Here is a 144,179-nt window from a genome sequence, read left to right as displayed (position 1 = left end):
TGCCAAGCCTAAGGCTGAAGAGAGGTAGAAGAGAGTAGCAATGCCAAGCCTAAGGCTGAAGAGAAGTAGAAAGACACATCAAAACCATAGCGATCCCCACTACCTTCAACACAACCATCACCACCATGTCAAGTCTTTCTTATGGGCTACCACACCTTCTAAGAGGGAACTCCACACATCCACCGTTAGAAGAATTAATAAACAACAACTATCATTGGGTACTTATAAATGCTTTGAGCTCACATCCCTTGAGGCTCTCCAAGCTCTCTTTTGGAAACTCCACTCCTCCAATCTCCACCTCCATGCTGTCAACGGAGTCGCTCACACCACAATGCAAGGCAATCTTCCTCTCACTCTCTAATACACATGCATAAAAGAGGAACATGCACTAGAGTACACTCTCTCTCACACACACACAAGACAAAGAAAGAGCTCTTATAGCACAAAGGGAGATTGTGTTCTTTCATTATAAGAAATTGCCTTTTAAACATCTAGCCCTTATTGACACTTGGGCGCCCAGAATTTACTAATCTAAAGCCTTGGCTGGCCAGTATCTCATAATGTACAATGTTTATAGTGCCATTACATAACACTTATTATTGTCCTCAAATGGAGGAGCATCTTTGTTAATCGAAAATGGAATTAACATCCCCCCTACCTGATGTAGGTTGTGTCCTCAAAACCTTTTACCTAGACCTAGTCTCCGAATTCATGTATGTAGAAATTGTGACGTGATTGAAGCTTTTGTAGGGTTCATTGGATAAAAAGTGTGATGTCCAGAACCCGATGTTGTCATGGCTTCAAATGTAATGTATATATAGCCTAGAAGAAACCATAGTCGATGGTAAATAAAGCATCATTCCTTGCTCATCTAGTCCCTTGTTCATGTTGAAGTAAAGGCGTTATGCATTGTATCCATCATGTGTTTTTGTTGGTTGGTCGATAAGTACGACAATCAATTTCAGGAACCTAATCGCAACCACTATGTTTGGATCTGGTATTCTATGAGCGAATCTAGGTGAGCATTTGGTTCGTTTGACTTTCTATACCCGGAAACTCCGATGGCAAGAACTTCAAAAAATTATCGCAAACATGGGAGTCCGGTTCCTTTTTTGTCTTAAACTACAGTGGCGTGAGTCTCCGTTTCATATGCATGAGGACTGGATTGACTCATTTGTTGGGGACTGAGCCTTTATATTCCCAATAGTACTCTGGAATGATCGGGTATTCCTTACGCCATTCTTGTTGGGTGCTAAAATCCTCCAGGCTAGGGTTGTCTCCATCTGTTTTGATTGTATAAAAACCACCCCGTATGCACTGTGGATGCTGGCATCACCATCTGTGGAAATAGTAACTGATCATAAAAAGTACCCTGATTTCCAACAGATCTGCAAGATGCGGATTTGCTAGCTTTGTATGCTTTGCCACATTGTCCCCCAACAATGTACCTTCTCTTTGTATTGGCAGTAATTCTTCTAGATCTGGCATTGGGGATTTGAGAGGATAAGGCACATAGTGTTGACGCCTCAACTGTATCCTAGAGTAAGCCTCGAGAATAATTCTTCATGTTGGATCAAAGGGAGTTGGATCAAAGGGAGTGATCTGCATCAGCACTTGGAACATCAACTTGGGCTTTAGTAGAGGATTCTCATCTTTGATCATGCTCTCATATTCTGCAGCAGAGCTGGGACTATATGCAAAACATCTTGATTAGAAAAAGGCGGTATATAATCAACAGTAATGGGAGTACGTACCTCATCAAGTGGCTGTTGGGGAGATAAGGTCGTTGTCGACAATTCCTCGGGGTCTAGAGGGTTAGTGGGAAGATCCACAAAGGATAAAGAGAAGCGTGAGAAGATGCAATATCAACCTCAGTTTTGTTAGGAGTGACACTTAGATAAGGATTTAAGAGCTTACTGGAGAGGGATGGAAAAACAGGATGAGTGATAGATTGGGATGATCTTGGAGCTTCTTCGTGTGGTTGCCTAGAAGTGAGTGGTGGGTGTGGAGGTTTAACTGTTTTCATAAATTCATGGAATTCTTTTGTTTCGTATGTGGCTATATTAGGATATTCAATGTGAGTGAGATCAAAATCATAAAGAACACTCATTAACATGGCCTCCAGATGTCGATGGATGTTCTTATACAGTTTTATGATACCTAAAGTGTGATACATTGTGGATTTAGAAAGGTTTAAGTGCTGACGTGTATCATAAACTTCCACCCACCCTTGGCATACTATCCATTGATAGCTACGGGCTATAACCTCCTAGTTGGCCGGTGTGGATGGCATTGCATCATGAAAAGGTCGAGTTTATCTATGTTTCTTCCAAGATAGCTGATTATTGTTGTAACACCTGACACCAACTACATAGGTTTAGCATGATAGGATGTAACTGAAAAAAGAAGATATTCGATGGGTTAGTAAGGACTATATCCCCCCTTAGGTTTAGCATGATAGGATGTAACTGAAAAAAGAAGATATTCGATGGGTTAGTAAGGATCCCCCCTTAGGATTCCCATGATGATTGTGGGGTCGGCATCCCTCTCCTTGTTTTAATATATTAGTGTGAGGTCTCCTAAATTGAGGTCTTTTGTTAAGTTAATTTCATATTGAAGTAAAGAGAGGGTCGGTGTAGACAAAAATAGAGTTAGTGTTTAAGGAGGGGCCTGAGGAGACACCAGCAATCTTATCTTCGAAGCACGCTCAATGAGTTGCCATAACTTGTCAGTTTTCTCTTGCTTACTGAGAGGACGGTCCTAGAGGACGATCCTAGAGGGCGAGTGTTTGTTACAAATCCTAGATTCTTTGATCCTTTTTGTTGAGAAAGGAGGAGATTGCCGCTTCTCGTGCATCTCTAGCAGTTGCCAACTTTGTGTATCTCCTCTCAGCCTCTTCTTTTGCAATGTTTTTGGCAATGGCTTGTGCTTGAGCCTCTTCTAATTGCACTAGTCATTCTTGTGCCAATGTTTGGCTTGTGGTACTTTCATTGTGAACATGCTCAAGTACCTCTGCTAGTGGCTCACCAACATCTGCTCCATTTGTGTTGATTTGGCATTGACGGCCTTATTGAGGTCCCTAATCTTTGCTGCATGTGCCTTGTTTAGTTGTTATCGCTCTACCTGGAGGCTTGCCATCTTTCGTTCTAAGATAACAATTGTTTCCTCTGTGATAATTCTGCAACCGGAGTGCCTTGGGGTATGGGGATGTTACTTGCATGGCTGCAAACCTTTGTGAAGGAGGTAGGGGTTGCACACTTTGGATTGGTGAGACCTTAGATAGTTCTCCATTTCCCTGTGAATGTACCAAGCCCAATCCTTAAATTTCTCCTCATGTACCTTAGCGATTCTCCGGAGAGGGATTCTGTTGTACTTGTCCATGAGCATCGACATCACTCGGTATGCTCTTTAATCTGCTTCTTCCCTTATGTTCTCATATTCAGCTCCATTTGAATTATATGACACCTTCTTCCCTTATGTTCTCATATTCAGCTCCATTTGAATTATATGACACCTTCTTCCCTTATGTTCTCATATTCAGCTCCATTTGAATTATATGACACCTTCTTCCCTTATGTTCTCATATTCAGCTCCATTTGAATTATATGACACCTTCTTGAGCATGTCTTGCATCTAATCTTGTGGGTGAACATGTGATGGAATGGGAGGGGGCAAGTGTAGTGCATCTCTTATCATGGCTTCAGTAGTGAGTACCTGGAGTCATGGAACCACCTGCACACCTATCAGAAGAGCTGCAACAAGGACAAGCTGTCCTTAAAGAGACAAAGGATCTTGTACAAGAGCTTGCCAAGGACATTAATAAGACAAAGAAACCTAAAAAGATGAGGGGCAGCCTCCAATAGGTGGAAGTAGAAACAAAGCGCTTGGAGGAAGAAGTTGCTAGGACATTGCATCATATAACACTCTAGAGAAACAACAAGCAATGGGAGTGGAGAAGATCAGCTTAATAGAAACCATAGCTCCAAAATCGATGCTGCAAACACCACCTTCCAGCCTTGCTCACCACTACATGATTCAATCATTTTGGATCTACCCACCTCAACTGAGATAGGTGCCACACAAGAACAGGAGGAACAATAAATGCCACAAGAAAATGTAGGCAAAGAGCATAAAGAAGCCACTGCAACCCCTCCAAAGGATGCTCAGGAGAAACAAGAAGCGGACAAGTGCAAGAGAATAAAAGACAGCCCCGGCCCCAACAAACGAAGAAGATTGGAATTTGAAGGCACTCTCGGCACAGGCTCTTTCCTAGATCGTATAAATATGCCTAAGGATGCAGATACCTTTCTCAAAGAAACCATGGAAGGTCTTGACAGATTGCCCCAACTTCAATTCCATGATGCATATGGCACGACCTCTTTTAGCTCCTCTATTTGGTCACAGGAACAAAGAGTGTGGCATTATCACCTCATCACCACTCATCTACTACATGATAGACACACAGAATTGTGGCAACAGCTCAGAGACAAAATAGAACATGTGCAATTTCTTTAAGATCAGTTAGCTACGCAGTTAACACCACACATAAGGAGGTAATCATTTTAAAAGCTTAAGGGCTGCCGAAGAGCAAGAGGAAAGAATAACAACGATGGAAGGACACAATAGGTTGATCAGTAAGATAATAGTCCGAACCACCAAGGAAAATGAGGAGCTCAAGGCCAAATTAGAACAAGCAAAATAACAACTTTAGCAAGAAGTGGCAAACACCAAAGAAAAAGAGTTGCAACACACACAACAGCTCTGAGAGAAGCACACGCCACCTTTCAAGCCAAGGAACAGGGGTTCACATGACAAATCAACGAGCTAACCATTTGGCTTTGTGATGGTCCCCATTTTTGTATTCTTGTCATAGGATTTGATGAATTCTGCACAAAGTGATGGATTGATCATGCGAGGTAGAACCTCGGCCATCTTGCTCAGCCCAACCTTTTCCAGAGTATACTCGACATCAGTGTTTTCGAGTCTTTAAGCACTTAGGGTTGTGTGAAACACATCTAGTTCACGATGTGAAACACCATTTGGTTCATGACGTGAACCACATTATGCTCTTTCACCAAGACCTGCTACTTCATGAGTGAGCGACGAGAAAAGTATTGTTCACAGATTAAAGGATTGTTAGACCAACGGTAAGAGAGGTTCATAAGTGCACCATAGGAGTCGACTTGACTTGAATTACTGCAATTCTAAGCTGAGATTTCAAAACATGAAACACAAGTGGTTCACAGCGTGAAACACATCTAGTTCATGACATGAGACACAGTGTACTACTTCACGACGTGAACTTTAGTCTGGTATTTCATGGAGATCTGCTGTTTCGAGACAAGAAGAGTCAACTCAACAGAAAACCAGTCGTAGGCAGTTGGAGTCGTGATTTAGCCTGTTGAAACACATTCTCATGCACTTGAGGTCAAGTGGAGACGGGCTTACCCCGGATGACAGTGCATCTAATCACCCAGGTTCCTCCTACCAAAGAAGTGTTAGTTCAAGTCGCTCAGCGAGCTCTTAATTGAGTGTTGTAACTTGGAGAAATATGACCACCATAGAAACAAGTAGCGAAGAATCCATGGAAGAAGGGCTAAGATTCTTTGGCTTTAGAGAGGAAGAAAAACTCTCTTCTCCTACAAAATCCAGTGGAATCTTTAATATGGCGAAGGGATTTTTTGGTCTTCAGCACAGCACAGCATAGAAGATGAAGCGCAATCTACAGGCACGGGCCCATTAACAAGCATAGGACACGGTCTAAGACTAGATTTACCAACCCAACCTTTAATATGGCCAAGGGATTTTTTGGTCTTCAGCACAGCATAGAAGATGAAGCGCAATCTACGGGCACGGGCCCCTTAACAAGCGTAGGACACGGTCTAAGACTAGATTTACCAACCCAACCTTCTAGCCCCCCGGGAATGCTAACGCAATGAGGATTAGTGGGATGATTGAAGCAGAGCAACAATTGCAGCTACTGAGCTTAAAAAGGCAAGAGCTTGATACATGAAGAATGATGGCAGAATAGAGGAAAATGGATAATTTGAATCTATTTCGACCACGTTTGGCAAGGATTTAGAAACATCTAGAAATGCCACTGATAACATGTAGATGGGAATGAAAGAAGGAGGGATACTAGCCCTAGAACCCATCAATGAGGAACCTAAGGATGAGGAAGTCCTCGAAATGCAAGAAGAAGTGGACAATCTACCTAGGGCATCTTCAGGAGGAGAAGATCAGCTCTACACAACAGAGGATATACATGACATAATCAATGATCCCACATTCTTGCAGAACATGGAACTTTTAATTTAACAAAGGTGGGCTGTGCAGCCAATGGTGAGCCAGGTAATGAGGATTTACGCAGACCCAACCATAGACCCGAATTGAATAGAAGAACCTATGTAGGAAGAGAACGAGGTCTAGGTAGGGGGTAGCTCCTCGGAGGCCAATGGCGGATCCCAACGTAGATCTAAATGTGGTCACAAGGGCAGATCTATTGAATATGGCTGTAGAAATGGGCAGAGGCATGGTTAGGAAACTAGGCACTACCCTTGAATCCAGACCATCTTAGATGAAGACACACATCATTTCAAAGCTTGTGCGTGCAAAAGTTCTCAGGAGAAGGGGACCCGATCCAACACATAGAGATCTTTGAGTTAATCTATGAAACATGTGGGCCAGTGAGTGATGTAACCATGATACATGCTTTTTCTTTGATCCTATAAGGGAAAGCCCACTAATGGTATCGAAGCCTAAAGCTTGAGAATAAAGTCAATTTTACTCAACTTAAGAATGTGTTCATACCAAGCTTTGCTTGAAGTGGTGTTAGATGGAGTCATGTGGCACAGCTCCACAACATCAAACAAAAAGACAATGAGTCCATGCGAGATTATGATTTCTCGGCTCAAACACTTTGAGGGAAAGGCTAACTGGTGATGATCAGTTATTGCCCTACTTTTGGAATCCATATCTTTTATGAGGACCAACGGAAGTTAAGAAGGTAGTCATTGTAGAGTTAGGGGAGGATACCAAACCTATCTACATTGCTAACGACGATTACGGCTGAAGAGGAAGAACCCATTGCTCTCCTAAAAGAGTTCAAGGATTATTTTTCTTGGAAACACATGGAAATGAAGGGTGTGCCATTTGAGGTGGTTCAACACACTATCTAGATCATGAAAGGATCGAGACCATATTAGATGAATCCTAAATATGCATCTATTATAAAGGAGGAAATTGATAAACTCATAACTGTGGATTTCTTCCATGAGATTGAGCACACAGATTGGATTTCACCAATCTGTGATAGTGCCAAAGAAGAATGGAAAGCTAAGAGTCTGTGCAAGAAAGACCACTATTTATTACCATATACGGAGCATGTATTAGAATGGGTAGCTGCAGGTGAAGAAGCCTACATCCTCTTAGATGGGGTTTTAGCAGGTGTCCATATTACCAGAATATCAACACAAGATGTCCTTCAACATGATCTGGGAGACCTATGCTTATAAGGTTATGTCTTTTGGCCTCACTAATGCCCAGTAACTTTCCAACGATTAATGTGCATAGCCTTCAAGGATTACTTACAGAAGTGGCTGGAGGTATTCATTGACGATCTACGTGCACACTCATGATGGACTAAACACATGGCTTATTTAAGGAAGGTGTTTGAGAGATGTTGATTATATTGCACATCCTTAAAACCCTTGAAGTGTCAATTTTGGGTCAAACATGGTGTAGGGTTGTGTCTAAGAATGGTATTTCCACTGATGAGAGTAAAGTGAAGTTAATCTTGGAATTACCCCCACCAACAAACTACAAGGGTGTGCAATGGCTTATGGGACAAGTTGGGTATTATCGACATTTCCACTGATGAGAGCAAAGTGACGTTAATCTTGGAATTACCCCCACCAACAAACTACAAGGGTGTGCAACGGTTTATGGGACAAGTTGGGTATTATCGACGTTTCATCATATTCTATGTTGAAATTACCAGGCCATTGTATAGACTACTTGTAAGATCCCTGTCCCCACCATGCGACGGATTTGGGGTACTAGCAGCGGAAGTAGCACTTCATGCGCGAGGCAGGGACCCACACTCGGGGCCTCGTCCACGGATATCCGGACAAGAGACTAATCCGTCGGTTTTTCCAAAACCGAACCCGGAAAAACTTCCCTTACCCGGAAAGCACGGGCGATTCCACCAAGATAACTTTTTACTCTAACGTAGTCAAGATCATTACTGATCACGCTGATCCGACTGCACCTATAAAGATACTCGATCGGATCAAGGAAGAACTTGCACTTGGATCATTGGGATCAACGCTTTTTTCCCCATCAAGAGGCACAGCCGTTGATTCCTATCCATAGAACAATTACTATCCGGCCGGGATTTACTTTATCTATCGTAATAACAAAATTTGAGTCTCGATTTACGGAACCATCAGTCCAGCCTAACCCCATCCGATCCCATGGGTTAGCCAACCGCCCAACCACTGTAGTGATGGGATCCAATTTGGAATTTGGTTAGGTTTTGTCCCGGGTACCAAGGAAAAGAGTTCCAAGGCCCCCTAGCCGGAAGTTCATGCAAATATAAAACTAGCCACACCACTTACACACCCAATATGAAATTGCCTTTTTCTTAGCATCAGCTAACTTTAAAACAATCCTTTAATGAAACCATAGTACCACTGATCACAATCTTTCAATTTATCCGGTTGATTCATAATTTCCCATCATTCCTTCATCAGAGTATCTATGGCATCATTGGCAACTAGAACGCTCACCACCTGTCCACTCAGGGGCCTTTTCAATAGTTCCTAGCCCATAATACTCGGCAATATAATCACTTATAGAAATCAAGATGGACTCTCGTTGAAGATCAGCAACATCAACCAACAGATCCATATAAAGAGCCATGGACTCATCCATTGAAGACCAGCAAGGTCAATCAACCAGATCCATGCCTGGTTTCAGAAAACAACTCTTACTCCTTGTTCCAATATCTTCCTCGACGCACGCGTGGGTATCCTGGGCGACCCAGAGCCCAAGCACCGTATGGTCAGCACCCTCTAGGATCCTTCACTCATAGGTGACCTAGCGCTTCACTCATAGGCCGCTTCCTTGGTCCCTCATCCACCGTACCGGAAGCTCACCATTTTTAATCGAACCGAGGCTAGTCAAGACCTCGGCCGACCTTGCTACGCGAGACGTCCTCCATTGACTCTCCGTCAGTAGTTGCAACTTTAACAGTTAGGTCTCCATGACCTTAATCACAAGACGGTCAAAATGCTTCCCCAGCATTCTTGACATAAAACAGCCATTTACAAATAGCATTTACAACAGTTTACAAATACAGTTTCTATATTAACTCTCATTTTTCCACATTATCCCTCATTAATCCACATTACTTATTCCACATTCCATTTATATATGTACTCATCCAATCACTTCATTTTCCATCTCTTCACTTCAGATTCCTTCACATCACATATCATATATTCACATCCATATCCACATCCATACATCCACATCCACATTCACATCCATACATCCACATCTACATACTTACCCTCATTTTTCACATCCTCATTTATACATCTACATCCCGTATCCACATTCATACATACACATCCATATCCACATCCATACATCCACACCCACATGCATACATCCACTATCACGTCCTCTTCATACATCCACATCCACATACATACATACATCCACATCCACATTTCCATTCACATTCCACATTCCCATTCCCATCCATATACATACATACATCCTCATCCATATTTCCATTCACATCTATACATCCACATCTACATCCACATACATACATACATCCACATTCGCATTCCACATTCACATCTATACATCCACATCCACATCCACATTCACATCTATACATCCACATCCACATTCCCGTTCACATCTATACATCCACATCTACATCCACATACATACATACATCCACATCCACATTCCACATTCACATCTACATCCACATTCACATACATCCACATCCACATTACCATTCACATCTATACATCCACATCTACATCCACATTCACATCTATGCATATACATCCTCATGCATACATCCACATTCACATTCACATCTATACATCCACATCTACATCCACATTCATATCTATGCATATACATCTTCATGCATACATCTACATCCACATTCACATCTATGCATATACATCTTCATGTATACATCCATTTTCACATTCACATCTATGCATATACATCTTCATGTATACATCCATTTTCACATTCATACATCCACACTCCCATATAAAAATTTTGCCATAGCTCCGCTGCTATGACTGATAAATCTCAATTTTTCTAAGGGATAAAGCTTATCATTAAGGAAATAATTAAAATGATCTCTAATTGGATCATTAATCCATAATGGATTGAATCATTAATATACATAAACTAAAAGCATAGAAAAAAGCCATTAATTTGGCCTCAAGCATAGCTTAATCTTGGGTTAAGGAAAAGCTTTATGAAAAGATTGATTTGGATTGAGAATGGGTCATGAGTATGACCATTTCTTGAGTGAGAGAGAGAAATTACATAAAAACCATTAGAATTTAAACATAAATGAAAATTAACTTCAATAGCATTTATTAAATTATGTAACTCTTCACTACTATTCACCAATTAACTTCAATAGCATTTAAAAAACCATACCAATTAAGCTTCTCAAGCTTGAGAGGGGTTGAGAAGAGAGAAACCTTGAGAAATTATAGAAAAGATCAATATTCACTAATTACCTTACAAATTGCTTGATTCTTTGTTCACGGTAGAGGCCCCCAACCAATCAATTGGTTAAGTATGTTGATGGAGCCACTAATTGAGATTGAAGAAAGAGGGAAGCTCCAAAAACTAGTGAATTATTAAATGAATTCACAGTTCTTGGCTTAGGTGGAGTAGAGTAACGATGCATAAACACTATATATTTTTCAACAAGGGGGAGGCTTCTATTTATAGGAAAAATTGAGCTCCTAACCAAACAAATTGATTCTAGAATTTTCTAAATCAGTTTGGTCAATATTTGACCATTTTTAGGTCAGTTAAGCTAACTTTTTGGAACTAGACTTGAATGAGGAGAGAGGAGAGATGAAATATCTCAATTTTTATGAGTTTAAAACTCATTCAAGCATGTGAAATATGCACCTCCTTTAAAGAACTCCCCTTCCTTACATATGTGTCATAATGGAATCATTTTAATATTGCTCATAGTTTTTTTACTAATAAACCTTGCACATTTTCAACTCTTCATCTTATGTGAAATATGCACCTCCTTTAAAGAACTCCCCTTCCTTACATATGTGTCATAATGGAATCATTTTAATATTGCTCATAGTTTTTTACTAATAAACCTTGTACATTTTCAACTCTTCATCTTATGTGAGCATTTACTCATTTTTGGATACCCAAAATATCTCATATTTTTAATATTGCTCATAGTTTTTTACTAATAAACCTTGTACATTTTCAACTCTTCATCTTATGTGAGCATTTACTCATTTTTGGGTATCTTCTTTTACAAATTGGATTTATCTCCTCCCTACACATGGATTGATGCTATTGGCCCATAGGAACCTTAATTGGACCATAATCCAAAAATTTCTGAAAATCTAGACCCTTAGGCTAAGGTCCTTTATACCCATTTCCAATTAATTCCAATTGCACATTGGAAAGTTCTTTTTGAATTTCTGTTTCAGGGGAACTTATTTTAATAAGATGAGATAATTTTCTATCCAAAAATATTAAAAATCTGAATATTCTCTCTCTAGATTAAAACAGTTAGAAACAAGGTCTTTTATATTTCTGAAGAGGGATTGATTATAGGGGAAGATGCTGGACATTTTGAGAAGCTGGGGAGGAATCTTACATTCTCTCCCACTTGAAAAACGCGAGATGCCCTCATCTCGTAAACTGGGGGTAATTTCGCAAGATGCACAAGTATAAGACTGAGAGAAATTTTTTTATTAAGATTAATCACCAATTAAAAAAGTCTCAAAGAGAGTAAGGGTCGAGACAAGAACAAGATTTAAACTTTATTCATTCTTCGAACATATACAGTAAAGATAGAAGAACTCATTACAGTTCCATAAGCCCGTCCATCATATGATCACAAAAGCAGCACTCACAAGCTGCGCACGTATAAGGTAACTCATCTATGGGAATGATTCTGTTGGTTATTGCTGCGCCTATCTCAGTGGTATGAGGTGTTCTAACAAAAGGACCTCTGAGAGGCAAGCCAAAAACGGGGTAAAGGCATATCTTCTCATGAGGAAGAAAACACGCCAGTAAGAAGACCCGCTCAGAAAACCCAAGATGTCTTGATCTCACGACGCAGTAGTATCGAGGACCCAAACCCAAGGCTTCGATAACCATGGCCAAGCGGACATTGTTACGAAAGTGCTGCTGACCCCAGGGTGTTACCCTAGTTATGTCTTGATAGGTCTGCCATTTGGTCTGCGCTACAGAAGTTCCTAGGTGAGGAAAAAGTGAGCGCTCATACTGTTCTATAAAATCCTGTTACCATATTATAGTAGTGATGTGTGTGAACACACTTAGGACCGCCGGGGCACTTTTTCCCTCACTAGGAGGTTTTTTCCCCCGTGCATTGTATATACGCCCATTATCTTCTAGGGCTTGTTATCTTTCATTTTTTGGCACTCATAATACACTACTGTGTTGTGCTCAAGCTTCCTCATCTTCTTGAAGTTGTGTGTGCATTCCTGCAACCCTAATTCCAACAATTGGTATCAGAGCAGGCTTCCTCCTCCCGGGCAGCATCACCGGCACCTGCCGCTTCATCTCCTCCGATTGCGACGAGGTTTCACGAGCGTCTGCAGGTTAGTATATGCCGTGGGAGAGCCCGTAGGGCGTGTTCGTTTCAGAATTTTGATCTGAAGTCATTTCGCCCTCCGTTTTTGCATTCCAAGTACTGCGCAGGCAAAATCGTACTACTGTGCAGATTTTCTGTCAAGATTAAAATCTACAGGACAGGTGCCCATTCGTCTGTTTTGGGCTGTGCTACATAGCACAGGTCGATTTTATACAGGTTTACCTCTTACAGACAGCATTTACATCTAGTAGTACAGTCATTGGCCATGGCTGACAACAATGATGTATTCCGCATGTTGGCTGCTGAGGATAAGTTGGATGGCACCAACTATCCATTGTGGGCATATATGATGCGACATGTATTGGTAGCAAAGGGGTTATGGAACATTGTGCAGGGTATTGATGCACGTCCTATTGTGGCTGGGAATGCTGCAAACACATCAGAAACAGGTACTGTTGATGATGGTGCAGGCACAAGTGCTGTAGCAGCTGTTCGAGAACCACCACTTTCAGCAGAGCAGATTCGTTGGGATGGTAGAGATGCGCAGGCTCATGCCTTGATTGCGCTGTCTGTCAAACGTACCATTATCCCACATATTCGCTCCTGCAAGACTTCTAAGGATGCTTGGGATGTACTTGCCACATTGTATCAGGCAAGAAATGAGGCTCGTGTTGCTTACCTCCGAAAACAGTTGGAGAGTGAGCATATGAACGAAGGTGATTCTATGGATAGCTTTTTGACAAAGATCAAGGATTTCAAAGAGCAGCTCATTTCTGCAGATGAAATCCTGTCAGACAGTTCACTTGTGCAGACTGTTTTGAATGGTCTACCAGATTCTTATCAGGGTTTTGCTTCCACTCTTCGCTTGATGATGAAAGGCAATCCCAATGCCTTATCATTTGAGGAGTTAGTTTCTGTTTTGCTGCAAGAAGACCAGTCAAGGCAAAACAGGAATATTATGCGTGTCGCAGATCAAGCTTTCGTTGCTAGTCAGAGAAGCGGGAAAGGTAAAGCTGGCTTTTCTTCTAGTAAGCAGAAATCTGCAAATGCTGCGCAACCAAAGAAGGAAGACAAAGATGAGAAGAAGGGTGACAAACAGAAGACATTTTGCAAGTACTGTAAGGGAAATGATCATGTCATCAAAGCGTGTCCTAAGCTGGCTGCGAAAGAGGCTAAAAAGAAAGAGGCTGGTATGGCTGTTGCCAGATGCCTCTCCTTCTAACAATGAATCTGCTAATGTTGTTCAAGATACAGAATGGGCATTCAATGCGCAGTGCAGTTATGACCCATCTTTGCATGACACATGTATGTCTGCAGTAGATTCAGATGTATGGTACTTTGACAGTGGTGCCACTAAGCATATCACCTCGCAGCGCAGTTTATTCACTTTCCTTGAGTCTGCTCCCACAGGGAATACTGTCACTTGTGCCAATAACTCCTCTTATCCCGTTAAAGGAGTTGGACAGATTGTGCTGAATGTTGCAAATTGCAACACCTTTACACTTTTTGATGCATTGTATGTGCCAGGGATCAAAAAGAATCTGCTGTCAGTCTCCGCATTTGCCAAAACAGGTTTGGTTGTAAAATTTGTGGATGACAGATGTACTGTTCATGATCTCTCTTGTGGTGACATCATTGTAGCATCTGGTTCACTATGTCGAGGGCTGTATAAGCTCAATATGGATGGCAAATGTGTAGAGGATTCAGCATGTGCTATTATGGATACGCAGGCTATTTCAAATGCAAAACTGTGGCATGCACGTTTTGGTCATCTGAATTTTGCAAGTTTGCTGCGCCTCTGCAGAAATCTGAAATGGTGTCTTCTTTGCCTAAGCTTGAGGCACCTGTCAAGCATGTTTGTGAGGGCTGCATATTGGGTAAAATGCAGCGTGCTTCCTTTCCCAAAGATGGATCAGTGAGAGCTGAACGCAGATTGCAGCTTGTTCACAGTGATGTTTGTGGTCCCATGCAAACTCCATCATTTGGAAACTACCTTTACTTCGTGACTTTCATTGATGATTTTACCAGGCATGCATGGGTATATCCTTTGAAGGCAAAGTCCGAAGTGTTTTTGTGCTTCAAACAGTTTTTGGTTATGGCTGAAAATGTGTCAGAAAGTAAGATGGGCACCCTCCGTTCAGATCGAGGGGGGGAGTATATGTCTTCAGAATTTAATGCATTTCTGGCTGAGCGTGGGATAAAACACCAATGTACAGTGCCGTATACACCACAGCAAAATGGTGTGGCTGAGAGAAAAAACAGGTCTCTCATGGAAATGGCAAGATGTATGGTTAAGAGTCAAAGTCTACCACATGGTTTTTGGCTTGAGGCTGTCATGTGTGCCACTTATGTACTAAACAGGTGTCCCACCAAAGCATTACAGGTTGTCACTCCATATGAGGCTTGGCATAGCCGCAAGCCATCTGTTGGCCATTTACGTGTTTTTGGTTGCCTGGCATATGCATTAGTGCCTGTGCAACATCGCAGAAAATTGGATGACAAAGCTGTCAAATGTATTTTTGTTGGATATAGTGCTGAGAGCAAAGGCTATCGTTTGTATCATCCACAGACAAAGCGCATTTTGGTTAGCCGTGATGTTGTATTTGTGGAAGATGCAGTTCAGCCCTTGGTTTCATGTACTAAGGAGACAGATATCAGCTCACGTGATGTCTATGATACATTGTTGCCTCTTTTCAGTGGTGCACAGTCAAGTGCAATACCTCATGAGGCAGTTTTTCAGCCTATGCAGGTTTTAAATGATGGCACAGATCAGCCTATATCTGATGCAGATGTGCATGATGCACTTGAGGATGAGAGACAAGAGATTGAGGGCTCTAGGAACATGCCTAGATGGCTGGTGCAGACTTTGCGTGACAGCAAGTTGGATGCCCCTTTGTCTAGTCGCACTCGTTCTGGCTCTCATGGTGCCTCTTATGCGTCAGATTGTTATGCATTGGCTGTTTCTAGTATGTGCGATGAAAGTGAGCCTGTTTCATTTGATGAGGCACAAAGTTCAAAAAATTGGATGGCTGCTATGCAAGCAGAATACGATGCTATTATGAAGAATAGTACATGGTCTTTATGTGACTTGCCCCCTGGCAAGAAGGCCATTGGCACTAAGTGGGTATACAAATTGAAGCGTAAGCCTGATGGCACAGTGGATCGCCATAAGGCTAGGCTTGTTGCAAAAGGTTATGCTCAAGAGAAGGGCATTGATTTTGATGAGACTTTTGCTCCCACATGTCGTATGACCACTGTTCGTAGCATCTGTGCATTAGCAGCTCATAATGGTTGGAATGTACATCAGCTGGACATAAAGACTGCGTTCTTAAATGGAGATTTGCATGAGGAGGTGTATGTATCGCAGCCTCGTGGTTTTGTTCAAAGAGGGCAGGAAAACAAAGTGTGCAGGTTAAAAAAGGCTTTATATGGTTTAAAGCAAGCTCCACGAGCTTGGTATGAAAAAATACATGCATATTTGACTGCACATGGGTTTCAGAATAGTCCAACAGAAAGCACTTTGTATGTTAAACGTGTGGATGGTGTACATCTAATCATTGCTCTCTATGTCGATGACATGCTGCTCACAGGACCAAATGAGAGTCATATTGCTGATTTTAAGGCTGATTTGAATGCCTCTTTTGAGATGTCAGATTTGGGGCATTTGCATCATTATTTGGGGATACAATTTAAGCAGTGTGATGGAGGTATTGCTTTGTGTCAGACAAAGTATATTGAAACATTGTTGCGGAGATTTGGCCTTGAAGACTGCAAGCCTATTGCTACTCCAATGGAGACAGGTTTGAAGTTGAGTCTTCATGATGCTGGAGATCACTTTGATGTCACACTCTATCAGACAGCTGTTGGTTGCCTCATTTATGTATGCATTACGAGGCCAGACATTCAGTTTGCAGTCTCACAGGTGAGCAGATTTATGCATAGCCCAGGCATTAAGCATTGGCAGGCAGTGAAGCGTATCTTTCGCTATTTGAGTGGTACTCGGCATCTTGGGTTGTTTTATCCCAAGGGGGGATCATTGCCGCCAGATTTACATGTTTTTTCAGATTCTGACTGGGCTGGTTGTTATGACACACGCGTGTCCACGAGTGGTTTTTGCTTCATGCTTGGAAGCTCATGCATATCATGGTTGAGCAAGAAGCAGCCTACTGTGGCCACTTCTAGTTGTGAAGCTGAGTACAGGGCAGCTTTCACAGCTACGGTTGAGTGTGTGTGGCTCAGACGCCTTATGGCTGATTTGGGTGTTGGGCAGCCATCTGCCACCACCATCTTCACTGACAGTCAGAGCGCATTGGCAGTTGCGCGGAACCCAGTGTTCCATGCTCGTACGAAGCACATTGAGGTGCACTACCATTATGTCAGGGAGAGACTCTCTGCAGGAGAGATCAGTTTGGCTTATGTGCCAACACAGGATAACCTTGCAGACCTTTTCACAAAGGCTCTGCCTCGTGAGAAGTTCGAAGCTTTTCGCAAAGCTTTGGGCTTACTCCCTTTTGTGGATTCGTCCACATAGCTAGACACTTCCCTATACATGAGTGCTAGCTCTTGTTCACCGCATCACTCCAGGGGGGATTTGTTACCATATTATAGTAGTGATGTGTGTGAACACACTTAGGACCGCCGGGGCACTTTTTCCCTCACTAGGAGGTTTTTTCCCCCGTGCATTGTATATACGCCCATTATCTTCTAGGGCTTGTTATCTTTCATTTTTTGGCACTCATAATACACTACTGTGTTGTGCTCAAGCTTCCTCATCTTCTTGAAGTTGTGTGTGCATTCCTGCAACCCTAATTCCAACAAATCCTTCTTCACAAACTCACTTGCGTCTTGAAGGTGAGGAATCATTATGGATAAAACTAATTCTTGTTGCCAAGCCATGAAGGAGATTAAGAAAGAAAGGAGATCGATGGGAGTAAGATTACTGTGAATGAGAAGTAAAAGTTACGACTTATATAAAGGAAGGAGCTAGCGTAACTTAGAAGCCAACGGTAACTTGCCACTTAAGTTTTACCATCTTTCCATGATTTGGGTTTGGCACATTTTTCTATAGAAGGCATTCAGAACTTTGAGATGAGGAGATAAAAGAAGTTCGTAAGCTAAATCACCTACTTTCTTTGGTCCACAATATCTGGGAGATAACTTCTTATACTTCCCAAGAGATAAAGAACTTCTTTTGGGCCGTACTCGAATGAAGACCAAAACCTTGATATCCACAACATCGATTCTCACTTCTAAACTCATTGTTCTGAATCCTTAAAACAGGTGGGACTCTTGAGAAGTATTCAGGGAAAAGGTTCTTCCTTTTTTAAAACAGAATCTTTCTTTTATTTTAGAGAGATAATTATAAGATCAGAAAGGGAGATTCTTACTCCTGTATACCTCGAAGGCTGGGGGAGAATCTTACATTCTACCCCACTTGAAAAGTGCACATCTCATTTCTATTTATAGAATATAAGAGAATTCTTATATTTGATATAAGATTTCTTTACACATTTATTTATGCATAAATTCCATTTAAGGAGATTAATACTTTCGAAGTAAAAATCAATCTTTTATGCATCTTCCTATGCATAAATTCATTTTAAATGAAAATGATACTTTTGAATTAAAATTCAATCTTTCTTGCATCTTCCTATGCATGAATTCAATTTAGATGAGAATGACACTTTTGAATCAATCTTTTATGCATCTTCCTATGCATAAATTTAATTTGGTAGGAATTACACTTTTAGAATAAAAGAATTTCTCTTATGCATCTAAGTTATGCATAAAATCTCTTTATGATGAAAATCACACTTTTAGTATAAAAAGAATATCTTTTATGCATACTTCTATGCATGAAATCCAAATATGATAAAAGTAACACTTTTATAATAAAATAATAAACTCTTATGCATACTTCTATGCATCAAAATAAAAATGATAAAAGTAACATTTTTGATATAAAATTTATCCTTTATGCATACTTCTATGCATGAAAATAAAAATGGTAAAAATAACACTTTTGATATAAAAATTTATCCATTATGCATACTTCTATGCATGAAATAAAAATGGTAAAAATAACACTTTTGATATTAAAACTTATCCTTTATGCATGATATTAAAATTCAATTTCTCTATGGTTATAATGAAATTCTTTCAATTAATCTAGGATGATAATTCCTAGAATATGGTAGGAAGTCCTCTTTTTATGCTTTGAATGAAATTATTTTATGCATAATTTTTATAAAAATTTTGCCATAGCTTCGCTGCTATGACTGATAAATCTCAATTTTTCTAAGGGATAAAGCTTATCATTAAGGAAATAATTAAAATGATCTCTAATTGGATCATTAATCCATAATGGATTGAATCATTAATATACATAAACTAAAAGCATAGAAAAAAGCCATTAATTTGGCCTCAAGCATAGCTTAATCTTGGGTTAAGGAAAAGCTTTATGAAAAGATTGATTTGGATTGAGAATGGGTCATGAGTATGACCATTTCTTGAGTGAGAGAGAGAAATTACATAAAAACCATTAGAATTTAAACATAAATGAAAATTAACTTCAATAGCATTTATTAAATTATATAACTCTTCACTACTATTCACCAATTAACTTCAATAGCATTTAAAAAACCATACCAATTAAGCTTCTCAAGCTTGAGAGGGGTTGAGAAGAGAGAAACCTTGAGAAATTATAGAAAAGATCAATATTCACTAATTACCTTACAAATTGCTTGATTCTTTGTTCACGGTAGAGGCCCCCAACCAATCAATTGGTTAAGTATGTTGATGGAGCCACTAATTGGGATTGAAGAAAGAGGGAAGCTCCAAAAACTAGTGAATTATTAAATGAATTCACAGTTCTTGGCTTAGGTGGAGTAGAGTAACGATGCATAAACACTATATATTTTTCAACAAGGGGGAGGCTTCTATTTATAGGAAAAATTGAGCTCCTAACCAAACAAATTGATTCTAGAATTTTCTAAATCAGTTTGGTCAATATTTGACCATTTTTAGGTCAGTTAAGCTAACTTTTTGGAACTAGACTTGAATGAGGAGAGAGGAGAGATGAAATATCTCAATTTTTATGAGTTTAAAACTCATTCAAGCATGTGAAATATGCACCTCCTTTAAAGAACTCCCCTTCCTTACATATGTGTCATAATGGAATCATTTTAATATTGCTCATAGTTTTTTTACTAATAAACCTTGCACATTTTCAACTCTTCATCTTATGTGAAATATGCACCTCCTTTAAAGAACTCCCCTTCCTTACATATGTGTCATAATGGAATCATTTTAATATTGCTCATAGTTTTTTACTAATAAACCTTGTACATTTTCAACTCTTCATCTTATGTGAGCATTTACTCATTTTTGGATACCCAAAATATCTCATATTTTTAATATTGCTCATAGTTTTTTACTAATAAACCTTGTACATTTTCAACTCTTCATCTTATGTGAGCATTTACTCATTTTTGGGTATCTTCTTTTACAAATTGGATTTATCTCCTCCCTACACATGGATTGATGCTATTGGCCCATAGGAACCTTAATTGGACCATAATCCAAAAATTTCTGAAAATCTAGACCCTTAGGCTAAGGTCCTTTATACCCATTTCCAATTAATTTCAATTGCACATTGGAAAGTTCTTTTTGAATTTCTGTTTCAAGGGAACTTATTTTAATAAGATGAGATAATTTTCTATCCAAAAATATTAAAAATCTGAATATTCTCTCTCTAGATTAAAACAGTTAGAAACAAGGTCTTTTATATTTCTGAAGAGGGATTGATTATAGGGGAAGATGCTGGACATTTTGAGAAGCTGGGGAGGAATCTTACATTCTCTCCCACTTGAAAAACGTGAGATGCCCTCATCTCGTAAACTGGGGGTAATTTCGCAAGATGCACAAGTATAAGACTGAGAGAAATTTTTTTATTAAGATTAATCACCAATTAAAAAAGTCTCAAAGAGAGTAAGGGTCAAGACAAGAACAAGATTTAAACTTTATTCATTCTTCGAACATATACAGTAAAGATAGAAGAACTCATTACACTTCCATAAGCCTGTCCATCATATGATCACAAAAGCAGCACTCACAAGCTGCGCACGTATAAGGTAACTCATCTATGGGAATGATTCTGTTGGTTATTGCTGCGCCTATCTCAGTGGTATGAGGTGTTCTAACAAAAGGACCTCTGAGAGGCAAGCCAAAAACGGGGTAAAGGCATATCTTCTCATGAGGAAGAAAACACGCCAGTAAGAAGACCCGCTCAGAAAACCCAAGATGTCTTGATCTCACGACGCAGTAGTATCGAGGACCCAAACCCAAGACTTCGATAACCATGGCCAAGCGGACATTGTTACGAAAGTGCTGCTGACCCCAGGGTGTTACCCTAGTTATGTCTTGATAGGTCCGCCATTTGGTCTGCGCTACAGAAGTTCCTAGGTGAGGAAAAAGTGAGCGCTCATACTGTTCTATAAAATCCTTCTTCACAAACTCACTTGCGTCTTGAAGGTGAGGAATCATTATGGATAAAACTAATTCTTGTTGCCAAGCCATGAAGGAGATTAAGAAAGAAAGGAGATCGATGGGAGTAAGATTACTGTGAATGACAAGTAAAAGTTACGACTTATATAAAGGAAGGAGCTAGCGTAACTTAGAAGCCAACGGTAACTTGCCACTGAAGTTTTACCGTCTTTCCATGATTTGGGTTTGGCACATTTTTCTATAGAAGGCATTCAGAACTTTGAGATGAGGAGATAAAAGAAGTTCGTAAGCTAAATCACCTACTTTCTTTGGTCCACAATATCTGGGAGATAACTTCTTATACTTCCCAAGAGATAAAGAACTTCTTTTGGGCCGTACTCGAATGAAGACCAAAACCTTGATATCCACAACATCGATTCTCACTTCTAAACTCATTGTTCTGAATCCTTAAAACAGGTGGGACTCTTGAGAAGTATTCAGGGAAAAGGTTCTTCCTTTTTTAAACAGAATCTTTCTTTTATTTTAGAGAGAGAATAATTATAAGATCAGAAAGGGAGATTCTTACTCCTGTATACCTCGAAGACTGGGGGAGAATCTTACATTCTACCCCACTTGAAAAGTGCGAGATGTCCTCATCTCGCAAGGTAGAGGACAACTCTTTTTCTTAAGATCCAATTTTTTTCCTGGGTTCCTTATATTCTGGTCAACCCAACAGAATACTGGGATAATTATCCCTTAAATGGAACTCATCATTAAATGACAATTCATTCAAATCATATCATTCATATCTTTAACATGATAATAGTCCATTAGACCAAAAATTTCCCTTCTGAAGATTCCTCCACGGAAATTTCAGTTAAGCAAGTTCTCAATTTGCCATCCCTTAACTTGATCTACGGGTCAAGTGTTAACAATAGCAATCTGATAGCACAATCCACTAATCTCATAGTGATTTGCTGAAATCATTATTATCATTCCAGTTATGAATATCATCACAGGGACTCGTCCCATTCATCCTCATTGAGGTTTCGCTCAGCTTATTACATTTCAACCAATTTTCAGGAATCATCATTTTTCAATCAGAATCCAAATCAATTCATCAATTCTCAAACAGAATTAAAAATCATATCAACCACATTCGAAATCATCCTCTGGATAGCATTAACGCTTATAATTTCAAGTCTTAGATTTACTCGTATATACTGTCAGTAAAGAGCCGCAGTATACTCTCGGTATATACGGGTAGTCACGGCCCTTGGAATTATAAGGTAAATACCATCATGTCTAGGCCTCAAGCAAGTCAGGGATTCTATATAATTACGGTACTTCCATCTGAAGACCCAATTACCAAATTACGAATTTCAGTTCGAATATCAAATTGTATGAATTATATCACACAATTACAACCTTTTTGTGCTTCTTGATAAATTTTTGACATAATTGGCTTCTCAGTTGATCTTTATTAACCAATTCGCTCTGATACCAACTGTAAGATCCCTGTCCCCACCATGCGACGGATTTGGGATACTAGCAGCGGAAGTAGCACTTCATGCGCGGGGCAGGGACCCACACTCGGGGCCTCGTCCACGGATATCCGGACAAGAGACTAATCCGTCGGTTTTTCCAAAACCGAACCCGGAAAAACTTCCCTTACCCGGAAAGCACGGGCGATTCCACCAAGATAACTTTTTACTCTAACGTAGTCAAGATCATTACTGATCACGCTGATCCGACTGCACCTATAAAGATACTCGATCGGATCAAGGAAGAACTTGCACTTGGATCATTGGGATCGACGCTTTTTTCCCCATCAAGAGGCACAGCCGTTGATTCCTATCCATAGAACAATTACTATCCGGCCGGGATTTACTTTATCTATCGTAATAACAAAATTTGAGTCTCGATTTACGGAACCATCAGTCCAGCCTAACCCCATCCGATCCCATGGGTTAGCCAACCGCCCAACCACTGTAGTGATGGGATCCAATTTGGAATTTGGTTAGGTTTTGTCCCGGGTACCAAGGAAAAGAGTTCCAAGGCCCCCTAGCCGGAAGTTCATGCAAATATAAAACTAGCCACACCACTTACACACCCAATATGAAATTGCCTTTTTCTTAGCATCAGCTAACTTTAAAACAATCCTTTAATGAAACCATAGTACCACTGATCACAATCTTTCAATTTATCCGGTTGATTCATAATTTCCCATCATTCCTTCATCAGAGTATCTATGGCATCATTGGCAACTAGAACGCTCACCACCTGTCCACTCAGGGGCCTTTTCAATAGTTCCTAGCCCATAATACTCGGCAATATAATCACTTATAGAAATCAAGATGGACTCTCGTTGAAGATCAGCAAGATCAACCAACAGATCCATATAAAGAGCCATGGACTCATCCATTGAAGACCAGCAAGGTCAATCAACCAGATCCATGCCTGGTTTCAGAAAACAACTCTTACTCCTTGTTCCAATATCTTCCTCGACGCACGCGTGGGTATCCTGGGTGACCCAGAGCCCGAGCACCGTATGGTCAGCACCCTCTAGGATCCTTCACTCACAGGCGACCTAGCGCTTCACTCATAGGCCGCTTCCTTGGTCCCTCATCCACCGTACCGGAAGCTCACCATTTTTAATCGAACCGAGGCTGGTCAAGACCTCGGCCGACCTTGCTACGCGAGACGTCCTCCATTGACTCTCCGTCAGCAGTTGCAACTTTAACAGTTAGGTCTCCACGACCTTAATCACAAGACGGTCAAAATGCTTCCCCAGCATTCTTGACATAAAACAGCCATTTACAAATAGCATTTACAACAGTTTACAAATACAGTTTCTATATTAACTCTCATTTTTCCACATTATCCCTCATTAATCCACATTACTTATTCCACATTCCATTTATATATGTACTCATCCAATCACTTCATTTTCCATCCACATCCACATCCACATTCACATCCATACATCCACATCTACATACTTACCCTCATTTTTCACATCCTCATTTATACATCTACATCCCGTATCCACATTCATACATACACATCCATATCCACATCCATACATCCACACCCACATGCATACATCCACTATCACGTCCTCTTCATACATCCACATCCACATACATACATACATCCACATCCACATTCCCATTCACATTCCACATACCCATTCCCATCCATATACATACATACATCCTCATCCATATTTCCATTCACATCTATACATCCACATCTACATCCACATACATACATATATCCACATTCACATTCCACATTCACATCTATACATCCACATCCACATCCACATTCACATCTATACATCCACATCCACATTCCCGTTCACATCTATACATCCACATCTACATCCACATACATACATACATCCACATCCACATTCCACATTCACATCTACATCCACATTCACATACATCCACATCCACATTACCATTCACATCTATACATCCACATCTACATCCACATTCACATCTATGCATATACATCCTCATGCATACATCCACATTCACATTCACATCTATACATCCACATCTACATCCACATTCATATCTATGCATATACATCTTCATGCATACATCTACATCCACATTCACATCTATGCATATACATCTTCATGTATACATCCATTTTCACATTCATACATCCACACTCCCATCTCCACATCCACACATCCACATACATACATCCATTTTCACATTCCCATTCATATAACCCCATATGCCTTCACATCTAATCTTTTACATCACATCCATTCTCACCCTATCACAACCCATATACATCTTATCCTATCACATACACTTCTTACCTCATCCCATACACATCTTAATTCATCTTATCACCTCCTAACTTATTTCATAAGCATCTTATCACCTCTTATCACATCTTATACACCTCTTATCACATCCTATCACATCTCATTTCTATTTATAGAATATAAGAGAATTCTTATATTTGATATAAGATTTCTTTACACATTTATTTATGCATAAATTCCATTTAAGGAGATTAATACTTTCGAAGTAAAAATCAATCTTTTATGCATCTTCCTATGCATAAATTCATTTTAAATGAAAATGATACTTTTGAATTAAAATTCAATCTTTCTTGCATCTTCCTATGCATGAATTCAATTTAGATGAGAATGACACTTTTGAATCAATCTTTTATGCATCTTCCTATGCATAAATTCAATTTGGTAGGAATTACACTTTTAGAATAAAAGAATTTCTCTTATGCATCTAAGTTATGCATAAAATCTCTTTATGATGAAAATCACACTTTTAGTATAAAAAGAATATCTTTTATGCATACTTCTATGCATGAAATCCAAATATGATAAAAGTAACACTTTTATAATAAAATAATAAACTCTTATGCATACTTCTATGCATCAAAATAAAAATGATAAAAGTAACACTTTTGATATAAAATTTATCCTTTATGCATACTTCTATGCATGAAAATAAAAATGGTAAAAATAACACTTTTGATATAAAAATTTATCCATTATGCATACTTCTATGCATGAAATAAAAATGGTAAAAATAACACTTTTGATATTAAAACTTATCCTTTATGCATGATATTAAAATTCAATTTCTCCATGGTTATAATGAAATTCTTTCAATTAATCTAGGATGATAATTCCTAGAATATGGTAGGAAGTCCTCTTTTTATGCTTTGAATGAAATTATTTTATGTATAATTTTTATAAGAATTTTGCCATAGCTCCGCTGCTATGACTGATAAATCTCAATTTTTCTAAGGGATAAAGTTTATCATTAAGGAAATAATTAAAATGATCTCTAATTGGATCATTAATCCCTAATGGATTGAATCATTAATATACATAAACTAAAAGCATAGAAAAAAGCCATTAATTTGGCCTCAGGCATAGCTTAATCTTGGGTTAAGGAAAAGCTTTATGAAAAGCTTGATTTGGATTGAGAATGGGTCATGAGTATGACCATTTCTTGAGTGAGAGAGAGAAATTACATAAAAACCATTAGAATTTAAACATAAATGAAAATTAACTTCAATAGCATTTATTAAATTATGTAACTCTTCACTACTATTCACCAATTAACTTCAATAGCATTTAAAAAACCATACCAATTAAGCTTCTCAAGCTTGAGAGGGGTTGAGAAGAGAGAAACCTTGAGAAATTATAGAAAAGATCAATATTCACTAATTACCTTACAAATTGCTTGATTCTTTGTTCACGGTAGAGGCCCCCAACCAATCAATTGGTTAAGTATGTTGATGGAGCCACTAATTGGGATTGAAGAAAGAGGGAAGCTCCAAAAACTAGTGAATTATTAAATGAATTCACAGTTCTTGGCTTAGGTGGAGTAGAGTAACGATGCATAAACACTATATATTTTTCAACAAGGGGGAGGCTTCTATTTATAGGAAAAATTGAGCTCCTAACCAAACAAATTGATTCTAGAATTTTCTAAATCAGTTTGGTCAATATTTGACCATTTTTAGGTCAGTTAAGCTAACTTTTTGGAACTAGACTTGAATGAGGAGAGAGGAGAGATGAAATATCTCAATTTTTATGAGTTTAAAACTCATTCAAGCATGTGAAATATGCACCTCCTTTAAAGAACTCCCCTTCCTTACATATGTGTCATAATGGAATCATTTTAATATTGCTCATAGTTTTTTTTACTAATAAACCTTGCACATTTTCAACTCTTCATCTTATGTGAAATATGCACCTCCTTTAAAGAACTCCCCTTCCTTACATATGTGTCATAATGGAATCATTTTAATATTGCTCATAGTTTTTTACTAATAAACCTTGTACATTTTCAACTCTTCATCTTATGTGAGCATTTACTCATTTTTGGATACCCAAAATATCTCATATTTTTAATATTGCTCATAGTTTTTTACTAATAAACCTTGTACATTTTCAACTCTTCATCTTATGTGAGCATTTACTCATTTTTGGGTATCTTCTTTTACAAATTGGATTTATCTCCTCCCTACACATGGATTGATGCTATTGGCCCATAGGAACCTTAATTGGACCATAATCCAAAAATTTCTGAAAATCTAGACCCTTAGACTAAGGTCCTTTATACCCATTTCCAATTAATTCCAATTGCACATTGGAAAGTTCTTTTTGAATTTCTATTTCAGGGGAACTTATTTTAATAAGATGAGATAATTTTCTATCCAAAAATATTAAAAATCTGAATATTCTCTCTCTAGAGTATTTTCTCTCTCTAGATTAAAACAGTTAGAAACAAGGTCTTTTATATTTCTGAAGAGGGATTGATTATAGGGGAAGATGCTGGACATTTTGAGAAGCTGGGGAGGAATCTTACATTCTCTCCCACTTGAAAAACGCGAGATGCCCTCATCTCGTAAACTGGGGGTAATTTCGCAAGATGCACAAGTATAAGACTGAGAGAAATTTTTTTATTAAGATTAATCACCAATTAAAAAAGTCTCAAAGAGAGTAAGGGTCAAGACAAGAACAAGATTTAAACTTTATTCATTCTTCGAACATATACAGTAAAGATAGAAGAACTCATTACACTTCCATAAGCCCGTCCATCATATGATCACAAAAGCAGCACTCACAAGCTGCGCACGTATAAGGTAACTCATCTATGGGAATGATTCTGTTGGTTATTGCTGCGCCTATCTCAGTGGTATGAGGTGTTCTAACAAAAGAACCTCTGAGAGGCAAGCCAAAAACGGGGTAAAGGCATATCTTCTCATGAGGAAGAAAACACGCCAGTAAGAAGACCCGCTCAGAAAACCCAAGATGTCTTGATCTCATGAAAAAGTAGTATCGAGGACCCAAACCCAAGGCTTCGATAACCATGGCCAAGCGGACATTGTTACGAAAGTGCTGCTGACCCCAGGGTGTTACCCTAGTTATGTCTTGATAGGTCCACCATTTGGTTTGCGCTACAGAAGTTCCTAGGTGAGGAAAAAGTGAGCGCTCATACTGTTCTATAAAATCCTTCTTCACAAACTCACTTGCGTCTTGAAGGTGAGGAATCATTATAGATAAAACTAATTCTTGTTGCCAAGCCATGAAGGAGATTAAGAAAGAAAGGAGATCGATGGGAGTAAGATTACTGTGAATGACAAGTAAAAGTTACGACTTATATAAAGGAAGGAGCTAGCGTAACTTAGAAGCCAACGGTAACTTGTCACTGAAGTTTTACCGTCTTTCCATGATTTGGGTTTGGCACATTTTTCTATAGAAGGCATTCAGAACTTTGAGATGAGGAGATAAAAGAAGTTCGTAAGCTAAATCACCTACTTTCTTCCTTTTTTAAACAGAATCTTTCTTTTATTTTAGAGAGAGAATAATTATAAGATCAGAAAGGGAGATTCTTACTCCTGTATACCTCGAAGGCTGGGGGAGAATCTTACATTCTACCCCACTTGAAAAGTGCGAGATGTCCTCATCTCGCAAGGTAGAGGACAACTCTTTTTCTTAAGATCCAATTTTTTTCCTGGGTTCCTTATATTCTGGTCAACCCAACAGAATACTGGGATAATTATCCCTTAAATGGAACTCATCATTAAATGACAATTCATTCAAATCATATCATTCATATCTTTAACATGATAATGGTCCATTAGACTAAAAATTTCCCTTCTGAAGATTCCTCCACGGAAATTTCAGTTAAGCAAGTTCTCAATTTGCCATCCCTTAACTTGATCTACGGGTCAAGTGTTAACAATAGCAATCTGACAGCACAATCCACTAATCTCATAGTGATTTGCTGAAATCATTATTATCATTGCAGCTATGAATATCATCACAGGGACTCGTCCCATTCATCCTCATTGAGGTTTCGCTCAGCTTATTACATTTCAACCAATTTTCAGGAATCATCATTTTTCAATCAGAATCCAAATCAATTCATCAATTCTCAAACAGAATTAAAAATCATATCAACCACATTCGAAATCATCCTCTGGATAGCATTAACGCTTATAATTTCAAGTCTTAGATTTACTCGTATATACTGTCAGTAAAGAGCCGCAGTATACTCTCGGTATATACGGGTAGTCACGGCCCTTGGAATTATAAGGTAAATACCATCATGTCTAGGCCTCAAGCAAGTCAGGGATTCTATATAATTACGGTACTTCCATCTGAAGACCCAATTACCAAATTACGAATTTCAGTTCGAATATCAAATTGTATGAATTATATCACACAATTACAACCTTTTTGTGCTTCTTGATAAATTTTTGACATAATTGGCTTCTCAGTTGATCTTTATTAACCAATTCGCTCTGATACCAACTGTAAGATCCCTGTCCCCACCATGCGATGGATTTGGGGTACTAGCAGCGGAAGTAGCACTTCATGCGTGGGGCAGGGACCCACACTCGGGGCCTCGTCCACGGATATCCGGACAAGAGACTAATCCGTCGGTTTTTCCAAAACCGAACCCGGAAAAACTTCCCTTACCCGGAAAGCACGGGCGATTCCACCAAGATAACTTTTTACTCTAACGTAGTCAAGATCATTACTGATCACGCTGATCCGACTGCACCTATAAAGATACTCGATCAGATCAAGGAAGAACTTGCACTTGGATCATTGGGATCGACGCTTTTTTCCCCATCAAGAGGCACAGCCGTTGATTCCTATCCATAGAACAATTACTATCCGGCCGGGATTTACTTTATCTATCGTAATAACAAAATTTGAGTCTCGATTTACGGAACCATCAGTCCAGCCTAACCCCATCCGATCCCATGGGTTAGCCAACCGCCCAACCACTGTAGTGATGGGATCCAATTTGGAATTTGGTTAGGTTTTGTCCCGGGTACCAAGGAAAAGAGTTCCAAGGCCCCCTAGCCGGAAGTTCATGCAAATATAAAACTAGCCACACCACTTACACACCCAATATGAAATTGCCTTTTTCTTAGCATCAGCTAACTTTAAAACAATCCTTTAATGAAACCATAGTACCACTGATCACAATCTTTCAATTTATCCGGTTGATTCATAATTTCCCATCATTCCTTCATCAGAGTATCTATGGCATCATTGGCAACTAGAACGCTCACCACCTATCCACTCAGGGGCCTTTTCAATAGTTCCTAGCCCATAATACTCGGCAATATAATCACTTATAGAAATCAAGATGGACTCTCGTTGAAGATCAGCAAGATCAACCAACAGATCCATATAAAGAGCCATGGACTCATCCATTGAAGACCAGCAAGGTCAATCAACCAGATCCATGCCTGGTTTCAGAAAACAACTCTTACTCCTTGTTCCAATATCTTCCTCGACGCACGCGTGGGTATCCTGGGCGACCCAGAGCCCGAGCACCGTATGGTCAGCACCCTCTAGGATCCTTCACTCACACAGGCGACCTAGCGCTTCACTCATAGGCCGCTTCCTTGGTCCCTCATCCACCGTACCGGAAGCTCACCATTTTTAATCGAACCGAGGCTGGTCAAGACCTCGGCCGACCTTGCTACGCGAGACGTCCTCCATTGACTCTCCGTCAGCAGTTGCAACTTTAACAGTTAGGTCTCCACGACCGGCACAAGACGGTCAAAATGCTTCCCCAGCATTCTTGACATAAAACAGCCATTTACAAATAGCATTTACAACAGTTTACAAATACAGTTTCTATATTAACTCTCATTTTTCCACATTATCCCTCATTAATCCACATTACTTATTCCACTTTCCATTTATATATGCACTCATCCAATCACTTCATTTTCCATCTCATCACTTCAGATTCCTTCACATCACATATCATATATTCACATCCATATCCACATCCATACATCCACATCCACATCCACATTCACATCCATACATCCACATCTACATGCTTACCCTCATTTTTCACATCCTCATTTATACATCTACATCCCGTATCCACATTCATACATACACATCCATATCCACATCCATACATCCACACCCACATGCATACATCCACTATCACGTCCTCTTCATACATCCACATCCACATACATACATACATCCACATCCACATTCCCATTCACATTCCACATTCCCATTCCCATCCATATACATACATACATCCTCATCCATATTTCCATTCACATCTATACATCCACATCTACATCCACATACATACATACATCCACATTCACATTCCACATTCACATCTATACATCCACATCCACATCCACATTCACATCTATACATCCACATCCACATTCCCGTTCACATCTATACATCCACATCTACATCCACATACATACATACATCCACATCCACATTCCACATTCACATCTACATCCACATTCACATACATCCACATCCACATTACCATTCACATCTATACATCCACATCTACATCCACATTCACATCTATGCATATACATCCTCATGCATACATCCACATTCACATTCACATCTATACATCCACATCTACATCCACATTCATATCTATGCATATACATCTTCATGCATACATCTACATCCACATTCACATCTATGCATATACATCTTCATGTATACATCCATTTTCACATTCATACATCCACACTCCCATCTCCACATCCACACATCCACATACATACATCCATTTTCACATTCCCATTCATATAACCCCATATGCCTTCACATCTAATCTTTTACATCACATCCATTCTCACCCTATCACAACCCATATACATCTTATCCTATCACATACACTTCTTACCTCATCCCATACACATCTTAATTCATCTTATCACCTCCTAACTTATTTCATAAGCATCTTATCACCTCTTATCACATCTTATACACCTCTTATCACATCCTATCACATCTCATTTCTATTTATAGAATATAAGAGAATTCTTATATTTGATATAAGATTTCTTTACACATTTATTTATGCATAAATTCCATTTAAGGAGATTAATACTTTCGAAGTAAAAATCAATCTTTTATGCATCTTCCTATGCATAAATTCATTTTAAATGAAAATGATACTTTTGAATTAAAATTCAATCTTTCATGCATCTTCCTATGCATGAATTCAATTTAGATGAGAATGACACTTTTGAATCAATCTTTTATGCATCTTCCTATGCATAAATTCAATTTGGTAGGAATTACACTTTTAGAATAAAAGAATTTCTCTTATGCATCTAAGTTATGCATAAAATCTCTTTATGATGAAAATCACACTTTTAGTATAAAAAGAATATCTTTTATGCATACTTCTATGCATGAAATCCAAATATGATAAAAGTAACACTTTTATAATAAAATAATAAACTCTTATGCATACTTCTATGCATCAAAATAAAAATGATAAAAGTAACACTTTTGATATAAAATTTATCCTTTATGCATACTTCTATGCATGAAAATAAAAATGGTAAAAATAACACTTTTGATATAAAAATTTATCCATTATGCATACTTCTATGCATGAAATAAAAATGGTAAAAATAACACTTTTGATATTAAAACTTATCCTTTATGCATGATATTAAAATTCAATTTCTCCATGGTTATAATGAAATTCTTTCAATTAATCTAGGATGATAATTCCTAGAATATGGTAGGAAGTCCTCTTTTTATGCTTTGAATGAAATTATTTTATGTATAATTTTTATAAGAATTTTGCCATAGCTCCGCTGCTATGACTGATAAATCTCAATTTTTCTAAGGGATAAAGTTTATCATTAAGGAAATAATTAAAATGATCTCTAATTGGATCATTAATCCCTAATGGATTGAATCATTAATATACATAAACTAAAAGCATAGAAAAAAGCCATTAATTTGGCCTCAGGCATAGCTTAATCTTGGGTTAAGGAAAAGCTTTATGAAAAGCTTGATTTGGATTGAGAATGGGTCATGAGTATGACCATTTCTTGAGTGAGAGAGAGAAATTACATAAAAACCATTAGAATTTAAACATAAATGAAAATTAACTTCAATAGCATTTATTAAATTATGTAACTCTTCACTACTATTCACCAATTAACTTCAATAGCATTTAAAAAACCATACCAATTAAGCTTCTCAAGCTTGAGAGGGGTTGAGAAGAGAGAAACCTTGAGAAATTATAGAAAAGATCAATATTCACTAATTACCTTACAAATTGCTTGATTCTTTGTTCACGGTAGAGGCCCCCAACCAATCAATTGGTTAAGTATGTTGATGGAGCCACTAATTGGGATTGAAGAAAGAGGGAAGCTCCAAAAACTAGTGAATTATTAAATGAATTCACAGTTCTTGGCTTAGGTGGAGTAGAGTAACGGTGCATAAACACTATATATTTTTCAACAAGGGGGAGGCTTCTATTTATAGGAAAAATTGAGCTCCTAACCAAACAAATTGATTCTAGAATTTTCTAAATCAGTTTGGTCAATATTTGACCATTTTTAGGTCAGTTAAGCTAACTTTTTGGAACTAGACTTGAATGAGGAGAGAGGAGAGATGAAATATCTCAATTTTCATGAGTTTAAAACTCATTCAAGCATGTGAAATATGCACCTCCTTTAAAGAACTCCCCTTCCTTACATATATGTCATAATGGAATCATTTTAATATTGCTCATAGTTTTTTTACTAATAAACCTTGCACATTTTCAACTCTTCATCTTATGTGAAATATGCACCTCCTTTAAAGAACTCCCCTTCCTTACATATGTGTCATAATGGAATCATTTTAATATTGCTCATAGTTTTTTACTAATAAACCTTGTACATTTTCAACTCTTCATCTTATGTGAGCATTTACTCATTTTTGGATACCCAAAATATCTCATATTTTTAATATTGCTCATAGTTTTTTACTAATAAACCTTGTACATTTTCAACTCTTCATCTTATGTGAGCATTTACTCATTTTTGGGTATCTTCTTTTACAAATTGGATTTATCTCCTCCCTACACATGGATTGATGCTATTGGCCCATAGGAACCTTAATTGGACCATAATCCAAAAATTTCTGAAAATCTAGACCCTTAGGCTAAGGTTCTTTATACCCATTTTCAATTAATTCCAATTGCACATTGGAAAGTTCTTTTGAATTTCTGTTTCAGGGGAACTTATTTTAATAAGATGAGATAATTTTCTATCCAAAAATATTAAAAATATGAATATTCTCTCTCTAGAGTATTTTCTCTCTCTAGATTAAAACAGTTAAAAACAAGGTCTTTTATATTTCTGAAGAGGGATTGATTATAGGGGAAGATGTTGGACATTTTGAGAAGCTAGGGAGGAATCTTACACTACTCATCGTCTTTGAATGGACTAAAGAGTGCCAGAATGCATATGATAAGTTAAAGAAGGCACTAGCTAGTGCACCAATTCTGAGACCACCCAATTGGGATCTTGTATTCCATGTGCACATCGATGCATCAAATTTTGCTATAGGATATGTATTGGCGTAGTCTGGGGAATTCAAATTTGATTACCTAGTTTGCTTTACTATTCGTCAACTATATGATGTAGAGATAAACTACACCACAACTAAGCATGAAGGGTTGGCCATGGTTTATGCTATAAAGAAATACCGACATTGCTTATTTCCCAACAAGTTTATACTCTTTGTTGATTAGCAAGCCTTATTATATCTAGTGAATAAGACATGCACCATAGGGAGAATCACACGATGGTTGCTTCTACTCCTAGAAGTTGACTTTCCAGACTGAAGAAAAGGATCACAACATGTCTTGGAAGATCATATGTCTAGAATTCCAAACGGAGAACCTGCAATTGGCATTGACGCGATAACCTCCAAGATGCATGTCTATTCAATATTGATATGGTGCCTGAGTGGAGCAAGATACCAGAGTACCTAGATCATGGTTTTCCACAAGATTGACCTTTGAACAAAGATAAGATGTGTCTGCTTATCAAGCTGGTCGCACCATATCAATTGATTGTTGGAGAACTATATAAGCTAGGCAAAGATGATATCCTCAGGAGATGTGTGCAAGAAGATGAGTTCGTCTCACGATATTAGAAGAAGCACACTCAGGAATAACCAAAGGACATTTTGCTGGAGAAGTTATAGCTCGCAAAGTGCTTCAAGCAAGACTATGGTGGCCTACGTTATTCGGAGACGCCATAGAATTTGTGAAGAGATGCGAAGAATGTCCACAATAGAAGGATAGAATTCCACTTACTCTTGTAATTGTGAGACAACCTTTTGAGAAATGGGTTATTGATTTCATTAGACCTATTAGTCCAGAAGCACATCTATCACAAACTCGTTAATGTGATCGTAGCTTGGATTATTTCACCAAGTGGGCATAGGCAAGAGACTCTAAGAAAGCTGATGCTCAAACTACAGCCAAGTTCTTGTATGAGCAAATCATTTCCAGATTTGGCTACCCCCACTGAAGTTAGTTAGTGACCGAGGTTCACATTTCATCAATGGGGTGATTGAACAGTCACTCATAGGATTCCTTGTAATCCATAAAAAAACATCACCTTATTACCCACCAAACAGGCAAATGGCCAAGCTCAGAGCACTAACAAGATTTTATGTCCTATCTTGACCAAGACCTTAGAAGCCAATCGAATAGATTGGGAACACAAGATCACTGGATCACTATGGGCCTATCGTACATCGTATAAGATAGCGATGAAGGTAGTAATGGGATACACTCCCTTTCGTCTAGCTTATGGCATTGATGCGGTAATGCCTATGGAATTTTTAGTTCCAAGCCTGCTTATTGCACTACTATAGGAAAGGCTTATAGAAAATGCGTTAGCTAAGAGGCTGATTGACTTAGAAAATCTCGATGAAACCCGGCTATTTGCTTCACATGGGCTTATGGTCAAAAAACTACGAAGAAAAAATTAGTTTGACCATAACCTAAAACACAAAGAACTGGAAACGGGGGACCTTGTCCTCATGTATGATGTTGAAAGCACCAAGAAAAAGAAACTGAAATATAGAGGGTTAGGGCATTTATATGTACCCAGTCAGAGATCAATGGGTTCCCAAATCCCAGCTTCAAGCCCAAGGATACTATGATAAGAACAGTACATCTTGGGTGTCAAAATAGGAAAGTAAAGCTACATGCAAGAGACAAGGGAATGAAACCAAGGAGAGGAAGCAGCAATCCAAGCATGCCCGAGCACCACTTAGCATTCCACAACGATGGGTAAGGAAAAATTTACTAGCAACACAGGGCTACTATCAAGGAAATGCAAAAGTATGTGTACCAAAAACCAACACAAGACCCAATGCGACATGTACCTCTAAAAGGATAAACGAGAGCCATAAACACAAGCAGACTTAGGTCCTAGCTAAATTAGCTATCAAGGCAGTATTGAAATTGGTGTAGAAGAAGAAGTAAGCAAAGGATTGCGACACCTACAATGTCACCCACCAAAGAGATCAAGTTGAGCCAAGTTGTGGAACAAGGTAGTGTAGGTGTGCACTCACATGCACATGAAACAAAATAGGTTCACCAAGATTTGGTAGATGTACTCCTCCATTGGATGGAAGGAAAGCTTAGAAGTTCTCACTTAGAACTAAAGCGGCTACAAAAACATATACCCACAAGCTCCAAAGTACATGGGGGAAGGAGGGTGATAAGGAGTACCTAGCTCTAAGCAATAACTCGAAATGGGTATAAGGTAAAGGGCTATGCATTTCACATTGTAAAACATGTTCATACGTTTCATACAAACAAATCAAGGGAAGGTTATCTTCCAATACCAAAGCTCAACTCTCCACCTCCACGTTGTCACCACGAAGTCGCTCACACCACAATGCAAGGCAATCTTCCTCGCACTCTCCAATACACATGCATAGAAGAGGAAGATGCACTAGAGTACACTCTTTCTCTCTCTCACAAGACAAATCAAGAGCTCTCATATCACAAAGGGGGATTGTATTCTTTCATTATGAGAAATTACCTTTTATACATCTGGCCCTTATTCACACTTGGGCGCCCAAAAATTACTAATCTAAAGCCTTGACTGGCTAGTATCTCATAATGTACAATGTTTATAGTGCCATTACATAACACTTATTAATGTCCTCAAATGGAGGAGCATCTTTGTTAATCCAAAATGGGATTAATAATCGCCGACTCTACTTTGTTCATGCAAACACAAGGAGCCAATTAACCCCATTTTAGGGTTAACAAGGTTTGCCACACCCAATTATATGCCAAAGCATCAGTAATCTACATCAAATGTCAATAATGAACACGCCAAACTTATGTACAAACAAGCCATGAAGCAGTAGTGTCCAAATCTCAAACTTGGATGAGCACCCATAAAGGTCCGGTGGTGGATAATTAGTGGTGTTTCCCCCTTTAAGAGCATGTGGTAGTAGTGAGCTAGAATGTGCTCCCTGGTGTTGTAATGCATCAATTTATTATGAGGTGAAGCAATGTACAAGCAATGGGCCAAATAAAATCTTTGGACAGCTGCTCGGTCACAGTTTAAGTGTGTGTGAACACTTATGACCATGTATAAAAGGTAATTTCTTATGGCCAAGCAATGGGCCAAATAAAAGCTTTAGACACCTACTCGGCCACCACAGTTTAAGTGTGTATGAATACTTATGGCCATGTATAAAAGATTCTCATGATGCAAGGAAACTCTCCCATTGGAAAATTGAGCTTTACTTCTTGCTAAACCTCTCTCAAATGTGTGAACACTTATGGCCATGTATAAAAGATTCTCATGATGCAAGGAAACTCTCCCATTGGAAAATTGAGCTTTACCTCTTGCTAAACCTCTCTCAAATGGATGCTAGTAAGTGTGTGTGAGTGATTTGATGTGAGAGAAGGGAGTAGTGCCCGTAGTGCAACACGACAATGTGACAACACTAAGCCTAAAAATTGAGCCACAAATGAAAAAAATTTGCATGTGTTAATCTTTGATTAGTGCTTGAGCTAAAATTTACACAACTCATTAGTGTTAATTAGAGCTTAGTTGTCATGTATTCGTAAGAGATGTGTAAGAAGAGTGTAAGAGTTTTGTAAGAAGGGAGTGGGCATAAGCCAAGAAAAGGTTACAAGTTGTCACATGGGCATTGAATGAGGTGTAAAAGGGAGTGTTGACTTTTGTTTCACTCACCTTTTTGGAAAAACCACCTTTTGTGAACTTTCCCACTTGTGAAAACCTGGAAACCACCTTAACCAAAATGGGAACTACTCAAGAGTAGGCCGTGCATGACACATGGCAACCCGATAAAAAAACTCAATGATTTAAAAAAATAAAATAAAAAAATCACGGTGCCACATCACCAATCATATTGTGGAAAAAAACTAAAAAAATCATGGTGCCACATCACCAATGTCTCCGATCACGTCGTGAAAAAAAATCGAAAAACTAATAATAACATAAAGGTGCCACATCACCAATCACGATCGTGATTGCCACATCATCAATCACGTCATGCCATATCACCAATCACGTCATGAAAAAAACCACTCAATTTAAAAAAATAAAAAATCACGATGACTATGATTGCCACATCATCAATCATGCTATGATTGATTGCCATGTCACCAATCACATAAAAAAACTCGAGGAAAAAATCACGATACTGTCACATCATCAATCACGGCATGATTACTACATCACCAATCACATAAAAAAAACTCAAGAAAAAATTCACAGTACCATGTCATCAATCATGGCATGATTACCACGTCACCAAATCCCACTCAAAAAATTAAAAAAAAAAGTAAAATCACAGTGCCACATCACCAATCATGGTTAGGATTACCACATCACCAATCACACCGTGATTACCACGTTAGCAATCACGTCATAAAGAAATTAAAAAAAAGAATCACAATGCTACGTCACCGATCACGATCGTATTGGCATGTCATCGATCTCACGGACGTGAATCACGTCCGTGAAAACTTAAATGTGCAAATCACGATGCAAGAACAAGGTTAAAAGAGGAAAGAATGGCTAGTCTAGAAGATTAAATATTACCTCTACACATGCAAATGTCTAATTTAGACCTCGAAGCCAGCCTTATGTAGACGTTGAGACCTATGCCACACATTGAGGCTTCACACTCCTTACGAACTTCGTACCCACATTAGACCAACATTATACACGAGTGCTCCACTAGGTTTCACCAAACCTGTAATAACCCCAATGCTACCAATCTCAAGTCCCCCTCTTTTTAATGGAATCCCATTAATCAAGAGAACATGCAATGGGTAGACTGTAGATTATAGAAAAATGAATGGCAAAGCCAAGGGATTGCTCCTCGGCAACGGCACCAAAAATGTTAAGGCTAGGAGATAGCAAAGAGGGAACCACTTACCTCTACTCATCTCAACGTGTCATGGGGATCTTTTTGATGGCCGAGCTCGTAACCTTTGAGGGCTCTAAGCTCAAAACCACCATGGGTAGCATAACATTATCCATTCTCGCAAAGCGTTGTCACACTGTCATATTGCACTATGTGCATTACTCCTCCTCTCACCTTACTCACACACACTCACTAACATGCATTAGAGAGAAAATTAGAGCAATAGGGAAAACTCAATTACACAATGACAGTGTCCTTGCATTATGAGAGAAATTGCCTTTTATACATGGCCATAAGTGTTTACACACACTTAAACTATGGTTGGGAAGATGCGCCCAAAGCTTCTATTTGGCTTATTGCTTGTACATTGCTTCACCTCATAATATATTTATGCACATCCTAGCTTCCTATCATACGCTCTTAGAGTGGAGAACACCATTAATTATCCGTCAAACCTTTGCAGACACCCGTCCAAGTTTGAAATTTAGACACCACTGCTTCATGACTTATTTGTACATGAGTTTGGTGTGTCCATCATTGACATTTGATGTAGATTACTCATGCTCTGACATATAACTGGGTGTGGTAAACCTTATTAACCCTAAATTGGAGTTAACATCCCCCCCTATTTAATGTCGGTCACGTCCTCGTGATCAAGACTTTGTCGAGGGGTAGATATATGCTTGGTGCTGATAAGTATATGTTGCATGATGTCGTTGATCCTCCATAGGGATGAAGAAGCCAATTAGTGAATGAATAAGTTAATAACAGATGGGATCCTAATTGGGGTGGGGAGCATTGTGTATGATTGCTTCTTGTTTTTATTTTTTTCACATGATTAGTGATGTGGCATCGTGATTTTTTTAAAAGATTTTTTTTCATGTGATTGGTGATGTGGCAATCATGATGTGATTAGTGACGTGGCAATCACGCCATGATTGATGATATAGTACCATGAACTTTTTTCCTGAGTTTTTTTTTTTGTGTGATTGAATATGTGGCATCGTGATTTTATTTTATTTATTTATTGTACTTAATTGGTGATGTGGCAATCACATCTGTGATTAGTAATGTGGTACCATGATTTTTTTCTCGTTTTTTTTAAAGGTTGGGTGATTTTTTTCCACAATGTGATTGGTGACGTGACAATCAATGGCATGATTGATGAATGGTATCACGACCGTGATTAGTCGCGTAGCATCGTGATCTTTTTTTTTTCACAATGTAATTGGTGACGTGGTAATCAACAGTGTGATTGATGAATGGTATCACGACCGTGTGATTAGTCACTTAACATTGTGATCTTTTTTTATTTTTTTTGAGTTTATTTGAGGTTTTTTTTCACAACGTGATTGATGACATGGCAGTCATGGTCGTGATTGATGACATGGCACCTTGATTTTTTGAGGTTTTTTTATGACGTGATTGGCAATCATGATCAGCATTGGTGATGTGGCATGTGATTTAAAAAAAAAATTATTGCATGGCACACATGCAACCTACTCGTGGAGTAGTTTCCATTTTGGTTAGGAGTTTTCTTGGTTTTCGTAAGTGGAAAAGTTTAAAAAAGGTGGTTTTTCCAAAAAGGTAAGTGGGACAAAAGTCAGCACTCCCTTTTACGCCTCATTCAAAGTCATGACAACTTGTAACCTTTTCTTAGCTTATGCCTACTCCCCTCTTACACATCTCTTCAGATGCATTGAATACAAGACAACTAAGCTTCAATTAATACTAATGAGTTGTGTAAAAATTAGCTTAAACACTAATCAAAGATTAACACTTTTGCTATTTTTTCCTCTTTGTGGCTCAATTTTATAAGCTCTAACTAATTCTTAATCATGAAATAATTCACACAATGTTGCATATCATTAGATTACTAATGGAAATGCTAAACTATTTGCATAGTTTATTGTGTAATTTACTCAATAATCAAAGATTAATGAAGGATTAATTTATGCCCTTTTTTCTTAGTGTAATGAGGCAAAAGAGCGCAAGAATTAACCAAATGATGTAATTAGGTGTTTTGATGCATGTAAACGCTCTCAAAACACTCATAAACACTAATTTCGACACACAAAAAATTACATTTTTCAAATTTTTGGCTCACCTCCTTAATGAAAAAAAACAAGTCCATTACTAATTAGTGAATTTCAAGAAAATTTTCATGGTTTTTTTATTTTGATTAAGCTTCTTCAATAGTTGCTAACAATCTAATGCACTTAAACATAATAGAAAACACAAAATTTAAGCAAAATTTAAGAAAAAAGGCTCTAAGTTTAAGCATGAAAGAAATCAAAAATGCAATGCTAAACTCTCACTTGATATAATTTGTGCAAACCAAACTTGTTTTCACCTGCATGCAAAAAAGCTTTAAAAGAGAGCAAAAATCATGCAAATCTCCATAAAATCCGCCTCTTTTTAATGGAATCCCACTAATCAAGAGAACATGCAATTGGTAGACCATAGATTAGAGAAAAATGAGCAGCAAAGCCAAGCATCAACACCAAATCTCCTTCTTCAAGATGCTTTGTCTTGTGGTCGTGGTCTAATCACGGCTTATGTCTATACTTTTCCACCATCATAGCATGCACGGCTAACAAGCGAGTTTCATCCAACTTTTCTAAGTCCAGGAATAATGAGCTTTTGTAGCTTCATGATCTAAAGATAAATTGTATCGAATTCCTAAATGATGGCTCTACCATGGTAAACTACTACTACCCACTTGCTCTTCTTACAAGTTCCTTGCCCTTGTCTAGATCTCCTTGCTTTTGCTTTATTTAACCTTGTGTTATCTCCTTTGTTTTCTACAAATTTGTGCCCTTTAGACTTTTTGATCATCTAAGGACACATAGCCCATCTTGTTCTTTTCATAGGTAATTAGCTAGATTGCTCTATAGATTTGTCGAGAATAAAGCCTTAGAGTTGAAAATCAGGTTTTGTAAGAATGAGTCAAGGTTGTTCTAATGCAATCGAGTTTCTTGGATATAGGAGTTGAAGTTGAATGCGAAAAACACTTGGGTAGGAGATACAAACTAGGCTTGGGTCTACTAGCCAGAGTTGGAGCTAACTTGGGTGGTGGTGAAGTGGGGAGCTGCCAAGCAAGGAAAAATAAACCTTATATCTATATCTATATATGTGTGTGTGTGTGTGTGTGTGTGTGTGTGTGTGTGTGTGTGTGTGTATATATATATATATATATATATAGAGAGAGAGAGAGAGAGAGAGAGAGAGAGAGAGAGAGAGAGAGAGAGAGAGAGAGAGAGAGAGAGAGAGAGAGAGAGAGAGAGAGAGAGATTTTGTTATGTGGTGGGGAATGAACGTGGAATTTGTGAGGTGGAGAAAGGAGCACAAAGGTCGGGAGGGTAGCAAAATTTTAACTATAATGCAGATTCATGACACACATTTTGTAAACATTGAGAAGTAATACGACACATGCCTCTTGGGCTATATTGATAGTGCATGTGTCTCTAACATGAGGTATTGGGTTCGAATTTGTTCTAGGGGCATCTAAAATTCAGACTCTCGTTAAAAAAAAACATGCTCAAACATGGAGTGGCCCCACAAAGGGCTAGGGATTGGTTCACTTGGAAAGTGAGGACATACTTTGATTTCACGTTGGATTGCAAGCTCGGCTGCACTATTAGGACTCTCTTACCCACACCACTATAGACCACGGGGTTGTCAGGTGGTATCCACGGCCATTGTGCACACTACAGATTGCGTGCACAAATCTTGACCGTCCATCTTCAAAGTAAACTTGGGCAAGTCTCATATAAGTAAAACTATGTCGGCACACCGCAAAGGAATATAATCGCTTGACACCACATGGTTTCACTGCTTGAAGGTATAGTGTAGTGGTAAGATGTTACCATTGGAAACTTAAGGTCCGAATTCAAATCACCTTTTGCACATAACATCTTGCTCCAAATTTTACTAAGACCCAAAGTCACCCTCATCGAATGATGTAGTTTACTTGATGACTTAAATTACGAAATAAACTATTATTTGTAGAGGAAACTAAGTCGACGTAATGTACTCGACCTAGTTTACGAGGCCGACGACCCCAAAAAAGCATTGTGATTTGGACCAATGCCATCGATTGATGCCAACCGACAAGAGTCTTTAAGACCCCTTACCTCCCTTGCCAGGTGGCGCCCGGACGTTACGATTACAGTGTGAAAGACACACCGGTGCAAATATATGTCGAAGTCCGCGAAACGTAATGCTGTGTGATTAGTGATGGAGGCCAGCCTCTTCATGTTCGTCCTGGTTCTCCATGGCGCACTGGCGTGGGCTTCCCCTGGCGCTTGCGTATTCCCGGTAAGTAATCTGTTTTTCTGTGAATTTGATTAACAAAATGTGCACAGAATTTTGCAAGTACCACAAACGCATCAAAATAGATGTATTGCAAGATCTAGTTTTTTGTTAATCCATGTTCTCCTCTAATCCAAATGGAGTCCAAATGTGGCTTCTCCATAGTCAAATTTCCTCAGCATTGTTCAAATGTAAACCAGCTGATCTGATTATCAACAAAAAAGCCTTAGGCACCTCTAAACAGCATGCAAAATAATATTGTTTATGTTGTTTTGTGAGGATGCATATTTCTCTGCATATTGCTCCGTCAAGCTCATTCGGTGTATCATCATGGTATGTGTGGTACATCATCAAGCTTATCATCCTGGGACGCATGGTACATCATCATGGGATGCATGTTGCTTCCATGGTATGCCACCCTCTTCGATGCATGGTACATCATCTAGATTATATTGCAGTGTAAGCACTTACATCACCCACACGTGAACATGGAAGCATCTTTCTATGCACACATATTATGTTTAAATGTACAATATATGGGACTGAAGGATAAAACAGTTGTTTCTGACGAGTTCTTTGTACAAGATATGGCTGGATGGGGCACCTGTGTGCTCCAAATTATTGAGCTTCCAAGTGGAAACTTGTTCATGATGAAGGTGACTGCATGTTGGAGGAGAAGTGGAGGAGGTTACAAATGCTTTATGGAGGTCGAGGAAAAAATGAGGAAGTGGGAAAGGGTTTATAGGCCCTATATAGACTAACCACCTGCTCAAAGGCAACAGTCAGCTGCTTGGCTGGTCAGCTTTTCTCCAATGGTGGGCACCCATCGTCTAGGCCATTCACCTTGTCACATGCCCAAGTGAGGGCCCAACTTCTGATTTCAGTCAGCATTTTGCTGATTTTGGAGCATCTATACCTGTGTTTTGTTCCTGGCCTTTGCAGTTACCCGGTTTCTTCATGTTCCTTCCCTTCTGTTGGCAGTGGAGTGCTGTTTTTTGCTGGACAGCAGTGTTTTGGCTACGTTTTACTTCCCACAGGAGTTTTCTACCCTTAGAGGGGGCCCATCTCCAACTACTTCACTTGAGGATCAGTTTCGGGAGCCCTTTTGTATCTTTGGAGACTTTCTTCTGTGATAGGAGTTTACAAATTTTGGAGGAGAGTAGTGATCTTTTGAGAGATCTTGAGCATAGTTTATTTTGTCCGAGCCTGTGTTCTTTGCAGTGTTTGCAGAGAAAGGAGGGTATTTTGCCTGTGAGGTGTGATTCTTTCACATGGATCATTTGTTTGTTGCTGATTCTTGGGATCTACTTATGGAAGAGTCTTCTGCTATCAGTGATGCTTTTGAGGACCTCGTTACCATTGCAGTTTATATTCCTGCTTTCCTTCCTCATTGTGAGGAGTCTACCTCTGCCTCTCTTTGTGATGCTTCTGAGGATGCTCCTCCCCCTGCCAGTTCTGCATTGGGTTTGATGCGGTGTGCAGGTTTGTTGTTTTGGAGGATGGTTTTTTGGACCCAGTGGGATGTTTTGGATGTGTGGTTGCTAACCGTGCCTGGGGCACAATGGTACTTCGAGAGTTTTTTGGATTTGGATCAGAATCAGGTTGGGCTTGTACTAGTCTGACGACATCTTTTTTTAGAGGGGGATGTGGAGTCCTTTCATCTTGCGATGCCCACCTCAGTGGAGTGTGCTTATGTACAGCATTGGGCAACTCATGGTACGGAGTTTGAGCAGATGGACCCCATCCTTTTTTCAGAGTCTTTACATCTTGCAATGCCAATCTTTTCAGAGGATGCTTCTTTTCATCATTTGGCAACTCTTGTTATAGAGTTTGAGCAGATAGACTTAGAGGGTTCCAGTGAGGAGTAGCCTGCTTCTCCCAGGATTGATTATCTACAGGATCTGATCTTGGTTGGTTTTGGAGTTGTTCATACCTTCTCCAGGTTGGATACACGACATTCGACTTCGGGGAGTGTTCTTACACTTGGGTTTGGAACCATTATTTGGAGCAGCACGTCGCAGCCTACATGGTTGTTTTCTTCCAGAGGAGTGGTGTACCCGGTAGCTTGTTCTGTTGCTTTTGTAGCTGAGTTGCTGAGGAGATTGCTTGTGGAGCTTTCTTGATTCTTGGTTGATGATATTGAGAGCAGGTCTATACTTGTGGTTCCTCTCTCTCTCTCTCTCTCTCTCTCTCTCTCTCTCTCTCTCTCCCGTGTTTCCACTTTCTCTTCTTCCGCTGTGCATTCTATCACCGGGGACGCCTGGGCACCCTGTGGACGTGTATGTGCACACCTGTTTGGGACTGATAGGTGGTCTACATGTGTTTTGCAGGTGGTAAGTGTCCCCAAAAACCCAATTTACAGCTTTATCATTTCACATACTAATAATTATGGGTGTAGGTTCACACACACTTATAAGTGACCGGACAACTTGTAAGATGTACACACTGGACATGACTTATTTACTACACATGGTGGTCAAAAGTCGGGCTATGGACATTATTTGGGCCATCTTCACCTTCTAGACCTAAAAAGCACATGTTTGAGCTATTTCCGGCGGGAGCTCTTATTATTGGCAAAAAACTCCAGTTTTGGGGATGCGCATGCTTTTCAGTGTGCATGAGGGCTGGTCGACTGGTTTTCAGCCTATTGGTAGCCTGCTACAGCTATCTACCGCGACTAATGTTCACTAGATGCATGGGGGATGTTGCCGACTCCTTCTGGGTGTGTTTTCTCTACTGGCCGACTAGTTTACAGCTGGAACAAGTCATAAAAACAGAGAGAAAGAGCTGATCGTGATCGTCTGGACAATTTCCCTTCTGACCAAGAGCTTGCACACTTGTGTACAGTTGCTGGTTGCTTCTTTCTGTGGCTACTGAGGGCTGGTCGGCTGCTGTAAATAGCCTCTTTAGGCTGGTCGACTTGTCTTGTGAGCCATATAGGAGAAGGGTGAAGATATAGGGTTGTTTTGGGCTGATGCAAGAGTGCTATGGGCTGTCCATAGTTGTCCTACATGTGCTTGATGCCGGAAGTTCCCTCTTATGCTGAGGAATGTCAACAAATTTTGCATATGTTTTTGTTTTTGCTTTCATACTGTATTGGAAGAGATAGGTGCTAGCCAGTGGAGAATCCCTGGGCGCCCGTGAAGTTGTATTTAGAAGCAAACTCGTTTTTGGTAATCTAACCATAAAGACAAACTCGTTTTTGGTAATCTAACCATAAAGAGGGGAGGGGTGGGGGAGGTCAGCCTATCTTCTGGCCCCTAGTATGGTGTATTGTGCAGAGTTGTCATCTACTTTTATCTGGCATGCTTATGTGTAATTATAGTTTTCAAGATTGATAAGATTTCTGTGTTACAATTGCCCTTCCATTTACGCAGAGATGCCTAGGACTTTTTCTACTAGAGATACGCCAGCATAGAGAAACTCTCATACGTGGAGGAGTAGCACACATTGGTCCTGTGTGCAGAGATAGCTTACTGATTTCTTTGGGAGCACCACTTCAGCAAAGCAGAGGCAGGGTTAGGACACAACCGATCCACATCCAGAGGGGTCACTCTTGAGCGTGCCTCTCAGCTATGTCAGGACAGACGCACTAGGCCTCGGGGGATCCGTAGCAGATTCAGATGGCATGGGAGGATTAGAGAGATCATCGCAAATCACCAGCAGATACCCTCCAGGCAGTTCACCTTGGAGGAGCTTGTGTTCATGCTTCAGCGACCTATGAGGAATTTCATCCCCTTTGGGCCCGTCTATTCCCTCGCACATTCATGAGCCTCACGTGCTTAGAGATGTCTCTGTGTGGACACTTTCGTCCCCTCTTAGCAGCTTCCCATGTTTCCCAGGTTTCCCATGTTACTCTTGATCTCTAGATCTATAGATCTCTAGATATTTTCTCACTTTTTTTTGTTACACACCACTGACATTTGTACTTCATCTGACCAAATTATTGTAACTTTTGGTCTCATAGGTAATTTTGCCCTTGTGAAGACGTTAATACAGATTTCATTTCATTTCATTTCTCTCTCTCTCTCTCTTTTTTGCACATATCGATCTATCTTGCGCGTTATCTTCGTCACAAAAGATTTGCTGAATTCTGTCCATGTTATACTTTTTGTACTATATGAATATCAACCATCTCTCTCTCTCTCTCTCTCTCTCTCTCTCTCTCTCTGTTCTCTGTCTATGCTGATTGTTCTTGCATCAAGTGTTCCTATGCAGTGCTTAGGGTTGAAAGAAGACTCTCAGAGCTTCCGCATGTGACAGACCATCTGCCATCGTGTACAAAACAAAAATCAGGATCTTTGGGTAGAGAGGGCTTTGATATCTATGTAATAGGCTTGACCCAAATCTTAATATTTCACTTAATTAAGAAAAGCTACACACGATGCAAAAGGAGCATGGATGCAGATATGGATTCCATGTAGATATAGATTCTGTGTATGAGTGCAGTGTGTGCTTTATACTCCATGGACACTAGAGACTGAGGATGGGCGAGTCCCCCCTTCTGGTTTCTCTATTCCAAAAGACAAAATTGGTTACAAAGCTTTGCGAGCTTATCATGTAGAGCGCCAGCATGTTGTAGATTGTGTGCAGCCTAAGTTGGGCTAGCTAAGAGTCACACCAGGGCATCTTGTGTAGTTGCTCCTCAATTAAGCCATGAGATTGTGCGTGAGAGCTGCATGGAGTTTGGCTTCAACACTGAACTGATCTGCAAGAGTTGTTGTATTCTATTTATCTGTGGCGCCTCTTGCACGTGGCCGGAGTACCTGAAAGAGATCTTCAAATCAATGTTGTTCTTTGCTCAAATACAGCCAAGTCATGATCAACCAGCCTGCGGTTGTCCGTGCTGGCAATGGCAGCCTATCCAAAGCCAGAACAGCTCATGCCTGTAGGCTGCAGCTGGCACCCTTCATTCTTCCCTCAGCCTTGACATCAGCGCACAGTGAAAAAAGCACTGACTGGGAGCTTGGGGCTGCCTCAGGAAACATGTACAGACTGAAACAGGGCAAGAGTTATTAGCTAAGCAAAGAGCATTCATTTTTTTATCAGTGCTCAGGCCTAATAGATGCTTTCGGATATTTTTGGGATAAAAACTCCCTACTTGTGGTCCTCTGTTTAACTATTAACCAGCTAAAGCTAATGTTAAAAACACAAAAACAAATCAAAAGGATATGGTACGGTTAATTTTTACCACATGTAAAGCTCATAAATGCACAAAATAATTAAATCTCATTAGCCACTTGCATCTTTGGGATTTTCTCACGTCCATGAAACCCCCAGACATCCATGAGCAATCCTCTGTTCTATTATTCAAGGATAGGCTAGGGTTAATATTTACTACCTGCAAAACTCATAAGCCAATTTTTAATGCATAAGCCAATTTTTAATGCATAAGCCAATTTTTAATGCACAAAATAATTGAATCTCGTTGGCCACTTGCATTTCCTCACATCCATTAAACATAAAGACATCCATGGGCAATTAAATCATGCAATGTCCATGTCCAAAAACAAGTCTGGTGCTAATGTGCAGTCCTAGACAACAAGCAGAACACTGCACAAAACACGTGAAGTGTTTATCATGGAAATATCCCATCTTAAACAGCTATGTATAATAATTCCATGCACAGAATCCTCACATTTGAACTCAGGAATATCGAATTCCAGAATTAGGAGTCCTCTTATTCCAACTGAGGAACAAGCCTCTCTTGCTCCAACTTAGAAGCATGCCAACATCCAACTTAGCTTAAATGTGGGAGCTATGTCACAGCCTTGTGAAAGTAGCCTAGCATGATACATGCATCTAAGACTAGGGGTGATGCTTGTGACATTAAATGTGATATTTTTTTTGTTGTCTTCTTACACCAACTGTAAAATGTGTATTGACAAGCACTTACATGGGTTGTTTTCATTTGCGTTTACAGACTTTTTCACATAACAATAAAGAGGCTTTATCTTGGATAGAAAATAGGGGCCGGATTCAGCATTCTACATCAGAAAAAACACGGACACCAAAAAGTTGGTCAAAGTATGGAAAAATCAGGCCAGACGTGGCCATAACTGATCCAAATGCCACTGGGGATGCGCGTGAACAGGTGTTTTTTATTTCCTTGCACTTGGTGTTATGTTTCTAGCAGAGATGATATAGACATTGGTGTATACTAATGCTAAGTGTCTCTATCCACCCTCGTATCTGGAGGCTATTGTGAATCTTGAGATTTATAAAATTATATGTATACTTAAATATATATCTCTCTCTCCACACATACGTGAGCGTGTGTACACTCTTGTGTGCGCATACAAATGCGTGCACACACTTTTTATATATAGTAAAAACTAGTGCTAAATGTGCGCGCGCGCACACACACACACGTGCATGCGTGCACGCGTGTAAATACGTATGTATGTAAAGCTTTTATGTACATAGGTACACACACACATACACTTTTTATATATAATATGAATGATATATTACTATTGGGAAACCTCAGTGCAAGGTGAAAACCCATGAAGGAATTTGCATTGTACAATGGCGAGTCCGAAAAGGACCCATACTAGAGTTCCTCAGAAACAGTCGAAGAAAAGTGAGAAAGTTTGCAAATCAATATCCTGGCTCGCATAACAACAATCTAGTGTTTGTCGCAAGGAGAGCCTGAAGGAGGAGAAGGTGTCCGACATATGCTGTCTGAACATGAATCGGTTCAGGCCGTTCCAAATTGTCCACAGAGCCTAGACCCGTACCCAAGAGAAGAATGCAGCATAAGGATGGAGCGCAGCTGTCAGCACTGCAAATATCTAGAACTGTTTCCCAAGAAAGTGTGCGGGAAATCTAATGTGCAAGCAAGTTGAAACTCTGTCTAGGAGCAGTCTAGAATGTGGATAGGTCCAAAGAAGGTGCAACACCGTCTTAGTCTACACACAACAACGGGGGCATGAGGAGGCACAAATACGCTGGAAGTGCAGAAGCGCACCCACTGGGAGAACTCCAAGCATGCAGCTCTAGAGGAACATGTGTTCTTTCAATGGCAAGACGCTCCTCCAGGTCCCTCTTAAACATTTCCTCCACCATAGTAATGGTTTTTGAATGTGCCACAGATCATTACATACAGACGTAATCCATGGCGGTGGCTACAACCTCACATACAAATTCTTAGCCGATATAGCATCCGAAGGCACCCCCAAGACTTTCCAGTGAGCCAGGCGGTCATGCATATGAAGCGGCGGTATTAGTGCAAAGGGGGACAACTCACATATCTCATGCCACAAAGGTCTAAAATGCATACCCAATCCAAAGCTACGTCGAGCCATAGGGAAGGACCTAATGTCTCCAGCTTGGTCCACCACATCATGGATCTCAATTATGCCCTTTTTTGCCAAGAAGAAAGCTTTTCTTGGCTGCGTGAAAGCCAATGGGCGGGCAAGAGCCACAGTTCAATGTATGCTTTTAGCCCTCAGCGAATTCCCTTGCACCATGTCACAGCCATTCCATGTCACAGCCATTCCATGTAATTTTTTCTAGTCTTGAATAAGGTGCGTGGTGTACAGGAAGCCGGGTATCTTTCCAACAAAACGACCAAACACCACCTCCCAGTGTGTAGTAGTCCAATCACCAAAGCCCGAGGATCTCATCCTAACACACATGGCCGCTAGCATCCGTGACCAAGGCTACTGCTGTGCTATGAAATCTAACAATAGAGTAGCTTTCCGTGCAAGGACATGTATATGTATGTTGAGGATGTTCAGTCCACCATGCATACAGGGAGAACATTGCTTTGCCATTGACAGTAGCCGGAGTGCTTTCTTATGGTGTTTTGATTTCGAAAAGATCTCTAATATTTCCGACATAAAGGCATCAATCCGATCTTGCGGCCAAAATAGAAGAGGTAAAAAGAATTGTATATGCAATGAGTATGGATTGCACTATTCTTGAGCGCACATGCAGAGGCCAAGCGGCAAGCTTCCAATAGTGCATATTCCCTTTTATTCGCTGTAATATCTAGTCTACCTGTGTATAAACAATATTTTTCCATGCCAACGGATATCCCAAATGATGCACAATCTGTGAAGGCTCCATATATGAGCATGCCAAGCTTCAATTTTCATTGGCAAGAGTTTGGATTTCCTAAAATTGAATTTGAGGCCTACCATACATGCGAAAAGGTCAAGTGCTTCCATTACAGACTTGAGATCATCTTGATCATTTCTAGGCAGAAAGAAGGAATCGTCTGCATATGCTTGTCCCAGAAATTGTTCACCTGATTGTAAAACCAACCCATGCAAAGTATTCGTGGGCGAGAAGGTGATCCATATGTAAAAGCAATGGATGTGTGGCAATGGCATATAAACACACACACACACATACACATATGTATGTATGTATGTATATATATATATATAGAGAGAGAGAGAGAGAGAGAGAGAGAGAGAGAGAGAGAGAGAGAGAGATTAACGTCTACGAGAGGCCAAAATCGGCCTATGAGACAAAAACTAATACAACTGTGTTCTTCCGGTCATCGGAAGAAAAGAAAGAAAAGAAAAAGTGTGCATGTGTCTGGATACAACTGTGATCATGGATTGGTGGAGCCCATATACAAACAATATAAGGGGGGGTGGGGATGTGGATGGACTGCTAAGGCAAGATGCATCTCTATACGCTGAAGGGGTAGTACAAGCATGCTATGCAGATCTATGTCTAACTCCATCCAGTGCCATAAGAGGGATATAAGATAGCATACATCGCCGATGCTGAGGCTGTGAATGGCGTGAACATGTACCCTGAGTCTGAAAGAAAGCGAGCTAGCCTCTCTTGTGTCTCCATCTGGTGTCTCATTCGGATAGCTGCTATCTCTCGGTGACGGAGTCGGGATGCTCTATGTCCAATCTGTCTAGGTCTCCTCCTGGCTCTCAATTCCTCTGCTCTCTGTGCAGTCACCCCACGTGGTACATCAGCTGGCACTGGCATAGCTCTCTGGAAGAAATCTGTGAGCTGGGACTGTCTCCCACCCCTAGTGGGAGCGGGTGTCTGGAGGAGTCTCTCTCGAGAACTATGAAGCTCTAGTAGTAGTGTGCCAAGCTGTCGCTGGTCCGAGGCCTCCATCAACTGATGTAGTGAAGAGTGCTCCTCAAACAATCCTGCATATCTATCTGTGACCCCCTGGTGGGCTCTACATCTACATACAAAGTGATCCTCAGTCTCCACCTCCTCGCGGCACAATCTGCATATCCGCTCAGCTCTAGGAACGCGTGCCGCTCTCCCAGCCTCTATCTCTAGCTGATGTGATGAGACTCGTAGCTGTCCAATAGCAACGCGAGAGCTGTGTGGCATGTATACATCCATGTACCGCGGTCGATGTATAAACCCATCCCCTGAGATGCTCATAAAGTGGTCTCTGTAATACAGCATCTTCGGTGGTAGTGGGCTCTCTGGTGCTGTCCATGTCTCCTGTATGTAGTGCTGCCATATGTCCTGTCTCATCACTTTGTTCCTCTCATTGAGAGAGAGGTAACCTCGCGGAGCAGACTGATCATACTGAAAAGGTGGCAACCGCTCAATGTCTATCCCATGATGTGAGAACCACTGTAGCATCTGTGCATACCAAGATCCAGTGTGTCCAGCCTCGGCCAGCTGTCTGGATGCCTCAAAAGCTCGGCGGGATAATCTCTCCGTGGGCATCTCCCTCATCCTGTATATAAAGGAGATCGTCTGGAACAATACCTCCACTGCCATAAGTGGTGCAGCAAACTCAGCTCGAACAATGTCGTGTGGGACGGATGGTTTGCTGCGTATCATCCTCGAGAGCATCAAGATCTGTGGTCTCTCCAGCTGTACCCATGTGGAGGCTGCAAGCCCTGGTGCCCAAACTGCTGCTGCATACATCAAGGCTGGTGTCACTAATGTATCAAAGAGCCACCCCTTCGTGCGGGGTTCCTGAAAATGTGCCTGATGACACTGACGTTCAAGGCCAGCAAGAGCTGCATACCCTCGGGTCACTCTGTCTCGGACTGCCTGAGCCATGGAGAAGCGTCCAGCTGAGCTAGTAAATGTGATGCCAAGGTAAACATAAGAGCTCACCACCTCGACCCGCCCTCCTGCTAATGTGAGAGTAGTGTGGCTCCTGACTGCGGGTGAAGTGTGGAAGATCATAACCTTGGTTTTCCCAAGGTTCACTGTGAGCCCCTGCTGTGCGCAGAAGTCATCAAGAGCCACAAGGTGTCTTTGAAGCCCAACCTGCGTGTCGGATACCAAGACGATGTCATCAGCATAAAGCATAACATGGACAGTAATACCTGATAGCTCAACCCCAGAGCCTCCTCCCTGTGTGATGTAATCGGCCACCTCATCAATATAGAGCCCAAAGAGCGTGGGGGAGAGCGGGCACCCCTGCTTCACACCAATGGTGCTAGCAACTGTGTCGGCGGACAAACCTCCTGGGCATCGGACTCTCCCAAAGACCTGCTCATATAGCCTGTATATGCCCCACATCATGTCTGAAGGTATGCCTAGTGTCTGTAGTCGCCGAAAGAGGCGCTCTCTGGGCACAGTATCAAATGCCTTGCGGAAATCCACAAAGCAACAATAGAGCCGTTGCCTCCGTGCCTTGGCTTGATCAATCAGGCACCTCAATATAAAAATGTGGTCGATGGTCGAGAAGGCTCGACGGAAGCCTGCCTGGCCTGCTGCTCTCAATCCCCCAACCTCTGCATGAGTGCTCAGCTCTGCCTCCAAAACTGCCCCGTATAGTTTGGCCAATATATGGCCAATCATGATGGTCGTGTAGTTCCCGGGGTCTAGTACATCTCCCCCTTTATGGATCGGCACAATAGTGTGCATCGTCCACTCAGCCGGAAACCCCTCTGACAGAGCTCTGTTGAAGAGATGAGCAAGAAATGGTGCCAATGTATCAATAGCATAGATGAGATGCTCTCCCTGTAATCCTGTATGATCTATCGCCCGTCCATGTTGGAGTCGGCATATGGCCCTCCTAACCATAGGTGGGTTGAAGAAGGTGGAGACTGTGGAGCATGGCTCTGTGGGCTGTGGTATAGGGGGCTGTGCAGGCACATCATAAAGTCTCTCTGCATATGTCTGCCAGGTCTGAGGATCGGCAATAGGTGTGGGAGGACGGGGTTCTCTGAGTCTCCTCCAAGCAGCTGCAGCATCTCTGCTCATGAGCATGTGATATGTGTCCCAATACTGAGCCTCCTCATAAGCTCGCCGCTTACGGCGGGTGAGAGTATGCATCCTCCTGCCCGCCTGCCTCTGGGTGATCTCCTCGCGAGCCCTCTGCACTCGGAGACTGCGTCGGTAAAGGTTTCTGCACTCATCATCATACCATCGGTTCTGGGGCATGCTCCCCGATGTAGGTGGCCGGCCTCTCTGTATGTGGTATGGGGAACTCCTCGCGGCTACGGAGTGCAGTACATGTGAGAGCTGGGAGGTGAGCATGGCCATGGGTGCCGATGGATCTAAGGCAAATAGCTGATCATGAACATGATAGTCGTACACCTCGGCTAGGTCCTGAGTGAAGTGAAAAATAGTGCGTGGTGGCTGTATGATGGGTGGGTCGATCTCCGGTAAGCTCCTGAAAGTGAGGGATAGGTATGTATGATCCGCCCCAATGGGGCATGGTGGTACGGTGAAGTGAGACACCATATCTACTGCCTCTTGGGATCCCATCACATAATCCACTGTACTGCTGCCGCCTCCCACTGGAAAGCAAGTCAACCCACCTGAATCTGGCCCACTGAGTCATCCCGTTATAAATAACGAGATGGTGTTGGGCCCCAAGCTCCAGCAGATGTTGCCCATATCCAGTGCTGTCAGCTCCTCCATCAGCGGAGATCCGAGTGGTCCCTGTATCCTCTGTAGCTAGCGGCTCTAGTCTCAGGGGATCCTCAAAGTCATAGCTCTCGCACTGTCTGCTCTGAGTCCGTGCATTGAATTCCCCCATCAAGAAGACTTCTCCCAGTGTCGAATAGTGTAAGATCTCCTCAGATAATACAGAGTATGGAGACTCACTAGCCTCTCCTCCATCCGGCTCCTCGGTGGTGGCAAACCACGACCCCTTCCGAGGAAAGTAGCAAAGGGCGATATAAATCCATCTGGTCGCCGAGAGGCGTAAGCTAATCCACATGTATCTCGCCTCCGAGTCTCGTGCTACGACTCGAACATGCTCATGTAACCTATGCCTGAAAAGCACTGCAATACCTCCTGAACCTCGGGAGGTGGCCTGTCTCATCCCCTGTCGTTGAGCTGACTCCCACTGATAACCCTCAACCCGTGGTAAGCCCCTCTCCGGGCTCTCATGTGTCTCTGTCAGCAAGATCATATCCCGGCCCTCCATCACCTCCTCAAGTCTCCCTGGATGTGTCCATAGGACTCCATTACAGTTCCAGATTGCTATGTGTATCTCTTTGTCCTCATGTTGTTTCCTCCGTGTCTCATAGGCCAGATGGCGCTATTCGACCCTCTTCCCATCAATGTAGATGTGACCATCCCTATAATGTGCCTTCTTCCCTTCTTTGCGTGCCGCCTTGATCTTCGGCATGCATAATCTTCTATGCTCCAGTTGCATCCATGTGAGGTCATCATCGAAGTAGATGGGGTCCCCTGGCAAGCTCCTCAAGATAGCCCGTCTTCTTATAAAGCTCATCCTACTCTCCTCGTCCGGGAACTGTAGCACTAAGGCCTTGCCTTTGGTGGAGTCCTTTGGGGTTGTCCTCCATACTCTAGTGAATGGGAGCGGCTCATCCTCCTTTAGTCCTAGCTTGGTACATAGGTTCCGCCCGTCAATCTCGGGCGTGGAGGTAGTGCTCTCTGGTATCCCTGTGACTCGGATGTTGAGGCGCCGGATCCGTCGCATCTTCTCTTCATCAAGAGTAGACTGCATCATGTGTACATCTTCTTGTACCTCCTTCTTGATGTTCTTCTTCATCACTTGTACATCTTCTTGCACCTCCTTTTTGATGTTCTTCTTGATCACTTCTACCCATCCTTAGCGGGCCGCCTCCCATTTCCCGTCGATTGTGTGGGTGAGGGTTTTGGTGATCTCTTCTTTGATTGCCTCTTTGTCCACCTCAAGAGTCTCTCCTTCCTCCCGTGGACGATCGCGTAAGGATGCCATTTCGCCCTTCAAAAGGTTGATTTCCTCCTGCATGGCGAGCTTTTCCTTCTCCCACTCCTCTTGCATGGTAAGCTTCTCTTCCTTCCATATTTCCGCTTCGGCCTCCAGCTTCCCCATGCGCGTCAATAAGTCCTTCTTGATGGCGGTGATGGTGCTGTCCAATGTCTTCTTCTGGTCCTTGATAAGATCCCTAAGGATATGATCAAGCTGGCTGATTTTGTCATCTACAGACCCTCCCATTGTAGAGGGAGGGAATGTTTGAAAGGAGCAAGTAAATATGTGGGAGAGAAAGAGAAGAAATGGATGAAATTCAAGTCCCCATTATGTTGCTGCCTTGGGGGCCTAAGCAAGGGTGGGTGGGGAAAAGGGCGCGAAGCAAATCGGTGACAGAAAGCTTGATGAGAGAGACGGGCTACACACAGAGGGGGCGAATGCAGGCGAACAGTAACAGAGAGGCCTGACGAAAGAGGCTACACATAGAGGGGGCGAATGCAGGCGAGAGAGAGAGAGAGAGAGAGAGAGAGAGAGAGAGAGAGAGAGAGAGAGAGAGAGAGAGAGAGAGAGAGAGAGATGGGGGGCGCAGACAGGCAGCGGGAGGGGAGAGCGAAGGGAGCAGCGGGAGGGGTGGGCGCAGAGCGAAGCGGGAGGGGGTGGGCGCAGTGGGAGAGGGGGGGCGTGCAGGCAGGCAGCGAAGTGGGCAGCGGCGGTAGGGGGGGGCGCAGGCAGGCAGCGGGAGGGGGGGGGGGCGCAGGCGGGAGGGAGCGAGAGAGAGAGAGAGAGAGAGAGAGATATTAACGTCTACGAGAGGCCAAAGTCGGCCTATGAGACAAAAAATAATACAACTGTGTTCTTCCGGTCATCGGAAGAAAAGAAACAAAAGAAAAAGTGTGCATGTGTCTGGATACAACTGTGAATCATCATGGATCGGTGGAGCCCATATACAAACAATATAAGGGGGGTGGGGATGTGGATGGAGTGCTAAGGCAAGATGCATCTCTATATGCTGAAGGGGTAGTACAATCATGCTATGCAGATCTATGTCTAACTCCATCCAGTGCCATAAGAGGGATATAAGATATCATACATCGCCGATGCTGAGGCTGTGAATGGCATGAACATGTACCCTGAGTCTGAATGAAAGCGAGCTAGCCTCTCCTGTGTCTCCATCTGGTGTCTCATTCGGATAGCTGCAATCTCTCGGTGACGGAGTCGGGGTGCTCTATGTCCAGTCTGTCTAGGTCTCCTCCTGGCTCTCAATTCCTCTGCTCTCTGTGCGGTCACCCCACGTGGTACATCAGCTGGCACTGGCATAGCTCTCTGGAAGAAATCTGTGAGCTAGGACTGTCTCCCACCCCTAGTGGGAGCGGGTGTCTGGAGGAGTCTCTCTCGAGAACTATGAAGCTCTAGTAGTAGTGTGCCAAGCTGTCGCTGGTCCGAGGCCTCCATCAACTGATGTAGTGAAGAGTGCTCCTCAAACAATCCTGCATATCTATCTGTGACCCCCTGGTGGGCTCTACATCTACATACAAAGTGATCCTCAGTCTGCACCTCCTCGCGGCACAATCTGCATATCCGCTCAGCTCTAGGAACGCGTGCCGCTCTCCCAGCTGTTGGGGTAAAGGCGTTATGCCCACCCTTATAGTGTGTACAAGCCCATAAGTTATAGTACATAGTACACTTAGTACTTTTAATGTACTAAGTGCACTATGTGTACTAGTGCAATATACATGTGTGATAGGGGAGTCACACACTCATGCTTTTCATGAGTTGACTTATCCCCACAACTCTCTCTCTCTCTCTCCCTTGCTTCTCTGTGTATGTCTCCCACAAATGAACTCTAAACCCTAATTTAGGTTTCTCCCCATCAACTGGTATCAGAGCTAGCAGCAAGTGACTGGCTTGGGTGTGTACACGCAGGCGAAGCAGGCTTCCTGCAGTACAAACAGCGATAGCGTGAGCAGCTTACATCAGAGTCGCAGCAGGCAGCCAGAAGCTTGCAAGAGAACGGAGGAGAAGAAGGCGAATACAGGACTGTCGACTTCAGGCTGGGCGAGCACGTGGCACAAGGCAGCATTCGCAGTCTAGGCGAAGCGTGAGCGAAAGCAGGCTTGAGCGTGGAGGCGAGCGAAGCGAAGGCTGGCGCTAGGGCGCTGGGCGTAGATGCGCACGGCGTAAAACAATCAAGGCGTCGGCAGCAGCCAGGCGAGTGTGGCAATCGAAACGCAAGCGAAGGCTTGGCGCTAGGCGAAACATTCTCATCCGCAAGCTGAGCGAAGCGCACAGCACACATGGGCGAAGGCAGCAGCCGAAGGCGAGCGAAGAAGTAAGTCGTCGGCTGGCGTTAGACAAGTAAGCGAAGGCAGAACTGCAGAACCCTTCCAGGGGGCCCTTTCGCTCGCTGGAGAACTGGCGGCTGACTCCTTCGAATCCATCTCACAGACAGCCACTAGCAATCGGGCTATGGCAGGATTAGCGAAGGGAAGCTGTGCTAAATGGACCCTTGTGATGCCGTCCTCGTCTACAGATCACCCCTCACAAGCAGAAGAGAGCAATAGGCAGCAATAGCTTTCTGCATCAGCATCAGCATCAGCATCAACCCCTCTTTTCCTGCAACAGCCTGCAAATTGAAGAGAAAAATCAGAAATTTGAAAGGTATTTTGCTTCAATTTTTTTTTGGGACTTGCAATTGAGCAGGTACAATTATCAATTGAGCAGGTACAGGTGCCCAATTGCTCAATTTTTGAGCAAAATTGGCAAAATTGGGTGACATTGGTCACAATCAGGATCAATTTGCAGGAAATTGGTCAAATCAGGATCAATTTGCAGGAAATTGGATGTCGAAATTTGGGGCTTTTGATGTAAATGTGCAATTAAGCACTCATACATGCTGTATGATGTGAAAAATCGCACATTTGGGCAAAATTGCAGCAAATTGCAGCAAATTGCAGTGCAAATCAAGGGGCTTTTGTGCCGATTTGGTTGATTTGCATGCAGGCAATCGCATTTGATGCTGTGGATAATGTGCTGATGCCTTACAAGCACTCAATGTGCCTGTAAATCAAGGGGCTTTCATGTATTTGATGTATATGTGTCCAGGGGGAAGCATCGTGAACACTCTGGATGCCTTCATGTGCGCCAATGTACCATGCATGATCAGAAATTAATCTCAAATCAAGGGGCTTTTCAAGTTTGTATGCTTGTTGAGCTTGGCAAAGCAGCAGGCAAGACATTTATGCCTTGAATCCTCAAAAATCAGCTTGCAGTCAAGGGGCTTTTGCCCAATTTCTGTTCGGAACTGTTGTATGCAGTATACAGGACTGTAAAAGTCTGATTTTCACTCATTTGGACAGCCAGGAGAGCATTTATTGCTACTGTACCTGCTGGTACAGATTTGTACATGTTTTGGCATGGCTGTACACTGTTTTGAGTGATCAAAAGGTTCAAATTCAGCTGCTGAAATTGCCGGTACAGGTTTGGTACATCATTGGTGAGCACTTGGTACTGCTGTACAGTACTTTGGAAGGGCAAAAGAGCACATTTAAGGTGCTGTCCAAAATCTGCAGCAACCAGATTTTGGTGTTTTCATCACAAAAAGTGGGAGAAAAGTTGCATTCTTGCTTCCGCAGTGGGAGATAAAGCTTGGGAGAACATTTGTAAGCACTTTGTGTGCTTTGGGTGCAGTGTTTGCACATCTTGGGTGCAGTGTTTGCACATTTGCAGGGAGTCAGGCATTACAGGTTGTATTTTGCTATGGCAACCACAGGTGAGAGCTCTTCATTGCTTCACATCAAGAAGCTTGAAGGCTCGCATAATTATGATATTTGGCAAACCCAGTGCTACAATGTGTTGCTTCAGAAAAAGCAACATAAGCCTATCAAAGAAAGGGGTGTGATGCCCGCTTCTCTTACGGCTGAAGAGTGGGAAGATATGGATGAGCTGGCAAGATCTACTATCATGTTGTCTGTGTCAGACTCATTACTTTTCAGCATTCGTGAAGAGAAGACAGCTTGGGGAATGTGGCAGAGATTGCAGGACTTGTATGCCCAACAAAGTGCCTCAAGCAAAGTGTATTGGTTGAAGAAACTCATAGGTCTTCAGATGAAGGAAGGGGCATCTATGACAGCCCATCTCAATGAGTTTAATGGTATAGTCAGCCAAGTCATTAATCAAAAGTTGGCAATGGACGATGAGTTCAAAGCCACTTTTTTGTTATGCACTTTGCCAGAGAGTTGGGACACATTCAGGACAGCCACTAGCAATTCGAATGCTATGCTGTCATATGCAGATGTTGAGGGTGCTCTTCTTCAAGAAGAGATGAACAGGAAAAACAACTCTGTTGGCAAGTCTAATGCAATGAATGCACGTGGGAGATCCCAGCAAAGGGGAAAAAGCCAAGAAAGGGGAAGGAGCAAGTCTCGCTCCAAAAAGGATTTGGAATGCCATTATTGTGGCAAGAAGGGACACATCAAAAAGCAATGCTACAAATGGAAAAATGATCAAAAGGAAAAGGGAAAAGGCAAAGACAAAGAGAAGGATGAAGCCAAAGATGTAAAGCCAAAGGGCAAAAGTGGAGTCAAGATCGAAGAAATCAATGTGTCACATGCAGGTGGCAGTGAGGATGAGGTCCTCTTTACGTCTTCACTTGATGCCCATTCACTTCTTACAGGTGGTCATGGTATGCACTCATGGATCATTGATTCAGGTGCCTCCTTTCATGTCATAGGTTGCAGAGACTTGTTTGTCAGGTACACTGCTGGCAATGAAGGAGTTGTTTATTTGGGTGATAACCATGCATGCAAGATACTTGGCAGAGGTGATGTGAGGCTTGTATTTTCAGATGGCTCACAGCTTATGCTCCATGATGTCAGGCATGTGCCTGAGATCAAAAAGAATCTGCTTTCTACTGGACAGCTTGATGATGCTGATTATGTTACCACATTTGGTAGTGGAAAGTGGAAGATTAGTAAGGGCTCACTGGTTGTTGCCAGAGGCTCTAAGGTGGACACTCTTTACTTTATGCATGCAGGTGTTTGTCACCATGCTAATGTAAATGCAACCGAGCTGCCGGAAATTTCTATGTGGCATAGCCGGTTGGGACACATGAGTGTCAAGGGAATGGAGCAATTGTCTCGTTTGGGTTACTTGCCTTCTCTAAAGTTTTCAAGTTTTCAGTTTTGTGAGCATTGTATATATGGTAGGCAACTACAGTGCCCCCACAAGAAAGCTCTTGGACAGAAAGATGCTCAGTTAGAGCTTGTGCATACAGATGTATGTGAGATGCCTCAGCTTTCTTTGGGAGGGGCAAAGTACTTTGTGTCTTTTATTGATGATGCCACACGCAAGGTGTGGGTTTATCCTCTTCGTTTGAAGAGTGATACATTCTCAGTGTTTCAGAAGTTTGTTGCTCATGTTGAGAATCAAACTGGCAAAACACTGAAGGCTTTGCGTTCCGACAATGGTGGAGAGTATACGTCCAAACAGTTTCAGGACTTTTGTGATGCTAAAGGCATCAAGAGGGAGCTCTCTACTCCTTATGATCCTCCACAAAACGGGACAGCAGAGAGGATGAACAGGACCATACAGGAGACGGTCCGTTCTATGTTGTCACATGCTGCATTACCTCATGGTTTTTGGGCTGAAGCTGTTATGACAGCCGTTCACCTTATAAACAGGTCACCTAACACGAGGCTTGGTGGGAAAGTGCCAGAAGAAGTATGGACAGGGAAGCCTCCGTCATACAAGCACTTGAGAGTGTTTGGTTGCGTTGCGTACGTGCACATACGCAGGGAAATGCGCACCAAACTTGATCCTAAGTCTCATAAATGCATATTCCTAGGATATGGTGACAGAGGTGAAATGGGGTATAGACTTTGGGATCCCATGAATAGAAAGATCATACGCAGCAATGATGTCATTTTTGATGAAACATGCATGTATAAGGAGCCTGCAAGGCAACAGGAGCCTGGCAGAGTCATCTTTGATGATGATGGACATCATGGACAACAACAAAGGGCTGTAAATCAGCCATTACAGCAGGAAAACCAGCCCTTAAATGGTGCTGAAAATGGTCCAAATGGACAGCCAGAGATGGCAGAAGATATCCCTATGGATATACCACAGTTAGAGGAGATACCGGGCATGATTTTTCAGCCTTATGGCATGGAACAGGAGCCACCAATGGGTGATATGCAGGCTGGACAGCAACCTACAAATGATGGTCATTGGGTACGGAGGTCCACTAGACCCTCCAGAGCCCCTGACAGGTTTGTTCCAGGTGTTGACTACTTGATGCTCACTGACTGTGGGGAGCCCTCATGTTATAAAGAGGCTTTACAGAGGGCAGACAAGGCTCTATGGGAGCGTGCCATGAAGTCAGAGATGGATTCTCTGCATAAAAATGAAACTTGGAAGTTGGTGCATTTACCTGCAGGCAAGAAGGTTTTGCCATGCAAGTGGGTATACAGGCTCAAAGTTGCATCAGATGCAAAGCCAAGATACAAAGCCAGGTTAGTGGCTAAGGGCTTTAAGCAGGAATATGGTGTGGACTTTGATGAGATCTTCTCTCCAGTGGTCAAAATGACCACACTTAGAGCTGTGTTGGCTTTGGTTGCGCATGATGATCTGGACTTGATTCAGATGGATGTGAAGACTGCTTTTCTTCACGGTGATCTCCATGAGGAGATATATATGCAGCAGCCAGAGTGTTATGCAGTAAGTGGAAAGGAGAAGCTTGTATGCAAGTTGAAAAAGAGTCTTTATGGGCTCAAACAGGCACCAAGAGAATGGTATCATAAATTTGATACATTCATGAAATCTCAGAAATTCAGGAGAAGTGACATAGATCACTGCTTGTACACCAAGAAAGCTTTGGATGGCAGTCTCTTGATTCTCATTTTGTATGTTGATGATATGTTGATTGCCGGGAAATCTCGTAAAGAGATGGATGCTTTGAAGAAGAGGCTGCATGAAACCTTTGATATGAAGGATTTGGGTGATGCAAATCACATCTTGGGTATGCGGATACTTCGGGACAGAAATCAGCATGTGTTGTATTTGTCTCAGAAGGAATACATTGGCAAAGTTTTGCAGAGGTTCAATATGGACGGGGGGAAGAAAGCTAGTACTCCTTTGCCTCCATATGTGAAACTCAGTGCTATGGACAGCCCACAGTCAGATAGAGACAGGGCTGATATGGCCAAGATTCCGTATGCTTCAGCTTGTGGCAGTCTCATGTATGCCATGGTTGCTACTAGGCCGGACATTGCATTTGCAGTGGGAGTGGTTTCTAGATACATGGCCAACCCTGGCAAGAAGCATTGGGAAGCAGTGAAAGGTGTCATGAGATACCTGAAGGGCACACAGGATTTGTGCATTTGCTTTGGCAAACAGGATGCATTAGTGCATGGTTACACGGATTCGGATTATGCCGGTCATCCAGATAACCGGAAGTCTACTACCGGTTATGTATTTACATTCACAGGAGGTGCTGTGTCATGGATATCCAGGATGCAGAAGTGCACTGCCTTATCTACTACAGAGGCCGAGTATATTGCAGCCACAGAGGCTTGCAAGGAGGCATTATGGCTATCTCGGTTAGTGGTTGATTTGGGCTATACAGGGGATATTCCATTGTTGCATTGTGACAGTCAGAGTGCCATTCAGTTGGCAAAGAACCCTGTTTTTCATGCAAAGACGAAGCATGTGGATGTGAAGTATCACTTCATCAGAGAGGTGATAGAGAACAAGCAAATTCAGCTTGTTAAGATTCACACGGATGACAACCCGGCTGATCTGTTGACGAAGAGTTTGCCTCCGGAGCGGTTTGCTCATTGCAGACACTTGATGGGCATTGGATGAGGCCATTTTCAGCCTTGATATGGCCTTGTATATTATCATGTACATGCTGATTTTTTCTTTTCCTTTACTTAAGGGCACTTTGCCTTTAAGTGGGAGGTTGTTGGGGTAAAGGCGTTATGCCCACCCTTATAGTGTGTACAAGCCCATAAGTTATAGTACATAGTACACTTAGTACTTTTAATGTACTAAGTGCACTATGTGTACTAGTGCAATATACATGTGTGATAGGGGAGTCACACACTCATGCTTTTCATGAGTTGACTTATCCCCACAACTCTCTCTCTCTCTCTCCCTTGCTTCTCTGTGTATGTCTCCCACAAATGAACTCTAAACCCTAATTCAGGTTTCTCCCCATCACCAGCCTCTATCTCTAGCTGATGTGATGAGACTCGTAGCTGTCCAATAGCAACGCGAGAGCTGTGTGGCATGTATACATCCATGTACCGCGGTCGATGTATAAACCCATCCCCTGAGATGCTCATAAAGTGGTCTCTGTAGTACAGCATCTTCGGTGGTAGTGGGCTCTCTGGTGCTGTCCATGTCTCCTGTATGTAGTGCTGCCATATGTCCTGTCTCATCACTCTGTTCCTCTCATTGAGAGAGAGGTAACCCCGTGGAGCAGACTGATCATACTGAAAAGGTGGCAACCGCTCAATGTCTATACCATGATGTGAGAACCACTGTAGCATCTGTGCATACCAAGATCCAGTGTGTCCAACCTCGGCCAGCTGTCTGGATGCCTCAAAAGCTCGGCGGGATAATCTCTCCATGGGCATCTCCCTCATCCTGTCTATAAAGGAGATCGTCTGGAACAATGCCTCCACTGCCATAGGTGGTGCAGCAAACTCAGCTCGAACAATGTCGTGCGGGACGGATGGTTTGCTGCGTATCATCCTCGAGAGCATCAAGATCTGTGGTCTCTCCAGCTGTACCCATGTGGAGGCTGCAAGCTTTGGTGCCCAAACCGCTGCTGCATACATCAAGGCTGGTGTCACTAATGTATCAAAGAGCCACCCCTTCGTGCGGGGTTCCTGAAAATGTGCCTGATAACACTGACGCTCAAGGCCAGCAAGAGCTGCATACCCCCGGGTCACTCTGTCTCGTACTGCCTGAGCCATGGAGAAGCATCCAGCTGAGCTAGTAAATGTGATGCCAAGGTAAACATAAGAGCTCACCAGCTCGACCCGCCCTCCTGCTAATGTGAGAGTAGTGTGGCTCCTGACTGCGGGTGAAGTGTGGAAGATCATAACCTTGGTTTTCCCAAGGTTCACTGCGAGCCCGTGTTGTGCGCAGAAGTCATCAAGAGCCACAAGGTGTCTTTGAAGCCCAACCTGCGTGTCGGATACCAAGATGATGTCATCAGCATAAAGCATAACATGGACAGTAATACCTGATAGCTCAACCCCAGAGCCTCCTCCCTGTGTGATGTAGTCGACCACCTCATCAATATAGAGCCCAAAGAGCGTGGGGGAGAGCGGGCACCCCTGCTTCACACCAATGGTGCTAGCAACTGTGTCGGCGGACAAACCTCCTGGGCATTGGACTCCCCAAAGACCTGCTCATATAGCCTGTATATGCACCACATCATGTCTGAAGGTATGCCTAGTGTCTGTAGTCGCCGAAAGAGGCGCTCTCTGGGCACAGTATCAAATGCCTTGCGGAAATCCACAAAGCAACAATAGAGCCGTTGCCTCCGTGCCTTGGCTTGATCAATCAGGCACCTCAATGTAAAAATGTGGTCGATGGTCGAGAAGGCTCGACGGAAGCCTGCCTGGCCTGCTGCTCTCAATCCCCCAACCTCTGCATGAGTGCTCAGCTCTGCCTCCAAAACTGCCCCGTATAGTTTGGCCAATATATGGCCAATCATGATGGTCGTGTAGTTCCCGGGGTCTAGTACATCTCCCGCTTTATGGATCGGCACAATAGTGTGCATCGTCCACTCAGCCGGAAACCCCTTAGACAGAGCTCTGTTGAAGAGATGAGCAAGAAATGGTGCCAATGTATCAATAGCATAGATGAGATGCTCTCCCTGTAATCCTTTATGATCTGTCGCCCGTCCATGTTGGAGTCGGCATATGGCCCTCCTAACCATAGGTGAGGTAAAGAAGGTGGAGACTGTGGGGCATGGCTCTGTGGGCTGTGGTATAGGGGGCTGTGCAGGCACATCATAAAGTCTCTCTGCATATGTCTGCCAGGTGTGAGGATCAGCAATAGGTGTGGGAGGACGGGGCCCTCTGAGTCTCCTCCAAGCAGCAGCAGCATCTCTGCTCATGAGCATGTGATATGTGTCCCAGTATTGAGCCTCCTCATAAGCTCGCCGCTTACGGCGGGTGAGAGTATGCATCCTCCTGCCTGCCTCCCTCTGGGTGATCTCCCCGCGAGCCCTCTGCACTCGGAGACTGTGGTAAAGGTTTCTGCACTCATCATCATACCATCGGTTCTGGGGCATGCTCCCAGATGTAGGTGGCCGTCCTGTCTGTATGTGGTATGGGAAACTCCTCGCGGCTGCGGAGTGAAGTACATGTGAGAGCTGGGAGGTGAGCATGGCCATGGGTGCCGATGGATCTAAGGCAAATAGCTGATCATGAACATGATAGTCGTACACCTCGGCTAGGTCCTCAGTGAAGTGAAAAATAGTGCGTGGTGGCTGTATGATGGGTGGGTGGGTCTCCAATAAGCTCCTGAAAGTGAGGGATAGGTATGTATGATCCGCCCCAATGGGGCATGGTGGTACGGTGAAGTGAGACACCATATCTGCTGCCTCCCGGGATCCCATCACATAATCCACTGTACTACTGCCGCCTCCCACTGGAAAGCAAGTCAACCCACCTGAATCTGGCCACTGAGTCATCCCATTATAAATAACGAGATGGTGTCGGGCCCCAAGCTCCAGCAGATGTTGCCCATATCCAGTGCTGTCAGCTCCTCCATCAGCGGAGATCCGAGTGGTCCCTGTATCCTCTGTAGCTAGCGGCTCTAGTCTCAGGGGATCCTCAAAGTCATAGATCTCGCACTGTCTGCTCTGAGTCCGTGCATTGAATTCCCCCATCAAGAAGACTTCTCCCAGTGTCGAATAGTGTAAGATCTCCTCAGATAATACAGAGTATGGAGACTCACTAGCCTCTCCTCCATCCGGCTCCTCGGTGGTGGCAAACCACGACCCCTTCAGAGGAAAGTAGCAAAGGGCGATATAAATCCATCTGGTCGCCGAGAGGCGTAAGCTAATCCACATGTATCTCGCCTCCGAGTCTCGTGCTACGACTCGAACATGCTCATGTAACCTATGCCTGAAAAGCACTGCAATACCTCCTGAACCTCGGGAGGTGGCCTGTCTCATCCCCTGTCGGTGAGCTGACTCCCACTGATAACCCTCAACCCGTGGTAAGCCCCTCTCCGGGCTCTCATGTGTCTCTGTCAGCAAGATCATATCCCGGCCCTCCATCACCTCCTCAAGTCTCCCTGGATGTGTCCATAGGACTCCATTACAGTTCCAGATTGCTATGTGTATCTCTTTGTCCTCATGTTGTTTCCTCCGTGTCTCATAGGCCAGATGGCGCTATTCGACCCTCTTCCCATCAATGTAGATGTGACCATCCCTATAATGTGCCTTCTTCCCTTCTTTGCGTGCCGCCTTGATCTTCGGCATGCATAATCTTCTATGCTCCAGTTGCATCCATGTGAGGTCATCATCGAAGTAGATGGGGTCCCCTGGCAAGCTCCTCAAGATAGCCCGTCTTCTTATAAAGCTCATCCTACTCTCCTCGTCCGGGAACTGTAGCACTAAGGCCTTGCCTTTGGTGGAGTCCTTTGGGGTTGTCCTCCATACTCTAGTGAATGGGAGCGGCTCATCCTCCTTTAGTCCTAGCTTGGTACATAGGTTCTGCCCGTCAATCTCGGGCGTGGAGGTAGTGCTCTCTGGTATCCCTGTGACTCGGATGTTGAGGCGCCGGATCCGTCGCATCTTCTCTTCATCAAGAGTAGACTGCATCATGTGTACATCTTCTTGTACCTCCTTCTTGATGTTCTTCTTCATCACTTGTACATCTTCTTGCACCTCCTTTTTGATGTTCTTCTTCATCACTTCTACCCATCCTTCGCGGGCCGCCTCCATTTCCCCCTCGATTGTGTGGGTGAGGGTTTTGGTGATCTCTTCTTTGATCGCCTCTTTGTCCACCTCAAGAGTCTCTCCTTCCTCCCGTGGACGATCGTGTAAGGATGCCACTTCGCCCTTCAAAAGGTTGATTTCCTCCTGCATGGCGAGCTTTTCCTTCTCCCACTCCTCTTGCATGGTAAGCTTCTCTTCCTTCCATATTTCTGCTTCGGCCTCCAGCTTCCCCATGCGCGTCAATAAGTCCTTCTTGATGGCGGTGATGGTGCTGTCCTATGTCTTCTTCTGGTCCTTGATAAGATCCCTAAGGATATGATCAAGCTGGCTGATTTTGTCATCTACAGACCCTCCCATTGTAGAGGGAGGGAATGTTTGAAAGGAGCAGGCAAAGAACAGGCAGCGGGAGAGAAGAAGTGGATGAAATTCAAGTCCCCATTATGTTGCTGCCTTGGGGGCCTGAGCAGGCGTGGGTGGCGGATGCGAACAGGTAGCGGGATGGGTGGGCGAATGCGAACAGGCGGCGGGAGGCAGAGCAAAGCGGCTGGGAAAAGGGGGAAGGGTGGGCGCAGGCGAAAGGGGGCGAATGCGAGCAGGCAGCGGGAGGCAGAGCAAAGCGGCTGGGAAAAGGGGGAAGGGTGGGTGGGGAAAGGGGGGCGAATTCGAGCAGGCAGCGGGATGGATGGGCGCAGGCGAAAGGGGGCGAATGCGACAGGCAGCGGGAGGCAGCGGGATGGGTGGGCGAATGCGAACAGGCAGCGGGAGGGGTGGGCGCAGGCGAAAGGGGGCGAATGCGAGCAGGCAGCGGGAGGCAGAGCAAAGCGGCTTGGAAAAGGGGGAAGGGTGGGTGGGGAAAGGGGGGCGAATTCGAGCAGGCAGCGGGATGGGTGGGCGCAGGCGAAAGGGGGCGAATGCGAACAGGCAGCGGGAGGCAGCGGGATGGGTGGGCGAATGCGAACAGGCAGCGGGAGGCAGAGCAAAGCGGCTGGGAAAAGGGGGAAGGGTGGGCGCCAGCGAAAGGGGGCGAATGCGAGCAGGCAGCGGGAGGCAGAGCAAAGCGGCTGGGAAAAGGGGTAAGGGTGGGTGGGGAAAGGGGGCGAATTCGAGCAGGCAGCGGGATGGGTGGGCGCAGGCGAAAGGGGGCGAATGCGAGCAGGCAGCGGGATGGGTGGGCGAATGCGAACAGGCAGCGGGAGGGGTGGGCGCAGGCGAAAGGGGGCGAATGCGAGCAGGCAGCGGGAGGCAAAGCAAAGCGGCTGGGAAAAGGGGGAAGGGTGGGTGGGGAAAGGGGGGCGAATTCGAGCAGGCAGCGGGATGGGTGGGCGCAGGCGAAAGGGGGCGAATGCGAACAGGCAGCGGGATGGGTGGGGAAAGGGGGGCGAATGCGAACAGGCAGCGGGAGGGGTGGGCACAGGAGAGAGAGAGAGAGAGAGAGAGAGAGAGAGAGAGAGATATTAACGTCTACGAGAGGCCAAAGTCGGCCTATGAGACAAAAAATAATAAAATGGGATATCTCTCTCTGATGGCTGTATATGCTCTGCATCTGCATACATAATACTCCTCACCTCCACCTCCTCTCTGCACAATCTGCATACCCTCTCCTCTCGGGGGATCCGTGCTACTCTGCTAGTCTCGATCTCCAATCGATGTGATGAGACTCTAAGCTGACCAATAGCTACTCGGGAGCCGTGTTGTAAAAAGCCCTCCATGTATCTAGGCCTCTCTATAAATCCATCATTAGTGATACTCATGAAGTGATCGCTGTAATATAGCATCTTTAGTGGAAGAGGCTGTGTAGGTGATATCCATGTCTCTCGTGTATAGAGCTGCCATAGGTCCTGTCTCAATACTCTGTTCCTCTCACTATAGAGAGAAAGAAAGAAAGAAAGAAAGAAAGATATATTAACGCCTATGAGAGGCCAAAGTCGGCCTATGAGACAAAAAATAATACAACTCTGTTCTTCCGGTCATCGGAAGAAAAGAAACAAAAGAAAAAGTGTGCATGTGTCTGGATACAACTGTGAATCATCATGGATCGGTGGAGCCCATGTACAAACAATATAAGGGGGGTGGGGATGTGGATGGAGTGCTAAGGCAAGATGCATCTCTTTAAAAGACCTAGTGGGTCTATGAGACCAAAGTGATCCAGTAATGTCCATGGCATATCTTATCATGGAACGGAAAATAAAATAGAAACAAAACAAAGCCATCTCACTGGGGTGATATAAAACTGTCCATGGAATCTCATTAGCTTTTGTTGGACACTGTTTTCAATGTGGTCAATTGGGGCATTTCATGGCTGAGTGCAAGCTCAATGACAAAGATAAGGGGGTTCTTGTTGAGGTGGAGTCTCAAGTGGGTAAGGAGGCTTCTTACATGGTTGTGGAGGACATAGGCAATACTTCTGATGTACAACATGTTGATGTACACCAGGTTGAGGATAGAGGAAAACAAGTAGTTCAGGAGGAGGCTACTTAGAAAGATGTGGTTAGTCGAAAAGGCAAAAAGATGGATCAATCATTCTGGCCAAGGGGAAATCCGGAATTTGCATAATCCTCCTATTACTTATGGTCACCGGGCTACTTTACGTTAGGGTTGTGCTCATTCTCGGGATCGTCAGCCTTCTGTTGTCACCATTTGGTCCCTCACCCGCCTCAATCAATGTTTTATACACTGATTTGAGCCAAGGTGTGAACGGGGATTTTCCACAGAAGCAGCGAAGTCACAGGATGGAAGACGCCTGTGTAAAGCCAAGTCTTGTCGTAGAACTTGTGTGAAGGCTTATCTGGCATGTCTATATCTGAAGGCGGATTACAAGACATGAGTTTACAGGATTTTACTCACTTATATGGTTTATAAGGATTTTTGGTTAACACTTATTTATAAATGGATGGACATATGGGGATTTGGACAAGGAGCATATACATGAGGTGGACCTGAATTTTTAAGCCATGTGTGTGAACACTTTAAGTGGGCGCCTAATTTTGCATGGATCTTGTGAGCTTATATATATATATATATATGGTGGCTGTTTTCAACTCCCAAAAGAGGAGTTTTATGGTATTTTTGGAGAGGGAAAAGCAAGCATACGCTGGAAATAGGGGAGGGATACGCCTCTTGGATGAGCAGTCGGGCTGATATATATACCTCTCCCTCCCTCACTCAGCAGCAATTCAGGGAGCACATAGGCGGTAGTTTTCTCTTTTTCCCCTCTGGCGGCTGTACTGATACAAGCAATCGGGCAACCACTTCTTTCTTTTGTGCTGGCCGTACAGTGTACGGCAACTGTACAGTTCTGCCCCCTCTCTTGTGCAGGCCATGCTGGTGTATTGAAGCCTCTTCCCATCTTTTCTTGTGCAGGCTGTGTAGTAGGTACATGAGCCATGAAGCATTCCTTCTCCTACCTATGCTGGTTGTACAGGATATAGCAACAGTGCAGGTGTCGGAAGATCTCTTCTCTCTCTTACATCTGGTCGATCTTGGAGGTGAGATTTGGGACTGTTTTGGAGGAATCCGGGATAGTTTCAAGGCTTAGTTTCGGAACTGTTTTGGCACAGAGTTTGGGACAGCTCTTGGCTCCATACTGGGCTGATTTATGGATGGTTTCAGGGACTGTTTTGGACAGCTTTTTCGGGACTGTTTGAGAGCCTTTTCAGGGCTGTTGTTTTTTGGAGAGTTTGGCGTTGGGGTTTGACACCACACCGAGTTGTTGATTCGAATTGGCTCTTGGAGCAGTTTGTGCTTTGAGTCCTGTGCAAGTGTTTGCTGAGGAAGCTTGTGGAAAATCCGGTGCGGTATTGCACCCGCACCTTGGTTTGATTGTAACCCGTTTGTTGGAATAAAGCAGTTCCTATGGGGGGCCAGCCGTTCCGGCTCAATGTTGTGTTCCCTTTAAGAAGCATTGTTTATGGTTATTTCCGCTGTTTTTTTCACATCTTTGTTTGGCATTTAAAGTGTTTGTCCATTGATTTGGGTTACCGTCCGGTTTCATTGGTATAGCCTCTTGCCTATTCTATCTAGGCAGACAATCATATGGCTATGGATAGGACCCAAAGTTGCGAGGAACACAAGGAGAGGATTAGAACTGTCGAGCACATGGTGGAACACTACATCCGGATCATCGATGCACAGCTTGACCATCATAACTCTTTGACGAGGCAGCTTCGTCAAGAACGTAAGGAAAAGGATGCAAATTTGAAGATGTACTGGGAAGATCCTCATGTGAGGACCTTTATGGAAAGCAAAAGGGTTATGGAGACCAGTGCTACAGATGTTTTTCTTGACCTGGCATCAGTGTTGGAAATGAATCCTAGGAAATTGGCTTTTCACTATCTTCTTCAAGAAGGGGATATTGTCCTTGATGCACGGAGTATCGGGTAAAGCCGGATTTGGGGTTGGTTGAACCTCATCAGTCTTTGGTTTCCGAGGAAGCTTCTAGGTATTCTTCTGGAAAGAGAAAGATGGCTCCTGTTCCGGAACTACCGATTGTTTGAGGTGGAGACAGACATTCTTTTAGGGAGGCACTGATTTGGAAGATGTCTCCGAAGGAGCACAATGAACAGAAGATGCAAGTTCCTCTGGTGGAAAATGGACCGGCGGGTTGTTCCAAGCCCGATTGTTTTGGGAGTGAGTGTTCCTGCCACCACGAAAGGAATGAAGTTTTGGAGGAAACTTAGACACTATTTTGGGTGTTGTGAATTTTGATTTTCTCGATATTATGGGATGTTGTTCCAGAAATTTTGATTGTACATAAATATATTGGTGGCACGCTTTTTATTGAGATAAGTATTTATGTTTAATGCTTTTCTTTTGCCAATATTTTGGATTTTATACATGTTAAACTCCCATGTTGAGCAAGTGGAGAGTGTTTCTCATATCTATTTTCATGTGTGTTTCAAGAAAATTTCTTTTTCTGAAAGGCGTTTTCGTTGGAAAACATTCTGATTCTGGAAAAGGTTTTTCAATGGTTTTGATGAATAGTTTATGGTTTTGGTCTTGTGTATTGGAGGCTCCTAGCAGTATGGGATGCTAGAATTGTCGCCTACACAAGGATCTCATATGGGGAATATTCTAGTGGTAAGGGACGCTAGAATATGTCACGTATGCGGTTACAAGACTATGCATTATTTGTCAATATCATGGATTGGCTGATTCTAGTATATGAGCTATTTTGAAACCAACATGGCAGGTATTCTGCGTTCGTATGGTTGGTCGAAGATATGTAGGGCTGTTCTGCACAAGAGAGTGCTAGTTGAGCTTCCTTGGCTTGTGTGAACATGTGCTTATTGTGGCGACTTTGCGGAGAAGGATTTCTCACAAGAGGAGTTTACGTCTTTTGCATGTATGTTGATGGATCCCCAGGAAGGACTCTGGTGTGAATCCACTGACATGGCAAGAGAACATGTATGGCTTGTGAGGCTTGACATGATAGAACATGTATGGCTTCCGAGGCTTGACATGAGGGAACATGTATGGCTTGTGGGGCTTGACATGACAGAACGTGTGTGGCTTCTGAGGCTTGACATGGTAACATGTATGGCTTGTGAGGCTTGACATGACCGAACGTGTGTGGCATATGGAGCTTGACATGACAATACATGTATGGCAGATAAGGCCTGACATGATGTGCTTTTCTTACAATACATGTATGGCAGATGCAGCCTGCCATGAGGTGATCTTTTGACTAGCAACCCTGGTGCTCACTTCACACTTATGTGTTGGGAAGGATTCAACATCCCTGAACATTCAAAAAAGCTGCTTATGGATTTATGGATATTTGGGACACGGTTGGCTCTTGTGCTTGTTTCTAGTTATTATCAAAGTTGTTGACTCAAGATATGGATAAAGTTTCTTTTCTTGATACAGTCGGCTCTTGTGTCCGTATTTGGCTTGGGATTGTGGAATCTGGATTTATAGCTTTAAAGCATGGATTATGAAATATTATGGATTGGCAAAGGACCTGCTATTCTTGAAGAATATCTCAGTGGTATCAGGTTTATACAGTTGCGGACAACTGCTTTATAAGACGGAGGGGATGTCACCATTTGGTCCGTCACCCGTCTCGACCAGTGTTTTATACACTGACTTGAGCCAAGATGTGAACAGGGATTTTCCACAGAAGTAGCGAAGTCTCAGGATAGAAGACGCCTATGTAAAGCCAAGTCTTGTCATAGAACTTGTGTGAAGGCTTATCTGGCATGTCTATATCTGAAGGCAGATTACAAGATATGAGTTTACAGGATTCTACTCACTGATATGGTTTATAAGGACTTTTGGTTAATACTTATTTATAAGTGGATGGACATATGGGGATTTGGACAAGGAGCATATACATGAGGTGGACCTGAATTTTTAAGCCATGTGTGTGAACACTTCAAGTGGGCGCCTAATTTTGCATGGATCTTGCGAGCTTATATATATATATATATATATATATATATATATATATATATATATATATATATATATATATATATATATATATATATATGGCGGTTGTTTTTAACTCCCAAAAGAGCGAGTTTTATGGTATTTTTGGAGAGGGAAAACTAAGCCAACTCTAGAAATAGGGGAGGGATGCGCCTCTTGGATGAGCAGTCGGGCTGATATACCAAATCTGCGTTGGTCTGCGGACTCCATGATCGGGGGGGGGGGGGGGGGGGACGGAGGTCTGCAAAAGGCCAAAATTGGCCTATGAGACAAACAAGTAGTACAATGATGTTCCTCGAGTCATCAAGAGGAAAATGTGGAGTGAGAATAAAATGTACAAGTATGACAACACGACCATAGGGGACTCAATGGTGGTGTACAAACGAGAGGGTGTGGACGGAGTACTAGGGCTACTAATGCATCTCTATATGCTGAAGGGGTGATACAAGTATGATGTGTTATCTACTCCTAACTCCATCCAGTCCCATAGTCTGGGTACAATATGTCATACATCCGATCTGAGGATGCCGTAAATGTCTGGAACATGCGTCCTGGATCAGAGCGAAAATGTGCCAGCTGCTCCTGGACCTCTTACTGGTGTCGAGACCGGATGGCCGCGATCTCTCTCTGGTGTAGCTGTGGTGTCTGGTAGCCGGCTAGTCTGGGTCGTCGCCTAGCTCGAATCTCCTCCGCTCGCTGAGATGTCACTCCCAATGTGTGTGGCTGGGCTACTGGTGCCAATCTCTGGAAGAAGTCGGTCAACTGGGACTGTCTTCCTCTACTATGATGTGCGGGTGTCTGAAGTAAGATCTCCCTGTGTCTCTGTAGTGCTAGTAGTAGTCTGCCTAGCTGTCTCTGGTCCGATCTCTCCTAGATCTGTCTAAGTGATGTGTGTGTGTGTGTGAGAGAGAGAGAGAGAGAGAGAGAGAGAGAGAGAGAGAGATAGATAGAGATAGATAGATAGATAGATAGATAGATATATTAACGTCTGCAAAAGGCCAAAATTGGCCTATGAGACAAACAAGTAGTACAATGATGTTCCTCGAGTCATCAAGAGGAAAATGTGGAGTGAGAATAAAATGTACAAGTATGACAACACGACCATAGGGGACTCAATGGTGGTGTACAAACGAGAGGGTGTGGACGGAGTACGAGGGCTACTAATGCATCTCTATATGCTGAAGGGGTGATACAAGTATGATATGTTATCTACTCCCCACTGCCAACATCACTCTTTTGTACACGATGTATGCTTTGCTTTTGTCTCTTAGCATGCAGTGGTGATACAAGTATGATATGTTATCTACTCCCCACTGCCAACATCACTCTTTTGTACACGATGTATGCTTTGCTTTTGTCTCTTAGCATGCAATCTTTTTAAAAAATGTTTTGACGAGCACTATTTATCTAGTAAAGGCTTTTGCCTAGCTCGTATTTGCCATTTTTCGAATTTCCTTTGATTGTTGCAATCTATCATATATCGTGCATTTAAAAGCTTTTCTTCTTCCTCCTGATTCAATTGCCTTGTTTGTGCAATCTCATGCAATGTCTGCACATCTACTTTGCAGCGGTTTATTTCCTTTCTTTGCTGCCCCATATACCATTTGCTATATTCTATAATGATAGATTGCATCCTTCTTGTGAAGTTTCTCCATGCTTAAGTCCAGATCATAGCAAGCATCTTCTCTAAGTAACACAATGATTTTGTACACCTTTTCTCGATAAGTATGATGTGATAGGTAGGAGTTATTGACTATACACAGTCGTTTACATGGCAGTCTTACATTGTCCATAGCAATTTCAAAATGCATCCCCACCCATAATGACCACCCATAATGAATAATTGTGATATATAGTCCACCCATACCTTTGTAGGGCTCGGATCCCCATTGTGTACATTCAACATATAGCATCTGTGAAGCCTCGCTTGATACTCGGATTTAGCATTATGCTGAAATGTGAATCCTCTTTTGTTTGGACAATTCACATTCCACGTATCGATTGCTACAGTATCTCTAATAAATGTTTTCCAGGCCACTTTTTCTGTTGTAATTATGTGTGAATTCCCATGTGTTATCTTGCACCGATGAAGAGTTATTGAAGTCTCCTAACACAAATGTATTTATCAACCATGGATAGATAGCCAGCCTTCTCGAGAGTTCTGTCCTTTTAGTTGACAGTGTCGGTGCATATACACTTGCAAATTCATGCATCTGCTCATTGTATATGCTTTTAATTAAGTAGATACAAAATGAGTCATGACTCAAGAGTTAGGACTCAGGAGTCAGGACTAAGCCTTAAGGAGGCAGAATACATGGACGGACTCAAATGAGTCAATGACAAAAAAGTGCTGAAGACTAGAGGCTCGAGGCTAGAGCTAAGTAGTAAGGTCCATGAATCATGGTCCATGAATGATCATCCACGTGAAGTGCTCGCCTCATGGTCATGGGTAGCTTGTGCCAAAGAAGCATCAAGCTCATCCTCAGTCTCATCCTCACTGGCATGCTGCTCCTGCATCTCATCCTCTTGTTGCTCTTCTTGTTGACTCATCTCCCACTCGGTGAAGGAATCTGCCTTCTTGGTCACGCTCTTGCAAAGCATTCGCAAGTTCGCGCTGACGAAGACAAGGTCATTGGCACCCTCTACCCTGAGTCGGTTCCTCTTCCTAGAGGCAATGTGGCTGTAGGTACTCCAAAGTTGCTCCAAGCAAGAGGAGCTGACGGCCTGGCTAAGTATGCGGATGGCAAGCTGCTGCAGCTCCGGTCCATCTGAATCAAAGTCCTCCCACCATAGAGCAGCACCAACTTTGTAGCGGTCAACCTGTGCATCATGACAGCCATAGGAGCCATGAAATGACCTGTACATCGAAAGCTGGTCCCTGATCTTGCGCCTAACCGATGCATCAGGCACAAGACGATCCAAGATGATCCTCCATCCAGCGCTCACCTCCCGGTCGCTCTCCTGCTTGTTGCCTTGGAATTCTGGGTCCACCACATAAGTTGCTGCATGCAATGGAGAGTAGTAGGAATTCCACCTTCCTAGACACAAGGCATGGATCTCCTCGTATCTGTCTTCGTCAGGTACGAAGTCTTTCAACTTCTCTATCATGCGATCCATGGCCTCGTAGACCTTGCCTATGCATGGTTGCATAGCGTCTACAATCCTCAATAGGTGGACTATGGGCCTCACCATAGCATCTGTGGTCTTCACACGCTCTCACCAAGAGGCGTCATCCGCCCGTAGCCTACACTCTTGGCCAGTGTTTGTATGGGACTCTTGCATGGCGACAAACTCGTCGCTAAAAGGAAAAGCCCCCTCAAAGCACCGCTACAATCCTTCAACCGGCCCAACATGAGAAAGTTGTAGGCAAACCGGGGTGTCGGAATATTTGAGGAGAGAGAGACAGGACCTCTTGTTGAACTCATGCCGAAGTCTTTGGTGATTGAGGACAAAGGAGACCATGGTGTTGGCCTCCTCAATGAGCGGGCTGATCCATGGTAATGCCCCGATGTCCTTGAGGAGGTTGTTTAGGCAATGAGCCATACAAAAGGACACCGTGACATGTCCATACATACCTTGGAGAATAGCTCCTGCCGCCCTATTGGAAGGCTCCCCATCCGCAACAAAGCCCACTACATGCTCGGGGCCAACGATCTCCATGGTGGTAGCCCACTCCGCCGCAAGCACATCCGCGCTCTTCCCAGTGCCGGATACATCATGAGATGAGATGAAGTACATCTCTCCGCGGGAATATGCAACCATGCCGTGAATACTCCTCTTGCGGGTGTCACTCCATCCATCCACAATGAGGGAGACTCTGTTACTCTCCCATTGCCGCTTTGTGTTGTCGGCCGCTTGCTCTACAATGCGCTTCTCCTTCTCGAGCAATGTAGTGCGCAAGCTCTTGGATGAGGGGGGCGTATAGGTTGAGCCATACTCCCCAATCTTCTTAACCATGACCTTGAAGTATTCCGACCTATTCAAGAAAGTAATTTTCTAATGAGAAGGGGACTAGGATGATGAAAACATGAATGATGAATTGGCAATGATCGATTGCACTTACCTAGCCGCTTGAAAGGCAATGTGGTCGTGAAAGAAGAAGCGGGCCACCGCCATATCCACCTCCTCCTTCAACTTGCTCCCCAAGTGTAGATTGTCGCCGTGGGCCACGTAATGATTGAGAGGCCGTGGAGATGGAGGGTGCCGGTGTCGTGGATGGAGTAACATTCCGACTTGATGGTGAAGGTGATGGTGTGCATGATCCCGATCCACCACATGACTCCATTGTAGAGGCTTGAGTTCCTCTCCCCATCGTCGTGGGATCCACGGCCACTCGTGGTGTCCTTCTTGTCGCTTTGACCGCTTCGTAGACGCCAAGCTTGTCAAGAAGTTCCCGTCTCTTCTCGGGCGTGACATTCGTGCAAAACCTCACCTCATGCCCACTCTCATGCAAGAGGTGGGCTCGCACTTTGTCGGCGCCACCCGTTCGCCGGTACGGGCAAAGCTTGCATACCCATGGCCGAGAACCGCCTCCATGAACGGATGTGGTGTAGTTAACCTCCTCCCACCATGTCCATCCCGTTGTCCTTCTACGAGAAGCCCCGGCACGTGAGGAGGATGCCATGGTTGAAGATGGCTTGACTCTTGAGCCTTGAGGAATGAGAGAGAGAGAGAGAGAGAGAGAGAGAGAGCCTAGAGGCTTGGAAGTTGGAAGAGTCAAGACTCAAGAGGCTTGAGAGAGAGAGAGAGAGAGAGAGAGAGAGTCTAGATTCTAGAATCTAGATAGTAGGGCGGTGGCCCACAGGCCTTGTGTGAGAGCCTAGAGCTTGGAACTTGGAAGTTGGAAGAGAGAAGAAGCTTGAGCCTTGAAAGCTTGAGCCTTGAGAGTTGTGAACTTGTGTGTGCTTGTAGCCTTGCAGAGGCTTGTTCTTATATAGATAGGCAAGAGAGAAATGAAATGATAACGTCTTCAAAAGGCCAAAATGACCTATGAGACCAAAAAGGTTACAACAATTGGTGGATCTGATACAATGTTTGTGTAAGAAAAGCTAAAAACAACTAACTGAAACTGAAATAACTATGAGGAAAAGTACGGTACCAGGAGCTCCTAATGGATAACATCTGGGAGGAAAACTCCAGCAACAAAGGTAAGCATCATACACATCACTATCCAAAGAAGTCTCTCATCGGTCGATGGTGGATATCCTCAATGTCCTCCATGGTGAGTACTCTGACTGGACGTCTCCCATGCCGTGCTAGTATGGTCCTGATCCTCTGTTGTAGTCTCCGCCGGTGTCGAGATGGGCCTCTCATCTTGGGGCGCCTGGACCGCCCCAGCACTATAGCCCGATCAATCAGTGTACCTCTAGTGCGGCTATACTCTGGGGCTAGCTGCAATGCCTGCTGGCCTGACTGCTCAATCTCTGGTCGAAAGAAGTCTGTAATCTGCCTCTGTAGGTGTCTCCCCCTCTCTGATCCCCTCCCTCTCAAGAGACCCTCTCTATGTCTACGAAGCTCCAGCAAGTATAATCCGAGGCATCTCTGATCCTGGTATCTCACGACTCTAGAAAGTGGTCCGAAGCCCTCTCTGAACAGGCAGTGAAAACGGCCTCGTATCTCATAATATACTGGACAGTGACATATGTAATGTAACTCTGTCTCTGGCTCCAGCTGGCACAGCTGACAAATCCTGGCCTCAGCTGGTACTCCTCTGAATCTGCCAGTCTCAATCTCTAGCTGGTGTGAGGATGTGCGCATCTGACCAATAGCACACCGTACCCCATGAGAAAGATGAGTATCCATGTAGTTGGGTCTAATCACAAACCCATCCTGCGTGAGCTGGAGAAGATGATCTCTATAGAAAGCCATCTTCGTACCAAGCTCCTGTGTCGGCTGTACCCATGTCCTCCTAGTGTCCAGTTGAATCAAGTCCTGCCTGATAAGTCTGGTAATCTCTGCCCGTGTGAGAGAGAGGGAGGGTGCATCCAGGGAGTACTGAAATGGAGGTAGCCTTTCCATACTAAAGCCATGCAACTGGAACCAAGCCGTCATCTGTGCATACCAACATGATCCGTCTCCCTGTGATGCCAACTGTCGTGAAGACTCCAGGGCTAAGCGAGCATATCTGTCTCTAGGGAGAGCCCAAGTGCTATGTATAAAGGAGACTGATCGAGTGAGTGCCTCTACTACCAATGGGGGAGCAGCCATCTCTGCACGGATAATATCATGTGGTACGGAGGCCTTGGCCCTAATCATCCGGGAAATCATAGAAACCAAGGGCCTCTCCATATGTTTCCATCCATCAGTGCTACCAGCTCGGCTGTGGTGATCTACTGAGGGTCCCCATATCTCCACTCCATATAGCATGGCTGAAGTGACCAAAGTGTCAAAGAGCCAGAGCTTTGTTCGAGGTTCCTGAAACTGAACCTGCGAACACATCCTCTCTAGTCTCCCCAATGCTGCATAAGCTCTGGTCAATCTGGTCTCCGCTGCTCTCCTCAAGGAAAATAGTGGGCCACTGAAAACCACACCAAGGTAAGTATATGCATCTATATACTCCACTGTCTCCTGACCATATGTAAAGGTGGGTACTGACCTCCTAACCCACTGTGCTGTGGTGTTAAACACCATCACCTTGGTTTTACCAAGGTTAACAAACAATCCACTGTCCTGTGCAAAGGTGTGCAATGCATCCAAATGACGCTGCATCCCCTCTGGAGAATCTGAGATCAGCACAATATCATCAGCATACAATAACAGCGGAATCCATGTCCCTGCTAGCTGTGCTCCTCTGTCACCCTCTCGCTCTACATAGTCTGAAACCTCATCCACGTACATCCCAAATAAGGTGGGAGAAAGGGGGCAGCCCTGTTTCACCCCAATAGTGGAGTGAACCATCTCAGATATACCCTGTGTAGTACGTACCTGTCCCACAACTGTCCTGTATAAAGCCATGATTCCCCAAATTAGCTCTGTGGGCACTCCCATCTCCTGTAGTCTGCGCATCAGTCTGGCTCTCGGTACTGTGTCAAAAGCTTTGCGGAAATCCACAAAGCAACAATAAATCCTCCTGCCATATAATCTGCCCTCCTCAATAATAGCTCCGAGTGTCAAGATATGGTCGAGAGTGGAGAAACCTCTCCTGAACCCTGCCTGCCCTGATGCACGTATGCCCTCTCTCTCTGCCCATCTACTCAACTCCTGCTCAAGAATAGATGCATATAATCTAGCCAATGTGTGACCAATCATGATGGTACGATAATTCCCAGGAAGCATGGGATCCCCTGACTTGAAGATAGGCACAATCGTGGACATATTCCAAGTCTCAGGAAAACCCTCACACATGGCTCGGTTAAACATCATAGCAATAAGCTCTGCAAGCATATCTCTGGCATGAATAAAGTGCTCTGCTACCAAACCATCATGATCATATGCTCTCCCAGTCTTCAGCCTGTCAATAGCTTTCCTTACCATCTCAGCAGTAAAGAAAGCACATGTCTCTGGGCATGGCTCCGATGGGTCTGGCAGGGGCGGCTGGCCTGCTGCTGTGTACAGGGATGCTGCATGCTCACCCCAAATCTCTGTGGAGGTAATGGCTGGTGATGGTGAATGCTCATGGAATAGTCTCCATGCCTCGCCTGAGTCCTGACTCATAAATAACTGATACAAATCCCTCTCCAACTGAGCAAGATAAGCCCTCTTCTTCCGTCGCACTAGGTGCCGGAAGGTAATCCGTGACTGTCTGTGAGTGGTAACACCCATGAGCACCTCTCTCTGTAATCTGATCCTCATCTCTCTGCACTCCTCATCATACCAACTGTTCTAGGGCATGCTCCCAGATCGTCTCCGTGTAGGCTGACTATGGGGATATGCCTCTGATGCTGCAGCATGAAGCGTATCTATCAATATTTGAGTGAGCTCATCTAATGGCCGTCCTGGCTCCTCGGCACATAAGCGTCTGTATATCTCATCCGTGTACACGGTGTCAATCTCCCTCGTAAAGGTATAACGAGTGTGTGAGGAGACCTGTCCCAATGGAGCGGTGCTGAACTGAAATGTAAGAGTGAAGGACAAGATAGCATGATCCACTGCTATTCCAACCGGCCTAGTGCCTACCATAAAATCCTGAAAAGAGGGAATGAGACTGGGCTGAGCCATAACATAGTCCACTGTACTAGCACCATGCCTATGTGGGAAGCAAGTGAAACCGCCCGATGTCGGGAATCTCTGTAGGCCATTCAGGATGGCCAATCCATGTGCAGTCCCCATGTCTATCAAATACCGCCCATACACTGTATGCTCCTCATCCTGTGAGAGTCTAGATAGGCCCATATCCCTAACATCAAGCTCCCTCAACATCTCCTCTGAGGTATCATAAAATACTGTCTGGTTATGGGCGGTCTTGGCATTGAAGTCCCCCAGGAGAATGATGTCACCATCCCTGGAGAACTCCCAAATGTCATCATCCAAAATAGAAAAGGGAGACTGCCCGCTAGGTGATGCATACACTGATGTACTAGGAGCAAAATAGCATATAGCAATGTAGAGATATCTGCCCGTCTCTGCCCTCAGTCTAATCCACATGTACCTAGCCTGCTCATCTCTGCGGACTATATGTATCAGTGGCTGTAGCTCCTCTCTAAACAATACTGCCACTCCTCCTGAGCCCCGTCCTCTATGCTCTGAACGAGTCTCCTGTCTACAAGCTGTCTCCCATCGGTATCCACTAACATGTGGCATGGACTGTCCAGGAGCCTGATGCGTCTCACAGTAGAAGATGATGATGTTGGAAATAAGTGCTCACTAGGAGTACTTTTAGTCTTGGTCATCTCAATGTATGCCACGTGGCACCTCTATAATTGTCCCATAAGTCACTCTACTCTATCTTGTACTTCTCACCTATATATTGTGGGTGTCACATCAATGAAAGTATCAATCTTGTGTCTTGTCTACACTCATCTCAAGACGTAGAGATCCATTACAATTCCAAGTAGCAACTTTGAGTGTAGTCCCATAGGTCTCGCGCCGTCATGAAGAGCGGCTCTCCATAATCACCACTCTACCATCTCTATAGAAGGCCACTTTCCCTTTCTCTCGGGCTGCCCTTATCTCTGGCATAACTTCTTTCATGTGGGCAAGTTGCGAGAGTGTGAGGTCATCTCCAAGAAATATTCCCGTCTTCTTGAGTGTAGGACGTCTCTTCAAGAAGTCCTTCTTCGCTTCCATGGAGGGGAAACGAATGATAAGTGCTCTCTCCTTAGAAGATTCGCCACCACTACCTTCTCTCTTCTTTCCCACTCTCCATGCCTTTGTGTGCGTGGCTTCAATGCCCATCATAGAGAAGAGCTCCTTGGTTTCCCCTTCCGCATCATCACGGTCTTTTAGACCGGACACTCGTACATGTAAGGCCCGGGTCTTCCTCCTTTGCTCCTCTTCAAGGGTCATGTTGATGATGGTGGGAGTGGGGATGGGTGGCGATTCTTTACCTTTCCCTTTCTTGGCGACCTCGATCCATTTCTCCGCCTCGTCCATCTTCTTTTGTGTCTTTGTGATCACCTCCACCCATGAAGATGTCCTCTCTTTATGTTGCTCCTCCTCCTCTCGAATGATCCTCATTTGTTCCTTGATGGTATTCAGCTCTTCAAGAAAGGAGGGCTGAAATTTTCCATCCTCAAGATTGCTTTTTGAAGTGGCTGCCAACTCCTTTTTGAGGGCTGAGATTTCAGCCGCTTGACTCTTAGCATGCAATTTGGCCTCCACTAGTTCCTCCTTTAAAGCTGAAATCTCAGTCTCTTGCTTGGAAAATCTTTCTTCGAGCTCTTGGATTTTGTCAAATCCCTTCTCGAGTTTGGAGAGGTGGTTTATGATTGCGGTGACGGAAGTGTCGACCATCTTCTTGTTTTCTTTGATAATTGTGCCGAGCTTGTCCTCCACCTTCACGAGCTCCTCTTTAAACCCGGTCTTGGTCATGACTTTTTGCATTCCCACCTCCAATGGATTGAAAATTAATCCATGACACAGGAGCAAAACAGCAGCAACAGGGGGGGGTTCAAGTCATGTAGGGAAAAGGGGAAAGAGAGGAGAAGAGAGTTATGTTGCTGCCTTGGGGGCCTGAGGAAGGGTGGGTGGGAAGCGTCGCTGGGGCAAGGGTGGGTGAAAACCGGGCAGGCAAACAGCGAAGAAGGGGGGGCACAGGCGGGCGGCGAAGGGGCGAACGGAGGGAAGGGCGGAAAAACGGGCAGGCAAACAGCGAAGAGGGGGGGGCCACAGGGCGGCGAATAGCAAAGCGAAAGGGGGGGCACAGGCGGGCGGCGAAGAGAGAGAGAGAGAGAGAGAGAGAGAGAGAGAGAGAGAGAGAGAGAGAGGGCCAAGCCTCAAAGAGCCAACAGCCATAAACGGCTAGAAACGGGCAGGCGCAACGGCCAAAAACGATAGGCGCAACGGCAAAAAACGGCGAGCAACGGCTCTCTGCCGTCCCCGCACAGCGCCGTCCCCGTTCCTGCGCCGTCCCCGTCCCTGCGTCGTCCCCGTCGCCGTCCCTTGTGAGAAACGTGACGTGGGGGACGTTCGTCCGCCCCCGTCCCTGGTCCGTCCCGACGTTCCAAGCTGCCGTTCCCTCCGTCCCCTGTGACTATGACACACACACACACACACACACACACACACACATACGCATAGGCATATGCATACGTTATACGCATATACGTATACGTATACGCATATGCATATACGTGTATATATATATATATATACACACACACACACACACACACACACACACACACACACACATATATATATATATATACACACACACACACACACATATACATATACATATATATATATATATATATATATATATATATATATATATATATACACATACATATATGTATATGTATATATACGTACGTCGTATATACATATACATATATGTATATGTATATGCGTATACGTACATGCGCATGCGCATGCGCATACGCGTACGTATACACATACACGCATACGCACGCGTATACGCGCATATGCATATGCGTATACGTACACACACACACACACACATATATTTATATATGTATGTATGTATGTGTATGTATGTATGTATGTATATATATATGCATGCATATACATATACATATGTATGCATATACATACATATATATATATATTTATGTGTATATATATATATGTATGTGTGTGTGTGTGTGTGTGTGTGTGTGTCGATTATGCTCTCTTTTTTTCATGGTGCCGTTATTGGGCCTTATGGAGTTTATACCATGCCCGCAACACTCAGTTGTTTGGGCACACTTCGGTGGATGTCTTCACCTTTTTCAGATTCTCCTTGCTCCAGTTTCTCCAAGATGCCCACTTTCTTAGGTGGAGACCTTTCGACGGCCCAGTTGGAAGTGTTTTATCACTGTTTCTAGTTTTCCGTAGTAGCTGCACCATGTTGGGGCAGCTATGAATGTACATTGTATTTATAATGAAACAGTGGTTTTCACAAAAAAAAAAGTGTGTGTGTACATATGTGTACACATAACCATATATGTACACAATTCAATGTATGTATCTGTGCACATATGTACACATAAATTACATGTATGTATCTGTGCACATATGTACACATGTGCACACACATGTGCATTGTTTTAATAGGAAGAACCTAAAATCTTTCTGTTGTGGTCAACGCAGTACTTTAATTGGGTGCACAAAGGCTACTATATGGATTCTCCTAGAAAGTTTTTCTTTACACAGAGGGAAAGACCCAAAATAAAAAATGAAGGGGAATCGAGTTTGAGAAGATATGGACAAACTGCAGTCGCTGCTTTGGATATGGAGGAAGGAGACACTCTGTTGGAAATTCCTGTAAGTTCCTACTTGCCATAATGATCGTCAAAGAAAGCTTTCTTGTTCTTTTAGACTCGTGTCTTATGCTGACTTGTCTTATAACCTTGTGTCTTAACTATGAGACAAATGTTTATGGATCTGTGTTGACTCTATGCATGGTGCAATTTTTAGTTTTTGGATGAGTGGACAGAAATGTCACACGCATTAGGCCTCAGATGCATGTATGGTAACTATTGCGGCCATGTACAGGGTACTTTTAGGGAGCCAATGACCATGGTAAGCCTTTAGTATGAAGGAGCAGGGTTGCTGAGTGATTTATGAGGTTTAGGTTTTGCACAGGGTTAGATTGGTGCACACCTGTAAAGGGTTAAACAATCCCTAGATGTAAAATTCCTATGAGAATGAGCAGACTGGAATCCCAAGAGCAACAAAAGACCAGATATTGGACACTGTTGGACACCATTGGATACCGTGGGCACTGCTCGACACTTGCGTCAGGGCCAAATCTGTAGAAATCAGCACGGAGCAAGTTAAAGCAGATTTGTGAGGGCTGTGGGCAGCTTTGGAGCAGGTAGGTAATGCTTAAACCCGGTATTTTGCCTTCAGAAAAGTTATTTTATGCTATTATTTTTTACAAAAAATAATGGTTATTACACTGAACCTTGAATATTATTAAAGACATAATGTACCATTTTTCATCAAAGTAAAGAGCTATCGTGCCTTTATATTACAAAAAAAGAATCTTCTTTGTACTCTTAAAGATCTTGCATATCTTTTAAATATGCTTCTTAGTATGTTTTCTATTAGAGGTTTGGTTTCAAGTTGGCTTTAATATTGTGAATTTAGGTAGCTTCAGGTTTTCTTCAATGCATCTAAGGCCTCCCAGTGGCTGCCATGTGAAACACACCTAGAAGGGTGTTAAAAAAAGGGCTCTTTTTCTTTTTTCGTGCCCATGAGTAAGCCTATAAATAGCCTCCTCAGCCCCATATTCCTCATGTTCACCCACTCAAGCCCTGAGCAGCCCTCCAGAACCCCCAAGCAGCCTGGATTCAGTCCAGAGCAGCAGCAAATCAGCGACACCTTCAGGAAGCCTACAATCGTAGCAAAGTATTGTTGATGTTGAAAGAGAAGGCACAGATAGTTACTTGGTTTTCGGTCTGTCCATTTACGGAGGCACATGTGAGGTAAATTTACATATTTCAGCCAGCCCTTGAATGTCATATCAGCAAAGCAATTACTCCATGAGGGGGTGGAGTTGGGGGGAGGTTGTGTCCTGGTTGTCGGGATTAAATGTGTGAATGAATGTTTAATTCCTACCGTCTATTAGAAACAAAATCTAGTTTAATTGTGCTAAATTAAATTGCTCCATAAGGCTCTCTGACAACAATCTTATGTTTTCTTAAAGCTTGTCCAAAATGACCAACTGGTTCATATTCAATCTTGTTGATTGAAAATGGTGTATTTCTCCAAACGCCTGCCCTCCAGCTTTTTTTTGTTGGAGCTTCTATGAGAGCAAGTGAAACTGATGTGTATTCAAGTTCTTCACTACCATTCTAGGCGAATAAGGAAGAAAGTACTCTTGTTGTTTGGCTTGGCTATTTAGGGTCCTACTTTGGTCGTGATGCAGTATGCTCTTTACCTTCCAGTCATTTGTGAAGAGTCTTTGCACATGAAATTTGCATTTTATCCTGGGCATTGATCACATACGAGAGGTCTCAAGGAGAAGAAAAGAAAGAAATATTATATTAACATCTGCTATAGGCCCAAAGGGTCTTGAGACCAAAAAGATGTTACATGTAGTCTATGTGTAAACTGGATGTCAAAACAACATGAAAAGAAAAAGTGCAGGGTTTACGTACTACATAGGTCCCTGTCTATACGATATAGTAAGTAGATACAAAAATCTCATATGACCTGGATGGAGTATAGGGCCATGATATCCACCTCTTGCGGATATCTTGAAGTGGAGACAGATTTCAAAAGGAAATGCAGATCCATGCTATTGAAAGAAAGGGTGTGTCCCTGAAGTGGGAATGCCAAAACCCGCATCCACTTTTCAGGAGTGGGGAAACCAAGTGCAAATGGAAGATAAGTGGCAATGATAACACTACATGGAGAAGCACGGGAGAGACTTTTGTTTGATGACTCTTTCAATTTTCTACACATAGCTGGAAACAAGAAAATAATTCCCTTTTGTTTCTAAATGCTCATCTCGTTGCAAGCTGCCTTTTTCTCAAGACATGTCAGTTACAATTCTCAAGTGATGATATTGTGCTTCACAGTCTACCATTTTGAGTTATATTTTTTTGTAATTGTCTGAATTCAACTAGTGCCTGGTTCTATCCTTTGTTACTGTAGCTGGTTCCCCTTGCTGGAAAAAATGGTATAAGGCTATTCGAACACGTGTTCAGACATAGGTTTCTGTTCTTGATAGCACTGTGGTTGCATTGTAAACTTTGCTGGCTTGACTTTTTGGCAGATACATTACTGCATTTCAGATGAAGTATCAAAGGATGACCCATCGTCACTAAGCGGATCTCCATGGGAGCTACGGCTAGCTACAAAAATTTTACGGGAAAGGTCTTGTACATCTGAACTTTGTTTTGAGTCTATTCTTACTTTGTTCGATTACCATGTCAATATGCGGAAAGACGGTCTACTCTGGCTGCATCTGAAACTTGTTTTGGACATGTTTTTACAATGTAGGTCAAAATCTATGGATTCAGCCTGGTATCGATTTATCAGACTTCTCCCAACCTTCATCAGGTTACCTCTGTTTTTCTCAGAATCAGTGAGTTGATAACAATAGTCCTCAAAAGCTGCTGCATATTGTTAGTAACTATAGCTTGAGGTTCTGAGAAGTGACGATGGGCCATTGAAGTCTCAGAGCACTCCTCATAGTAGGTTCTTTACTTTGACATACTTGATCCTGCTGTGTACAGGAACTTGATAACTGTGAAGATGCCTCCATAAGAAAGGAGGTACTGTCATTAAGAAGCTTTGCAGAAGCATCTTTCCATGCTCTTCACCAACATGAGACAGCTGGGGCTAGCTTCCACGATTTTGGTAAGCTTATTCAAGTAACAATCACAAGTCAGGTGATCTTTTCAACCTAGCTTATGCAGCCAAAGAACTGGAATACATCTTATCAACCCAACCAATGTTTTCCCAATACTGTACTTCGAGAGAATGGAATACACCTTACAACCGTACCAATAGGTTTCCAATACTGTACTTCGAGCATCAGACAAATTTTCTGGGGTGGGAGGCGAATCATGATTCACCTTGTCATCCACGTCAACATGTTGCCTCCATAGAGTACATAACAGGGTAATCGCTTTCCCCTAAGATAGATCAAGGCCTGGAGTATACCACCCTCAAAACCCAAGTTAACAATCCAAGGAATATTTATAAACCTCAATGTCTTGTAAATATCTTCTTTCCTCAAACATCTGAACAAGCCGCTTTGTGTGTTTAAACTGAAGGCACCACCGATAGGTGCCATCTGATCTATTACTGTGCCTGAAAACTTGGTGAATCAAGGGGCGCCCGCCGCCCCAGACTTTGCGCACCTCTAAAACACCTTTTGTCCTGTTCAGTCTTCTTCTAAGTGCAATTATCATTGATTTTCTATCTGAGCTTCTTGTGCCAAGTCTCAGGTTACATCATCTTCTTCCAGCTGTACCAGCCCTTTGACCAGCTGCTCCAACCCTTTGACCAGCTCTTTTACCCTTTGGCCAAGCGCTAGCCCCTTCACTGACTGCGCCGCAGAGTAACATGGAACACCGTTCCATAGCCTTGGGAACAAGGGAACGCATTCCATAACCTGTGTCGTTCCCGTTCCCGTTCCCGTTCTGCAAATATGCATCCTTGGCTAAAGGCATTCTGGGTCTAATTTTTGAGTAAATGAGAATTTTTGTATTTTTCTATGATCACATCATATCATATGAGAGTGGTGTATGACCTTGCATCTAAAAGGCTTGGCAATATATGCCCTTGCATCTCCTTAGCTTGCAAATGGGAGCCATATGGTGATGACGTGTTGTTCCCATTTTCTTTCCGCTGCGCCGGCCCTTTGAGCAGGCCCATGCTAGCATGCCCATGCTGTCCCGGCAGTTTGTCTATGCTGTCAACGCTGCCCAGCAGCCTGTTTTTGCTGTTTAGCAGTAGCATGACCCTGATGTTGTTTTGGCGAGGATCAAATGGATCAATGCTGAGAACTAACACTTTGGAAAGGATCCTACTTGCCATTACACACCCCCCCCCCCCCCCATCCCCTTCAAACAAAACTCTCCACCCACAGCCACCCACACACAAACCTTGGTGTTCTTCTGTAAGGTGTTTGTTGACAAATGCTCGTAATGTAAGGTTTTGAAACTTGTCAAAACATTTCTTGTGATTCTCTTAAAATGTTTGGGTAAGTACGATTTGGGCTGAGATGAGAGGGAAAGATGGTGCTGCACTTTGCCAATCACCTCCAGCAAGTGCCCACTTAGATCAAAGAGAGGGCATTGTTAGCATGAGAATTCCATCTTTGGTTTATGAGACACCATGTGATCACTAGGTTTGAACCCAAGGTGTCCAATCCTCAAGCTATCTGCATCCCTATTAAGGTGACAACGGGGCAAGATTACACAGCGTGTATGTGTCCTTGCTGCTATTAGGGTAGCTCTACTCTTGTGAGTGAACAATGATCTCACTGCCAAACCTTCATGTTGTGCAGTCAGCCAGAAGTGGTCATGGTACATGGGACACCGTAGTAGAGACCAAGGCTTGGCTGGTCCCACCACATGGCTTTCGGTGTCGAGGTCTCGTACTTCCTTGCAGAAGTATTAAAGCATTGTCGAGGTCTCGTACTTCCTTGCAGAAGTTTTAAAGCATTGGCATCCTCAAACCATGTGGGAAGGTTTTATAAAATTTTTCCAGTCTTTCAGGGCTTCTAGTTCACTTCACAGTCCCCTGTGGGCGAGGGGTTTTGTGCAGCAGACCCAATGTCAATGCATAGTCATATGATGTGAATCAATGACTTTTTTGTTTTCATGATTCTCCATTCTGGGATTTCTCTTGTTTGCCTGTAAAATATCTTTTTTGTCAGATAAGATTAGAAATGCTGTAGACTTGAGCTTATGTATAATGGAAGGTGGATTAACATTCTTGGTAAAACGGGGACTGTAATGTCTGGCAGTGTGGGCATTGGCTGTTGTGTATACCCTCGCATGCAGAAAAGATGGTTCAAAGCAGAAGGGTGAATTGCACACTGACACCGCTCATTTGTTAATACCATTTTTTGGCACTCTTAAAGATCTCTCATCAGGAAAAGGTTTGGTTTTATGATCTAAACCGTACTGTTTGGTGATTCTTGCTCCTAGGAGTAGGTTAGCATATACAAAGTCACCATGTATTCTCCTCTTTACTTTGTAAGAAATCTCAGTTTCCAATTTGTATCCCATCAGCCTCTGTTGAGCTGGATGGACGGATGTTGAGGCTGGTTATGGTACAAAAATCTGCTGAAGGCAGCCTTTTGTATCTCGACAATGGTGCAAACACATCTCGAGATGCTTTTCTCTATCATGGTATTTAAAGCTCTATCATTATGCTGCCATCATTTTTAATGTTTCTCGCAAAGCTTTATTTCTCTATCATGGTATTTAGAGCTCTATCATTATGCTGCCATCATTTCTAATACTTCTGACAAAGCTTTATTCGTACATGGATTCAAGTTAGCTGATTTGTTTTTTGTTTTTTTTTTGGAATTTGTATTGTATCAGGGTTTGTTCCCACAAATCTTCCTCATGATAAGACAAAAGTGTTCGAAGGTTTGCAGGTATGTTCTGATTTTGCAGTGTAGCGCAATGATTGCTTCTTCAAGTAGACTTGCACACTAGTTTCATCTTTTATCAATTCTCTTGTTCACATTATCTGTGAGCACAAGAATTTTCTTTGCTGCAAGGATATGCTGCTTACCTGCTACAATATGAGAGTGGCATGCTGAGCAGTGCTGGAAGGGACGTGCACCAAGATGTGTACAATAGGGAGATTACCTTGTAGTGTAACATGCTACCTATGTGGAAGCATGCTTAATTAATGATTAACGCCAAGCTACAAAGATATAACACTATCACATGTGCAAAACTGACACAGAGAAGTACAGAGAAGGAGAAGAGAGAGACTCTTCACCTAACCTACTCTTACTATATATTACTAAATGAATGAGTAATTACAATGATTGGCAAAGTCCAAATGAGATCTAAGCCTTGAATGCTATGCTATGCATGAACTGAAGCTTAATGTCCTCCTTTGTGCATTAAGGGAAAATGTTCATTTGTAGGTGTACTTGGCTGATCCAAATGTTGTGGTTGCATGCCCTTGGTTCTATGATTTGTCTTTGAATGCTTTGGAATGACCCTTGACTTATCATTTAAAGGTAGTTTGATAGCAAGTCATATTCAGGTTGGCCAGCTCTTTAAAAGTCATAAAAAATATAACAAAATGTATTCATATTGTGCCCATAATATGTCCCAACCATTGATTTATGCCGTGGGCACCTCCAAGCACGTGCAGAGCTGTCAAAATTGCTCCAAACTGTCCATATACACATCCTCTAACTTTACCTCTAAGGCAATTGCAAGGAATAATTATGTCTATGTGGCACTAGATTTAGGTGTGCATGTGACATGTAGGCAATGGAAGGGTGTTCATTTGGGTGGGGGGAACTCTTGATCACAATAACCAAAAGAGCTAATGCTTTCCTTTTTTTTTTCCCTTCATACTCCTTTTCTTGTGTGTTTTTGCTTCTATCTGTAACCGGTATATATAGTCACCTGACTTTGGTTGGGACACATAAAGATCACACATCGGCATAGGATTTGTCATGGAATGTGATTGGATTATGAGTATTCTTTCTTGAATGGATTTGTATACTATCCACTATTTGGGATTTGATCCTTCGATTTATGGATTTATGGGTTCTATATTGGAGACACTTTTGTGTCGGATTTATATTCTTTCTCATTGGTATTTGATATAATCTTATGAGCAAGAGAATGTGTGTTGATTAGAAGGGTCTGAAGAAGTTTACTGTTAAGAATTAATATCCTTTGCCAAGGATGGATGACCTTATTGATTGATTTTGTAGAGGGTGATACTTCATGAAGATTGATCTAAGGATAGGTTATCATCAGATTAGGAGATTTGAGGATGATGTCTTTAAGGCTGGATTTAGGACTAGATACATGCATTATGAGTTCTTGGTTTATCATTCAGACTCACGAATGCACTGGCAACTTTCTAGCAGATGATGAATGATTTATTTCGTCCATATATGAGAGAATTTGTGATTGTCTTTTTAGATGATATCCTCGTGTATAGTGAGACCCTTGAGGAACATGCTCATCATCTGAGAATTGTGTTACATATTCTCAGAATAGAAGTCTTGTTTGCTAAAATAATCAAATGTGATTTCTTCAAACAAGAGTTGACATACCTTGGACACATTATTACTATCAATGGTATGCACATTGATTATGAGAAGATTAGAAAGATTTGTGAATGGCCAATCCTAAAGACTATTAAAGTCAAATTTTTAAAGGATTTGTCAACTTTTTCCATGCATTTATTTGGAATTATGCAAAGATTTCTTTGCCTCTTTCAAATCTTTCAAAAGAGATGGAGAAAGATAAGTGGGATTAGTGCAGGCTTGTTGAATGGACTGAGGAGTTGGATACTTGGATGGGTGCTTTAATGAATTGAAACATCAAGCAACCGTTGCTTCTATGTTACAGATTGTGGATCCAAGTAAACCATTTGGGGTTGAAATGGATGCAAGTGAGTATGCTATTGGAGTTGCCTTGTTCTATGATGGCAGGCCGGTTGCTTTTGAAAGTAAAAAGCAAACTGACCCTCAAATAAAGTGGCCTACACATGAGAAAGAGCTTTTTGTGGTTATTCATGCTTTGAAAAAGTGGAGACATTATCTTTATGGCTCTACTTTATGGATAATTCATCTCTAAAATACTCTTGTAATTCTCCAGAGCTTAGGGAAAAAAAGATTCATTGGTCTGAGCTTATGCAAGAGTTTGATTTTGAGATTTGTTATCCGAAAAGATCTACCAATAAAGTGGAAGATGCTTTAAGTAGAATGGGCTATGTGAATCAACTTTCATTTGTTGAGATTCAGTCTGATCTATTTGACTCTTTCAGGGGCTTGTATCCCTGTGATAGATTCTTTGGTAGGATTTGGAATATTGTTTAGGCTGGGACAACCCCCAATTTCTACTAGTATGAGAGACTATTCTATTTCGAATGGTTTGCTTGTGTACCGATGGTGATGGTGCGAGGAGTCGCATATGTTTAGTGTCATAGCAGCCTTCTGTTGGGCGTCCGGGTGTACTGAGGACTGAGCATTTGGTAAGAAGAGATTTCTTCTAGCCAAAGTTGAAGATTGATGTTGAACGATATGTTCGAAAATGCCAAGTCAATAAAGCTGAGCGCTTGAGACATGATGGCTTGTTGATGCCATTGGAAAAACCTAAAAAGAAATGGCAGAGTATTTCTATGGATTTTGTGGCTAGATTACCACGGACTTTGAGGGGGAATAATGCCATTTGGATGATCGTTGACCGACTCACCAAATTAGCTAGGTTCATCCCTACAAAAGAAAAAATCTCAACTGCATAGCTTCCTCATTTATTTATCGAGAAGTTGTTTAGCTGTTATAGCTTGCTAGTTAATATTGTCAGTGATCGAGATCCAAAGTTTAATGGACATTTCTCGTGTGAAGCATTCAAGAAATTGGATACTAAGTTGAGTATGAGTGATGGATATAATGCTCATTTATTCATATTCCATGTAAGAAATCTATGGTGCTTTCTCTCTGTCAACAATTCAATTGCAGATTTCATGCGTCAATGATGTTCAATGCTTAAGTGTTAATCTCAACTTTCGGGTTGGGCCTATGGGAGAAGCACTTCAGAGAAGAAATCGAAGAGGCCTTTGGTAGAAGGAGACATATTCAGCCCAATGTAAGGGGCAAGGCATCATATCAATCAGATGGCCGACTACAGCATGGAGAAGCTGTTGTGATTCTGGTCGTGAGAAAGAGAGAGAGACAAGCCTATAGGCGACCCATTCACACGTGCAAAGAAGGGCAACACAAGGTGGCTTCCACATGGAGTGTGCAGGTTCGGAGGCTCATGCAGATGAGAGAGGCACCAGTTCGTGAAGAAGGCGTAGGTGAGCACAGGGCGCACATGGTGTAGAGGAGAAGATAGTTAGCACGTACAGGCTGTAGAAAGATGTTTTTCAGAAAAAAACTCATAAGGTTTGAAAACCTTAGTATGGGCAGCCAGTAGAGAGACATAGGAGCCGGCCGTGGGAGGGAAAAAAAACATGCAAGTGTGTGACCGGACATCATGGACAAAGTTTAATAAGGTGAGAGCACATAGTTTTTTTTAAATGTGCCTGGCGGTCCAAAAGTTTAATGAAGTGTGGACTGCAAACCTGCAAAACAAACAGAGAGCAAGTTTTTGAGCTTTTCCTTGCCAGATAGCAAAGGAAAATGGGGTTTTCACACAAGATTTCCACTGCAGTCCTTCGGAGTGGGACATCTGCATAGCTTGGGTGATGACAAGATTCCTCTCCCCCAATCACAGGTGTGACCGAGCACAATCTTGGGGCTTGGAGATCGGAAACAAGGAAAAAAGAACCCGTCATGAGCAAGCCCGGATAAACAGGCGTATGGAACTCTATGTTCTGCCCATCCTGGCATCAAGTTTGGTGTGGGACTGTAGGCCTTCTTGAGTAAGTACATTGCCAGTAAGATACTTCACCTTGCTTCCTTGTCTCAATAAACAAACTTGTGGAGATGTGTGAGAAGATGGATGCCTTGGTGTTTCCAGACAATAGCAAATTGGATGACAAAAATTATCAAATATGGAAGTTTAAGATGAAGATGTAACTATTTGGCCCTCCGAGCTCTATTTCATATGATGGAACCCTTGCCCGGACACCAGACAGGTGGAAGAAGGCATGGGCACATGGACCATTAGGTTTGCTCAAGAAAAAGCACCAGTCTTGGTCAAAAAGCAAGAAAAAGCAAAAAGTCAAATTGGGTTGACCGCAAGCCAAGGGCACCACTGGCAAGAGGAGAATGAGCCGGACTAAAAAGCTAAAAGCCACTTTTTCAAAAGTAGCTCTAGGGCCAAAAAGCAAGGCCTAAAAGAGCAAAGTTAAAGAACTTTGACAAACGTTGAGTAATATTTTATTAGAAAGTGGAAAGCAAAAGCTTGGTTAAGCTTTTTGCTTTTACTCAACTTTTGCTTTGACAAAAGTTGAGCAATATTTTATTAGAAAGTAGAAAGCAAAGGGAAAAAGACAAAAGCAAAAGCTTGGTTAAGCTTTTGCCAAAAAGCAAAGCCCTCTTAAGTATAAAAGGCTTGAACCTCTCTTGTAGCATCATGAAGGAGATCGTGAAGTGTGTGAAGACCATCTTCATCATTATCATCACCATCATCAAGCTTTTGAAAAGCCCCCTCAGCGTGCACCAGTGCGCACTGCCTACCTCCGCCAGAACCTTCGCCTTCTCCTAGCAGTTTTCAAGGCTGATCACTTGCAAGGAAAGAACACATGTGCTGATCATTGATATCTGAGGCTCCCGGGCTGAAAAGCATCCTTCTTGAATCTAGTGCCGAATTATAAGGAAAAGTTGCTCCAAGATATTGCTGCATCTTCATCGCGCTCGTTGAAGCTCTCGCCTCCCCCCCGGCTCCCGCCTTCGTCCCGCCTGCTCGCGCCGTCGTCCCCCCCCCCTCCCCCTGCCGTGCCCGCCCCCCTTTCGCACCCCAAGGGGGAGGGAGTGTCAGATGATATTCGGCAGTGGAGGCCTATTACGATCCTTAATATTGTTTACAAGGTCCTAGCCAAGGCCTTGAGTTTGAGGATCCAGCCCTTCCTTGGGGATTTGATTCATGCTACCCAGACAGGCTTTGTCAAGGAGTGGAGTATTCTTGACAACATCTTCACCTTCTGGGAGGCGACGGCCCGAGCTAGGTTTCTCGGCGAGGACTTGGTCGTTATGCTTCTCGTTTTTGAGAAGGCATACGATAGAGTCGATTGGGGTTTTCTGGAGGGCACTATGCTTCGCCTGGGTTTTGAGTCAGACTGGATTCGAGGAGTGGCGGCTCTATATTCCACAGCTCGTAGCCAGGTGTTGATGGCAGGAGGACGGGGGCCAAGTTTTGAGCTGACCAGATCAATCCGTCAGGGATGCCCTCTCGCTCCGTTCCTTTTTCTTTTCTTTGCAGAGGCTATGAGCATGTATCTGACAGCAGAGGAGGTTGGCTTGAGAGGACTCCAGCTTCCAGTCCGGGGTGAGGACTTGCTTGATTCTGAGTTTGCTGATGACACGGGATTGTTTTTGCATGGCAAGAAGGCCAATCTACATAGGGCAGAGCAGTCTCTACAGGTTTTTGGTGTGGCTTCCGGAGCATTGATCAATTGGCACAAGACAGTGGCTTTTTGGATCAGTAGCGCTCTCGCTCCGGCATGGAGCCCAGACCCGGGTTTTATATGGATTCCTCCTGGCACAGCAGTGCGGTATCTGGGATGTCAGATTGGACTTGATTTGGCACCTGAGTAGCAGATCGCCCCGCTTCTTCTGAGCATTTGGAAGAAGCTTCTATATTGGAGTACAGCTCGACTTTCCTTGGCTGGGAGGGTGGTGGTGACAAATCAGGTGCTTTTAGCGACTACGTGGTATATCACGTCTTGCTGGATTTTCTCGAGCTCTTGCATCAGCCAGGTACAGAGGCTGATCAGGAACTTTCTTTGGTCAGGGCGGGATGGTCAGCCGGCTTGAGCAAAGGTTGCTTGGGTAGTTATTACTCTTCCGCTGGCCCAGGGGGGCTTGGGCATTATAGATCTAGCTGATCAGAGTAGAGCCTTGTTGGAGAAGCTTATTGTTCGGGGGCTGCTTCCAGGCGCTGAGCCTTGGAAGGAGCTTCTTTTTCAACGGCTGCAGGCTAGAGCTCTCCCAGCAGGGGGCACTTGGGCACCAGAGATACGGTGGATCTTTATAGAGATGAGGAGGACAGGCCTCAGTAGAGGATGGGAGGACAGATTTGCCTTGAGCATCCTGCGAGCTTGGGAGTTGTTGAGACCGGGGCTTTCTCAGAGACCTCCCACTTGTGATGAGAAGCGGGCCAGACAGCCGCTCATCTGGAGCCCCGCGGTACGCACAGAGCAGGGTCATATGCTGGGTTCTCGGCCTCGTCTAGCTTGGGGACCATTGGCGGCAAGCCCAGCACGCAGTTTTGGAGATTGGCAGGCCTTTTGCAGTCTCCCGGAGAGGCTGAGTCACTTCAGAGGGGGGCTGATTATGAGGGATGACATTCAGGAGGCACTCACTGAGGAGTGGTTCATGCCTTTCGAGCCAGCGGCCCCACGGTGGATGGGAGCCTTTACACAGTTGGAGATCCTGATTGCTGTTAGAGCTTGCACTGAGGATGGTAGATGCCTCTACTATGAGATACAGGATGAGGGCAGACTTCAAAGAGTGGAGGCGGAGTCGCCTTTGGTTGCAGAGTGCATCTTTCAGAGGATACGAGTAGTGGCCGCCGCTTCTCGGAAGTGGCATATTGATCCAGACCCTGCAGATGTGGACTCTGATTGTTGGCGCATTTGGGCATATGCTGCGCGCCCCTTGGCCCGCCGGCTCCAGTGGGACCCTGGCGAGTACGAGTGGCATGATCCTTATGCGTCCCTCGAGGCCATAGAGATCACCTTTTTCCAGTACACTGTTCGGTTGGGGAGGCATATTTTGACTGCGAGGAGGATGGTCTCTCCAACTGCATCGGAGCATTGGCGGCTACAGGGACTCTCACAGGAGTTCGTGGAGGATTTTTGGACCAGGCTCTGGGCTAGCAGACAGGCACGTAGGTTCTCGGCTTTCCAGTGGCTGGTTGCCCACAGGGGCTCTGCAGTTGGCACCTGGCTTGTCTACAGTGGCCTTCCGCCGGCCTGTGTCCGATGTGGCCACCCATTGGAGACACAGCGACATTGCCTATGGGACTGTCCATAGGCGCAACAGATTTGGCTGAGGATTTTGCGCATTTTGGCCCCCCTCTCTCCAGAGGGAATGTATACGTGGGGAGCCGCTGCTTGGTCGACTTCGTCAGGGCTAGCTATGGGATACGAGACGGAGCAGGCCAGCCAGGCCATCATATTCATTGGGGGCCAGCCTTGCCTTGTTCCTTCACCGGATTTCTCGACAGCTGGCTGGACACAAGAGAGGGATTTACGATGGGAGCTCCTCAGCAGCCTCGCCATATGGTTCACCTGGAGAGCCCGTTGTTTCAGGGCTTTTGAGGACCAGCAGAGACTGTTCGGGCTATCTGGCAGGAGTTGATTCACACCTTGCGAGGACAGTATGACTGCATCCGGGGCGACTCGGATCGAGCGATCTTGCGATGCCAGGCTTTCCACACCACTTGGCGCAGCGGCCCTTTCTATACTCTACACGCGGGTACCCCCCGATGGCACTACAAGCCACCTGTTTGGATTTTCCCCCCTCCTAGTATGATATAGCCCCTTAGTTTATTTGTACTTTTCTGCACCTAGGGAGAGTCTCCCTAGCTGCCTTGATTGGTCTCTGCTCTGCCTTCTTATGAGCAAGGGTTTAGGTTTGTAGTCCATTGGGCTTTTTTATAACTAATGAAAGGATCTTTTCATGGAAAAAAAAAGAAAAGAAAAGAAAAGAAAAGCATCCTTCTTACATGCTGTTTTTGACTGAAGCACTGACCCACAGGGCTGGACAGAGCTGTAAACAGCCGCCTATGGCAGCGTGCACACCTACATAGGTTGGTCGCATGTTTGTATAAGTTTCTAGACATCATTGTTGATTCTATGGGCTCCCCAGGGTGCTGAAAATAGGGAATACAGGCCTGCACAGCAGATTTATAAGAAAAGCAACAAGGTTCATCGCATGCTTTTATGGTGCTTTCCATCCCAGAATTTATATAGGGGTTGCCCACTATTGGACAAGTGGATTCAGAGATGTTTTGGATAGTTTGGTCATGGAAAGTAGGTTGCTTTTGTGGACCAAGGGTGTTTTCCATATCCACATGTTACTTCGGAGAGTTCTATTGTGAAAAGCAGATTGCTTTTATGGCTCAAGGGTGCTTTTCAACCATTCAACCTTTTTTTTTTCTGGGAAAAAGATCCTTATATTAGTTAAAGAAAGAAAAAAACAACCACTAAGGGCTAGATACAACCACGAAGGGCTAAATACAAATGTGCCACATTTAAGGGTGGGAATCAAACGATCATAAAGAGGAGAGATGCTTCTCCTCCGGTTGACCACTCTGTGAGGAGAAGGCTACTCATACAAGGGGAGGGGGGGGAACAACCACACAGGTGGTCTGGAATGCCAAATGGGGTTACCGCCTCTATCTGTGAGGAAAGGGCCAAGCCTCCAAAGCCTCAAGAAAGCTTCCCGCCGCTTCTACATGCGGTCAAAACCTCCCTGTAACTTCCCCCACTGACCGTGGAGGTGTGAATGATATCAAGCCATATGCTACTGATGGTCTCAGCCGGCGGAGTGTGGGTACCCTTGATGGCCTCGCTACATCTAGCATGCCAATGTGCTAGGCTGCTATGCTACTGCAAATCTCCCATCTTTGGCATCAACCTGGCTGCCAGTCGCGTGTAGGTGGGGCTGCGATTGATACTCTAGTGCAATACGATGGTGAGAGACCTGAAGGCCTAGCCCTCCCCCATCCTCCTCATAAGCCATGACCACTCCAGCCTCTGTGGCCCAAGCGACACTTCCGCATGTAATGATCCGGGTCGGTACCCTGTCCATAGTGAAGATGCGGAGAATCCGTTGCCAAATCTGCTGAGTCTTCGGGCAATCCCAAAGGCAATGTCTCTAAGACTCCTGGGGGTGGCCACACCGCGGGCAAGCTGCTAGCCACCCTCCAATTGCCAGCCAAGTACTAACCACCAAACTCCTATGTGCCATCAACCAAAGAAAGAGAGTATCTTTCTAGGCTGAAAGCTGTACCACAGTCTCTTCCAGAAATCTGAAAGGAAGCGCTGTGAGAGGCCCTGAGACTGCCAATGTGCTATTGCTGCCGGTGTGCCATCTATCTCAAGCATCTAGATCCTGCGGCCTAGCCGTGCAGTATATGCAAAGAAGGGGGCATCCAGAGTCTCCTTCCGATTTGCTGGATCATGCCAAGTCCACTCTCTTGGGTCCCATTGAAGGCTCGTGAGAGGTTGGCACTCCCATATCCATAGCTGCCATAATCTCTCCCTGGCTGCCTTGGTCGGTGTTGGATCTATGTGCCATTCTCGTGCCCGAAAACCATCACCCTCTACAAGGTGCAACCATTGAAATCCTCCAAGGGAAGCTCAGATCTCTCTAGTTTGCCATGGGATCCAATAGAAAAAGTGAGCAGACCACTCTCCTCATTTGCTCCGTGGACTGCCTGAGGATATCATGTCTGGTAAACACGCCTAGCCACATTGGGGGGTCGGGTCTAGAGGATTCAGCTACTCCTGAGGGATAGGTGAGTTGATGTTGATGCTGAGCCTATCTCTACCGCAGATCCGTGCCAGGTCTCTCTCCTGCACCACCAGGGGCAACTGCCTGTGGGCGATCCAATCTCCAAGAGACTTGGTTGGTCCCATGCTCAAGGTGCCCCAAGATACATGCGGTTGGGCCCCTAACATGTGGCCACTGTGTAAACGGATCAAGGGGGTTCCAGACCAAAGGCTGCCGAAGCCGCTCCTTTGAGGCAACTGGAGCTATCTGGCTGAGGGCTAGCCTAAGATGATCCCAAGCACGAAGTAAACTGGCTGCAAATCTGTGCTCAAAATCCAGGCTAAAACCATGGGCTCGCATCTCTGTGAAGATCCATCTGGTACTTTGCGGCCAAGGGTCCCAAAGACTCGGAGTGCGGGCTAAAATCCGGGCCAAAAGGAAATCCTTCTAGGGCTCACCACTGGGAAGGAGGCCTCTAACAATCAGCTTGCCCAGCAGGGCGTGCTCCTGATAGCACGGTCGATGAGGCCTAGCCCCCCTCTGCATGCCACCTTGGCCCTGGCTGGCCTCCCATCACTGTCAGCCCAGAAGTAGTTTTGGATCAATCGCTGTACCTGGCCAATACATGCCCGAGAAAAGGCCTAGGACGAAGTGATGTACCACATGGTGGCAAGAAGTACCTGGTTTGCCACCACCTCCGTGCCTGCAAGGGAGAGCCTTGCCGAGCTCCAATATAAAAGCTTCTTCCGAATACTCAGAAGATGCAGGGCGAGCTGTTACTCGGGAGAGAATACAAAAAGCAACACCTCCAAACTGGAGACTACCATCTCCCTATCCTGGCCTTGATGGGCTGAACCTCCAAGCTCCATCCTGGCCAAAGAACAAAAATGGGTGAGAATGTCGGTGATGTGAAGATCGTGGAGATGATGAGAGAACTCGATTGCCTGTCCCTGGATGGCAGGTGCCACCAACTTGGGTCCCAAGATCTTGGGGGTGCCACCTGGGGACTTTGGTGGGAGAGCCCTTACCGGGGTGGCGGCAATGGTTATCTCTACCGGATGAGAAAATCGGTGAATCAAGCAACGAACGGATCCCACTGATTGCCTCCGCTTCGGGTCAGGGGCTGTTGGGGGGCGACGAGAATGCTTTGGAGAGGCAGTGGGGGAGGGGGGGGGGCCGAGAGGCCAGGGGAGGGTTGTTACTGTGAGAGATCCATCGGAGAAGAAAGCCGCGGGAGGGGCCCGTTGGGGGCTCCGAGAGGCCAGCCTGCTTCTCAGAACATGAGGTCAGAAGGGGAATCTCGATGAGGGATTGGTCACCATATTGGTGGGGCGTAGGGGCCTGCTCTGAGGCTGGAGAGGGCGCGTCATGGGAAAATGCTGAGATAAATGCCCACAACGGTTTCTTTGATAGAACCAAATCCTCCTAAGATCTGCTAGCCTGGCGCGCGCGCGCGGTGGTCGGCTCTGGTGGTTGCCCGGTGGCTGGGCGTAGGCCAACCGTCCGCCACTCGCCGGTAGCTAGGTCATCTGTACTTGGGGCCTGGTGCTCCGTTGCCCGAGGGCTTGCCTCTCTCCCTGCCTCTTGGTGATGGTCAGCATGAGAAACGGGGGAGAAACCACAGGAGGCAGTCTCCTGGATTGCCGCTGAGGGCAAGCTCTGGCTAAATGACCCAGATGGAATCCCAACTGCCTGCGTGAGGGCCGAGGCAACGAGGGGGGGAGGGGGGGGGGCTCCATCACTCTCCCGATGGCACCACCAATCATCGGGAGAAGAGGAAGGTACTCCTTCCTAAAACTTGGGAAACAAACTGTCACTGGGAGCCCGAAACGCCAGCTTGTGGGTGAGACGTTGGATCAAATCCGTGCTGCCCACCGTGCAAAGAAGGCCTATGCCGTACGCAATGCAAGGGACTCAGCTGCATGACTCAGTCTGACGCTGATGGCGAGTCAAACTCCACCTGGTAGTATCCGCGCCCCAAAGGGTGAATAGCGGTGATCTTTGTAGGTTCGCCAATATGGCTGGCCTTTAAAAGAATCCCTGATTTGTCCGCGCGTAGGACGGCTACCAACAATTTTGTAGACCAGGGTGGAGGCCTCAAGTGAGGCAACAGTTGTGACGAGAACCTGAAGATCCGCTTCAGAGAAGGAAACGCAAGCAACGCTGGCCTCGGTCGGGGATGACGAAGTGGCTGCCATGGAGTCTTCCAGAGGGTGAAGACTAGAATAGGCGAAAGCTTGCCGAATAAAGAAAAAAAGCCCCTAGAAGCTTGGAAGCACCAACTTGTATGGAGGGGAGAAAGGAGAGAGGCGGAGAACAAAAAGGAGGACGAATAAAAGGGCCCGGGGGGGGGGGGGGGGGTGTTGTGCGGGGCTGAGCTGCGTAGAGAAGTGGGGGCACAGAGAGGGGGGGGGGGGGGGGCAGCGCGATAAGAGGGGAGGGGGGGTAGGTAGAGGCGCACAATGCGGGGGTGGGGGGGGAGCTCCGGAGCTTTCCACAACCTGTCAAAGCCATCGGTTGTCCTTTACTTTACTCCATTCAAGCTATTTCAGAGAGTTCTATCGGAAAAAGTAGGACTGCTTTTGTGGTCTTGAGTTGCTTTTCAAACATACAAGCTAATTCAGAGAGAGTTGTCATGGAAAGAATGTTGATGTAACTTGGACTTGGATTTAGATTTGGACTTGAACTTGGATTTGGATTTGGATTCATTGGACTTGAATTCATTGGATTTGGATATTGGATCTGAATGAGTGCACATAGCGGAAGCAAGATGAGCACTAGAGTGTGCTGGTTTGAGAAGTGCAAGAGAGAGAGAGAGATATGAAGCAACTATGCTGCAATGAAAGCAATCCCGAGCAAGAGACATAAAGGTCTCATAAGTGAGGGATACAAAAGATGACCAAGCTATGACAAAAGTGAAGAGGCTAGCCCACCTATATATAGGTCATGAAGGGCTGGCTGATTGGAGCACAAGACCTGGCTGATTGAAAAATACCAGAAAAATGGGGAAAAAATAGGTGTGGCCAACCCACAACCTGAATGAATGCAGAGAGCGGAAGCAAGATGAGCACTAGAGTGTGCTGATCTGAGAAGTGCAAGAGAGAGAGAGAGATATGAAGCAACTACGCTGCAATGAAAGCAATCCCGAGCAAGAGACATAAAGGTCTCATAAGTGAGGGATACAAAAGATGACCAAGCTATGCCAAAAGTGAAGGGGCTAGCCCATCTATGTATAGGTCATGAAGGGCTGGCCGACTAGATCACAAGACCTGACCGACTGGAAAAATACCAAAAAAATGGGGAAAAAATAGGGGTGGCCAACCCACAACCAAGGGCCATAAAAGGGATCAAATATGGACACAATACATGGGTAGAATATGGGGATGAATATGCTAACAGGATCTGGTACTAGCCTGGTGAGAGATTCTTGTGGGGTCATCCCTGTGGTGTGCTCGGCATCAGAGATCTTGTGCCTTGACATCGACATCAACATTGACTTGGATATACTACATCAGCATATTTGTTTGCTTTTGTATTCATTGAGGTATTGATCTTGGCCAGCATGCCCGTGGATTGTTCCTGAATAAATTTTTGAAAGGGGACGGGGCATGTTCCCCACTCAGTGTGGTGTACTGTGCAAGATCCCTATTCCCTTCTCTCTCTCCCCCTCTCTCTATATCTTTATCTCTTCGATACGTGGTTGAGTCTGTGACGGCACGCCCCGTTGGGCTTACACAAGAATTTGCTGGTCTTAAAAGACCTATGGGAAATTACCAACAGGTTGGAGAAAAGACCTCTTACCTCACTTCGGAAGACACATAGAAGGGGAGACAAGTGAAGCCAAAGGGGGATGATGAGAAGTTGACACCCGAAAGAGAAGGAGAAGCTTGCAGCCAAAGAGGCAGAGCTTCAACAAAAAACACTTGATTATTTTCGGAGAGCCCAAAGGGTGTTGTGCATGATCAACTTGTTAGTCCAAGACCACATCATTCCAGAATCCACACATAAGTGGTGCCGATTCCGCAATGGAGGCATGGAATACCCTCCGTAGCATGTATGAAGCAACAAATACGAGAAGGTTGCTTTACTTGACGCAAAAGCTTCACAATTTGGAGATGAAAGAGCACGAGTCAATGGCGTCTTTCTTGACAAGCCTCAAAGAGGTGTGATGAGCTGCGTGGGATAGGTGATCAAGTGGATGATGTGGATATGGTGAGCATAGTGTTGAAGGCACTTCCTCCAAGCTATCAAAGCTTGCAGACAGCTTTAATGGTTCGGGAAACTACTCCATCATTTGAAGAGGTTTTGGGTATCTTACTTCAAGATGAGATGACCCGGAATGGGATGACCCCAATGGGTTTGAGGGTGAGTGAAGTGGCATATAACGTGGGATCAAACTTCCAAAGAGGAAGAGGAGGACGAGGTCGTGGAAGAAGTAAGGTGAGAATTCATCATTTGGACAGCCACAAAATCAAAGGGTCAATCAAAATTTTAGCTCTAGAGGTAGAGGAAAGTTTAGGTCATCCAACAATAATGGAAATCAAAGTAAAGGCCCATGTTATAGTTGTGGCAATTTGCAAAGATGGGCATATTGAGCGAGAATGCCGGATCGTGCAACAAGCTCAAGGAAATGGAGGAAGAGGAAGAGGACGTGGTTTCCCAATCACGGAAGGCAAAATGTCAAACTTTGTGGGTCAAAGAGAGCCCAAGGATGTGTTTCTCCTCATGGCAACCGAAGGTACAAACGATGATGGTGAGTGGTTTCTTGATTCTGGAGCATCTTCTCATATATGACTCCTCATAAAGATTGGTTCTCATATATGAAAAATAGACGACTGCGCGATCTGCTCCTGCTCCGCCTCTTCCCCCCTCCCGCTGCTTCTAGCCTTCGCGCGCCCCCCTCCCCCCTAACCTGTCGCCTTCTCCTCCGCCTCTCTCCCCGCCTCCTTCCTCGCTCCTCCCCCGCCCTCTCCCCCCCCCCCCGCCTTCTCCTCCGCCTCGCTTCTCCCCCCGCCTCTCTCCCCCGCCTCCTTCCCGCCTTCTCCTACGTCATCTCTACCCCCCCGCCTTCTCCTCCGCCTAGATTCTCTCCCCCGCCATCTCTACCCCCCCCCCCCCCCGCCTCTCCTCCGCTGCGCGGCTCTTCCCCCCCGCCTTCCCCTTCCATCTCGCCCCTCCCCCCACCGCCAGCCTTCCCGCCTCAACCCCCCCCCCCCCCCCCCGCTTCGCCCCCGCTATCCTCTAACCCTCCGCCTCTCTGTTTCCTCGTAGGGCTGTGTCCCTCCCGTTGGTGACCCCGGTTTCTAGCCTTTTCCCTCTGGAGGACTCCATGGAAGCCGCTCCGACTACCCTGCCGATTCCGGTCTCCGTCTGGAGTTCACAGCTGCAGATCATCAGTTGTTTGTTTCCACAGTATCCGCTCTTGAGGCCTCCTCCTTGGTCTGCAAGATAGTGGGTAGCCATCCAATGCGGAGAGAGCTTCGCGACCTTCTGCAAGGCAGCCTCGTTGGCGTGCCTGCCAAGATCGTCAGCGTCGATTTTTTTGGGACGTGGCTACTACCAGGTGGATTTCGAGTCCCCCCAGGCAGCTCAGATGTGCTGGCTCGGAGCCCCATTGCCCTCCGCTCATCCCGGGCGTTCCTGGCGCGATGGACTCACGGCTTCGACCCCGCTTCTGACCCGCTAGCAGGCGCGACAGGTTTCCCCATCACTATCTGCTTTCCTGGACTTCGCAGGGAGTACTTGCCCCTCTTGTCATCCATTGGCAAGGCGTTCGGACAGGTGGTGGAGACGCCTCAGACAATGGCTTTAGTGATAGCTCGGGCAGCAGGACTCCTGGCCATTCGTGTTGTGGTTCCGTCACCGGAGTCCCTCCCGAAGACGATCCTCCTCCTTTGTCTTTCCTGGAGGACATTTGATACAGCGCGTGGAGTATTCGGGCCTCCCCGGCCAGTGCTACAGCTGTCGGGAGATGGGCCACCTCGCACGCGCCTGTCCCTGCAAGGGGGTTCATCCTTCACGCTCTGCCGCCTCTGGACCCCCTTCAAGAGGCCCGAGGGGTGGCCATCCACCTCAGAGACCGGACATCCCTGGCTCGTCTCAGCAGGCGCCATCATCTGACGAGCAGGCCCCGGCGGAGGATGCCGCGCAGACCCAGGAGGCTGGCGGATGGCAGGAGGTTTGCCGGCGGAAACGCCCGGCCCGCAAGGACCATCGTCGCAGACGCCAGCAGCAGGCAGCACAGGCTGGCGGACAGGCGACTCCGGCTGGCGTCCAGGCACCTACCCGCACTTATGCTCCAGTCAGGGATAGGCGGCCAGCAGGTCCCACCCCGATGGACGAGGATTCAGACTCAGTGCCCGTTGAGGCCGCCGGTGGAGCCCCCCACGTGGAGACCCCGCTCCCGCCTCCCGGGCCCCGCCCCCTCCATGGAGCAGATTCCTGAGGATCCCGGGCCGCACGCTGCGACCCCCGGCTCCTCTTCCCTTCACTCGGAGAGCACTCCTTCCACCCCCCCCTCTCCCCCTCTCCCCCCCCAGCCCCCCCCCTCCCGCCTCCCCTGGCGGCCCCCCTTGACACCTATCCTCTGGCAGATGCCTCTCCATCCTCTCCTCGCTCTCCCCCCTCCTCTCCGCGAGCCACCATCCCTCCCTCGGCCTCTCCAGGATACTCCGCCAGACCACCCACTGCCCCGGGGCAGCGCAGCTAGGTAGGCCAGAGTTCAGTCCAGCGGCTGTTCCACCGCCACTCCGGGCCGGTGGAGATGGCGATCCTAGCCTCGCCCGCCACAGAGTTCTCTCCAGCCTCCCCTGGGGGGCCCCCGCGAGTGATGGGGCTCCCAGTGGATTACGGTTTTTTCAGGTGTCTCCAGCTAGATGCTGGCCCGTTCGAGACACTGGTCGCGCCCTTGCGAGTTTGCGTGGTGTGCCATCCCTCTCGTTCTCCTTCAGTGGTGAGCAGCATGGTGGCCTTCTCCTTTCCTCTCAGTGTTGCCCCAGACACAGCATGGGATTGCAACTCTGTAGAGGAAGTTTTGCGTGATCAGATACTGGAGTTTTCTCACCACTTCAGTGACTTGGGGCTCACGGACCTTTTGCAGACCCGATTACACTCAGCCCGCATGAGCTTTTTTGGTATAGGAGATTGGCGGGCGGATCCGGTCCACACCTCAGTTGAGGCGGTGCTACTGATTCTCCTCCATGCCGCCCCGAGGGTGCAGCCTACCTTTAGATACATATATGCAGAGGATTGGTCTCATGCCTATGCCCTGGACAGGGCGAAGGCGGAGTGGGGTTGGACACAGAGACAGGTTACCCTCTTTTTGGAGAGACTCCGCACCCGGACAGACAGTGACTATTCTCCCTCCAAGCCGGCGCCCAAGACTCACAGAGTGGAGGGCAGATCATCCGGGCCGGCTGAGAGGGGTGAGCGAGTGGTGGCTGCTTCACTTGCCATAGCTCATCCATGAGGATCCTCTCATGGAACATCTAGGGTCTTGGTGGACATCGCTGCTACATTGGTCGGGGCAGACTTCGCCAGGAGATCCAGAGGGCTCTCGTTGGAGGACCCATAGATATCCTTTTCATTCAGGAACACCACCTTTCTGCCGGGCGTACCCGCACCTGCGGGAAGATCTTGCCAGGCAGGAGTCACACTTTTTGGTCACCGGCATATGGCTCCCAGGGGAACCAGGGTGGAGTATGCATCTCAGTCAGCGAGCAGCTTCTATCCGAGGTTGTGGATTCTGGCACTTTGGTCCAGGGTCGAGCGCAGTGGATCATCCTTCGGGTTGGGGAAGACCGCGTTGGCTTCCTCAACTTCTACGCCCCTAATGGGGCGACCGGGAGAGCCGAGTTTTGGAGCACCATTAGGCAGTCCCTCCCCATGGCAGACCATTGGTGCCTAGGGGGGGATTGCAACATGCTGGAGGACGCAGAGGACAGGATGGGGGGCAGCCAGGAGACCATTCATGGGCCGGAGCTCGCTGCCTGGGAGGAACTAGTGCTGCAGGTGAGAGGCCAGGATCCGTGGACTCTCCCGGAGTTTGGCAGGTTGCAGGGGAGTTTATCTTTCTCGCGCTCGGATAGACGGGCCACATGAGTTAACCTTTCCCGCATCGACAGGTTCTACATTGATGAGTGGGCTTGTGATAGAGGTGGCACTGTGGGTATACTTGCAGGCTCCTCGTTTTCAGACCACTTTCCAATGCTTCTCCAGATCAAGGACCCTACGAGAGGAGAGCGAGGCCAGAGCGTCCGGATTCCAGATTGTCTCATAGAGGAGCCCGAGATTGCGACCAGAGTTGAGCAGGTCTGGCAGGAGCTTCAGTTCAGGAGAGGATCGGCAGCCAGCGATCTTGCCAGGGGTTTGCAGGAGATCAGTGGGATGCTCAGACAGGCTGCCCTGGACCGTCTGGAGGCTTTCAGAGAGCAGGAGAGGAGCCTGCGGAGGAGTCTAGCTTCCCTTCAGAGACTCCAGGAGAGGGATCCTACGAGCCCTTGGATTTCAGAGCAGATGGAGTCAGCTCGCACAGAGATCAGATCCATCGAGGAGAGAAGGGTGGAGTTCCGATTCCATGCTCGGGCTTCTTTTTGGACACAGGCTGGAGACAGAGTGACTCGAGATTTCTTTGAGGCGACAGGGCCTCGCTTCAGACGAGAGGGTCTCAGGCGTCTTCGGCAGGCTGATGGCCAGGTAGTGATGGATCCCCCCAGGGTTCGGGCGATAGCCACAGATTTTTACAGGGATCTGCTCTCTGCTGAGCCAGCAGATGACAGGGTGAGAGAGGCTCGGGAGGCAGTCTGGAGCTTCACGAGACCGGTTGTGCCGGCCCATTTGCAGCACTCCCTTCTCTCCCCCTTCTCGGATACGAAACTGGAGGAGGCTCTTCAGGCACTTCCTCGAGGCAAATGCCCCGGAGAGGACGGTCTCTCAGTGGCTTTCTTCCAGAGGTACTGGGGTCTCTTGCATAGGGGTTTCAGATTGGCATTCCAGGAGATTATGGAGTCGGGAGACATGCCGGACAGCATGGCAGAGGGGCTGATTCATTTGATCCCCAAAGAGGGAGGAGACAGACTGGAGATTAGACAGTGGAGACCGATCACCTTGCTAGGCACGGCCTACAAGGTCCTAGCTAAGGCGATCAGCAGGCGGCTTCAGCCTCACCTTCCGGACATCATCCACTCCACGCAGACAGGCTTCATCCAGGATAGGAGCATCCTGGATAACATCTTCTCTTTCTGGGAGGCTACGACTTTGGCTAGATTTCGGTAGGAGGATCTGGCAGTGCTCCTTCTCGACTTCGAGAAGGCATATGATCGGGTGGACTGGGCCTTCTTGGAAGGCACTATGGAGAGGATGGGCTTCCCCCCTCAGTGGATCCATGGGGTCTCTGCACTCTACACATCGGCTCATAGCCAGGTGCTGATACAGGGCGTGCGCGGAGAGAGGTTCCAGCTCTTGCGCTCGGTGCGGCAGGGGTGCCCCTTGGCGCCCTTTCTTTTTCTTTTTGTGGCGGAGGCCATGAGCACTTTTTTGACGGCACAGGATACAGGTTTGCCGGGCCTCCAGCTCCCCATCCGCACCTCGGAGGAGCTCCTAGACTCGGAGTTTGCGGATGACACTGCTGTCTATCTTCAGGGAGGGGAGGAGAACCTCCGCCGCTTCGCCTCAGGACAGGTTTTGCAGAGCTTCGGGCGCTTTGATCAACTGGCACAAGTCGTGTGGGTTGTGGGTCAGCTCTGTGCCCCCGCGACTTGGAGGCCAGTAGATGGGTTTCAGTGGCTGCCCCCGGCACTACAGTGCGCTATTTGGGATGCTATGTGGACATTGACATATCTCCGGAGCAGCAGATAGCCCCCTTCTTCTGAGCATTCGGAAGAAGCTTCTGTATTGGAGTACCGCTCGTTTATCTCTGGCTGGCCGAGCGGTTGTGGCCAACCAGGTTCTGCTTGCTACCATGTGGTACATCACTTCTTGCTGGGCCTTCTCTCGGGCGTGCATTGGCCAGGTACAGAGGCTCATCAGGAACTTTCTTTGGTCCGGTGGCGACGGGCGGCCCGCCAGGGCCAAGGTGGCATGGGCTATGATCACTCAGCCGAGGGAGAGAGGCGGCCTGGGCATAGTTGATCCTATTTGCCAAAGCCGAGCTTTGCTTGGCAAGTTGGTGGTTCGTGGCTCCTACCAGGCGCTGAGCCATGGAAGGAGTTTCTTGTTTCCAGGATTCTCAGCCGGCGGATCCAGAGGCACAGGATAGCGGGCACCCCGGCGGCGGCCGAGCATTGGCGGCGACAAGGGCTCTCCCCTGCCTTCCTTAAGGGACTTCTGGCAGCGCCTTTGGGCCAGCTTCCGGCCCCGGAAGGTGACGCTTTGTCTCTGGCTTATAGCACATAGAGAACTGGCTGTGGGGGCTTGGCTAGCTTTTGGCAGACACCCAGCGTCCTGCCCTCGGTGCGGCCATGCACAGGAGTCGCAGCGGCACTGCTTATGGGATTGCCCACAGGCACAGCAGGTCTGGCAGCGCGCTCTCAGGATGGTTTTTGCAGGCTCGCCAGGTGAGATGATGGTGACGTGGGGTGCGGTGGCTTGGGCCACGGACAGTGGCCCGGCCCTTGGATACGAGGACATCCCTGGCAGTGTGACCATTCAGGTCTCTGACAGGGCGATGGCGGTGGTTCCGACGCCAGACTTCTCTTCGGCAGTCTCCCAGGAGGGGACGGGCACAGATGGGAGATGATCAGCAGCATGACGGCTTGGCACATATGGAGAGCCCGATGTAGGGAGGCCATAGACCGCCAGGCGACTCCACCGGCGGAGGTCATACAGGCCCTCTGGGTGGACATCATTCACACCTTGAGAGGACATTGGGGGAAACTTCAGGGCGACTCGGATCGCATGAGAGGTCGCTGCAAGGCCTTCCTCCGCACTTGGCAGCCTGGCCCTTTCCTCACCGCGAGGGGCGAGGATGTCACTTGGCACTACAGGCCTCCAGTTTGGCTCTTCTCACCTCCCGCATGTACTACTAGGTAGCCCCCCCCGGAGAGCGGCCAGCCACGGGGGTGGAGCTCAGGTGTTCACTGTGTTTATTATCCCTCCTTGTGAGGTGAGCTTTGTAGCCTTATGGCGTTTTCTCATTAACTAATAGAAGGATCGTTTTCTCAAAAAAAAATAAAAATAAAGATTGGTTCTCTAGCTTTGTTGATGAGGGCTGTAAAAACAGTGTAATACTAGGTGATAAGAGTGCTCAAGGCATTGAGGGATATGGTGATATCCCAATTCAGCTTCCCTCAGGTGAAAGAGGACACATTAAGGATGCTTTGCTCATTCCCAAGTTGGCAAGAAACTTGCTGTCCGTAGGTTGTATTGCAGACCAAGATATGAAAGTGGAGTTTTACAAAAGATAAATGCCTCATTAAAGACATGAAGAAAAACTTTGAAGGAGTGGCTCGAGGAGTGAGAGCTGATGGACTTCACAACCTTGACATTGCGATGGATTAACAAGCATTGGTAGCGTCCAAAGACGATCAAAGTCAATTATTGCATGAGTGATCTGGACACTTAAGCTATGGCAACCTTGAGGCTACTTGAACAAAAAGGTATGGTCATTGGACTTCCAAAGATAGCTTCAAGTTCAAGTGTATGTGGGCCATGCATGATGGAAAAGCAATCTAGATCCCCATTTCCAAAGCATGAAGTATATAGGGAAAAAGATGTGCTTGATCTCAGACATAGTGATATTTGGGGGCCCTTTGCCTACTCAATTTCATGGAAGTTCATCATATTATGTGACATTTATTGATGATTTTTCTCACAAGTGTTGGGTGTATTTTTTGAAGCATAAATTGGAGGCTTTAGAGTGTTTTCAAGAGCTCAAAGCAAAGCTGGAAAATGAGCAAGGAAGAAAGATCAAGGCATTGAGGTCAGATCGAGATGGAGAATACAACTCAAGGGCATTTAATGAGTTTTGCAAAGAGCGTGGGATACATCATCACCTCACAACCACCTATACTCCTCAACAAAATGGAGCAGCAGAGAGAAAGAATCGTACTCTACTTGGACGAGAGGAGGAGAAAGATTGATGTGAAGTGCATTTTTTATTGGATATGCTTCTAATGAGAAGGCATACCGGTTGTATGTACTATGATTCAATGAAAGGAAGATTATTATCAGCCGTGATGTCATTTTTGAAGAGACGAAGAGTGCTATTTTTTCTCAGAAAATTGAGGACAGCAACACATCCTTTTGGTTTGAGGATGAGGATAATGAGGAAAAGGGAATTTTTCAGCATGATAATGATATATACAGTCCAGCCTATGATGAGGGTGCGTTACCGCATCATAATACACTCAAAACAGTCTGAGGGAAGAGTTGAATGTTCTGGAAGATGAATGAGCTCCGAAAGTGGTGAAGAAGCTTTCAAGATGGTACCTAAAGACCATTGAAGATAGCAAAAATATGGATCATCCCGAGAGCAGCGAGCAAGGTCAAAAAGAGTCTTGAGGGAAAAGAAAGCCAAGAAGTTATGGTATTCATGAAAGGCATGTCGAAAGAACCGCCTTTCGGGCTCGCTCGCTGAAGCTCCGCCTCCCCCTGCTCTGCGCGCCTTCGCTCCCCCCCCTCCTCGCGTCCCTTCTCTCCTTCCGCCCCCGCTTGTCCCCTCTGCTCGCCGCTGCGCCCCCCCCCCCTCCTTCCTCGCTGCTGCGCCGCCCCCCCCTCCTTCCTCGCTGCTGCGCCTCCCCCCCCTCTTCGCCAGTTCGCCCCCCTCCCCTCTTCGCCATTTCGCCCTCCCTCCCCGCTGCCGCCTGTTCGCCCTCCCTCCCCGCTGCCGCCAGTTCGCCCCCCCCCCCCCCCCCCCGCTCTTCGCTTCTTCACGCCCGCCGCCCTTCAGCAGCGCCCCGCCCCCTTCCTTCTCGCGTTGTCGCCGCCCCCCCCCCCCTCTGGGCCTCTCCTCCGATTTTCGCCCCCCCCCTCCCTCCTCTGCCGTGCTGCTTTTCTCCCCTTAGGGTTTTTGTTTTTTTTTTCCTCATCGTCATCCGTCCTTCCGCCTCTTGGTGTGCAGCCCGCTTCTTGCAGGTTTTCCGCTTTCGCCTCGCCTTCGCTTGAGCTTCAGACTCTGATGGAGACTCCTCCCCGCCTCGCCTCAGAAGGGACTCTTCTGCAGCCCCCTCGCCCGCCCCCGAGGTCATCCCCATCAGGCTCTCTCTTTCGCCGGAAGAGGAAGCGAGCCTCACCGCAGAGGTGGAGCGCCTTCAGGCTCACTCCACCATCTGCCGTATAGTCGGCACTCGCCCCAGCAGAGGGGAGATCAGGGATCTTCTTCAGGCCCGCCTTCTTGCAGATGTGGGCAAGATCCTGGATGTACAGCTCTTGGGCCGGGGACATTATCAGATCGAGTTCGAGGCCGCCCAGAGCGTTGCCAAGGTCCTTGCCATGAGTCCTCTGGATATCAGGGGTGCTTGGGCTTTCTTCAGGCCTTGGCAGCATGGATTTGACCCAGCAGCGGCGGAGCAGGGAGAGCGCCTCTTCCATATTACAGTTTGTTTCCCTGGTCTCCGCTGGGAGTATCTTCCGCTCCTCTCCAGGCTCGGAGCATTGGTGGGCTCGGTTCTTGAGACGGGCCCCTCAGCAGCTTCAGTGGTGGCCAGAGCAGCTGGGCTACCATCGGTCAGAGTGTTGGTATCTGACATCTCCTCCCTTCCTAAGGTCATTCAGCTACCTAGGATAGGGGGGGGGTGGATAGATCAGAGAGTGGAGTTCTCGGGGCTCCCGAACCAGTGCTTCATTTGCAGGCAGGTCGGTCATTTGGCCAAGGCCTGCCCTCGCAGGAGACCTCGGCCCTCACCACAGCAGCAGGCCACGGATGGCCCGCCCACAGATTCGGCTCGGCAGGCAGCCTCAGGGACACCTGCTCAGGCCTCAGAGACCTCGGAGTGGCAGCCTGGACAGGGGCGCCGTCGAGGGAGACAGCCACAGCAGCACGCCCAGATACCGCTGCAGCAGCAGCCACAGTCTCAGCCTCACTGGGTTCCCGTGAGGAACAGATTTGCTTCCCTTCAGGAGGAGACCCCTGCAGCGACCGAGGACCAGGAGATGCCAGCTCCCCCTCCTTCACCTCCCCCACACCCACCCCCTCCCACCGCCTCGCGTCCACCATCGCCTCCTCCCGCCCCCGCTCCGGTCTCGGCAGCGGCTCCCTCTCCTCCTCCCTCGCCTCCCCCTCCTCCCCCTCCGCCCGCCTCGCCTTCCCGGGAGGTCCTGGCAGTTCCCTGGCGCTCACCTGCAGTCCGGAGGGCGCTGAGCACTGACCTCGCTCGAGCATCACAGAGGAGACCTATGCCGATTAGGGCCTCACGGATTTCATCTATCCGCAGTCGGCTGAGTCGCCTCGGCATTCGTCAGCGCTCGGAGGCGTTTGATTATACCTTTACACGGCTTTTTGGAGCCGAGGGCCCCCATGAGCCAGCACCCATCCGAGTGCATGTAGTGATACCTCCGGCCCGCGGGGAGGAGGCACTAGACTCAGCGGTGGCCTTCTCGTTCCCTCTATGTGGACCTTGTGACCGGGAGTGGACTCTAGAGCTCGCTCTCAGCACGTTGAAGACTCAGGCAGTTGAGTTTTCTCATCACATGAGCGATTTGGAGGTTACAGATGTGATAGGCCGACTTTGGGAGTTGGCTCATTTTTTCTTGGATCCCGGGAGTGTGGATACATCCGGGATTCGGCATTTGGTCGTGCGCATAGTTGCAGATTTGGCACGCGACCCAGGATATGTGAGTATACACGAGGTTACTATGTCAGAGCAGGAGGCAGTCGCCATGGGTCACAGCCACTGGCGCCTGATCCGGGATTCTTGCAGTACACCGGGTGGGCAGACTCGCAGCCGTTCGGATGGGGACTACTCTCCATCCAAGCCGCTTGCGAAGGCTCGCCGCACGGCTGAGACAGCATCCACCTCAGTAGGACATCCATGAGGATCATCTCATGGAATGTACAGGGCCTTGGCGGAGCACACTTTATACGCTATCGAGGCTGCTTGAGGCAGGAGCTACAGAGATGCCTGGTTGGTGGCAGCATTGACATTCTGATGATGCAGGAGCACCACTTGGGTGAGAGCAGGATCCGGAGATATGGTTCGGTGATGCCTGGTAGATGGGACACTTTCTGGTCTGCAGGGTTTGGTCCTTTGGGTGGACAGGGAGGAGTATGCATGGTTATTGCAGATGCATGGCGGCAGGCCATTGTGGATCGAGGGATCATTGTGCCTGGTAGAGCACAGTATGTCATTCTGAGGATGCATGATGAGCTATTGGGTGTGCTCAACATCTATGCGCCCAATCATGCTAGTGCCAGAGCAGAGTTCTGGACTCAGGTTACAGATGCATTGCCAGAGGCCGCACATTGGTGTGTTGGGGGAGACTTCAACATGCTTGAGGACCCGGCAGATAGGGTGGGAGGCAGTCATGTTACAGTGCACGGCACGGAGCTTGCAGCTTGGGACCGGTTTTGCATGTCACTGAGGATCACTGATGCATGGCAGCATGGGGCTTTCTCCCGGTCTCAGGACAGTCTTAGTTTCTCTCGATCGGATCGCCGGCAGGGAGGGACTAATCTATCTCGGATTGATCGCTTTTATGTGGGCGATTGGTTGGGGGAGCGAGGGGGCTCCGTCGGCATTCTTGCTGGCACCTCATTTTCAGATCATGCGCCAGTTATATTGACTTTGGAGGAGGGGACACGGGAGCCCAGCTTGCAGTTGAGGATCCCAGAGCGGGTACTTGCAGACCCCAGTCTCGCTGAGGACATTGAGAGGATCTGGCATGATAGTCAGTGCTCTGACCAGGATGCAGCGGGCCAGTGTGCCCAGGGACTCATTGATCTTAGCTCTTTTCTGCACGCTGCAGCTTTGACACGACTGGGAGAGATTCGAGAGCGGGAGCAACGGCTGAGACGCAGCCTTGCTTCGCTACAGCGCCTTCAGGAGCAGCAGCCAGCATGTGAGTGGGTGGCGTCCCAGCTGAGCCAGGCCCGCCAGGAGGTTAGAGAGGCAGAGGAGCAGAGACATGAGTTTTACTATCGTCGTCAGGCCTCTCAGTGGACGCAGCTTGGTGATAGAGTGACTGGGGAGTTTTTTGAGATCACTGGACCCCGTCATGCGCGAGCAGGGGTTCGCCAGCTTGGTAGACCGGATGGATCGATAGCTACTGAGCTCGGGGAGATCAGAGACATTGCCACTGCTTTTTATAGTGACTTGCTTTTAGCGGAGCCAGCCACTGAGGATCGAGATGTATGCAGACAGACTGTGTGGGCCCATGTGCAGAGGAGGGTCACAGACCATATGCGCACAGTTTTAGGTGCGCCTCTGTCAGAGACTGAGCTTGCCGAGGCCTTGAGGGTCCTGCCGCGACATAGTTGCCCAGGGGAGGACGGACTGACGCCGGCCTTTTTTATGCGCTATTGGGACCTTTTGGGGCCAGGCCTCCGCAGGGGCTTTCAGCATGTTTTGGACACTGGGGTGATGCCGCAGAGCTTTTCAGAGGGCTTGATCTATCTTATCCCCAAGGGGGAGGGAGTATCAGTTGATATTCGGCATTGGAGGCCTATTACGATCCTCAATACTGTCTACAAGGTCTTGGCAAAGGCCTTGGTTTGAGGATCCAGCCCTTCCTGGGGAGTTGATTCATGCTACTCAGACAGGATTTGTCAAGGAGCGCAGTATCCTTGACAACATCTTTACTTTCTGGGAGGCGACGGCCCGAGCTAGGTTTCTTGGCGAGGACTTGGTCGTGATCCTTCTCGATTTTGAGAAGGCATACGATAGAGTTGATTGGGGATTCTTAGAGGGCACTATGCTACGCCTGGGCTTTGAGCCAGGATGGATCAGAGGGGTGGCAGCTTTGTATTCCACAGCTCGCAGCCAGGTGCTGATTGCAGGAGGTCGGGGGCCGAGTTTTGAGCTGACCAGATCAGTCCGTCAGGGGTGTCCTCTCGCCCCTTTCCTTTTTCTCTTCTTTGCGGAGGCTATGAGTATGTATTTGTCGGCAGAGGAGGTTGGTTTGAGAGAACTTCAGCTCCCAGTCCGGGGGGAGGATTTGCTTGATGCTGAGTTTGCAGACGACACGGGCTTATTTTTGCATGGCCAAGAGGCCAATCTTATTCGGGCAGAGCAGTCGCTCCAGGTTTTTAGTGCAGCTTCGGGAGCATTGATCAATTGGCGCAAGACAGTGGCCTTTTGGATCAGTAGTGCTCCCACTCCGGCATGGAGTCCGGACCCCGGTTTTAGATGGATTCCTCCCGGCACAGCAGTGCGGTATTTGGGATGCCAGATTGGCCTCGATTTGTCACCTGAGCAGCAGATTGCCCCGCTTCTTCTGAGCATTCGGAAGAAGCTATTGTATTGGAGTACAGCTCGACTATCCTTGGCTGGGAGGGTGGTGGTGGCAAATCAGGTGCTGTTAGCGACTATGTGGTACATTATGTCTTGCTGGATTTTCTCGAGCTCTTGCATCAGCCAGGTACAGAGGCTGATCAGGAACTTTCTGTGGTCTGGGCGGGACGGTCAGCCAGCTCGGGCAAAGGTTGCATGGGCAGTTATTACACTTCCGCTGGCTCAGGGCGGTTTGGGCATTATAGATCCAGTCGATCAGAGTAGAGCCTTATTGGGGAAGCTTATTGTTCGGGGGTTGCTTCCAGGCGCTGAGCCTTGGAAAGAGCTCCTCTTGCAGCGACTGCAGGCCCGGGCGCCTCCTGCAGGGGGTACTTGGGCACCAGAGATTCGCTGGATCTTCATAGAGATGAGGAGGACATGCCTCAGTAGAGGATGGGAGGACAGATTTGCTTTGAGTATCCTGAGAGCTTGGGAGCTGCTGAGACCGGGGCTCTCTCAGCGGCCTCCTTCTTGTGTTGAGGAGCGGGCCAGGCAGCCGCTCATCTGGAGCCCAGCGGTTCGTACAGAGCAGGGTCATATGCTGGGTTCTCGGCCTCGTCTAGCCTGGGGACCTTTAGCGGCAGGCCCAGCTCGTAGTTTTGGAGACTGGCAGGCTTTCTGCAGTCTACCAGAGGAGACCCAGGTGGAGAGGCTGAGTCACTTCAGAGGGGGATTGATTATGAGGGATGATATTCAGGAGGCACTTTCAGAGGAGTGGTTCACACCTCTCGAGCCAGTGGCCCCACGGTGGATGGGAGCCTTTACACAGTTGGAGATCCTGATTGCTGTCAGAGCTAGCACTGAGGATGGCAGATGCCTCTATTATGAGATTCAGGATGAGGGCAGACTCCAGAGAGTGGAGGTGGAGTCGCCTTTGGTTGCAGAGTGCACCTTTCAGAGGATTCGGGTAGTGGCTGCCGCTTCTCGGAAGTGGCATATTGACCCCGACCCTGCTGACGTGCTCCCGGATTGGCGCATATGGGCATATGCAGCGCGCCCCTTGGCCCGGCTGCAGTGGGACCCCGGAGAGTACGAGTGGCATGATCCTTATGCATCCCTTGAGGCCACAGAGATCACATTTTTCCAGTATACTGTTAGGCTGGGACGGCATATCTTGACGGCGAGGAGGACGGTTTCTCCAGCGGCAGCGGGGCATTGGCGATTGCAGGGACTATCACAGGAGTTCCTGGAGGATTTCTGGGCTCGGCTCTGGGCTAGTCGACAGGCCCGCAGGATCTCGGCTTTTCAGTGGCTGGTCGCCCACAGGGGCTCAGCAGTTGGCACTTGGCTTGTTTACAGCGGTCTTCCGGCGGCCTGCGTCCGATGCGGCCACCCTATGGAGACACAGAGACATTGCCTTTGGGACTGCCCTCAGGCACAGCAGATTTGGCTGCGGATGCTGCGTATTCTGGCCCCCCTCTCTCCAGAGGGTATGTTTACGTGGGGTGCCGCTGCTTGGTCGACTTCGTCAGGGCCTGCTATGGGCTATGAGATGGAGCAGGGCAGTCAGGCCATCAGATTTATTAGGGGCCAGCCTCGCCTGGTTCCGGCACCGGATTTCTCGTCCGCCAGCTGGACACAGGAGAGGGATTTACGATGGGAGCTCCTCAGCAGCCTCACCATCTGGTTCACCTGGAGGGCCCGGTGCTTCACGGCCTTTGAGGGGAGATTGGAGCCACCAGCAGAGACTGTTCGGGGGATTTGGCAGGAGTTGATCCACACCCTGCGAGGACAGTACGACCGCATCCGGGGAGACTCGGATGAGGCGATCTTACGGCGCCAGGCCTTTCATACCACTTGGCGCTGCGGCCCGTTCTACACCCTACACACGGGATCCCCCCGTTGGCACTACAGGCCACCTGTTTGGCTCTTTCCCCCCCCCATTGTATGATTTAGCCGCTCAGTCCTTTAGACTGATGCTTGTATTTTGCAGCACCTAGGGAGAGTCTCCCGGGCTGCCATGATGTATTCACTGCTCTTCTCTCTGTTAGGAGCAGGAGAGATCTCTTTTGTAGCCCTACGGGCGTTTTTTACATCACTAATGAAAGGATCTTTTCTCGGAAAAAAAAAAGCCAAGAAGTTATGTGAATTTTGCGTTAATGGCTTGCAAAATTCAGAACCTAAGTCTTTTCTTGAAGCTCCTCAACACAAAGAATGAAAGGGAGCAATGGATGAGGAGTATAAATCGATCATGAAGAACAAAACATTGCAGCTTGTTCCACTTCTGAAAGGAAAGCAAGCAATTTGAACAAAGTGGGTGTAGAAGCTGATGGGAGCATTGACAAATACAAAGAAAGACTAGTGGCAAAAGGTTATGTTCAAAAGGAAGGTACAGATTTTGAAGAAACCTTTGCTCCCATGGTAAAAATGAACACCATACGGACTGTTTTGGCATTAGCTACATATTATGATTGGGTGTCATTCAAATGGATGTCGAATGTGCTTCCGTGAATAGTTATTTGGAAGAGGAAGTATATACCAAACAACCAGAAGTTAGAAGCATCATGTATGCAAATTATTAAAAAGCTTTATATGGTCTCAACCAAGCCTCAAGAGCTAGGTACTCTCAGATTGATGAGCTTTTATTGCAAAGTGGCTTCAACCGAAATAAGTGGGTGATCCAAGTTTATATATTCTTCATCAAGCAAATCATATTACTTTGCTTCTTGTATATGTGGATGATCTTACTATCATTGGAAGCAACAAATCCTTTATAAATCAAGTGAAGGTGAATCTTTCTAATGAGTTAGACATGAAGGATTTGGGATCACTACATTACTTTCTTGGTATTGAAGTATGGGACAATACGACAATTTATTTCTTACTCAATTAACTTTCAGCCATGAAGAGGTATGCGCATTAACCTCTCTAACATATGCAATTTGTAATCGTGTATTCCATGTAAGAAATCTATGGTGTTTTCTCTCTATCAACAATTTAATTGCAGATCTCATGCTTCAATGATGTTCAATGCCTAAGTGTTAATCTCAACTTTAGACATTAATGAGTTCATCCAACCATCCTGAATCAGATGGCTAGACAGAACGTGTAAATCAGACCATGGAAGATATGCTGCGTGTATATGTTTCCTTGAGGCAGTTTGATTGGGAAGATTATCTTCCGTGAAAGAGGTGCTGAGTCAGGAGATAACTTAGTTTCTGACGAGGAGCGCACGAGACTTGAGGATCTACCTATCTTTGTTCCCCACAAACTAGTTGCTATCGTGGATCGTAGAGATCGTACCCTTAGGAATCGGATTATTCCCGAGTGGTTGATTAGATGGAGAGATTGTTCTGATGAAGACAACACTTGGGAGAATGTTGCTTCACCTTGACGTTAGTATCCAGATTCTCTCCCACTCTTCCTCTCGTTAGGAGGGGGAGAATGTTATGTCCCGTGTTGTGTGGACATAATGTGGCTAGTGTGAGAGGCCAGCTGGATAGTTCTTCTAGTAGTGTGAACCAGTCAAGTGGCTATAAAGTTGGGATTATGGCTCATTTGTGAGTAGTTTGAGTTGTGGAGCTCTACCTTGGGACTGGGGCATCCCAAGGGTCCCAGCTAGTGGTTAGCCCCCAGTGACTGTTGAGATGGCTAGGGGTGTGTGGTATGGGACGTGCATGCTTTGTGGGCACATGCTTGCTGTCGGTGTCTAGCTTAGTGGGTGGCTTATCACAGTGTGTGGTTTGGAGCCTATGGTTGGGTGGTGAGTGTGCTAGCCAAACCCTTTTTTTTTTTCCGAGAAAAGATCCTCTCATTAGTTATATAAAAACGCCCGAAGGGCTACAAAAGATCTCTCCTGCTCCTAAGAGAGAGAAGAGCAGAGGATACATCATGGCAGCCCGGGAGACTCTCCCTAGGTGCTGCAAAATACAAGCATTAGTATTAAAAAACTGAGCGGCTAAATCATACAATAGGGGGGGGGAAGAGCCAAACAGGTGGCCTGTAGTGCCAACGGGGGGATCCCGTGTGTAAGGTGTAGAACGGGCCACAGCGCCAAGTGGTGTGAAAGGCCTGGCGCCGTAAGATCGCCTCATCCGAGTCTCCCCGGATGCGGTCGTACTGTCCTCGCAGGGTGTGGATCAACTCCTGCCAAATCCCCCGAACAGTCTCTGCTGGTGGCTCTAATCTCCCCTCAAAGGCCGTAAAGCACCGGGCCCTCCAGGTGAACCAGATGGTGAGGCTGCTGAGGAGCTCCCATCGTAAATCCCTCTCCTGTGTCCAGCTGGCGGACGAGAAATCCGGTGCCGGAACCAGGCGAGGCTGGCCCCTAATAAATCTGATGGCCTGACTGCCCTGCTCCATCTCATAGCCCATAGCAGGTCCTGACAAAGTCGACCAAGCAGCGGCACCCCACGTAAACATACCCTCTGGAGAGAGGGGGGCCAGAATACGCATCCGCAGCCAAATCTGCTGTGCCTGAGGGCAGTCCCAAAGGCAATGTCTCTGTGTCTCCATAGGGTGGCCGCATCGGACGCAGGCCGCCGGAAGACCGCTGTAAACAAGCCAAGTGCCAACTGCTGAGCCCCTGTGGGCGACCAGCCACTGAAAAGCCGAGATCCTGCGGGCCTGCCGACTAGCCCAGAGCCGAGCCCAGAAATCCTCCAGGAACTCCTATGAGAGTCCCTGCAATCGCCAATGCCCCGCTGCCGCTGGAGAAACTGTCCTCCTCGCCGTCAAAATATGCCGTCCCAGCCGAACAGTATACTGATCTATCCACTCTCTGATCTATCCACCCCCCCCCCCCCTATCCTAGGTAGCTGAATGACCTTAGGAAGGGAGGAGATGTCAGACACCAACACTCTGACCGAAGGTAGCCCAGCTGCTCTGGCCACCACTGACGCTGCTGAGGGGCCCGTCTCTAGTACCGAGCCCACCAAAGCTCCGAGCCTGGAGAGGAGCGGAAGATACTCCCGGCGGAGACCAGGGAAACAAACTGTAATGTGGAAGAGGCGCTCTCCCTGCTCCGCCGCTGCTGGGTCAAATCCATGCTGCCAAGGTCGGAAGAAAGCCCGAGCACCCCTGATGTCCAGAGGACTCATGGCAAGGACCTTGGCAACGCTCTGGGCGGCCTCGAACTCGATCTGATAATGGCCCCGGCCCAGGAGCTGTACATCCAGGATCTTGCCCACATCTGCAAGAAGGCGAGCCTGAAGAAGATCCCTGATCTCGCCTCTGCTGGGGCGAGTGCCGACTATACAGCAGATGGTGGAATGAGCCTGGAGGCGTTCCACCTCTGCGGTGAGGCTCGCTTCCTCTTCCGGCGAAAGAGAAAGCCTGATGGGGATGTCCTCGGGGGCGGGCGAGGGGGCTGCGGATGAGTCCCTCTGAGGCGAGGCGGGAGGAGTCTCCATCAGAGTCTGAAGCTCAGGCGAAGGCGAGGCGAAAGCGGAAAACCTGCAAGAAACAGGCTGCACACCAAGAGGCGGTAGACCGGATGAAAATGAAGAAAAAACAAAACCCCCTGGGGGTGAAAAAAAACACGAAAGAGGAGGGAGGGGGCGAAAACGAAGGAGAAACCCTAAGGGGGGGGCGGCAAAAACGTGAAAGGGAGGGGAGGCGGGGCGCTGGTGAAGGAAGGCGGGTGCGAATAGGCGGAGAGGTGGGGGGCGAACAGGCGACAAAGGGGAGGGGGGGCGAACAGGCGAAGAGGGGGGGGGGAGGCGAAAAGGCGAAGAGGCGGCTAGGAGGGGGGGGGACGAAATGGCGAGGAGGGGGGAGACGCAGCAGCGAGGCAGGAGGGGGCGCAGCGGCGAGAAGAAGGCAGGCGGGGGGTGGAGGGGCGAACAGGCGGAGAGGAGGGCGAACAGGCGACAAAGGGGAGGGGGGCGAACAAGCGGGTGCGCAGAGCAGGGTGGAGGCGGGAGCTTCAGCGAGTCACATCATCTCCATGCTTGGCCAGTGTTCCTTACCAACACTCGAAAATTAGCCGTGCTAGCCAAACCCTTATATTTTCTGTTTATTGCTTTGTGATTTGATGATGATATGCAGCTGTGCTGAGTATTGGATGAGCTTCTAGCATGGTAAATACTGAGAGTCGATCTTGGGTGAGCACACAAGTGGGTGTGTTTCACAAACAATCCAAGGAAGTGATTGTTCACACTACATGCTCTCTCCCAAGTCGCTTCAAGTACAAACCGTCACTTACACTTATCGTATACTTGTAAGAAACACCATTTCTAGACTGTTTAGTACCCCATCTAGAACCAACTCAGACTCTAAGGTATGATGTCTAGTCCTATCATATACTTGTAAGAAATGCCATTTCTAGACTGTTTAGTACCCTCATCTAGAACCAACTCAGACTCTAAGGTAATATGTCTAGTCCTTTTCTCAAGATTGGGAATCTCTTCCACTAGGAATATTTGATAAGCTTAAGGAGTTTACAATTGCACAATAGCCAGAAATTAGTAAAAAGAAGTACAACGGCATAATGGCAGATTACAGCCCTCTAAAGAGAAGTTTTGCAAAAGTTTCTTTTTTTGGGGGGAGAAGGGGGGGATGCATCCTCCGTGGCTGCTGCTTTTGGAGGGAGACTGTAGAATGTAATGTAAGGTGTGCTCATTTATTCAAGCTGTCGGTTTGTCACAGGATTTGGTGGACTGGTACCTTTCGACATATGGAGAAGAGGTTCACCACAGAAAAGGTTTTGTAATGAGGCTAGTTGAATCTGCTGTAGAAACATTAGATGATTGTTTAAGGCAGGATCTTCTTAAAGAACCGACTGAAAAGCTGTCCCCAACAAAGCCAGACTATTCTGTGGGAGTGGATGGATATATTGATATACACATGGTATGTGCTTTGATTACTCTGTTCAATCTCAATCGTAATCAGCAGAGGAGTCCAAGCAACTACGTGCTAGGTTCATGCGATGAGGTCACTGAAGGAGACCTTAGATCTATGTCCAAGGAGTTTACGATTGGCAATGGCAGCATACTCTCAAGTGAACTAGCTGGATCAGTCTGCAGAAGTGGCATTACATGTGCCATTGATATTGCCAACAAGCAAACACTCATGCATGTAATTTCTGCCTTAAAAAAGCGTGTGCTTACTCTCTTGGATTCCTTTTCTACGGGATTGGAAGAAGATGAGGCACTGTTGAAAGCAAGCTTATGGGAAGGCTTTTCTGATGATGGTGGCGGAAGTCATCTCTGTGAGACATGCCAATGGCAGACAGAGGAGTTGAGCTTCAATGATTATTTGGCTTTACAGCTGCGCATCAGGAGGAAGTGTGTGCTTCTCCATGCCCTATCAACATTTTCTCGTGACCATAACTTGAAAGAACATGTGCATGCAAATGTGGGAGATATCCTGGATACCTTTGATGGTGGTCATGCCAAGTCCACTGAAGAGGTAGACATTGTGCTTATTCTTTCTATCTTTAGCGGTGCATTTACCCTATCAACTACTTATTTGCTGTACTAATTCTTTCTATTTGCTACTTCCCTTAGTGCTAGGCTTCATTATGGCTGAGTCTGCCCTGCATCTCCGGAGGTTTGTTAGAAACTCAGTATGAAGGGCTTTGTGTGAATATATGCTCTTATGTGTGTGTGTGTGTGTGTGTGTGTGGAGTGTGTGTGTGAGAGCATATCTTGATACAGAGTTCTACACCCACTATTGGGCACTGATGACGATAGTGGGGATGTCGTAGTATCTAGTCCATACTATGCATAATGGAGTTGATAGTTATATAGTCTTGTGGGTTGGTACTACCATGAGTATATAACATGCACGTTCCTAAATGGTGAATTTGGGCATGTTCCTGGATTCATCTAGGTATATATATATATTATAATAGGGTTTACATGTTACATGACAAGTAAGGATCCATTTGTTGTTTAGTTGATTTTTTTCTTGCCTTCTATCATCCAGTTTTTGAAATGGTGCGAAGTGCAAGGCGTGCACATATCAGAGAAGCTAGCAGTTGTACTCTTCCCTGAGGAATCAAACCTTACAAGTTCAAGCAGTCGTATACGAGGAGTGCAAGCTTTACAAGACATCGAACAAGGGGAGACGATCTGTATATTACCGGTAACTTCCATAGATATCTATCATAGCACCTTCCATAATCAGGCTCTGCAGCTTGCTTTTGCATTGAATCTTGAGATTTGGTGCCCCGTCTGCTATGTGTATGAGATGTGTGGCTCTTTACCCAGGTATAGACAGAGACTTTGTTGACAACATACAGACTGGGAGACACCACCCGCACACTCACAACTATGTTTTTGTATAGATTGGCCTAGCACAGAATATCAGAGACAGTTAACACTAGTCCGCAAGACCACCAAATTATCCCCTCTGTGAGGACTGCAACCACCCACACTCACAACTACGTTTTTGTATAGATTGGCCCAGCGTAGAATATCAGAGACGGTTAACACTAGTCCACAAGACCGCCAAATTATCCCTTCTTTGAGGACAGCATCATTGGCCTTCAATGGCTATTGTCTTCCAGGCTCCAGTGTGGCCCTTTTGATGTTGTTATTTTTCACCACCTCAAGGGGGATGTTAGGACAGGCTTTTCCCAGCTGTACTTTCAGTTTGCTGGTAAGAATCTCTCTTCGGAAATCCAGAAACCACCTAATAAGAGCTCAGATCAAGGCACCTACAGAGGACTATTAAAATATGACAATGTGAGACTTGCTAAAGATGAAACCCTAGACCTACCCTGCACTTTGAGTTCACGCTAGAAGTACTAGTTTTCATACTGTAGCGAATAAACCTATTCTAATATGGACATCCAAAGCTTAAATGGCCCCCATAAGCCAGTAATACAGCCGATGAGGTGGTAGCTCAAGTGGTGAGATGTTTGTCTTGGGACTAGGAGGTCGTGGGTTCAACCCCCACTAGGTGCTCCCTCGGCATTTCGTACGGGCGGAAAAAAGCACCTACGGGAGTGAAATGCGCCTACGGGCACTGAAAAAACAGTAACTATGGGAGGATCTTGGGCCGAAGGCCAGTTGGGAAAAATACAGCCGATGAGGATCCATTGAAAAAAGGAAGGAGAGAAAAACTGAGGAAACTTGCAATAGATTTCTCAATGGAAAGAATCAAAGTTATACCATAAAGATAAAGCCCTAAACCTAACCCTAATCTTGGGTTCATACTAGAAGCAACAGGTTTTTCAGTCATGGTGGAATAGCCACATTGGGGTGGAAATGCCAGATGATGCCACTCATGCCTTTGGTCAAGAAAGCACTTTGGCTTCAAGTGTGAAGCAAATTGCACGCCTCCACTGCATAGCCCTGGAGCTGCCCTGAGTGTGCTCATAGTTAGCTGTAGCAAGATGTTCTTTGATGCGAAGTGCTTCCACCAGTATATTGTGAAGACTTCTTTAATCATTCCAATCTTAAGGAACACTTGAAGGGGATGAGGTTGAGTAGTATCAGTGAAAACAAGCTTTTGCAAAAATTTTGTACTCTTTTTAATTCGTCTTTTTCCTTGATTTGTCTTTGGGGGCTTTCACTAAAAGTGTGTTCCACTTGCTATGTAGTTGAAGATGGGACTTGTTGACAAAGCCCATCTTGCCGGAGCAGACAGTTGGCATCTGGCAGCAGCACATCTTCTGCGAGAGAAGTAATTCTTTTGAAAATTGAATCTTCTCAAAGGAGGCAACATGAAGTGATAATTTTATGAATATGAACATTTTAATTGTACCCTTAGGCAGATTAAAGGTTGGGACAATTGTGTGCCCTTCATTTCATGCAATTGAGACCCTATTCACAGGTCACTTGGAGTCAGCTCAAAGTGGGCTTCTTATATATCCATTCTTCCAGAGGCAATGCGGACACCCATCTACCTGATGCCAGATGTATGTATATGCGATTCTGAATGCTTGTTTCCTTGTATGGGCTGTCATTGTGTAGTTTTAAGAGCAGTCTTATGCCTTCTTTTTTCTCTCCTTTTTTGCAGGAGTTAAAAGAAATTCAGTGGGAGCCAGTGTTGCGAGAACTCATCCAAGTCCGTCGAGCCATCAAAAAGAGCTTCTCTCAGCTTGCTGGTCCAGAGCTGGCATGGGCAGATTTTGAGCTATATAGTAGGTCATTCATGTGAATTTATAATGCTAGCACCTTGATAATAGCCCCAGTTCATAATTAGGGTTGAACTGTGTGCAGAATGGGCAGTTGCAATGGTGCACAGTCGAGCTTTTACACTGCCTGTGGACGATGATGACGAGTATGCTTCATATGTGCTCATGCCATTTATGGACATGATAAATCACCACTTTGAATATCAGGCAAGTTTGAAGCTCCATGTCATGGGTAACTGCTCAGTAGATAAAAAACAAGTTGATTAAAACATCTATAAAACATAAAAATTCACTGTACCACAAGCTCTTTTTGCTTCAAGAAATAATGCACACATGCTTGAGTATCCCAAAGTCATTCGTAATCAACTTCAAACTTCTCGTAGGCTGACTGGATGTCATTACCTGTAAGAGAAGGCAAACTGGAGATAGTTGCCAAAAGGCATGTATACAAAGGACAGCAGCTGTTTGCGTCTTTTGGTCCACGTTCAAATGATAATCTTTTCCTTTATTATGGTAAACTCTTGGAACTTTTTGGTATGACTAGTGTAACTTGTGAACATCACTTTGAATGACTTTTTTTGGTCCTCATTAAAATCTCTTCTTTCAAATTAAGGAAAAAGACTCAATCTTGGGTGATCACATAGCTTATGTTTATTAACCTGCTGCCTAAAATGGTTAAAGCATAAGAAGCGAAACAGTTCGGTTGGCTTATCCGTGGGTGTGTGAAGGTCAAGCTGTGGGGGAGTCTGCCTTTTTTAGTCAGTCCCAACATACCCCCCTTCCTAATGGTGACCGTGTCCTTGCGTCACCCATGTCCGTGGTGAAGCTGCTGCTGGGGTGGAAGGTGTGGATGGTTGAGGATATGCCATAAAGTTGGCATGCAAGATTTAAGTGGTATGGTTCCGGACCGATCATTGTATGATGCCCTACATCACACCTTCCATCCTTTCAAATATTATCAATGCGCCTGCCTTTGCAACTTCCAAAAAGCATGCCATCCTTGTTTAAATTGAACAAATAGTACATTATGGCCTAAACATGCCCCTCCTACTTTGCATTTCAGGTTGAAAAAAAACAATACTAAATGCGAGGGCTACCTTACTCTCAAGACCCGTATAAACTTAATCAAATTTTCTTACACATGAATTTTTGCTAGTTGAACGATTGAAGGTATTGTAGCTGATAACTTAGAGCTGCTTAAGTCTTGAGCAATCCCTTTGTATTATGGTCCAAGCTTTTTTAAAAAAAATACACGTTAAAATTTCCAAAGGACGGGGGTTATGGGTAGTAGTTGGCATTATTGTCTTACACATTGTGTCCACTACTCCTAAGTAAATGCATCAAATGGGTTATTATATGCATGGTTTTTGATACTTCTTACATGGGTAACTTTTAATACTTCTTACATCAGAAGCAAGGCATATTGGTGATAAGCTTTGGGTAGCCCTGGTAGTAGGCAGCGTGTTGAGGTGGCATGGAAGGTGATAGGCGATGCAGAAGTTCTTCATGCGAGGCCTCTGGTGGTTGTAAAAGGGGCATGGGCCTTTCAAAATGAAGAAGTGGAGAGGAGCGGTCGGCACCCTGTCATTGGCAGAATGAGGGCCAAGATCACCATAGAATGAGTTGCATGGGTAGATGGCGGTTTGGAACGTCTTGGTGCAACATGGTATTATGCCTAGATCTCACAGCGTGATGCGGAGAGATTAGGCTTCTTCGTGGTGAATATGCTGGCCAGGGTGAGGTTGTGTTGGTGTGGAAGTGGAGTCGAAGCAGAGGTTGCATGCATGGAAGCTCGTTAGGCACCTACAAGGTCGAGGGTTCTCCAGGTGATTGTTTCATACCAAGGGCTAGTTTTGCCTCGCCACGGTTCCTCCCATCCAGAGATGTACCTGGAGGGTTGGCATTGGCGAGGTTAAGGTGCAGGTGCATGTGTGCATGCAAACCGTGAGATGTGAAATGCGACAAAATTGTGATGCCCGTAGTATGCAAGTGACGTGCATGGGCAAAGGGTGGAAGGTGTGTCCGTGTGTGTACTTCTCTAACATGAGGACTTCTCCAAATCAACTGTTTTCTTTTACATTTTCTTGGAGGACTTCTCCAAATCAATTGCTTTCTTTTACATTTTCTTGACATCTCTTTCTAGGGAAGATGATTGGATTGGTGATGTCGGCAGCTCGCTTTTCCCATAGCTACAATGGAACGGGGTGGCCTTTGGGGCTTGAGGGATTTGGCATTGTCGAGCACTAGTGACACTTGGCTATACTAGTGACATCACTGCTTACATACACAAACACTTAAGTGGCTATAAGAGGTGGTTCACATGTACCAACTCACTTACTCACGTAAGTGAGTGTTTACACACAAACAAGGGTTAGTGATATCACTGCTTACACACACAAAAAAGGGTTAGAGACTCCGAAATACCCAACAAACCCCCCTTCGAAGCAATGGTGGAGTGAACTGAGACAACCTTCGATAGCCACAATGATTTGGACTCAACATTGCACTCTAATGCTCTATATAGGACATGTTCCGTGCTACAGACTCAGAGGCTAGTAAGTGTGGTTTAGAGGCCAGTGAGCTTGGCACAAAAGGCTCAGAGGCTCAACAAGCATGGCTCAAAGGCTTAACAAGCATGGACGCGTAGAGACTCAAAGGTCTAGGGAACAGGTGTCAATAGAGCTTGACCACATATGACTTTTTTTTACATTAATCTACTCAAAAAATAAACCCCCCTCACTCAAGAGGGATGAGTAGAATGATGGAGCCTTTTATAGAATAAGGTGTGACATGATGAACATTTATTACAAATCTTTTTCGAGGGACTACCTGGGCAGAGGACCCTTGACACTCACACACATAGAAACATAGATATTTATGGGAGATTAGATTCCCCCCTCGAACAGATGTCGGTGATGAGTCTTCTTCCGGCGGCATTGCCAGGTAATCAACACCTCGAGCATCATTTTAGTCTTCGAGGCCAAGGCAGAGAACCCGGAAGGTATGGGCAAAAAAGATGGGTAGCTTAAGAGTACCAAGAGAAGTCGACTAGCTCTACAAGGAGGGAGAGATACGTGGAGTTTTTTACAAATGGGATCCAAGGGTGTAATGATATGTGGCAAATCCCCTTTGATTAAGGTTTGAAAAAAATGGTCTCATTCAATGAGCTACATGATTGGATTAAGGCTCAAGGACACAATAGCTATAAGTTGGGCCCCTGGCAAACAATAGGTTGGGCATCTTGGTTTTTAATGAGATGCGAACACACAAGGTTATAAAACCTTTGCAAAGCTATAAAAGGTTAGAAACTAATACTTACCACCACTTGTTTACATGCCACAAAGCCGTGTGGGCATACAGGCATATGCACAGTCCACAGGGGAGTGTCCCTTGCTTGTGAACAGGACACGTCATAGCAGGCTTTCACATGAAAACATGTCACATGAAAACAGTTTCAAGCATTCAGCTATGTGTGCACATGCACTATATGCAATGGATAAATCTCCCGTCATGGAACTTGTAAATCATAGGCCTTTCCGAGCACGGCATTGGCTCATTGGGAAGCTTGGAACTGAGAGCCCTGACACTCGGGTCCACATCGTGGCCTCAGTATGAGTGGCATGAAAGGTGCTTGGCATCCCGTGCAGTGGCACGAAACAGGGAATGACCACATGGGTGGCCAAATGGTGACACCAAGGATGCAACCTACCCCAAATTGTTCATCCTTGACGCAGGCAGTTTACCAATGGCTCCTTAGGGCACAACCTGGTGGTATGGAACGCCAAGACTGACTTGTGTGAATCTATATGGACCAAGCCTGAGCCCCTGTGCTCAAGTGTGATCCGATGAACTGGATCTACGGTTGGCTGGTGAGCTAGCCTATGGAACCTTAAATCTGGATACTAATCTTGTGCTTTTCCTTTGTTTAGGAGATCTTTGGAGGATTCTGTTGTACAAGCGTCTAGCATGAGAGGGAGCCCCCTCTCTTTACTTTTCGCTTTACCTCTTTCTTCCAAGGATGTACATATCAGGCTCCACTTTGGGGCAGTTGGGTAGTTCGCTTCCTGCGGATGCTTCTATTTTATGATTAATGAAGAATCTTTTGTTAGCAAATTAATTTGTTTCATCAGATATGTGGCCAGCTTGTTTGAGCTGGTAGTGGGGGGCTTTCATGGAGTTGCCAATGCCTAAGAGAAAGTGAGTGTATTTGACATCCTCTTCTGTCTGTTTGTTTGTGTCTGTGTGGTCGAGATGTGGTAGAGAAAGGTAGAACCATCCACCATCGGCAAAAGAACAGTTTGTGAAGGGTGTCTCTCTGGTTTTATTACCATGAGGTGAGCAGAATAAATTCCAGCCTTAGTTGTCAGGACTAAACTAGTTTTGTAAGCTTACCACCAATGTGTAGAACAAGGTCATGATACTTCTCAACGAGCCCTGCATATCCAAGAGGAAAAAGCTTGCATTGAGCATGTGATGCATACGTGTGAGAAGTGACTGTCTGGGATTCTCGTGAGCAGTTGGTACACTTTTAGTGCAGACTACTCGATGATTCAGCTGTGAGCAAGTCATCTCGATGGCTTCTGTGTCAGGACGTTTGGAGCAGCTGTCATGAGAGTCTCTGTCAAACAAGAACAAAATGTGATGAAAACTTCTGCTAACCTTGCTGAGAGGTGGTTGTAGCATGTGGGAACGCTAAACTGGAAGAAGGAAAGCATGGTCTAGACTGGAGAAAATAGATTGGTGAGCAAAGAGGGCATGGATGTGGCTGATGGAGTAGCAGGAATGGAAGAAGTGGAGGCTGATGCAAGGGAAGTACCATCAGGGAATCATTAGAATGGAGAGTGATGGCCGGGTTGGTTTTCAGGGACAGATGCCCAGATTGACTGTAAGAATCAGGGATGTGAACATGTCAGGCTAGGTGCACACCTATGAAGGGTTTCCAAGCGCTTGAGAGATTGGCCTAAGAGAAGAACAAACTGGGAACCAGAAACAAATCTAACCAAACAATCAATCGTTGATATGGCATGCTGTATGTCGTGAAGGTTTTCAAGAAAGGAGATTTTCTTTTACTAGTTTTGAAGTTAGTTTAAAACTGTGCAAGTCCAAAACTCACCCATTTTAACAGTTTGAGTTTTTTTCCCAGGTTTTGTTCTGGAAAACAACCCATTTGATACAGCACAAATATTTTCTTCATTTGAGGTATTTACTAATAGTTGAAGGTTTTTGCCATTTGCAGAATGGTCACTTGCACTTGCGGAATTCAAGCCGGTTAAAGAACCTTGCCCACCCCTTAGCAGGGGCCTGTTATGGCGCTTGCAGATGGTGGGTGGACGGGGCAAGCTACTCCCTGCCCATAGCCCCCCAGGCAAGCAAGGTTCTGTAACCAGTCTCAGCTGTAGTAAGATGCTCAAAGAGCTGGATGTTTTTGCAGGATGGAGTACAATGGTTCATAGCCTTATGGGGATCGAATTGTGATGAACATTCTGCTGCAAGAGCAAGAGACGAATGCAGACAAAACGAGCAGGAGAAACAATGGAGAAGAGCGCAAAGGGCTATTGAAGATTACGCAGCTGGTGTAACTGAACAAAGGCCAGAATGGTGGAACCTCGTGAACACGTGGGCAGCGTATGGGTACGAGTACATGCAGTTTCAGCCAAGTCCTTCAATTTATGCGGGTGGTATAGTAGATCCAAGCCTGCTTATTGCACTGGAGGCGGTAGCAGAAGCACCAGGCTCTGGCACAAAGCGTGTGCTTGAAGATTGTGAGCATGGTGAATGTGATTTGAAAAGTGTGAAATCAAACCTGAAGGACTTCTTTGCATGTATGGATGAGACGAGATGGATGAATGCAAAATGGGCTTTACATTCATCGTTGTGCTCGGAATATGTATCTCGAGCATTGGCATCTGTGGAGGAGAGATCACATACCATGCTCATGGTGAAGATGAGTTTGTCCCTTAGATGCCTTCAAATCTTGAACTCATTCCCGACATCTATTGAAGAGGACAAGCTGCTTTTAAAGGAGGGCATTCATGCTAGTATGCATGTACAATTAACAAGGCGTTATAGATACATCAAAAAGCTATTCCTTAAAGACTTCATCGACCATGTGGTAGAAGATTTTTGACAAATGGGATGAATGAAGTGCAATGTCTTTTTCGGGCACCAATCGAGGCCGATAACCATGGATGAGTCTAGCATGATATAGATGCAAGTATCTGAGGTGGACTCCAATAGCAATTGCAAGCTTTTAGCTTGGTGTGTGAGCAAGAGAGCGAGTCCTGAAGGGGTGCAGGAAGCCCACATTGGGAAGAAAGCAAGGGTTTTGAGGCCAACAAGTTTCTCTCTAGACTCTTGCTTTTGTAAAGGCCATTATGATGGGAAAATTGATCTACAGCTTCTGTTAAACCTAGAATGATGTGTCCAAGCATTTAGCCTGGTTGGTTTAAGGCATCAGGGTCCCAAGTGGAAGTGCGGACCGGCTGCAGCTGTCGACACACAGCGAAAGGGGACCCTCTCACAGGTGTGTGAATCTCTTTAAAAAAGCAATTATCAAAACTCATTCAAGCGTGCATTATAAGCAAAACAGCGTCAAACAGCTATTCAGCAAGATTGGCCTTAATCAGAGTGGAGAGAGAGGGGCTCTACAAGTTGGTGAAGAAGCTTTAGTATCTTTTTATATTTTATAATGTTCCTTTTTGTGAGATAAAATTGCAAGGTTTAACCTTCACATGGTTGGCTGCTATAGGATTGGAAAACAAGATGTTTTTTTCCCGAGAAAAAGATCCTTCAATTAGTTAATAAAAAACAGCCACAAAGGGCTAAGTACAACCACAACGGTAGCAGACAAGATGTTTTGGATAGTTTGTGTAAGAGAATGGATAAATATTACTTTTGGATATTGTGCTTTTGATGGTTTCTTGGGGGGAGAGAGAGAGAGAGAGAGAGAGAGAGAGAGAGCTGTATTAACGTCTACTAGAGGCCAAACTCGACCTATGAGAGAAGAAAGAAAGAATGCTGTATTAACGTCTACTAGAGGCCGAACTCGACCTATGAGACAAATCAACGTACAACTGTCAATGTCTTCTGGATGTCTAGAAAAAAAAGGACAAAATGAACATGAAATAAACTATGAAAGTACTGAGCTAGTGGGGGGGTGTGATGGATGGAGCACTACTGCTAGAGGCTCGGTATGCAACCTATATGCGCAGGGTATAAGAATGCAATGCAGATCTGTCTAGTTCCAACCAGTACCATAATGGGGGTGTAATATGTGATACATAGGCGATGGCGAGGCAAAAATACCTCGGAGCATGATCTCCGAGTGTGAGTGTAAGTGGTGAGGCAAAAATACCTCGGAGCATGATCTCTGAGTGTGAGTGTAAGTGAGCTAGCCGCTCCTGGATATGGTGCTGATATCGAGCCCGTATCTCTGTGATCTCCCTCTGATGTAGTATGGGAGTCTGGTAGCCTGGTGCTCTCGGTCTCCGTCTGGCTCGGAGGTCCACAGCGCGCTGAAGTGTAACCCCCTGCTATGTCAGGATAGGCACTGGGATAGATCTCTGGAAGAAATCAGTGGGCTGGAGCTGTCGCCCACCTCTCCCTGTGGTATGAGTCCATAGCAGTGTCTCTCTGTGGCGCACTGTCTCTAGCAAGAATTGGCCAAATTTGCACTGGTCTGCGGACTCCATGATGTGGCGGAGTGAGGGATGTCCACTGAAGATGGTGGTGTATCTCTCTCTAATGACACTATATGCGCTGCATCTGCATACATAATGTTCCTCACTCTCAACCTCCTCCTGGCATAGCCTGCATATCCTCTCTGCTCTGGGGATCCGTGCTGCCCTACCTGCCTCAATCTCAAGCTGGTGTGATGACACTCTGAGCTGGCCAATCACCACTCGGGCACTGTGAGGCATGTACACATCCATGTATCCAGGTCTCTATATGAATCCATCCGCTGAGATACGCATAAACTAATCTCTATAGTAAAGCATCTTCGGCTGACTGGGTGTAATCCAAGTCTCTTGAGTGTATCGTTGCCCTAAATCCTGCCGAAGGACTCTGTTCCTCTCACTGTGAAAGAGGTGGATGTGTGGTGCATGTAGATCATACTGGAAAGGTGGCAGGTGATCTATGTCAAGACCATGCTGAGTGAGCCACTGTATCATCTGTGAATACCATGATCTCCTATCTCCACTCTCTGCGAGCTGCCTGGACGCCTCAAAAGCTCTATGTGAGAGTCGATCTGATGGCATCTCTCTGATCCTCTGTATGAAGCAGATCCTCTGGAAGAGGGCCTCTGCTAGCATAGGAGCTGCAGCAAACTCCATCCAGACAATGTCATGTGGGACGGAGGGTTTGCTGCGGATCATCCGTGAGAGCATGAGAATCTGAGGCCTCTCTATCTGAGACCATGTGGAGGTGGCGAGCCTGGGTGGTGCCCATACTGCTGCAGCGTACATCAAAGCAGGGGTGACTAGTGTGTCAAACAACCACCCCTTCGTGCGGGGCTCCTGGAAGTGTGCCTGGTGACACTGTCTCTCTAGCACGGCCAGAGCTGCATACCCTCGTGTGAGTCTATCCCTGGTTGCCTGTGCCATAGTAAATCTTCGTGGCGGAGTCGTAAATGTAATCCCCAGGTACACATATGAGTCTACCACCTCTACCTGTCCTGCTAATGTGAAGATGGCCTGTCGTCGAACCGGCCGTGAGGTGTGGAAAATCATGGCCTTGGTTTTCCCAAGGTTCACTGTAAGCCCCCTCTGTGTGCAGAAGTCATCGAGTGCATGGAGATGGTGTTGTAGTCCCATCCGCGACTCAGAGACCAGAATAATATCATCTGCATATAGCAGAATGTGGACTGTGGTACCTGAGATGTCTACCCCGTCCCCACCACCGTGACCAATGAAGTCAGCCATCTCATCGATGTATAGCCCAAATAGTATAGGAGAGAGTGGGCATCCTTGCTTCACACCTATGGTGCTAGCAATAACATCAGATAGCCCCCCGGGGCATCGTATGCGCCCGAGGACCTGCTCATATAAAGCATAGATGCCCCAAACCATCTCTGATGGGATCCCCAATGACTGTAGGCATTGGAAGAGTCTCTCTCATGGCACCGTGTCAAATGCTTTGCGGAAATCCACAAAGCAGCAGTATAATCTCTTCTCCCACGCCCTAGCCTGGTCAATCAGACATCTCAGAGTGAATATATGGTCAATAGTGGAGAAAGCTCGTCGGAATCCAGCTTGCCTTGGTGCTCACAGTCCCTCTTTCTCTGCATATGAGCTCAACTCTGTCTCGAGCACTGCGCCATAAAGTTTGGCCAATGTATGACCAATCATGATAATCATGTAGTTGCTGGGGTCTAGCATGTCTCCCGCTTTGTGGAGAGGCACGATGGTGTGCATAGTCCACTCAGCTGGTAGGCCCTCCACTAGTGCCCTATTAAAGAGGTGAGCAACTAAGGGTCCCTGTGTGTCAGCTGCATAAATAAGATGCTCACTCTGTATACCTGTGTGGTCAGCCGATCTCCCATGCTGTAACCGGCCGATAGCTCTCTCTACCATCGAGGCGGTAAAGAAAGTAGAGGTGGTAGGGCGGGATTCCTGTGGCTGTGGTATGGGCGGTTTTACTGAGGGATATGGTAGAGGCTCTTTGCATGTGTGCCATGTGTGTGGATCCTCAATCAGGGTACGAGGGCGAGGCTCTCTCATCTTGCGCCATGCAGTAGCTGCATCTTTGCTCAGGAGTAGGTGGTATATATCCCAGTACTGTGCCTCCTCATATGCATGCCTTATACGGCGTGTGAGGATCCTCATCTGTCGGCTTGCCTGTCTCAAACGCCCATCATGTGTATGTGCAAGGTAGTGGGTGTTGAAGAGATGGTCAATTTACTTGGCCAAGGGTGGAACCTTGTGGAGGGTTAGCAAAAAGGAAAGAATTTCAAGTGCAAGTACAATGTAGTACAGTCTAGTGTCTCCTTTCAATTCTTCCGAGCACGTGCCACTTTGTGCATTCGATTTTTTTATGAGTGGGGGATGAGGAAGAAGGGAGCATGGATTCCCTTACAAGCTCAAGAGGAGGTTGCGGAGCCCATAGCTCTCTTGATATGCTTACCAAGTGTGGGGGTGGAGATTGTCCAAGCAAGAAAACATTGAAGTCTATTGAATGTTCATGATCACCTACGCATCTTGGGGTACAAGGGAATCCTCAATGCTTGCTTCAAATTGCAAGGCAGGAAGGTAAGGATTGTTTACTCTTTAAACAAATGTATTTGCTCATAACTATCGTAGTTCACTTACAATGAGGTGTGTTTGAATAGGTTGGAAGGCGGCTAGAAGCAAGCACCAAGGTGTCCTCGGATTGGGGACAGGATAACATCGCTTTGGCTAAGCTAGAAGTGTCCATTTTGTAATCTCACTCCATTTTGGAGTTATTTTGTAATCTCACTCTGTTTTAGGGTTTTATAAATATATTTATTTTCTACGATACTTTGGTTTGTTGAATAGGCGTGGTTTTGTGGTATGGTTGGTTTATTTTCATAGTTGGTTTTTTGTGTGCTTGGTCTAGCTCAACCTAGTTTTGAACTCATGCAATTTTAAAAAATATGGTTTTACATTTTTTTTGGTCCAGTGAAATACTTAAGGCCCCTTTTATGTGTCAGTTTTTTTCTTTACACTCTCCAGAGCACCAAAGCACCTAAATAGCCCTCATCATCATGACGTCCCTAGAGCAATGCATGGAAACTACTCAAGCACATAGTCCATAATGAAAAACCCTTCACAAAGGGTCTGAAAAGATTTGGAGGTATGGCGGCACTCTCAAATCACTTCGTAGAGCTTGAAAAAAAACAAGTCCGTAAGCTCGGCAAAGGGGATATTGGCTAGCGCTTCCTCTCATGGTTGGCATGTTTTGTCTTCTACATTTTTGAAGAAGATGAGGTTGAGCTCCCCTAGCTACGCCTTCGGAGATTTGTCACAGAGAAGGGTGAGCAAGGGAGGGTAGCCGCTGTCAGTCCCATTGAATCAATGCTTGTCCAAAAAGACTCCCTCGAGGGTGCGCTGGGGTTGGCCGAGAACCCTCACCGCTTCAAGGCTAGTGCTGTGGCAGGGCAGTTGAAGACGAAGATGACTCTGTCCCCATTCCAAAAATAGAAATAAAAACTTTATCTAGTGGTGGTTGGGGGGAGCTCTTTCTTTTTTTGCATGACATTGAAAAATCTTGTGGGATTTGCATGCCCTAGCATGCACAAGGTGAAATGTGAATTCCCTATAGATGATTCGGGTAGAGGTAACCTTGAGGATAACCTCTTGCCCATTGACAGATTCTATGGAGGACATAGTGGCGATCGCGATAGAGGAAACAAAAAGCGTGGAACAAGCTCTTGTATCTAAGGAGGAGGTTCAGGGACTGCCTAGAAAAATCTCCAACTTGTGGTCGTGCCATACCGGGAGATGGGTGGCGAAAGTCCAAAGAGGGTAGATATGGATGAGACCAGGTCCAAGATTGATTTGGAAGGAAAATTTAACGAAGATGAAGATCAAAAGTAGGAGGCTGTGGTAGAGGTCGACAGCTGAGCCACGCAAGGTGGGGGGACGTGTAGTTCCATTGGTCCATACCCAACCTTGAATCACTATATTCCCCTTCTCCCTATGGATGATTTTGTTATAAACCATAAGGACTTCACCCCATTGCCACTTTCCCACTTTTGGCATTGAAAGCATTATCAAAGCACGTGTGTGTGGCCACTTTAGGCCAGTCAATTAGCTATGTGATATTAGTTAAGAAGTCTCTTGTAATGACCACATTTGGTATCAACTATAGAGACAAGGTGTTGGCCCAAATAGGAATTTTACAATCCGCAAGACAAAACTCACCCAAGGACATAATAGAAGCCATCATAATAGAGGAGCTCCCCATAGCTAAAAAGCATCGGGCAACCCTTGTAGGACAAATCTCACCCTCATATGTAAACGATCTCTTTCAAATTGTATTATTGCAATCTCTATGAATCGTTGTGCCGAATTGTATTGCAATCTATATAAATGGACTCTTTCAAATTGTAATTTGTCTTTTGTGGAGTTTGTATATGATTCGTCTTTTTTATGTTCTCTGTGAGCTTCTTCGTGTGTTTGAATTGCACAAAACATCAAAATCCAAAGGGACCAAAGGGTCTTCTTGCTAGTAAACATAGTATAGCGATCTTTATAGCGTTGATATGCATAAAAAAATCCTCAAACATTACACAAAACAACGAAATCCAAAGGGCCCAGAGGAGTGCCAAAATGCCCTATTTTGTGAGAGGCACGCACACAGGCCTTTTTCGCACCCTTCTGCTGGCTCATCTTTTGCATACGTGTTGTTCTTCCATAGGCTTGTGAGTGACTGAGTGGCCATAGTGGTCCCCTTGTGATAAGTCGTGTGACCTAGTTGTTATATAGGGGTCCCCTCACAAGGGGTTCCTTAAGGTGGATGGAAAATAAAAAGCTTAGAGGGCTTATGATCGAGTGGTCATAGGGGTCTCCTTATAAGGCCTCTGACCGAGTGGCCACATATATTTGCGTATAATGATTTTGAGCTAAGGGGTCTCCCTACCATTGACATTGGCCTATGAGAGCAAGTGATCATAGGGTCCTCCTTCTAAGGTATATGATCTATTCTCCATAGGGGTCTCTTTAGAAGGCCTATGATCGAGGGGCCATAAGGGTCCCCTTGTGACAAGGCATGTGATTGGGGGTCCTCTCACAAGGGTTTCCTTAAGGCGGATGGAAAAGAAAATGCCTTCAAGGCCTGTGAGACCGAATGGCCATAGGGGTCCCCTCACAAGGCTTTCCTTAAGTTGGATGGAAAAGATCTGCTTATAATGCTTTTGAGCTAAAGGGTCCACCCACCATTGACATTGGCATATGAGCAAGTGGTCATAGGGGTCTCTTTATAAGGAATATGATCGTGTGATCGAGTGGCCATAAGGGTCTCCTTGCAAGGCCTGTGATTGAGTGGCCATAGGGATCCCCTCACAAGGGTTTCCTTAAGGTGGATGGGATAGAAAAATCTTATGCCTATGACCAAGCTGCCATAGAGGTCTCCTTACAAGGTATGTGATCAAGTGGCCATAGAGATCTTACAAGGCATGTGAGCTGTAGGGTCTCCCTACCATGGACATTGGCCTATGAGCAAGTGGTCATAGGGGTATCCTTATAAGGCCTATGATCAAGTGGCCATAAGGGGTCTCCTCATGAGGATTTTACTCAATGTGGAGGGAAATGAAAATCCTTACAAGGTCTATGACTGAGTGGCCATAGAGGTATCCTCTTGAGGGTTTCCTTAAGGTGGATGAAAAGAAATTGTATACAATGCTTATGACTGAGTCGCCATAGGGGTCTACTTACAAGGCCTACGACCGAGTGGCCATAGGGATTTGCTTACGAGGGTTTCCATACCATTCACTATGACTGAGTGGCCATAGGGGATCTGCTCATCACAAGACCTATGAATGACTGGCCATAGGGGGGTGTCCTTACGAGTTTTTCCATATGGTGGAGGGAGAAGAAAATGATTACAAGGCCTATGACCTGGTGGCCAAATGGGTCTCCTTACAAGGCCTATGTCCAAGTGGCCATAGGGATATTCTTATAGGGCCTATGAGTGGTGTCTAATGCATAAATGCCTTCTTCCTTGTCTGAGAGGCAATGGATTCACATGTGCTCCCGATTATGCAATGCAAGAAACATCTAGCACTCTCACCAAGTAGGGGATGGGATGGCTAAGTAACCATTATTTCCTGAATTCTATGTAGGGATGGGATTCACGTGCGGTGATAGAGTGAACATGTATGTTGGTTGCTATCGGTAGTGTGTG

At 45.4% G+C, this 144,179-nt stretch overlaps 1 protein-coding gene across 4 annotated transcripts; it reads left to right on the top strand.

Moving 5' to 3' along the window:
• The first annotated feature begins 43,656 nt into the window (after positions 1–43,656).
• Positions 43,657–137,223, top strand: LOC147605762 (uncharacterized). Of its 4 annotated transcripts, none has more exons than XM_086793691.1 (18): positions 43,657–43,967; positions 49,885–50,055; positions 87,170–87,343; positions 89,805–89,905; positions 90,032–90,116; positions 90,268–90,391; positions 92,511–92,645; positions 92,779–92,898; positions 93,094–93,149; positions 126,878–127,639; positions 128,159–128,317; positions 129,780–129,862; positions 130,013–130,097; positions 130,199–130,322; positions 130,402–130,523; positions 130,700–130,829; positions 135,460–135,515; positions 135,748–137,223. In XM_086793691.1, exons 1-18 carry the CDS (start codon positions 43,887–43,889, stop codon positions 136,441–136,443), a joined length of 3,264 nt encoding a protein of 1,087 aa, XP_086649817.1. In that variant the 5' UTR covers positions 43,657–43,886; the 3' UTR covers positions 136,444–137,223. The 4 variants fall into 4 exon arrangements, with proteins under 4 accessions (XP_086649817.1, XP_086649820.1, XP_086649818.1 ...); XM_086793692.1 differs by having other exon boundaries at positions 43,707–43,967; positions 90,032–90,091; XM_086793693.1 differs by lacking the exon at positions 126,878–127,639 and having other exon boundaries at positions 43,707–43,967.
• The last annotated feature ends 6,956 nt before the right edge of the window (positions 137,224–144,179 follow it).

This window comes from Cibotium barometz, chromosome 59 (assembly GCF_041138505.1).
Source record: "Cibotium barometz isolate CiBa-2024 chromosome 59, ASM4113850v1, whole genome shotgun sequence".
Lineage (NCBI taxonomy): Eukaryota > Viridiplantae > Streptophyta > Polypodiopsida > Cyatheales > Cibotiaceae > Cibotium > Cibotium barometz.
The sequence above is the reverse complement of the archived record's forward strand: the minus strand, read 5'-3'. Positions and strand labels throughout refer to the sequence as shown.

Coding starts and splice junctions, on each gene's coding strand:
- LOC147605762 (XM_086793691.1), top strand. CDS start 43,887: ATGGAGGCCAGCCTCTTCATGTTCGTCCTGGTTCTCCATGGCGCACTG. Junction 90,117..90,267: donor CTCTGTTTTTCTCAGAATCA/GTGAGTTGATAA, acceptor TGCTGTGTACAG/GAACTTGATAACTGTGAAGA. Junction 130,098..130,198: donor CCATCTACCTGATGCCAGAT/GTATGTATATGC, acceptor CCTTTTTTGCAG/GAGTTAAAAGAAATTCAGTG.